At 39.3% G+C, this 124,342-nt stretch overlaps 1 protein-coding gene and 2 long non-coding RNA genes across 3 annotated transcripts; all 3 read right to left on the bottom strand.

Annotated features, from left to right (window-relative positions):
- Positions 1–2,647: 2,647 nt before the first annotated feature.
- Positions 2,648–9,065, bottom strand: LOC121339360. The gene is made up of 4 exons (XR_005953167.1): positions 9,047–9,065; positions 4,745–4,791; positions 4,347–4,386; positions 2,648–2,709 (listed from the first exon to the last, which is right to left on the bottom strand). It is a non-coding gene; the product is annotated as an uncharacterized LOC121339360 (long non-coding RNA).
- A 991-nt stretch (positions 9,066–10,056) lies between these two features.
- LOC121339372 lies at positions 10,057–13,275 on the bottom strand. Its single transcript, XR_005953170.1, has 3 exons — positions 13,167–13,275; positions 11,817–11,883; positions 10,057–10,083 (listed from the first exon to the last, which is right to left on the bottom strand). It is a non-coding gene; the product is annotated as an uncharacterized LOC121339372 (long non-coding RNA).
- Positions 13,276–28,054: 14,779 nt separating this feature from the next.
- GUCA1C (guanylate cyclase activator 1C) lies at positions 28,055–79,825 on the bottom strand. Its single transcript, XM_041410966.1, has 4 exons — positions 79,634–79,825; positions 33,911–34,060; positions 31,181–31,268; positions 28,055–28,185 (listed from the first exon to the last, which is right to left on the bottom strand). Exons 1-4 carry the CDS (start codon positions 79,823–79,825, stop codon positions 28,055–28,057), a joined length of 561 nt encoding a protein of 186 aa, XP_041266900.1.
- Between the last annotated feature and the right edge of the window lie 44,517 nt (positions 79,826–124,342).

Genomic DNA, 124,342 nt, shown 5'->3' with positions numbered 1-124,342 from the left:
CTAAGAGAATTTTGTACAAAAAGGCAATTAATTAGTCAAACTGTCACTTTCTGAAGCAGGTTGCGTTAGCTGTTGCCAGAGAGAAGACAACAGCACAGTGCCAGACAAGTAAGAAAAGTAAATCCCATTTTTGGCAGCACTACTTCAGCAAGCAGAGCACAAGATTAAAATGGCTGCACACACAAAGTGTATGCAATATTATTCCTTAACACTGCAAATGCTCTGGCTAGTCCTGACCATAGTAGAGTTTGGGAAGCAACAGCAGAAGATTCCAGCCTGCTTTTCTTACAGCAGCCATTATTTCACATTTACCATTTGTTTTAAATCATGTTACCCATTTATGCCAGACTCTCAGGTGAATGACCATACTTTTTATAAGTGTTTTTGCCTTATGATCCATTCGGTTCCTCTTTTTCCTTACCTATAAAAGCCTTTCTCAGGACTGCCTGTTGATGCAGTACATTGTAGGGCTTTCTCTGGCTCACTGGTATTAGCAAGACAGTAAGATCACTTGTCATTGGTCTCTGTGACACTATTTATTGAACCCCTCAAATGCTAAAAATGTGCGTTAAGACGCAGATGATATCAAGTCTTCTGCTGACTGCACCAACTCATCAGGCATGCGTAAACTACTCAAACGGTAAATCGTTTCCATCCATTACAATCGTTTACATCCATTACATTCTGTTAGATACCCAAAGTTTTTACCTTCAGGTGTTTGTCGTTAGATTTTCTTCCTACTGAGGCTATGTCACCACTTTCTTCACCTGCAAGTTGAAGGCAAATATTAAATAAAATACAGCTGAACTCAAAACAGAAATGTTTTTAAACACACACTGTGCAAGTTATTGACTACACTGCTTTCATTCTAGCAAATACTTTTCTACACTCTAACTTTTAACTGTATTACATTTCCATTTCAATTCCAATTGAAAAGCATGGTTTGTGGCTTCATAAATGACTTCAGTGGAGCAAAGAAGGGTAAAGAAAACTTGTTTGCAATCAGTCCTTTACGATTTATATCAAAAATTTCAGAGAGGAAAATAGTTTTAAAGCCCTTTCTTTTGTGGCTCTCTAAGACTCATTAATCATTAATGCATAATCCCTGCCACATTCCTAAATATCCCAAGAAAGACTGCAAGGACTTTTGCTCACGCTTCCTCTTAGTAGCTTCCTGTTGTCAAGACCACCCTAGGACTCACAAAGGGAGAAATAAGGCAGACTTGAGAATATGAAAAAACAAGTCAGAATTTTTTAACTCTGTTTTAGGCAGACTCTGGGTGAGTTTTTTTGTAAATGAAATGCAACAAAATATTTTTTTTTCCTCGATGTAGCCAGACCTTCCAATTCAGCATTAGCTGAAATCAGTTATGCAGGAGCGTAAAATATATGACTGCATTTTCAGCCCTGCCTTCTGCATTTCCCTGCACTCACCAGAGGGAAGGAAAAAGGACACGAGGATAATCCTGGAAATTGTGAGCGAAAAAAACTTGGTCATGATACCCACCACAGCACTGCCTCCTCATACCACTCTTAAATTGCTATTGCTCTTTCTGCCATACAATCTCCTTCCTCCAGTACAATTGGGAACAAAACTGTCGGACTGCTTCCTAGCGGTTCATCAAGATGAACAGACTGGACCGCTACAAAAATGGGCCGTTCTTGGGATAAAGGGAACAACTCCTGTGCCAGGGATTGGTTGACTCCATCACACCAATCATAAATTATCAAAAAACAGCTTGTATCAAGGCAGGAGTTGATTTGTATATAGGTGGAAAATTCTTCTAAGAGTGAATCCTCAAAAAATTAATTTTAGCATATCTCCAATGTGCTGGTAATCATACTTTCAAATCACTGGAACTTCAGTAATTAGCAGTGGGCCACAGCACAGAATGGAAAAGTAAAAGTATTTTCTCCAGGGAATCTGAAAGTGGCTTTAAAGGCCAAAAGGGAAATTCAGTAACACCTCCGCACCTCAAAGGCAGAACACAGAGGAAAAAAGAAAACTTCTACCTTTCTCTCTCAAAAGTACGACATCTATTACAGAAAGCTATTTCACAGGAGGTGCATCCAAAACACTATTATTCCCTCAGTTGTAAGTTATTTATCCCTTTCTCCAAATTAACTCAGTCTTCTGTGATAGGATCCTGCTAGCTACAAGGAACTGTCAGATAGACTCTGCCATGCTACTTCCTGAGAAAGCAAGAGGGTAATCCTAATAACTTTCCCTATTAAAGACAGACTAACCCTTGCAGGCCCAGGTGAGAGCTGTTCCACTTGACTTCTACCTGCTGTAGACAAGTTTTGCACACTTTCAACACAAAACCAGTGTATAATACCTGGAAGAAACTCCACCTTCCCTGAGAAGTGTGAAGTGTTCTGTATGAACACTAAAAATGGAAAACACCTGTCCAAAGCTAAAACTTTAGCTAAAACAGCTAAAGACAGATTTCTTTCCTCAAGTTAGTATGCCCTACTGGTAAGCTTTTATATATCAAAAAATTTGTAAAGCAGATGTTGACCTCCTCAACACCTCTGAAAATATTATATGGCAAGGCAAGATTAGGATACAATCCTATCTATCTATACATCCATAACGAAATATTGCTGCATGTTGGCTGCATAGTAGGACTGTAGTGATAAATACCATAATTCCTTTCTTCCCTTTTTGACCATTCTTCTTGGACACCTTCTCCCATCCTTTTGGTCCTAGAGAAAAACAAAAAGTAACAGTATTACCACACATCATAATCCCATCTATACTGAATATCACACTAACAAACATTTAGGAACAACCTATTTCAGAATAACAAGGCATTAGCAAATCTGAACTGTCTACCACCACATTTGCCAAAATAAAAAAATTAAAGGAAAACAAACCAGGACAACATGGTAATTCAAGCTGAGAAGTCAGGCAAGACAAAGAAGATAACGACATGCTGAGTCTAGCAAGACAGAGCTAAAATCCAAAGAGCATTAGACAATCCATTCATGCAGATCAATTCCTTTGCTTCCTCTCAGGATTCTCTAGTTTTGATTCTTCTCCTTACAAGTCATCCAAACATTACCCATTTTTTACCCCGAACCTTGCTAATAACCATTGTCTTGTCTAAAATGGGGCATGCAATAGACTAAAAGTGCACATAGGAGTAAACTCTTGGTACTATACCAAAGTCTACATATGAAATGTCACACCTTAGTGAATAAAATTCAGTATCTGTTGCACTTAAATATTCTGCAGCTGCCAACCCTTGCATGCTTTACTAAGTCTACACATACAGTAGGCAAATGTTGTAGAGCTCTAAGGAGTTCTTACCATCGGGTGTATGGTAAGAGGAGGAGGAGGAGAAGTGGACAATCATTTTATTGTATGCTGCTATTGAAAACACCAGAGTCTGAAGCACTTCACTCACTTCTCCCACAAGCGCAGAAGGCAAAGGAACTTACACAAGCCAAGCTACAGGTGCCTCTGAAATATTTTTCCTACCTTTCTTTGAGCAGGAAGAGCAAAATGTCATGCTTTCTAAATTGGCAGAAATTATTTGATCACTCAAATGCTTAGTTGAAATTATCCTCTCAAATGACAGCAGGAAACATTTCCCTCAACAGGGAAGTAATCGCCAGCCTTAGAGGCAGCTATGTAGATGAACAAGCTAATTTAATACAAGAATAATACTTAAACCCCAAGTTAACCATACTCTACTGCAACTTCTCCTTCAGCCATTAATGCTGGCTACTTTCTAGCCATAGCTTAATCTAAGAAAAAGACTGAAGTTTTAATTTGCTCAAGAATCAAAAACGTTGAATAATGCTAGTTACTAATATTTTTTAAAAAGTCCCCACTTATGAACACAATCAAATAATGATTGGGGAATACAAGGTCTAAACCTCGCTAAAAGATTTCAGGACACTCATGTCTAAAGTTTTACAAACACTACTGAAGAATTATTGCAACTGACTGCAAACCTCTGCCTACCACTCCCCTAACATTTAATTAATCTATTTTGACTACTACTACAATTTCTACTGACAACTACACCAAGGTTTTCATTTCACTCTTCTTATTAGGAAAGGACAGTTGAACATATTTCGCATGGACTTTCAATGTATCAGGGAATCAAGACTGAAATTTCAATGAGGAATAGAACGATTGATTGCACAGAACCACCCATTCCTCAGACTCTTGCTATTCCTATTCCCTACCTTCAGAAAGGGTACAGAAGATGTATGAAAACTAAGCTTACAATATTAGAAAATGATGAAAAAGTTATCTGCAATTTTCTCAACAAAGTTAAATAAAGGTTAGACAATGAAAATAGTAAATGGTAGTAAATGAAAATACCCACCTGAATCAGATGTGTCTTCACCAGAGCTCTCGGAAGATTCCTTAAAAGCACGTGAAAGGAATTTTAATAGCTGGTAGCTTAAGCTATATTAATTAGCCCATCCAATTTTCTGCTTTCACTATTTGCTCAATTTTTTTTTTTTGGGGGGGGGGGGGGTGGTTGAGAATTGAAAGCCAGTACAGATATCGTGGTACAGGACCAGCTGCTCATAAATCATTTCTGAGCTTTTGACTACATAAACACATTTTCCCAAAGAGGCTGACATAGGACGGTTGGGGTTGGAAGGGACCACCAGCATCATCTCGTACCAACCCCTGTGTGATGGCCAGATTGCTCAAAGCCTCACCCAGCCTGGCCTGGAACACTCCATCAAAACAGATGCAATGTAGCAGCCATACCTGGTGTTCTGTTGAGTGCTCATCTTCAAATTCACACCTCTGCTCCTCTGATATTTCGTAGCATGAATGGGAGGGGAAAAAAAGTTCCATTACTTCTATAATATTAAGCCTCCCTTGCTATTTTTGTTTACAGTTTCTTTTTTTCCCCTCTCTATTTATGTCCTATCACCAGTGGCTCCAGTAATTGGTTTCCTTCTCTGACTCACTCTGGCCAATCTCACTATAATGAAACACAAACCAACGTACTCCAGCACACTTTTTATCACTGCTGAAGAGTGCAGAAAACCTGTTTTGTGTGCTTCATGTTCAAGGCACTTGTGCTCCAGTAATTGGTTTCCTTCTCTGACTCACTCTGGCCAATCTCACTATAATGAAACACAAACCAACGTACTCCAGCACACTTTTTATCACTGCTGAAGAGTGCAGAAAACCTGTTTTGTGTGCTTCATGTTCAAGGCACTTGTGCATATCTTCTAGCATGGTGTGTGCTATTTTTACAGCGGAGTGTGATACCTTTGGTTGGCTCAAGCAGCTTTCAAAATTGTCTCTTCAGCACTTGATTATTCCAAAATAAGTCTATTACTTTGAACTTCTTTGCATGAAATTGTAGAAATTTTCCTTTAAGTTTTAGCCCAAGTCTGTCGAACACCTTTCTCAGTGGTCAACCCTACCTGCTATCATCTGAGAGTTAATTAAGGGTATTCCCTCTTCTGTTATTTATTCAATAGAGTGTAAACCAATAAAGTGTTTTTTCTACAGGACAAGTCCTGTAAAAAAAAAAACAAACCCATGTTTCCCTCAAGCTGGGACCCAGACCACTGATAATTATTCAAAGCACAGTTTTCCAACCAGTGGCTATAAAACCACTTTCTCATAACATTCAACAAACAAGCATATAACTAGAAGGCTCTGGCTTCAGGTGGTAACCTTCCCTGGAAATTAATCTTCATTGTTTTGCAAAATACTACTGTGATACTTCCTTAACAACATATTCTTTTAGAAGCTGAATAGTGCCTTTTCCAAACATATCTGGATTGGGAACAGAGGGAATTAGAAGAACATAGTAGGGTTCAGTTGAAATCTCTTACTGACCAAGGCCAATTTAAGCAGCTAATATAGGACAAAAATATCACTTCCCTGGGAGGTTGAAATTTTACATACCCGGCCCTCCCTCAGTGAGAAGTGCCACATATGAAAACAAGCACCCCCCACTCAAAGGATTGTGATTTGATTCAGTAAAACTTGATGAGGGTGCTGGACATTCTAGCCAAATAGTAAAAATTCAAATCTAGCAAAATTCAGAACGGCAAGTTGGAAAAAACAACACCAGCTATATTCTAAGGGGAGGGGTCATTTGATAGGTATTTAATGCTTACACTTAACAGCACAAACCTTTATGTATCCTTATTCAAAACACTTAGGTCTGCTTAAGAGTAAATGAGAAAGAAAATTCATACATTAGCTGTAATAATCCATAGTCAGAAGTATCCTTTCTTTGGGGGGAGGGTTTAAGGGGTATGGGCTGGTTTGGTTTTTGTTTTTTTTTTTAAGGCCAACTGACACCACAACAGTTGAAATGTTTACACATGTGTCCTTGTGATTCAAATAAAAATAGTCAGAGCAAGATATGGTTTTCTTAAGCTGGCTAAAATCTGTGAGACTATTTTTTATGGAATACATATATAAATACAAATCTATGCAGGCTTGTCTTTTTATAAGAAAGCTGTTCACCCAACTTTAATACACAGTTAGAAATTTCTTCCCTCGGATGACTTGAAATTATACTTTTCCCAACTTCTAATGTAACTTGAGAAAACACATATCACCCGTTTTTCTGCTTCCTTAGCTCATCTGTAATGCAGTACACTAAATTTAAAATTAATAAGATCAAGACTTTCTAGCATTAAAGACTACCACATAAACACCATTTTTTAAGAGCTTCTAGACCTTTCAGACCCTGAAGTAGATTTGCAAAGATTAGCAAAATATTTCTTCTAAAATACTTCAAGAACTGGCTCTTTGAAAAAAAAAATCCAACTTTCAAGTTCTACCACAGACTACAGCCAAATTTTTGTACTACTTTGCCCCATTAGCCAAATGGAACAAGAGGTAAAGGTCGGCACCATCTGAAACTTTTTGTACCTGACCCTTATTTTCCAGCTCTACATTTAGATTTCTTAGGCTGATTCAAAGCCTGTGTCTGACCACCGTATAGACAAATTTTTGGCAGTGCTGTGGAAGAAGACAGGTGCTAGGCAGTGCTTCGTCCTCTGGTGCCCCAAATAAAAGTTACTCAGATGAATGCCATAAAATAACACCCAAAAACCCACGACAAAACCTTGAGAGAACAGAGCCCAACATACCTTCATTTTGTGAAGGTGGCATGGTGGCATTTTGGCCACAACAACCCCCTGCAACCCTACAGGCTGGGGACACAGTGGCTGGACAGCGCCCAGGCAGAAAGGGACCCGGGGGCACTCGTGAACATGAACAGGAGCCAGCAGTGTGCCCTGGTGGCCAAGAAGGCCAAAGGCATCCAGGCCTGTGTCAGGAACAGCGTGGCCAGCAGGAGCAGGGAGGTCATTCTTCCCCTCTACTCGGCACTGGTGAGGCCACACCTTGAGTGCTGTGTCCAGTTCTGGCCCCTCAGTTTGGGAAGCATGTTGAGACACTTGAGCACGTCCAGAGGAGGGCAACAAGGCTGGTGAGGGGCTTGGAACACGAGCCCTGTGAGGAATGACTGAGGGAGTTGGGGTTGTTTAGCCTGGAGAAAAGGAGACTCAGAGGTGACCTTATCACTCTCTACAACTTCCTGAAAGGTGGCTGTAGCCAGGGGGGGGTTGGTCTCTCTCTCCAGGCAGCAATGGGTAGAACAAGAGGACACAGTCTCAAGCTACGGCAAGGGAAATACAGGCTGGGTATCAGGGAAAAGATTATTACGCAAAGAGTGATGAAGTACTGGAATGGTCTGCCCAGGGAGGTGGTGGAGTCACCACGCGTGGATGTGTTTAAAAAAGAATGGATGTGGCGCTCGGTGCCATGGTTTAGTTGGGGTGTTTGGGCATGGGGCGCAATCAATGATCTTGAAGGTCTCGCCCAACCTAGTGATTCTGTGTGATACACTCTACTACACAGCAAAATTTTCTCCCCCCCATCACTTATCCCAGTAAAGATACGTATTTTCTAGGAACATACAGCTGCTTTTCAGAAAAATTTTCAGATGTCACGCATCCCGTCCAAGTAGTATCATATCTACACTTTGGTGTACAGACATGTTTTGATTTCTATTCTGGAATTTGATCTCCAATAAAGTAACTGCGTGCTACCTTTTCCTGGAGACATCCTGATTCACTGACTAGACAGAATAATCTGCTACATTTTGGATAGCCCATTACACAACTTCATGAGATTATTTTAGTATGTATTTTTTTTTAATGAGTATTTTAATAAGTATTGGCTAGTAATTTTCAAAAAGTTACCAACATTCATATTTCACCACTATGCGCACAGAAGTCAGGCTTGAAATTTTTAAGATTCAATGATCATCAGACATAACTGACAAATGCAACAAAAACCTCTTTGATTAATTGAGAAGGGGTGCTAATTCTAATCAACTTGTTATGATAGCACCATGAAATATAATGTACTTAATCTTAAACACTTTAACTGACATTTCTGAATCCTTAGGAACATGAGTATTGATGACTTATTAGACAGCTTCTCACGCAAAACCCAATGAGTATCCTAAAGGGTTTAGTGTGAACCTGAATCCCTTCCTTTAAGTCAAAACTCCATTACACAACTTCATGAGATTATTTCAGCACATAGTTTTTAATGAATATTTTAATAAATATTGGCTAGTAATTTTCAAAAAGTTACCAACATTCATATTTCACCACTATGCGCACAGAAGTCAGGCTTGAAATTTTTAAGATTCAATGATTATCAGACAAAACTGACAAATACAACAAAAAACTCTTTGATTAATTCAGACGGGGTGCTTATTCTAATCAACTTGTTATGATAGCACCATGAAATATAATGTACTTAATCTTAAACACTTTAACTGACATTTCTGAACCATTAGGAACACAAGTATTGATGACTTATTAGACGGCTTCTCACACAAAACCCAGTGAATATCCTAAAGGGTTTCGCATGAACCTGAATCCCATCCTTTAAGGCAAAACACTTGGCTTAAGACAATTTGTAATGTATTAAAAAAAACACCAAAAAAACAAACAAACAAAAAAATTAAAAAAAAAAAAAACCAAAAAAACCCCCAAAAAACCCAAATACTACCTGTGCTCCTTGGATGGCATTTATTACTCTGCAATAGAAATAAAAAAGAATAATCAAAGAAAAGCAAAATAATTTTAAGCATTGTCTTTATTTACTTTGGTATAGGCCACAACTACAAAACCATTCCATTCTCTCAGGTTTCCCCAGGCCTAACCAGAAATGCCACAAGTACCTAGTAAAACTTACCTGATCATTCACTTTTCCCCTTACTGTTGCTGCTAAAGCACTACAAGAACATACCTGGGCCCACATAAGAGGCTAAGACAGAGAATTTCCCTCACAGTCTTTTATGGATTTGGTCCGGAAACTTGGGCAGCAATGCTTAGTAGACTGTGCACGAGGCGTTACCAGGAGCGTGTTTAGGGAACCCTAAACACAGCTTCTTTTTGGTCTCCATGAAATCCACTCAGGTTGCCTCAGACTGAATTCCATTCCTCATGCCCTCACTCTGTGGGGTTCTGAACAGCTTTGTGTTGACTGCCAAGGCACACCATACAGGCCATGGCATTTACCTGACACACTGACTGGTGAGACTGCAAAGATTCTTTAAGTCATCTGGCATTATTTCACAGGGAAAAAGAAAGAAACTAAAGATGAAACCAGGAATCCCCGTGGAATGGAAGAGCTGACTGCCTGAACAAAGATAAATTGATTCAATGCATTAACTGCACTGAAAACATTCTGATGAGTTCCAAAAACACACATTCCCAACAGACAGCAGTTGAAAAAAAAATTTCTCCAGGTGTACAAGTGGTGCTAACCACTGATAAATGCCCATCTACTTTAGCCTAATGTATCAGAAAAAATCTTAAGCTCTCCTAAAACTCTATTGTAAAGCAGATGTTGACCTCCTCAATATCTCTGAAAATATTACATGGCAAGGCAAGATTAGGATATAATCCTATCTATCTAGACATCCATAAAGAAATATTGCTGCATGTTGGCTGCATGGTAGGAGTGTAATAGAAATACCAGAAATATTTCTTTCTTCCACTTTTGGACATCTTTTCTAGACACCTTCTCCCATCCTTTTGGTCCTAGAGAAAAACAAAAAGTAACAGTATTACCACACATCATAATCCCATCTATACTGAATATCACACTAACAAACATTTAGGAACAACCTATTTCAGAATAACAAGGCATTAGCAAATCTGAACTGTCTACCACCACATTTGCCAAAATAAAAAAATTAAAGGAAAACAAACCAGGACAACATGGTAATTCAAGCTGAGAAGTCAGGCAAGACAAAGAAGATAACGACATGCTGAGTCTAGCAAGACAGAGCTACAATCCAAAGAGCATTACAGCCCCATATTCTACCAAGAGGAGAAAAAAGGCAAAATACTTTAGATTCTAGATTTTAGCTAATGAATGGAGACTCCATGGTATCTGAGGTTAATTAAGCCATGATTAAGGCTCTTCAGGACTGAGATCCGTATTCATTCCATACTGAACAGAGATCACTAAACCAAAAACATAACCAAATCTTTACAAATGCAAAGCTGTCTATTACAGTACTCTATGAATGCCTCCTCTCCCTCCCAATGGATAGTATACATGAAATGTTAAGCCTTCCAGTCTGTAAAAACCTTTGGTGCACAACTGATACTTCCTCAAGCTCTCCGCTAAGTTATAAAAACTGATACAGAAATTCATGTATGTGGTAGTTTTTATAGGTCTGATTTTTGGTGAAGAGGGATAAGGGCAGAAGTGATTTTCTGGTAAGAGCTGTTGAAAGCTTTTCCTGTGCCTGGCAAAACTAATCGCTGGCTCTGAGAAGAGGCATGCTGCTAAGGCAATTAGAGAAGCTGGTAATGCCTCTAGAACAACGCATTTAAGAACCAGGAAAAACTGTGAGAAGCTCTCTATGTCTGCGGCCTCCGAGGAGTGGCGACGGGGCTGGCCGCTCCCTTTCCTGGCAGAGGGGGTGCTGTATCTTGGCAGGGCTCCCAATGAAACCAATCCCCTTGGCCGCTCCTAGGCAGCCGTGGGCAGACAGAGGGGCAAGGGCGGCCGCGGCGGCTTTTCCTCTGGCACGCGAAATGGAGCCAGCGACGGGGACCACGCCTTCACAGCGAGCCATGCTCCCGCGCAGAGCCCGGACGGGATCCACCCTTCAACACTGCAGAACGCTGACCAGCCATTACAATGAAAAACTGGGTAAACAGTGTCATGGGCCTACGTGGTTTAGATTGATGCTAACCGCATGGGAACAGTCAATGAAAATTTAAAGAGACTGTGTACCGACTGCACCCTGATGTTTGGCATAGCAGTAATTTATCAGAGCAGTATTCAGAATACTGAGTGAAGATGAAAATACATTATCCATTCATGCCAATCAACTTCTGCTAATGTCTCCATTCCTTTGCTTCCTCTCAGTCTTTTCATTTTTGATCCTTCTTCCTTCAAGTCATCCAAACATTACCCATCTTGAACATTGCTAATATAATAATATTATAATTATATATAACATATTGTAATCTTATATATAAAATATACATATATATTAGAATAATAATATCATAATACCATCCTGAACTTTGCTAATAACCAATGTGTTATCTAGAACAGAGCATGCAACAGACTAAGAGTGCACACAGGAGTAAATTCTTGGTACTATACCAAAGTCTACATATGATATATCATGCGTTAGTGAACAAAATTCAGTATCTGTCGCACTTCAATATTCTGCAACTGCCAACACTTGAATGCTTTACTAAGTCTACACATACAGTATGTAAAAATTGTACCTTTAAGGAGTTCTTACCTTCAGGTGTTTCGTAAGTCAAGGTGCCGATGGACACCAGGATATCATCTTCGAAGTCACGATTGTACTAAAGAAAAAGATGCATTAAATATTAGAATAAACTATCAAAGTAATATCTGTAATGTCTGTTTTACATATTGTTTTTAGGAGAATTTTTTTCTTTTATCCTAAACATGAAATTATCTGTACGCTGCTTTATTGGCTAAAGGTAGAAGTCAGCAATCTGGAAATAGTAACTCCTAGAAGAAACCGGTGTATTTTAAGCATGTGTTCAAGCCATTCAACCTAAGGCATAAGCCAGCCAGTGCCAAAACAGGGCTTCAGAGAATTTGTAAAATGCAGTTAAATTGCTCTCTGAGTTTCAACCCAATTTCTGCTGTAGAAACGAAAAGCAGCCCCAGCTAAGTAAGACCAACCACTCATGACATGTAAAAAGTCTGATGTGCACTAGCCAATGTGAAAAATGTGTATTTTATGATTGGCTTTTCGCAAGTATTAAAATGAATACTGTATGTGTATGTTAGAAAGTTATGCTGTATTAAATAATTTTCTTAACTAGTGTATTAAATATAGTTTTAGGTTATAACATAATGTTAAAATAGATACTATGCTATGCAAGATATTTAAGAAAGGACTCACACCAGATAGCAGCCACAGGACACCTAAATCTTTCAGTGAAAAGGAATTTATTGCTCCCTTATCAGCAGAAAACTAACTTTTTCCCACCTCACTCAGACTGAGAGATGGCATGAGGATTAAGAAGAAGCTGACAGTGACCAGACAGAATCCTGTGTTTGAATAGAATTTATGCATCATGTATGAGATGTATGAATATGCAACAGGCGATTGTTTTTAAGGGTTAATCCTCTGTTAATAGGGGTCCTTTTTCGGGCCGAGAAAATCGATCTAGAGCCAGATTTAGCCCGGCGGCAGCACAAAACACCTCTGGAACGGGAAAGGCCGCATCCCGGGACAAACGCGTGTCGGTGCACGGAGGAGGACCATGCCCACACCTTAAACGCAGAACGTCTCCCACGGGAGAAGGATTCACGGAGGGAGGCCCCCACTTTTTGTAGTTTCATTGACAACCGCCCCTCTAACGCAAGCTAATCGGAGTTCAGGACACTGAAGTCAGCTCGCACTTGTGACTAAGTCGCGTATCCAGCACGGGCAGTCCCAGCTGTCCGTTCTGTGGCTGTATTCCGGGAGCTGCCTCTTGCCAGCCCTCTCCTGCCAAGGCACAGGAGTGCGCGGCCCCACACAGGCGGCACAGCTGCTCTCGGTCCCTGCTTCCCCGCCCGCCTCAGGACGCCGCCCAGAACTCGCAGCCACCCCGGTCCCATATATCACCTGGTCTAAGATCTTATTCATACACGCCAGAAACCGCGCATTGCTGCGTCTCAGGCCCTCCTGCACCGTCTCATCAAACTCCATGACCAAGGGCCGTTGCCGCCTGCCGCCTCCCCCCCAATTCAAACTGCCACCCCTGGCCGCCTCCCCCCCAATTCAAATTGCTACCCCTGGCCGCCTCCGATTGGCTTGCTAAAATCAGTTCTGGCGCTGTAATCAATGGTAGTCTGCGGTGGGCGGGCTTTGTATTCTGATTGGCTGCTGCCGCTTCTGAGTGCCCGATCACCCCGCCTCCAAGTCCTGGCTTTGGGCGCCATGTCCGTCGCGGCGCGGGGTGTCGTTGCCCCGGGCTCCCATTGGCTGCGGCGCGCGGCGCGGCCGGGCGCCAGGCCCGCGCCCCGCTGAGGGGGCGCGCCGCCGCCGGCGAGCGAGGTGCCCCGGGGCGCTCTCCGCCCTGGGCGGCTCCTGGCGGAAATTTACAGTGTTGTGGCTGTCGGATTCGGCACAGACGGCCAGAGGAGTCGGGGTGGGGTATTTGGTGTTCAGCCGGAGGTCATGCCCTCCGCAGTCGCTCTCTAGCTCGTTCGCGAAGGCTGCAGGCCTCTGGGGAGGAGTGGAACTGGCAAAGCCAAAGCGTTACCTGCCCACTGGTGCTGGTATTTTGGTTGCCATTCTGTTATTTCCTAATATTCTTCAAGTAACCATTGGTTTTCTATAAATAAAGATTTTTTAAAAAGTAAAATATCATCAGCACATAATTTTCCCTGGAACCTCCCACTAAAAAAATTTGCCATTTTGGTAAAGACAGGTGCATTTTTCATAATCCCTTACTGTTTAAAGCTGATCTGTATTTACTTACTTATTATTCAGTTGTATTGAATTTTATTTTTTAAACGGTAGGACTTAAGAAAAATGTGGATCTTTGATCCACATTTAAGCAATCTTACTAGTATGACTGTGAAGTTTTCACAGCTGACAAGATCTGCACTAAGGCCTTACCCTGTTTCTGGCAGGTCTTACCCTTTTTCTGGTTCTTCATTAAGGCCTTACTATTTTTCAGGGTATGATGCATGAAATACTGCTCTCAGTATGTTTAAATACGTATGTTTTAAATATGATTTAAATCACACATGATTTAAACGTGTGTGCTGAGCAAGCCAGCTAAAAGAGTACTGAATTGTTGATTTCAGCATGCAGGAAAAGATGAGTGTGGTAATTCCAAAGTAACACAACAGATCCCACTCCTACATTTGTCACTGTATTTCCACCAGCATGATTGCAGGACAAATCATCTTTAAAAACCAAGAATCTCACTGAGGAGCACCTAATTCTTTGTTCTTTATTTTCCTGATATGCACCCAGGAGTAGATTTGCAGAAGCTCTTAATGCCCTCTCTTTACATTCACTTTGATGGAAGCTGTGCTTTGAATAGATCAAAGCTTATATATAACTTCCTAAGATTTAAAAATAGGGGGGGAAAAGTGTAACTACCCTGAATAAATTAGAATCTCTGTATCACAGATTGACAAAATTGATAAACACTCAGTAGTTTGAAGCAAGTGCCTATAATCTTTCCTTTCCCATTGGTAAAATATGCTACTAATTTCACTCCCTTGAACAAATAAAATATAATTTTTATGATACTTCTAACATGGTCAAATATTGAGTTAGTTTGGAATAGTAATAGGAATTTTATTAGTAGACAAGTAGATCTATACATAACTCAGGGCCAGCTTTACATGATGTGCAGAATATGAGACCTGGAGCCCCACATTTAGAGAAGGATAAAGGGAAATAACAGGTAACTAACTATTCACTACTTCCAACTTTCAAAGTGCTACTCATATGGGGAAAAAGGCATCATTAAATCACTTGTGGGGAAAAAAACCAGCATCAGAATATCTCTGTTTTTTCCCTGGCAGGTTTAGAGTTGTCATGGCCTTCATGGTGGTCTTCTGTGGTCCCCTTGTGGTGCTTTGATAACTTAAGGTTGAAATACAGTGCACACACAGGATGAGAGTAATTACTTTCCTCTGACATTTCTTAGCTTAGTACCCACTCACTTCACAGCCTAAATAATAGAAGTAGCCCCTGACTTTATATTTGAGGCAATCATCAACCTAGGAGAAAGGGGGTGTGATCCAGTTATTTTAGCTTTATCCAGAAGTTTTGTCTATTTTGAATTCATGGTACACTTCAGTAGAGTGACAGGAGCACTCAAGTGCAAAAAATTTCTTCTACCACCTGTATGAGAAAATGAGATTGACATTCAGCAGCTGTGCATGGACATTGTTCTAAGCCAGCAGTAACTGGTACATTTGATAAGGTGTAACCAAAAAATTTTAAACTGCATGACCTTAAGAACCACAAAGTCTGCAAAGATTAGCTAATGCTTGGGTGAATTTATGTTGACTGCAAAGCAAGATTTTGGATCAAACTGTTGACAAACTAAAGAAAGTGGCACAATGTTCACTGTTTACAGAGTAATAAGTAAACAGTAAACATTGTGTCATTTTTTGCTAGAAAAGAGAATGTATTAATATGATACAGAAACAGATATTTCAAGAAGAAGGCTTCTTTGGTGCCTGTGTAGCACCAGAACCTCATCCTCTGTTCTGTCCAAGCTCTACATCTTCTGCCTTTCTGTTGAGTAGGTTTGCGCAGAAATGTATGACAGAAGATTTAACTTCAACTATCCTTTAATTAGTTTGACTTGTAGAAGAATAACTTGTGGCTCTGAGTTGAGTATGTCATTGTTTGCTCTGTGGTTTACTGCTATGTGTTATTGTTTTATTCATAGTGTTTATTCATATTTGGAGAGGCCTGTGTTCTCCCCAGCTCATCATTTAGTCCAGCCTCAAGCTGTATTTTATCCCTTTAATCCATTTATCACTTAAAAAAAAAGTAAAAACATCTGCACTAAGTGATCATTTTTACTATTCTGCTCTGAACTCTTTCCAGTCAGTCAGCAGTCAGTATCCTTGACTACTTAGGCATCTGGAATAATAAATAATTTTCTGAAAGCAACCTCTGAAGAACTATAGAAAAGGCAATTTGCACATCTATTTTCTGTAAATGTTGATCTTCAGATACAGCCAAAACATCACAGTGACTATTGAAATGACAAACTCCTCTCTCTTCAGTATTTTTCTTTGGAACGGGATTCCATGCTGCTCCCTCTCTTTGTAAAAGGGAGTATGAAGGCATAAAATAACTGCTTTTTTCCAGAAAACTTTGCACAGCTCAGCTTGTGTCAAACCAGTGAATATAATTAGAAACTCAGAGACTGTAAAAAAAAAACCACTGAGGAGAGTAGAGGGGGGAGTAGTTGTAGGCATGCAGGAGAGCTGTGGAGAAGGGAAGTGTGAGCATCCCAGGAAAACTCCACAGTAACAGAGTCAGCACAGGCCAGGTTTTGCAGCAGGCACTTTGTATCGTTCCCTCTGCAAAGGAGCCTTGCCTTCCCTGCTCTCTGAGAGGTGGGAGGGAAAGCACCATTTTATTCCTCCTTACTTAACAACTCCACACAAAGTCATAAATTAGTTTTTTCACATAAGGCAGTCCTTGCATGAGTTGTCTGTTACACAGAGAAATGTTTCCAAACCTTATCATAATTAAACACACCCAAGCACTCCACTCTGCTTGTATAAAACATGAAAGAAAAGAAAACAAAAAAGCAACCACACTTGGCCATCAGGAAGGCATCAAAAATCTTCTTGTCAAGTAAAAAATGTGACTGAGCTTCCAAACACAGTCCTGGGATTAATACCATTATTTCTATAATTTCCCTATTTCTGCAAATTGTGTGCAGTCCTGCTGGAATTGTGTGCAGTCCTGCTGGAAGCACATTTGGAGTAGGCTTTAAGGCTGCACTTACTGGATCCCTTGTTTTCTGAAGGCTTTGTACTGCCCCCAGTTGTCAAGAACATGTATCATTTTGTTCAGGAGTAATGTTATTAGTTCCAGTCTAATCATTCCTCTGTCAGAATGGGACTTCACTATTTTCATTTTTTGGTTCTGATCTACTGGATCTGGCCAGGATGAAGCTAACTCTTCCCAGCAGCCCTTTGCTGCTAAGTTTTGGGTTTCTGGCTAAAGAAGGTGATGCTGGTAAGACAGTAATTGTGTGGCTATTGCTGAGCAGTGATTGCACACACAAGGCTTTTGCTTTTTTCCCCCACTCCAGTGAGTATGAGTAGGCTGGACCTATGCAAGAAGTTAGGAGGAGACCAAATAAGACATCTGAACCTGAATTGAGCAAAGGGATGTTCCATGTTGTACCATGTTATGCTCAGCAATAAAACCTGGGGTAGAGGAAGAAGAAGATGAGAGGTTTTTTTCCTTTCAGGTTGGCCATTACTTGGTGACTTCTCTTATGGGAAATAGTGAGTCATTGCTTTTGCATCACTTAGTTCTCATAGGATTGTTTTCCCCCTTCTGTCACTTACTTAAGTGTCTTTATCTTGACTCCTCAATTTTCTTACATTTTCTCTTCCTGTTTTCTCCCCTGTCCTGGAGTGCATGTGGATGCTTGGCTGCTGGCAGGACTCAACCTACAGCAGGTTATTTCTGCTGTATAACCTGGTTATTTCTGAAACCTTCTGATCACTGAAATATGTCTGACTGTCAGCTCATTTATAAAGACAGGTCCCAAGTTCAACCACTCTGTCTGTGGATAGAGGAATAAGCAATTACTAGGACAACAATCACCAAGAAATGGTCAATCGTTTTTCCATCACCTAAGGGAATGCAAAGAAGATGAGAAGAGAGAACAAAAGTAATTTTTAATCATTTAGGACTCAGGGTACAAAGCTCAGAAATCTGACCAGTAGAATTGTATTACCATTGAAGCAAAGGATGAGAATTTCCTTGAAAAGGAATGAGTGATTCTTGTTCCTTTTTCTACTCACCACTGTTCTCAGTTTTCAGCATCTGTTGAAACTGTCTGGATTGACTTTTGCTCCAAATTCTTCACTCTCTCTGGCATTTTGTAGAAGTAGCTCTCTAGCTCCTGCTTGGGTTGGCAAAGAACGGAGTGTCACCAATGTGCTGAACAAATGCCACAACTCAACAGTCACATCATGCTTCTCTTGCATAGGTATCAAACTGCTTCACAGAACATGGCAAGAATTACTAACCTTGCCTTGGTAGACAGAAAACCCACAGCACAGAGTGAAGTGATTTGCCGGGGTTGTGCACATGCTGTTGGCATATTGGTGAACAGGCTGTAAGCGCACCCTAAATTCTGGTCTAGCATCCTCCTTCTTGGCAGTATTAACATCTAACTGATCATAGCCAGTTCACCTAGGTGCTCCCACACATGTCAGTAGGGAAGCCTCAGATCTCCCCCCTGGATGCTGGTCCTCCTGAGGCATGCACAGCTACTTGTCGTGTCCCTTTAAATCTGCCTGTGAAGGAAAGGAAGCAGCCACTGTGTGTAACCCCATTCATTCCTGCCAGCTTGCACAAGTGGATGATTGCAGTCAGGTACATTGGAGGTAATATAAAAGCACATTCATCTGCAACAGAGACCACTAAAAGATGTGCTGTAATCATCACTGCTACCTAACCTCTGTCCTGCATGAGCTGATTAAATTGTTTTAAAATATTTGAACACGGTACTCATTGTGATCAATGTCATTCTCTTGATCAGATCAGTGGGAATGAGGAATAAAACCCCATTTACTGAACAACAGATATTGGCTGTGTTTCCAGAACAAGCCAAGGGCTTATTGAAAAGAATATTGATTGAGCCAAGAAAACATTGAGCAGTTATAAAAGTTTAATCATATTCTTGTTCAAGCCTGTCTTCAGTGCCAGGAATTAAAATTCCCCTATCTCCTGAGGATGGAAGATGCATTTCCATAATGGTCTGTAAGCTTCCATTGCTTAGCATCTGTACTGAATGGTGGAATTATTCATTGCAAGTGATTTAGCTGAGATTTATACACAGTGCTTTCTGCACCGAGTGTACAAATTACGCACAAACAAGCTGTGATCTCAGGAATGTTTCTCATTTGCAGTTGTTTAACAATGGCTGCGCAAGCCAGTGTTAGCCCACAAAATACTTTTGAAGTGCTCAGGATAAATATTTGGTCTTCATGATTGAACAATGTATGGTCCCTCAAATCAGATGGAACTCCAATGATTCCTCAGCTAGAAAAGATTGGTTTCATTATAAGGATGTGTCTATGTCTTAATTAGAAAACTGCTCATAAATATTTACAGTTGGCTGAGAGAACTACTGTGTTCAGGGAGTGAAAGGTTGTGTTCAGAATGTCACAAGTGCTATGGTAATGTCTGGTTATAGAGGCTCTGTGGGGTTAAAGAGCAGAAGTGTTTCCAGGAGAGAACAGGAAACTGTTTTTCTGAGCTCTGGTTGTGAAGACTTACACTTTTCTAAGCTAAGTTCACTGCTGTGGAGAACAAAAACAAAATAATAGCTATGTCTGAGCTACTGTTTCCCTTCCCCTTTCAAGAAGCAGTCCTCAGCTTCTCTTACGTCTTTGGCAATCTTTATGGAATTCAATTGTTGCTGGATCTGTCCTGCAAAGGGAGATGTGAATGTAGCCAGGGCAGCAGTATCTCAGTGGCTTTCAAATAACTGAGACTGCAGCATTAACCAGGATGGTAGGGTTACACAGGGCATGGGCACCTTCTCTACCCACCAGGAAGGCCTTAAACATGCTGTGGTGTTCTCACATGTTTTTGTATAGCAGGCTAAGTCAGAGTTATGTGGTGTGTACACCTATGTGTTGTAAAATTGACTTACATCCTTCCCAAAAAAGGGTGTGCTGTGAATCATTCCCGCTTTGCAAAGCTCATAGGAATTTATGGCTAAAGGGTCAAAGGGTCGGTGGGCACCATCACTTTACAGTCCTGATTGTACAGTTCCTAATAGAACCTGTGCTTGGAAATGCCCCATTTGAGGACATGTTCCCAGTCTACACTGTTACACCGTGGTCCTTCCCATCATCTAGCACCCCTAGTGCCTGTTGTGTAACTCTGAGCTGCGTGTCTTTTTATTGTGCTGCTTTGACAAGATGAATGTTGTGCTCCCTGTACCTTAACCCAATATGCTCAGTTAAAGATTCAATTTGCTTTTTTGGCACAATTAAATAATTCAGAAAGAAAACAAAAGTATTGCTTTTTCTGCCTTACTCTTATGATGCAGGAGGTTAGCATTTATTTGCTTAGACATTCCTCTGTGATTAGAGGATGTTTGGTAAGGTCAAAACAGACTTACACTGTGTAGTGGGGGGGTCTCAGCAAGGAGATGGGTGCTGGGAGGGAGCAAAGCAGCTGCTAATGCAGGCCTTAGTACCTTTTACTTGTGTGTTTTAAATGATTACATGGATTAGCAGTGTGTGGAGAAACAACTGCCTATCGGGAATAATTTACAGATATATAGTAGGATTATATATTGGGGGGAAGTTAGAGCTTTAGGATTTATACAGCTCACTGTATCTGGTCCCCAATTATGGGGGTTGTATCTGGTCCCCAGGTTATGGAGGTTGTAGTGATACTGAGTCTCAACAAAATCTCCTTTAAGAAAAATTTTGCTTATTTGAGCTGCTCCATCTCTGTGCTCTGTTCAATATCACAGAAACATGTGAAGACAGATTTGTAGCCAAATACTAATCTCATAAACTTCACAGAAGTTAACTAACACCATCTGTGGCAGTTTTTACTGCAAATTACCACAACATGAGAAATGTTTCTCAGTGATTAGTAGAGCCTTGTCACGAGAATAGTGTCACAAGGCCTCCTTGCACCCATGGCTCTCATTTCCAGATGTCTCTGTTTTAGATATAAAGGAAAGGATGCTTGATTATATCTCTTCAGTAAAAAAGAAGATTCTTCTTCTCAGTGTACCTTGAATGTTAATGCAAAGCAGAAATGAAAGAAATTAAACCAAGCAGCATGAGTAGCACATATGTAAGTAAAAAGTTTTCTCTATCACAAAGCTACTTCCCAGATGCTGAAAAAACATTTTTATCTGTCCCCTCCTGCTTGTTCTCAGGGTCTGTTTCCCTCTCCCTTGATCTTGCAATAGTACTTTGGACAAGTAGAAGAAAGCAGAAGGGATTTGCAGGGGGAAAAACCCCACCTCAGCAACAAGCAGACCAAAACAGAGAACAGGAAAAAAGATACGAACAATCTCTTCTGAGTCCAGAGTCACCAAGATCATTAGAGGGATGGATCCTGTCTTCCAGGGGAAAGGCTGAGGGAATTGGGATTGTTCAGCCTAGAGAAGAGAAGGCTTTGGGGTGGCTTAATTGCAGCCTTCTGCTACCCGAAGGGTTCCTACAAGAAAGATGGAGGGAGACTTTTTACAAGAGCAGGTGGTGACAGGACAAGGGGGAGCGGCTTCACACTGAAAAAAGGCAGATTTAGATTGGATATTAGGAAGAAATTTTTTTCTGTGAGGGTGGTGAGACTCTGGAACATGTCCAGAGAAGCTGTGAACACCGCATCCCTGGAAGAGTTCAAGGCCAGGTTGGGTGGGGCTATGTACAACCTGCTCTGGTGGGAGGCATCCCTGCCCATGGTGAGGGGCTGTAAGTAGATGATCTTTGAGGTCCCTTCCAATCCAAGCCATTCTGTGATTCTGTGATTCTGTGATTTGTTGGAATGTTACCCCCTAACTTTTATACCTGCAGGAACGTAATTTCTTGCAGCTCCATCCTCCTTTCATCTGTTTAAGACCATTGAATAGCACTTCTCTTTAGTCTTGGCAACTGGTTCTTGCTTATTGTGCGCGTTTGGCTTCTCGCCAAGGGTGTGGCAGCATTTGGCACTTTTCTAGAGAGGAGGCTGTGAAGGGGACAGCAGAACACATCTGAGTGGGCACAAATATGCTTTCTACAGCAATCAAAACCACCAGAAAATAGTAAATTGAGATTTATAATTGTGTTCTCCAGAGGCATTTACTAACCCTGGCAGACAGAACATGTTTCTGAGAGTTTCCCTTTTTGAGGAGCAAGACTATGCATTTATTTTGCTTATTTTTTTTAAATAATTAAGCTTCTTAAGATGGTGGGTCTCATGTCCTGACCTACCACTAGAAGAACTTCCTCTTTCCACTGCTGATCTAAGAAAAAGCAGTTCCTAACTTGTGTATTGGGAATCTCACCATCTTAAATAATGAAAAAAAATTGACTGATGGTTAAAAAGCTTGGATTTTTTGTGTATTTTTGCGTATTTTTTCATTACTTAGAAAATGACTAAAGTATTATATTCTTCCCTAGAGTGTGATTGCTAACTGACATGGCCATTAGAAGCTGAGCTGGTGAACAGCATATGAAAGGGAAGACTGACCTAATTAGAAAATAAATGAGGACAAGGAAATTAGGACATATAAATGAGGACAAAGGTGCTCTTTTCATATGAGCACACTTAGTATAATAAGAACAATAAAAACATGTTTAATTGCAAATGTTTAACTATTCCTTCTGTTAGCAGCTTTTTAATAATGATCTGTATTTTAAATTGGAGGGTTTGAAATCTTCCACAATAGAAGCAATTTGTCAAATATTTGTAATTTAAATAAAAAAGAGAAGAAAAGGTGCAAACGTTTCCAATATTGTCCAGAACCAGTAAAGCTAAGTGCTAGAGATATGCTGCAAGTGTAAAAAAAACCCCAGCCAAACAAAACAACAACAAAAAAACCAAACCAAACCAAAACAAAAAAAAAAAAAAACACCCAAAAAAACTAAATTAAAAAAAAAATAAAAATCCCCACACATACTTTTTATTGCTTTGGGAACAAAGATGCAAAGATGGAAGGGGCATGTGAATGGATGGTAAGAATGAAAAGCTGTTCCTGAAGCCTGATGGGAGTTTAGTCTCTTTTGATGCCCTTAAAAGTGTGTCAACCCTTTCCATGAATATTTCATTGGCTTTTAAAAGGAAAATTACCATTATTCTAATACATCACTTGTTTTTAAAAAATGTTTTCAAAATACTTCTTTCATTCCTTCTCTACATCCTTCATCAGTAGCCCACTGAAATACATAAAAGGTTAATAAAAGGTTAATGAGTGCTATACAAAAGATTAATAAGAGTCTGAATAAATCAAGAATTTGATATATTCTTTAGATGTTAGTGAAAAATTCTGTTCTGGTTTGCAATCAATGGGATCATTGACTTATATGGGACCACAAATGGACTACAATTTCATATTCATTTATCATTCTGAATCTACTCTGAGTTTTCCAGGAAAGGTGAAATTTAAAACATCTGTAATAGCTATGTATATGCCAGTGACTAGATGGCTCATGGGATAGGAGATCTAAAATACTACCATTTTCTCTTTATGTCAGTTGATTACACTTAGCTGCCAATTGCCATTCAGAGGGCACTTGTGAGGAAGAATTGAATGTGTTTCCTAAATAAATAGCAGTTTTCCACAGCATGGAAAACTCTCCATGCCAACACATCAGTTGCTACCTTATAAACTTGCACAGCTAATGAAAATAATCTAGAGAGGAACAATGAAAAATACCTTTATTTTATTGAGCTGTTGATCATTCTCAATGAATAAACAGAAGACATCTTGAGTGGTTGGTTCCCTTGGTACTGGAGAAATCAGGAGCAGTACCAGTGCAGAAGAAACTGCTGGGCAGATTATCACTATTTCAGATTCTTTATTTGTAACATTGCTAATCTGATTTTTTTCTGAATGCTGGAAAATTTCAGAAGACTATTTATATGTTTGTACCTTTGTGCAGGAGATGATAAAGAGATGACAGGCTAAGGTGTCTGACCTCTTTTGAGCTTTACCTTCAGTGCCGTGTTGGAAAAGATTTTGGTTCTATTAGGACAGCAGGGAAAGCCAAATTTCAGACAGACCCTCAGATTAAGTACCATATATTTCTGATTTTGTTGTGCACTTGTCAGGTATTGTCTGTGGTACAGAACATGAATGTGCCCCTCCATAGCCTCAGTCTCTTCTTCCTTTTCCTCTTTTCCCTGCTTTGACATTTAGGCTTACCTTATATATCCTTAGGGACAGAGATTGTCACATCATGATATTCCTTTGATGAGGCCTGATCTTTGCTACCTCCTTTTCCTTTTAAGGTTTTTTCCTGTGCTTCTCGTCCTTTATGGTTTTTGGGTGTTCTGTGACTCCATCCAGTCTTCCCTCACAGCATCTCCAGTATTCTGCACAGGACATGAGTTTCTGTAAACCGTGCAGCTTGAAATGTTTCAAAAAATTCAGGCCTTAATTTCCAACTGGGGCCAGATGGTTTAGGAACTCAAAAGTTATTGTTTCAATACAGTGTTGTTTTTAAGCACAGTAAAAACTGCCTAGTAAGGTGTCTTGAATTGTCTTGCAGGTTGTGGACTCCCTGTCCTTGGAGGTGTTCAAGATCAGGCTGGATGAGGCTCTGAGTAAACTGGTCTAGTGGAAGGTTCCCTGCCCATGGCAGGGGATTTGGAACTAGGTGATCTTTAACGTCCCTTTCAACCCAATCACTTCCATGATTCTGCTGCAGAGGAGGTGGAAATAAAGCAGTGATACAGCAGCACCTTTAGAATAACTAAGTTATTCTTTAGTTACCTTTAATGGCTGACTCTTCTGTCACATGGCTGCTGTACGGCAAAAATCAGTGCAGGCCTAAGCAGGAGATGTCACTTTTCAGGTCCATCCATGTAGTCCAGCGATGAAGTCCAACTCCTGGCCCTGCACAGCACCATCCCGAGGAGTCCCACCCTGTGCCTGAGAGCATTGTCCAAATGCTTCCTGAGCCCTGGCAGCCTTGGGGCTGTGGCCACTGCCCTGGCGAGCCTGATCCAGTGACCAGTCACCCTCTGGGTGAAGAACCTTTTCTCTCTCATGCAGGGCTTCTAAGCAAAGTAAATTGTAATTTTCCATGTGTCCCCTGATTTTACTGATACACTTGATGGGCAGCTGAAAAGTTTAGATAGAAATTATGGCCATAATGCATTTATCTTAAGCACCTGCTATCAAACTGTTTAAATAGTCAAAGGAAATGTATGTTAATCAATTTACAAAAAACATTTGGGTAGAATCTTATGTATAGTTGCCAACATGTGGAGTTACTGTAGATAAATAATTTTTGAAATTATGTGCCACAGTGTTTACATTAAAATACATTGATACTTGCATCTTAATTACACAGATTTCTGCTACATGATTTCAAATTAGTGTAGGAAATGAGCATTTCAGCTACGACTTCCTAATTTAGTCTAAAAAAATATGATCAAGATTTTCCTTACGTACATTGTTTTATAATGCAACACAGAACTCTCCCACAATTGTTAATTCACTTCATATAACTACAGTTACGCAGAAAAATTAGGCAAATTTAACTGGAAATACTCTTTAAAAAATCCACTTATAAAAAAAAGACTCAGTGTATATAGATAGTAGTTATTTTTGCAAGTCTATCACTTCATTAGTTTAAAACAAAAAATCCCAAATACAGCTGTTTCCATATACCCAAGCTGCTTAGATTGGACCATTTTATTTTAAATATTGTAAAGCAAATTCTGAAAGACTTAGGCTTTAAATACAAAAGCATCAGACTAAGAACAGTGATTTTCTGAAGTCTGGGTGTGAGAAAGCTGACAGTGGCATATGTATGTGTCAAAGATGAACAAATACATAAACTTAAAATTCAAAACACCAGCAATCTCATACATAATTTTATTTATTTATTTTTTTATTAAGGATGTAAAAGATTCAAATGTCAGAACTGTAATGCTGGAATTGTTTATAATGTCAAGTGATGCATGTTACATATTCTTTCTATATTCCATTGATCAACCAGAATCTGGGATAATAACTGTAGATGACAGAGTACATTTCATGTGCAAATGGACATGGATTTGAAGTGAATTTTGAAGAAAAACTCTTTTGTATTCAAGTCTTAACAATTGTTTTGTTCAACTTGCACCAATCCTTCCACAAATCATTTTGCTTAATTCTGATGTTTCTGATAGGCAACAGTAATTAATATTAGTGTGATGCCTGCAGGGTATTGTCACACAAGGAGAACTTAGTCTTATGATATAATATAGTAATTTGATAAAACTTGTTACAGACTTGAGAGAATCAATCCCAATAGAACCAGAAAGAACTATAGTTTTCCCTTTGCACACATTTCATGCCATTCCATTACAGTTCGTAGAATTAGTCTTGTTATTTACAAAGTAAGGTGTGCTTTGAGCCTGCTTTCCCAAAAAAATGAAGAATATGTGATCATGCCATCTGCAAATGCCTTCCCTGCAGTCCTGGCTACCACCTTCAGAGACAATTGCAAGTCAGCTTGACAGGAGGTACAAATCTCAGAAAGAGTCCATTGCTGAAAGCTTTCACCCAGGTATTTGGGCAGGGCAAAGATACCTAAATTAGTGAGGGAAAGGCTGTCTGTTTTACAGAAGTACAAGTGACACTACATCTCTTACATTTTGTTTCATACAGCCACGGCAAAAAGCCCAGTAAAAACATTTTCTTGCAAAGGAGGACATACAAGTCAAAGGACACAAATCTCTGGGAGCGCTTACAAAATTATTTGGGTTTTGCTGTTCTTTGAACTTCTAATTTTGCTTTACAAAGACAACAAAATTTAATTCCAACACTTTTATAACAGGTTAATTTAAAATAACAGTGGCTGAACCCTGGAAAAAAAACATCAAAATATGACATTATTTTAATTAACAAGTGTAATAAAATCAAGAGTAGTAGAGAGCTTTTTAAGGAGGATACACATCTTGGAATGTTAAGCTAGCTGAAGGGTTTCTCAGAGACCTTAATCCAGTTTTGAGTATTGATTAGAGCAAATGTTAGGTTAATATAAAGCAGGCTTCTTCTTAATACATCTGGATAGAACACAGTCCTACCTAAAAGTTTGTGTCCACACTTTAGATAGTAGTTTAAAGAACACATTATTAAAAGAAAAAAAATTATTGACTTTGTGTCTTCTAGAAAACTTGCAGTTTACATTATTTCCATTATTTTCTTGATTAGTCTGAACAGAAGAGAATGTGCTGTTTTCAGTTTGGATAGTGGTAATTTTCTCCATAGTACCTGGTATGAGACTATGTTTTGGATTTGTGACCAAAACAATATTGGTAATACAAAGATGTTTTCATTACTACTGAGAAGCACTTTCACAGTGACAAGTCCTTTTCTGCTCTCACCCCACCCCACCACTGAGAGGGCTGGGGGTGCACAAGGAGCTGTGAGGGGACACAGCCAGGACAGCTGGCCCCAAACGACCACAGGGATGTCCCACACGATGTGGAGTCATGTTCTGCATATAAAGCTGGGTGAGAAGAAGGAAGGGAGGGGATGTTCAAAGTGATGGCATTTGTCTTCTCAAGTCACCTTTATGCTTGATGGAACCGTGTTTTCCATGGAGATGGCTGAACATCTTCCTGCCTGTGGGAAGTACTGAATGAATTCCTTGTTTTGGTTTGCTTGTGCACATTTTCTTTCCACATTAAGCTGTCTTTATCTCAGCTCACAAGTTATCTCACTTTCACTCTTCCAATTCTCTTTCCCATCCCACTAGAGTGGAGTGAGTGAGCAACTAGCCAGGGTTTGACCACAACATGTTCACAGAGATCTAGATCACAGAGACTTTTATTGCATCAAATATCTTTTCTATTATATGCAGGCAAAAGTTGTTGGTGTTTTTGTCTTTTTTTTTTTTCCCCTTTGGCTGCCACAGTCATTAGCAAGGGAAAGAATAAAGGAAATAAAAGGAGATGTAGAAAGATTGAAAATTGTTAGTCCTGGAGAAGGCTGCTCAGTATTGCCAGGGCAGACTTTGACAACATCAGCCTCTCTGAATACAGAAAATATTATCTTCCTTGAAATGATGAGACAGAGACCACCTCCATGACTGGATCCTTCAGACGCTGTTTCTCCTGCCGTTCTGTATGACTTTGAGGACGTTGGAAAGGTCAAAACTTTTCGTAATCAATTCCATTAGGTCCTCGTCTTTTTCCACACCGTTGATAAACTCTTCTAAAGTCAGTTCCCCTAAAAGAAAGTCAGATAGTCTTTAGAAGCTGGGAAATGCAGCAATCTCTCTAGTGAATAAAAGACCATTCATGCCAAATCCCTTATGAAAGTTGCTGCTAGGCAAATGCAGGTAGAATAATTGCTGATGTTTTCTCACTTGGTATCAGTCAGATCCTCACTCCTTTTTCTGTTAAAACAGGTCAAACACAGCTTTCACTGAAGTCTGAAACAACATAAGTGCTCATAAATGTGTGTAAAGGGTCTCTAATGAAGTCTGTATCAGGGCTGAATTTGGATGTACTGGCCACTTCTCACTGCGCTAATTGGAATTTATATTAGAGCTGGTTTTAAAAGAGATTAGGGTGTGATTTGCTAAGGATTAGTGGTCATAGTCCCTGTGTTGACTACTAGGATTATTTAGAGCCATTATCAGATGTAGGGGAAAAAAAAATTAACTAAGTGGTTTGATAGATGAATTCTTTCAAGGAGCTGAAATGGCCATTTAGAGTGTGATTTTTCTGGGCTCATGTCAAAATCAGCTAATAAATTCGAAGTTTCAAGACAACAATAAAATCTCTTTTATTGAAGAGTAGGAATATTGTTTAATGTTCTTCCTCTTTTCCTGCTCTTTTCCCTGTCAACAAAGGCCAGTTCTAGGCATGTGTCTGTTTGCATAGTACACAGAAATGTCCACAGTTTTCTGTCTAGGGGTCATTCCAGTGATACTGTTTTACCTTAAGAGGAGAAATAAATCTTGGTTTAATAGGAAGAGCCAGATTGTTTCCTCTGAGAATGGTTTAAATTTCTTGTTAAATTCACAACAATGAATGATTTCTCTGTAAAATTAGAAATTACAAGGGCCAAGCAAAGAGGAAAATAGCTGGAGGAGTTAAGGCCCCCAGGATGCAGGGGAGCAGCAGTTTCAGTCCTGTATGTCTGGCAAATAGCTAGTGTGCTGACTTTTGGCTGTTTTCAGGTTTAAGTAGTCCCTGTAGGGTTTTTTTTTTTGTGTGTGTGTGTCTTGTTTTTTGTCCATGGCAGCCTTGGAAACATCATCTGACATGAAAAAGGAACACTATCAGCATTTGAAAAATGTAAAAACCACTTTCTGGCCATAGTCAGTAAAGTTTGCTTTCTGTTTAGTCACATATGTCCTTGCTACATTGGTGACAGGCTAATATAAAGAGGAAAGTCGTCATTTGACAGAAGTCCTGGTTCTTAGGCTTCAATGAAAGTACTAAGACCCTCTCCAGGAGCTAGCATGCAGAGCCCTGAGGAAGTTTGTACTTCCTTTTTCAACAACAGCCTATATAATCATTCCACAAGCAGACTCAGAACAAGCCATCTCTGTACACTTCCATGCATCATCCTGCTTCATCACTAATCCACTCAATTCCTCTGAACTCTCTTCCTATCCCAGACACTCCTCTTAGTTCCCCTCTCCTTCACTCTATATTGCCTTTGACTCAGGTCTTTGGGTGGATGGGGCTCCTGGACTCATCACGTGGACACGCTGCCCCATTTTCCTGCTTATTCAGGTCAACTGGTCTCGGATTCCCTCCTCTAGATCCCAGGCTGTGCATTTTGAGGTACCAATAGCAGGCATACAAACCACACTGCACTTGCCAGTTGAGGTTACACTGGCAGGCACAGACTCACTCCTGCTGCTGTGATGGGCCTCAGATTTCTGTGAGGTAATGAAAATAAATTCCAAAACAAACAGGAGATTTGTTTTAAGAATTGTTCTTTACAACCCACAGGATTATTTATTGTATATTAATGTAAGGAAGGACTTTGCAATTTATTTGTCTATTTTCACTTTTCTTTAATAAGCTAGAGGGAGGTAGCATAGTTGAAGGTAAATTTGGTAAAACTTGGCCTGTTCCTCAGGTCAAGCTAGTCCTGTTGCTTTCCAGCAATTTAAAAACTAAGCAACTATGGAAAACAGTTTGAAATGGAACCACTATGAAGATAATCCTCCATATGTCGTGTTTCAGATTTTCCTTGCTAAAATGTATGACACTAATGATGGTCTAGCTCAGATACAACTATTACTTGTCAGTAAACAGGTCAAAGCAGTGAAAAATCATAGAATTTGGGTTAGATTTTGACTGTGTTATTTGGACTCCTTTCATAATTTGTCTTCACCAAAGAGTGGGCCAAGGAGTTGGGTCAAAAAAATCCTCCACTAAGGCATCCTCCACATGCATCACAAGACCCCCGTTTATACTCTGATTTTATATTGCAAACAACTTTTTAAAAGAGTAACCTCAATACACTAAATAAAACCATAGAAATGCCCCTCCCTTTGTCAAACTGCCCAAAATTACTGCCTGTGACTTGACTTTTCTCGTTTTAGCTTTCCTAATGTTCCTAATTTATCAATGATTGCAGCAATTGCTGTAAAACATAGTTGCCAGTGGAAGGATTATCTTCATGATTAGAAGTACGAGGGAGGACATTTATCTCTAATAAATTTTCAGTTAGAAACAACTCTGAAGCAGTGAAATGAAATTATAGTTTCCAAATGCAAGACCAATTAGCTTAATTCAGTATCTTGAAGAAAAACCAGGAGCATGTATCTTAGCATGCATTGACAGTCAGCCTTCAAGGAACATCCAATATGCTCACCAGTCTTTAGAACATGCTAGATCATGTGCAACCATGCACATCCTATTTGTTTTTTTTTTTTTTTTTTAAAGGATTTAAAGTAAATTATACCAACACAAATATATTATTCCCCCACTGCCAATGACGCTTTCATTTTGCTATGCAACCTGAGAAACTGGCGTTTTGGATGAACAGTGCAGGAGCTGTTTTTACTGCATGTAATTACTGTATGTAATTTCTTTGTCAGTTGGCTTACACTCCACTGTAAAGCTGAAGTAAAATAAGGGCAGAGAAGAGCAGATTCCAGCTTTCAGTTATCTAAACCAGTCATCCTTCAGCTGCATGTTCAAATCCCTTATTGCCAAGGAGTCCCTGCCAATGACAAGAAAACCTAGATTCTTACCGTCATTGTTCACATCTATCTTCTGAAATATCATGTTTGTGAACTCTTCAGCACTCATGTTGGTGTAACCATTAATAGCCTGGATTGCCTGAGGGCAGAAACACAGAAAGTTCTTTCAGATTTTCCCCATCAAGTCGTGAAAACAATAGAGTGGCAGAAGCAGTACTTGAAGTGCAACTCTTTAGTTCACAAACCCTTTCAAAAATCACCAAATAAATAGCTACTTCAAGTAAATCGTCAGTAATAAGGACTGGAAATTTAATTAACAACACAGCCTAGAGATTCAGACTAATTTGCATATCTCTGAAGGTCTGAAGAAACCAGTGGCACCTCTGCTCTGTAATTCACTTTCAATTCCACATCAGCATTTTTATCTGGCCCTAGAGAGTTCCATGCCTTCAGAGAGTGCCCTTTGGTCTGTGTGATTTAAATGCAGTATTGTTTTTCCCATCTGAAAGCACATGCAGAGAAAGCCTAAGTAATTTTTCTATTAAGACATGTTTAATTTAGTAATCACCAATAAAGTCAGACCAGCTGTCCTGGAAGTTGGCAATTTACTTGTCCTCCAGAGAAGTTAAGAAAACCAGAAGAATCCTCTCTACTTTTTTACTATTTTTTTTTGTTTTATTTTTTTTCGGGTTTGTTTTTGGTTTGTTTGGTTTTTTTTTTTTTGTGTGGCAAAAGGACTAACTATTTGGAGTAAAGGTATAAATGTATGCTTTTGCAAAATTGTGTCCATTGACTGGGAAAATATGTGCATTTATAAACATGCCTATGCATTATATAATGGGCACACTACAGAATTTGTTTTTCTGCACTTGAATTATCTTGAGGTGAACTGTGTTGTGTAAGGCAAGTCACTGTATGTGCCACTTGTTTCTTTGGTGTCTCTTTCCAAATATTATATTAGACCTCACGTTTTAAAACAATCTATTCAGCACTGATAGAGAATTCTTGACCAAACAAAATCATAAAAATGCCCCTTCCAAATGCCCAAATTCCGGTCTGTTTCAAAAAGCAGCAATAATTTTACAGAAATAGTTTCATAAACTTGTTTCTATTACTAATTCATACTTTAGGTACTTTTGGTGTTTTATATGTCTGACCCTCGTGCAGTCTTAAGTAGAAAGTTGTATCCCTTCCTTTATTGCAGTGCCAAGAGTAAAGCAGTGGTTCCTGAAGTATTTGTGACACTGACTACCACAGAAGCCCCTTAAATAGTAAAATACTGGGTGTTGAAAGGGTGCATGGTTATCTGGAAGGAGTGTTGATGGTTGGTATTGATATGCTGGTCCATAGTTAGCATAGCTGTAGAGACAGATTTCATTTTAATAGCACTTCTGTGTTTCTAAATTAATGTCTCAGATATGATGCAACCTTTTGTTTACTGGTTCTTATAATAAGCTGGGCACCCCTTAATGGCTGTGAGCCTGTTTGTTCTTTTTTTCTTTTTGGGCCCACCATTTTTAATCTAGTCTAGGTCAATGATTTAGGCAGGTTTAAGTTAAAGTTCTTATACACCAAAAGAGATGGAAACACACAGAAGTATAAACTGGTTTTAAAACTAGGTAAGTTAAAAAAGAATTATTCTTTACATTGGAAGGATTTTAATTTTAATTCACATTTGGATAAAGCCCCAGAGAAAACACTGTTGACTCATTGGCTTTGGGAGAAAATTAATGGAGAATATTTGTGAAAGAAAGATTTCATTAGTCTCAAAGGAGAAATCTGGAAGATTCAGCCTCTACTTCTATGTTTAGAAAGCTGTTCTTTAGGTGATCAGCTTTGTTTGACCTGGTAGCTCCATCTGGCTTCAGTTCCTTTCAGTTTTGGCAGCAGCTATTTAAAGTCTCTAACAGCAACTGGCTTGGCACTAGTGGTAATGCAGAATCCAGGAAAAGTACGTTCCTTGTTTGTTATGGCATTAAAAATCTATTTAGGTTTGATGCTCCCTGCGGCAAAACTTTGATCTGTAGTGAGTCCTGTACATTTAGGGAGCAGTATTGATTCATATATTTGTAAGGAGCCTTAACATACCCTTTGGATGACAGCAGCTAATGAAGAGAACAATATTATTTCATTAGAGCAAGTTGAAAATTATGAAGATAATTTTAAAGAAAGAATTGCACTTCTTTCGTTTTATGGGTTTGAAGTGGACCCATTTTCTGCAAAATTTTGGAAATATTTTTATCCAAATATCACTGCGTGATTTAATAGTGAAGTTATATTTCCTTGATTTAGTTTTAAAATGGGGGTAATGGTGTTTGTAGTAAACAAATCTAAAAGCCTTTCAAAAAATTAAAATATTGTAATATTTTGATGACATCTATATTTTTCTTGCTGCAAGATCAGTTTGAGAAGCCAGTTTTTCACAACAGACTGGCACATATACTTGTAACCATCTGTTTTGTTCATCATGCTCCTACTGTCTTACCCTGCTTTATAGTACAGTTTATCACAGTAATGTCTCTACTGTTTCTACAGCATTTCACTTTCAGTAAAGTACTTTATCTGTAGAACTGTTGTTTAAAGTAAAATACTACTTAGATGTGTTCAATAAGGAAGAAAATAGTGTCAGGAGTGTCACTACTAGCCACTGTTAATTCTGGTTTTACAACCATAAAACATTAGATAAAGTACTGACAATCCATTTACAGCACATGACGAACCACTGTTTCAGGGGCAATGCACTAGATCAAATGCTCTTGTTATTGGCCATAACTTACTTACCCTGAATATGCTTAATAGTTCTTTTTTGTCAATGCATCCGTTTCCATCAGCATCGTATAGCTTGAAATACCATTTCAATTTTTGGTCAATTTTCCCTCGTATAACCAAATTTATTGCAGCTATGAACTCCAAGAAGTCTATAAATCCATCCTAAGAGAGAGAGAGGGAGAGGAAAAAACATACCTATTTAATAACATTGGTTTTCTGTTCTTACTGGCAATTGCACAGAAACAGGTCATCAAAGCCCCTAGAATATACATTGATTTATGAAGAACCTTGACATAGAAAGCTTCTATGGTATCAAAAAAGGATAAAAGGATGCGCTCAACTGGAAGAGCTATAGGAAGAGGTATTAGGAAAGACAGTTTTGTTCTCCCCTGAAATCCAGGTGTTGTGGAGGTGAGGGGCAAATCTGTTCTGAGCAATTGTTATTGAAAGTTTTTAAAAGGAAAAGAAACAGTTTTGTGGCAGACTGCCACGTGAAAAAGAGGAGTTTGGGATATCTGGTTTGGTACTAATGAGATATTTACAGTGGAGTTGTTTACATCTATACTGCAGAACTATGTATGATTTCCAGAGCTGTTCCAGGTGTTATTTATCTGAGGGATCATGTAATAAGTGTTTTAAAATTGTAACCAATACTCTGTCATGAACCCTAAGTACTGTGGTTTGTCTAAATAAAAATCAAGTCTCTCTGGTAAACATTTTGCATGGGATACAAAGCCTTCAAGGCAAAAACCAGACTCTAAATATTGAGGATTGGGGATATTCATAGGGAGGACAACATTTCAGATTGATTTCAGATTAATTTTCTTACTGCTTTGCTCAAGCTATTGATAGAAACCTGTTTAAGGACAAACTTCTATAGTCACATTCTTCTGTTTCTGTAGAAATGTGGTTAGGATGGAAGAAACAGTAGCTGAATTTGGATCCTACTTGCTCCAACTGTTTCTCATGTGCATTCAGAAAGAATTAACAACAGGTAAATTTAGTCTTGTGATCAGAATCCAATTGGTCAGAATCCAGTTGCTCAGAAAACCTTGGAAAGGTTGTCAGTTTCAGATGGCCTTTGACTGAAAAGAGGAGGTTAGATGAGTGTCCAGTAGGTTTAGCATGTTACTTAGTTTTATTGCCATATATCAACAGACTTCTTGCCAGTTGAGGTTTACAGGCATTAATCAGGCAGGCATTAATCAGTCCTCAATGTTGTAGTACAGGAAAAGAAGATCTGTAAGGATGCAGTGGGACTCATTGCCAAAATCAGAATCCTAAAGTAATTTAGGTTGGAGAAAATCCTCAAGGACACCAGGTCCAACAGTTAACCCACAACTACATCACTAAACTGTGTCCCTAAGTACCACACCTTATATGTCTTTTGAAGACCTCCAGGCACTATCTCAGTGTATTTTTGTGACAAGCAACCAAACATGTGAGCATGCAAAAAATGACAACAAACAGGAATTTATAAGGTGAAATTGAGAGCTCTTCTGACCAACCTTCCACTGAAAACAAACCAAAATGCATAAACCATTGAGAGGAATAGTGGATTTGTCTTTACAAACAAGCTCTGGGTCTGCTGGTGGATAAAACTAGCACTGGGAGATAAAAGAAACAATGGGAAGGAAAGATGGAAAAAGATACCTGCTTTTACAAATAAACTTTAGGGTTGCTGATAAATTAAACTCAACATTGAAAGATTAAAGAAACAATGGGAAAGAAACCCCCTAAATTCAATAAGAAGTAAAAATTAAAAGGGAGGGTTATACATTAGAGGGAAATCTTTGGTATCAGGTGTATCAGGAAGTCTGTATCTCTCAAGTACCTCAGCCAGTGGGGAAAGAGAGAAGGGAAATGTGCCCAGGAAATTAGGATAAAAAGGGAGGATGTATCCTCCAAAAATTTGAGAGACCCTAGGGAAATGCCCCATGGCCTCTCCCTGTATTTGAATAAAGTAAAAGGACTCCTCTGTGTAATTTCTGGACATAAACCTCTAATGTTTGGGGATTAATTTTCCTAACAACTGCAGGCTTGTCTGGGTTCTTTCCACCATCCAGTGTGGTGGGCAGTGAGCAGAGCTGAAGGCACGCCTCTCCCTGTTTGGGTGATCATCTCCCCTTGGTGGTGGCTGACTCCAGGTGATCGACTGGGGTCCTGACACTGTCCAGGTGACAGACGAGTGGTGGACCAGGGGGTCCATGAAGAGTCCACAGGGAAGGACCACTGAAAATCTCACTGGTGAGTGAAATGGGATCTTTGGGGAGCAAACCTGGGAGGGCACCCATGGAAGGTAGCACAGGTAAACCTGGGAAGGCACCCATGGAGGGTTGCAAGTGTAAAGCCAGGAAGGGGCCCCAGCAAAAGGGATGACTATCCAATAATACCCCTAGAGAGTCCCTTGGGGAGAATGCTGAGGTCTTGGAACAGATTATACATTCACACAGAGGTAACTATGGAGGTAATGGTAAAATATTGGTTTTTTGTGTGGCCAGAGTATGAGTTGCCAAGAGGGTATATATTGGCCACCTTATGGAACAGATAGGTGGCCATATATACTCCCTTGGGTGTATATATTGTCGAATTCTGTGGCGGTATTTAGAGGAGAATTGCAAAGGATGGATTGAAAGGGAATGTGGATTGATATGGATTAGACAAGCAACAGCAGAAGTCTATGTAGCAAGAAAAATGGGAAAAGAGGAAAAAGGGGAGGAAAAGGAAAATTGTGAGGATTGGGATGTTTTTCAGCACCTTCCCCAATCTTGTCCTGCAGTGTTGCCAGCTGACCCAGGGCCACCTGCAGGTGCCCTGTATCCTCAACTCCCGGTGCTAGGGGATCAGGGAAATGCTGTTCCTATGGATCCACCTGAGAATAATGATGGTGTGGGGGGAGGGGAGAAGCATATCGTATCTCCCCCTAGACCTAGAAGAGGAACTCAATTTAGGACATCAGAAGCCCCCTGGACCCAAGAGACAGGGGTACACCAGATGGCACTCTGCCAAGTTCCTTTGTGGGGTCAAGAGGGAGGGTTTGGGTCTGTAATTGTACCACTTACTACCCAGGATATAAGAGGGCTGAAAAAAGAATCACCCCCATATTTGGATGATCCCATAGGGGTGAGGGAAAAAACAGAGGAATATTTAGGAAATGCAGATTATACATGGAAGGATTGGGATATTCTTTTGGGGATTTTGTTTGGGTCATCAGAGAAACGAATGATTTTGCAGAAAGCTCGGCAGCTGTGGGAGGATGAACATTCACAACCAGCAGGGGGTGCGGGACCTAATGTACTTACAGTGGATGATGCCATCCCACAGGCTGACCAACAGTGGGACCAAATAACCAGGCCAGTCTGGCTCGCCTCCACGATTACTGTGCTTATTTGATTAGGGTAATTAAATCAGCCGCTCCCAGAACTAACAACATAGCTAAGGCTCTGTCATTAGAACAGGAGAAACATGAAAGCCCTTCTCATTGGTTGGAAAGGATTAGGGATGCCCTGTGAAAGCATGAGCGGATGGATCCTGAGGGGCCAGTCTTTGACACATTGCTGAAGGTACAGTTTATTACTAAGGCCTGGCCTGATATAAGGAAAGGGGTACAGAAGGATGAAGAGTGGCAAAATAAGCCTCTGGAGGAATTGGTTAGAAAAACACAACAGATATATGTAAGAAGAGATGTGGAAAAGGTTAAAGCTAAGGCAAAGATGATGGCAGAATTTTTGCAGCCACAGAGAAATAAACTGCAGGGTCCAAGGGGTGCCTCGGGACAGAGGAGATGGGGTCAGCCACAAGGAAGTGGCAGAGGCATTCCCTCCCCAGCAGCGGAGAGCCAACCAAAACACCGCTTAGTCTGCCGGGCAGAAGGGCATTGGAAAAGGGAGTGTCCACAGAGACAGCTGGACCCTCAGGAGGAGTAAGTCCAGGGGATAATGGAAATGAATTGTTAGGGGTGTCAGGGTCTCCCATTATATCAAGGACCCACCATTCTGGAGCCCTTGATAACTTTTAAGGTGGGTCCGGATCGGGAGGAGGTGAGTTTTCTGGTAGACACGGGGGCCTCTCGATCCACATTGAATTTTATACCTAAGGGGAGGAAATTATCAAAAAGATCATTGGTTATTGAAGGAGGGAGTGGGAAGGATGAACAAGTGTATTTTATTCAACCCCTATTAATAGATATGGGAGACAGGTTTGAAATGCATGAATTCCTCTTTGTTCCTAATTGTGACTGTAATTTACTGGGAAGGGATTTGATGGCTAAAGTGGGAATGCAAATTAGTATTGTAAAAAATTACACAGAGTCCAACACTGTGATGTCTTTGTGTAAAATGTCTGAGAAGGCTTATGCTGAAATAAATCCAGAAGTATGGGCGGCCCCAGGGAAATATGGAAAGCTAGACATAGAGCCTCTCCAAATTACTTTGAAACAACCAGGACAAGTAGTGTCTAAAAAGCAATACCCTCTTTCAAGGGAGGGAAAGAAGGGGTTACAGCCTGTCACTGAGTCTCTGCTAAAGGCAGGTCTCTTGGAGCCATGTATGTCTCCCTATAACACCCCTATCCTGCCAGTTAAGAAACCAGATGGAACCTACAGGATGGTGCAGGACTTAAGAATAATAAATGAAGTTGTCAAACCAAGGCATCCCACAGTTCCGGATCCCTATACAATCCTGAATCAGATCCCTTCTTCACACCAGTATTATTCAGTACTGGATTTGAAGGATGCTTTCTTTAGGGGTCTGATTACAGAAGATAGTAAACAGTATTTTGCCTTTGTGTGGGAACAGGAGGAAGGAGGAAAAATGGTAAAGCAACAATTGACATGGGCAGTTCTTCTGCAGGGATACACTGAGTCGCTGGTTTTGTTTGGGCAAGCTTTGCAGAAAAGATGAAGAGAGTTTACTCCACTCTCAGGAGTTAGGTTGTTGCAGTATGTGGATGACTTGCTTTTATCTGGGGAACGTGAAAAGGTGGTTGAGTAGGCTACTGTAAAGCTGCTTAATTTTCTTGCTAAAAAAGGGCTCAGAGTATCCGAAAAGAAGGAACAGTTGATAGAGAAAAAGGTCAAATATTTGGGACATTCTGACTGAAGGGTTATGGTGTATTGATCCAGACAGAATACAAGGGATTTTACAAGTACTTTACCCCAGACAAAAAAGGAGTTACAGCAGTTTTTAGGGTTGGTGGGATACTGCTGAGCATGGATTGAGGATTTTTCTGTTGTGGCCAGACATTTATATGACTTTTTGACCCAAGATAGTCCTAATGTTGTGGTATGGACACCAGAAGGGGAGCAAAGCTTTAAAAACTTAAAAGACAAACTGGTTAATTTGTCCCCAGTCTTAGCTCTTCCAGACTCATAAAAGGAATTTGAACTATATGTGGATGTTAAACAGGGTCATGCTAAAGGAATTTGGGTGCAAGAGCATGGAGGAACAAGGTGGCCTGTTGCTTATTTTTCAAAATTGTTAGACCCGGTGGCCAGAGGCTGGCCTCATTGTCTGCAGAACTGCGCAGCCACAGCCCTGATGGTGGCTGAGGCCCGAAAGCTGACAAGGGGAGGGTATCTGATTGTTAAAGTTTCACATCAGACTAAAACTTTGTTTACTGAAAGAGCCCCTAAGTGGATGACCAGCGCTCTGTTATTACAGTATGAATCTTGTTTAATGGAACAGGAGGATTTAGAATTTAAAAGTAGGGAAGGGTTCAATCCCGCCTCAGGTTTGAGCGGCCCTCGAGAGAGGGGCCAGGAAGAAGCCCATGACTGTATTCAGGTGATAGACAGATCTCCAGACACGGGCTAGGGAACACTTGCGAGATACTCTCTGGCCTGAGGGAGAAAATGTGTTTATTGATGGATCTTCTAGGGTGATAGAAGGGAAAAGATTTACAGGATACTCTATCGTGAATGGAAGGCAATTAAAGGAAGCGGGGGAGGTCACCGCCCACCTGGTCAGCTCAGACAGCAGAACTGTGTGCTCTGTGAGAGCCTGTGAATTATACCGGGACAAGACAGTGAATGTTTTAATGATTCTAAGTATGCGTATGGGGTGATACATGCATTTGGGAAATTACAGGAAGAAAGAGGTTTATTAACCTGCAGGGGAAAGACGTTAGCTCATGAGAGCTTAATCTCTCCCCTGTTGGAAGTGGTGAACTTACCCAAATGGTTAGCAATAATAGACATCAAGTGGCACCAGGCAGGGTGCCCGGAGGAGGCAATAGGAAACCGACTGGCTGATTAAGAAGTTCGGAAAGCTGCATTGTTGCCAAAAATCTCTGAGATGCTCCCTTTGCTCCCAGTAACTGCACCGCTGTCAGAGAAACTGTTTTTCCAGCAGAGGAACTTGAGATAATTTTAAAAAAAGTGGGGCAAAGAGGGGATAATTGGTTTACTAGGGATGGTAAGCCGTGGATACCAAAAGCTCTGGTGTTGCAATTGTTAACTTCATGAAGGGAGTCATTAGGGCTCCCGAGGACTGGCAGAAGCCTTCCTCAAAATGTGTGCTGCTGTGGGTCTTTTTATTCCGGCTGAGCTGTGGAGGGTTGTTTGATTTGTGCTGAAACCAACAACAGAGTTACAAAGAAACTTGCCAGGAGAGGGAGGCCTTGGGCTGTATGTCCCTTCCAGAGATGCCACGTGGATTTTACTGAAATGCCCCGAGAGGCAAGATTCAAATATCTTCTGGTAATAGTATGTCAGTTAACAGGGTGGCCAGAAGCATTTCCAGCTGTTTCAGCAACTACAGGATCAGTTATTAAAGGAACAAATGGAACAAATAATTCCAAGATCTGGGATTGTGGAAGCAATAGACTCAGATAGGGGAACTCATTTTACAGGAAAAAATCTTCAAGGAGTTATGACTGCCTTAGGGATACAACGGAATCTCCATACTCCCTGGCACCCCCAGAGTTTGAGCCTTGTTGAGGATGAATGGAGAGATAAAGGAACACCTCCTGAAACGAGTGATAGAAACTAAGATGCCGTGGGTACGGTTCTTGTCACTGGCTTTGGCAAGAGTAAGGGCCAGACCCAAGGGAGATATTAAATTATCTCCCTTTGAATTAATGTTTGGAATTCCTTACCCTTGTAATTTCAGCCGGGGGGGGGGCGCTGTCTAGAGATAAGTGATGTATATTTGAAACATTATGTGGCCAGGATACTGTCTCTTGTGAAATCTTTTCGACAGGAAGCTCAGCTGGCACAGACCCTACTTTGGACTTTGCTGTTCACAACATCCAGCCAGGAGATTGGGTCCTAGTTAAGGAATGGAAAGAAGAACCCCTGGTAGCGAAGTGGCGTCAACCTTTCCAAGTGTTGCTGACCACAGAAACATCCATCAAGACAGCTGAACACAGGTGGACCCATCACACTCGGGTCAAGGTCTCTGAGGCCCTGGAGGTTTGGACATCTCAGCTGGAGGAGAAGGATGGGAAGCCATGACTGACACTCCGCAGGAGTGGACTGGAGCAGCAGCCAGCACATCGACATTGGGGGAAGCCCTGTGTGCCTACCCACATACTGTCTGCTGAAATAGCTTGTGTGGGCATCCCTCCTTTCGGATCTCCAATCATTGGGGGCCAATCCTTGCTGTCATTGTTTTCTTTATGTTAAGCTGTTTCTGTGCCTTCTCTTGCCTGAGGTGGTGTGGAAGAAAATGTGAAAGTGAAAATTAGGTTAGGAGATTAGATTACAGCACTAGAATGTTTCTCTTAATAATCTTACCCTTATATTGTCAGTTAGGTTAGGGCCAAAAGTGGGAAAATAATTTTTTAACTTTGGGAGAAGTAGCGAAAGCCTTTAACCTTAGCAGTTGTTGGATCTGCAGAGGGCCAGGGGGATCTGAAAGCTGGCATGGATGAGCCTAAATGGTGGGTTAGCACCTTGAGTGAGTGAGGTCCATAGTGGAACAGGATTTTGGGATGAAGAAGAAGTCCATGACAGATTCATTCTTCTGAAAGAGGTACTTATTGTCTTGATAGAACAGGAAACATATATGTGGGAAAAAGTGTTTGTGACTGGACTTTATCTTTGGGTTTAGATTTTTGGACCCCCAACTACTCTCCTTATGATTGTTCCAGATATCAAGGCAGATAGATATAATCAAACACATATTAAGCTCACTAATGGTAGCTGGCTAAGGTGTACTTTCCATAATTACCGAAAGGATTTTGAAGCTGTAAAGCAGTGGGGAAGGATAAGTTTTTTGACCCCTTATTTTTAAGCTGGCCCCAAGATAATTCCAAAAGTAGGACACATGTTGTCCGTGAGTACCAGTGGAAGTGGCAACACCGGAACAGAACTCGAGCTTTTTTTAATGGGTTCTGATCCGGATCTAACAAAACAGGCCTGGGATGTAACTGCAGGTGGAAACCTCATGTGGGAGCTTGGAAATGCAAATACTGTGATTCTTATGGTGGGGCAACCATTGTTGGGGGACCACTAGGCCCAGGAAGCAAGCTGTACTTTGACCCACCCATTGATGATGAAGATTGGAAAGGTCCCTTTGCCAACAGGACCTGGGCTTTAAAAGGGCTTTACAGGATTTGTGGCTGATATGCTTATCGCAGGTTATCCCCAAACCGGTCAGGGATATGTTATGTGGGGTATATTCTTTCTGCTACCACAAGTTCATGGAAATCAGTTAGAAGTCAAGGTATATGATGATCTCATTAGAGAAAAGTGGTCAATTGATCTGTCCCTGATTGGAGGGAGCACCCAAAAGTGGGGTGAAGATGAATGGCCACGTGAACTAATTATACAACACTATGAAGCACCCATATGGAATCCTAATGCATTAATATCAGGTGCCGGAGAACCCATTTATAATATAAATTGGGTAATTAGGTTACAAGCTGTCTTTGAAGTAATGACGAACCAGACATGTTCAGCTCTTGACCTTGTTGCTGACCAATCTACTCAGACAAGAAGTGCAATGTTTCAACATCAGATGGTATTAGAGTATTTATTAGCAGAAGAAGGGTGAGTGTGTGGCAAATTAAATGACTCAAACTACTGTTTACAAATAGATGACAATGGACAGGTGGTGAAACAAATAATAAAAGGAATAAGAAAGTTACCTCATATACCAGTCCAAACATGGAAAGAATTGGAATGGGAATGGGACATGTTTTCGTCGTTACCTGGTGGACTATGGGTTAAACTGCTTTTTTTGCTCTTATGTGCTGTAGCAACACTAATCTGTTTACCATGCATGGTCGCTTGCTTAGTAGAACTTATTCAACATGTGATCAAAGGGATGCAGGTAGTAGTCATGACTGCTGACCCAGAGATGGCTACAAAAGGACAGAAATTGATGTCGCTGCAAATAATTGCAAAAGCAAAAAAGACCCAGGAACAGAAAATAAAGTCAATGATAATGAAAGTTTATAAAGACAATTATTAAAAAAATAAAAGAGGAGGGATTGAGAGGAATAGTGGATTTGTCTTTACAAACAAGCTCTGGGTCTGCTGGTGGATAAAACTAGCACTGGGAGATTCTAAAAGAAACAATGGGAATGATTCCACACATTGATGAATGGAAAAAGATACTTCCTTTTACAAATAAACTTTAGGGTTGCTGACAAATTAAATTGGACATTGAAAGATGAAAGAAACAATGGGAAAGAAAATCCCTAAATTCCATAGGAATTAAAAATTAAAAGGGAGGGTTATACATTAGAGGAAAATCTTCGGGGTCAGGCATATCGGGAAGTCTGTACCTCTCAAATACCTCAGCCAATGGGGAGAGAAGGGAAATGTGCCCAGAAAATTAGAATAAAAAGGAGGCTGCATCCTCCAAAAATTTGAGAGACCCCAGGGGAATGCCCCATGGCCTCTCTCTGTATTTGAATAAAGTAAAAGGACTTCTCTGTGTACTTTTTGGAAATAAACCTCTGATTTAATAAACCTCCTCTGTTTGTGGATTAATTTTCATAACACCATCCCCACACATCTACCTGCCAAGGTTCAGTCACAATAGATTGTGGAAGTGAATGTAGGTTCTCAAAGACTGGATATATTTTTTTAAATAGGAGTCCATGCTCTTTTTTTTCCTTTTCTTCATTCTCCTTTTAGATTCCTCACAATTGTGCCCGCATGGTACTGATCTGACTCAGAACTCCTGGGAGCCCTTTGTACTGTTTGTTTTGATTTCTGTGCAAGGCTGATCAGCAGAGTGGCACCTTAGAGATAAATCCAATGTATTCGAACACACTGGATTCAGCTTTCATGCAGAAATGGTGTGTGCATAAGCTGTGCGGACTGACCATTGCTTCACAGACCCTCTTCAGGTTCTCTAGTAGTTGCTTGTTTTACTGTCACTGCAATCACAAGCAAATGCAGCAAAGACAGCATTCAACTACTGTTTAAGATTAAATAACATTTGACAGTAACTACATATAGTTTTCAAACAAAATTAGGCCCAGTGTTAAAAGCAGATGCTTAACTAAGAATGACATATCACACACTACAAACTTCATCTTCTTTTTGGCACACTGGCTTTAATTTCCATTTTGCAAGTATAATTTCAAGAAGGATCTCATAAAGTATTTTACTGGAGGTCAAAATGCATTTTGCTGATTGCATTTCCATCATCTGATTTGATATATCTGGTAAGAATGTGGTTAAATGCATTTTACATTGCTGCTTTTTTACTGCATTTCATACTGCTTATTGCAACTACAGATTAATTTAAGGATTGCTGGATACCCATGACCAGATTAATTTTCTTTTTACTCCCTTACACCTCACTTGGGATTTTGGAAAATAGAATTTTTTTTGCTTTCTTTCTGCATCTTGGTGTCACTGTTGTTGCTCTGACAAAACATCAGGAGTCTGGACAATGTAATAACCAGTCTAATGTGTTTGGGTATGTAATTCTGATCTGGTGGATTATATGGCCTGTCCCAAACAGGAAGGGACTGAAGGCCAGGATGAAAAAACTCCCACTTCTGAAAAACACCTGGGAGAAATTGTAGTTGTCAGGAAAGCCCTTGCCACTTTCTGCAGTTGTGGGAACACTACTGGTGGCATGGTAGCTAGCAGCCGGTTTCTATTTCTCAGGAATAGAACACTGAGAAGACTTAGACATGTTTGTCTACTTGATGAGGAACCAGAAGCATTTAATAAAAGCATTGATGAGAAATAGAATGTTTTCCTTTCTACACCAAAAAACATACATTGTAGGTAAAAAAGAAAACATTTATGGGATGCAGAAGGCTACAGTGATCTTGTTGCACATATACAGAACTTTCTGAGATGAAGAGAAATATTGCACTTTTTACAGTAACATCTCAAAATACTACATTAAACAGTGAAAAACATAATAACAGTAACCTATGAAGATCATCCTGTGCTTCTGTGAGTACAACAAATAATGCAATAAATGTGTTATGATGTTATTAAAAAAATACCACTGTGCTGATTTACCCATCTGCTGTTCTATAATCATTCTCAATACAAGTATCTAGGTAGGTCCATATGTGTCTCTGGGCTCTATAAAATACCTCTCTGCAGCATGCACAGCAATGTATCTGTTGCCTGTTAGGAAGTCATTAATTCACAAAGAAAGAGCTACTGTAAGAATAATAAATTTTAAAATAATGCCCAACAACATAACAAGCAGAGCTGATTACCAGTGGTGGAAGACACAAATTATTTACTTTTGGTGTTTAACTCTGTAATTGTCAAATATTTTTAATATTTTTATTAAATGGAATTAATGCTAGTGAAACCTGCTTATTCATCAGGTTAGGATACAAGACAAATTTGGGTGAGTGAAAGTTTATTTTCCATGTCTGCATGGTGCTGGCTCTGCCTTCCTTGCCTGCAGCACATTACCAAGGGCACCTGTAGGGATGGTGAAGGCTTGCACCCTCCCCTGCCCAAATGAACAGAGGGGACACATGGTTCCCAGGGTGCCCTTCTGGGTGTGGTGTAAAACAGAGGGACAGAACTCTCCTAGTGTGGTTCTGAGGAGTGGGCTGGACACATACTAAAATAATGGATTTAGAACTTCTTTTACATGCCCCTAAGTCTCCTGCATTGCTATACATAGTAGGCTTAATAAAAATGTAGAGCTATTTTTATTCTTTTAACAGCTTGACTGGCTGAACTGGAAGTTTAAGGACACTTTAGGGTCATGCATGTGTTTGTGCCCTTTGATAATGTGCTTTTGTAACTTGTTTTGCTTTTGCTGATGAGTGATTTTTTTAAGCCTCTTGTAACAGATTGATTCATACAACAAAGACAGAAAGAGGCTCCAAAAATGGAGGTAGAGCTTGCTGATGGTATGAAATTGGTCCTCAGGGCACTATCATTTGTGAGTGCCTAAGGCCCAGAGCCCATTTCAGTTTTTCATTAGCTACTGGATCTCCTGAGGAAAAAGGAATTTAATTTTGTCCTTTTATGAGAAGTTTTTGCTTCAGGCTGTCAGTCGTACCTTTACTGGAGGCTGCTCACCATTATTTGGTAAGGACATGGATGTGTGTCCCCTGGGGCAAAGCTGAGCAGGGCAGGACTGCCACATTATACAACAGCCATTAACACCCCAGCCCTGGAGCTGTAGGAGGGCATTACTGACTCCCAGAACAGCACTGCTAATCTTCACAGATCCTTAAAAAACTCTTAGGACTTCAAACTGTAGTAGAGATTAAAAGTAATTGACTTGTCAGCTATAAATACACAGCTGACATGAAACAGCACAGGCTGTGCCAGAGTGATCTGAATGTGGTGTTTTGGCTGCCTAGCTCTTCCCTGAGAATGATTTTTGGCAGTGACAGAGATCCCCTACAGGGATAGTCAGCCATCTCACTCTCACACCACATGCTGTGGCGAGGCATGTGGAAAGGGACAATTTCTGTCCCTGAATACCCTATGATGAATGAGCTTATCATCTTACTTGAACCACTGTGGGCTCCACCAAGAGTCTATACAAAATAAGCAGTGCCTTGTTTCCAAAATTTGTTCCTGAAAAATCTCTAAACTCAATCTAACAGCAGGAGAATAGCTCACATTGTTTATCAGGATTAATAAGTGTGCAAACATTGATGGTGCAGGTATTCCAAACCTAGGGCTTAGGTCATTAAGCCACCTTCTTTCCCAACTGCCTGTCTTTCAGAATAGTCCTTAAACCTCTTAAGGGAGAGGGAGGAGGCGTGGGTCAAACAGCTCAGAATAACTGTGAAATTTATAGCTAATCCTATGTGCTTCTTTCTTTCTGGGTCTAATTTCAAATGTAGCACTGCTTTCTCTGCCCTCAGAAACCTTTCATTCCATTTCTTCTTCCCCCATTTCATGGAATCAGAGAATTATAGAATCATGTTGGTTGGAAAAGGCCTCAAAGATCATTGATTCCACCAATCCTTGGTTTGCTTTTGCTCTTGAGTATTTTCATCTGTTCCTCAGAGGTTGCAGATGCAATTATTGAAGAAATAAAGAGCTACTTGTAACTGTTACTTTGATACTTCCCTAGGATCTTATATTGGAGTTTGGGCTTGGCCAGACTCACAAGTTCCGTAAGTAAATGGAGCTGGCATTTGTCATGGAGCGAGGGAGACCTCAGCAAGCAAAGATTATTAAATAAGGATGAAGAAACACAGCAGGGAATTAGGAGCTGCAGATGGTTAAGCGGTTTTGCAATCATTGCATTCTCACAGTTATGTAAAGGGATGAAGCTGTATTGACTAGGCTGTTACACAAGGTTCTGCTTTGCCCAGATGAAGAGGACCTGCAAGGTTTGGGGACTTAATTACCAGGACATTTGCATTGGAGGAGTTGGAAATGCAGAGCCAGCTATGTGTCCTGGCTCTCAGAATTGTAGGCTACCCTGGTAAAATCTGGTGAAATTTAAAATGTTAAGGTGACAAACAATTGTATTTCTTTAAAATTAACAACTACCCCCTAACTCCTTGCCATCATAGACAATTTTCTTTTAAGATTACTGGAGAAGACAAGGAAGTCACCCAGCTGGGGCCTCTGCCCAGGAAGGCTGTACTGAAAAGACCTAGCCCTCTGCCATCCTCTCCTGGATTCTGGGGTTTAGCTCTCTGCACTCTTAATTTTGAGCCTTTGTCTGTGCTTTTAGGAACATCTTTCCCAAATTAAAGCAGTAGGCAAGAGAGGAAAAACACTGAAAAATGCAGCCATGACAACTTAACATGTTTTCCAGCAAATTCCTTGCTGGTAATCCTAGCAGATTTTTTCTTGTTTGACAAATTCAAAAACATAGCAGGACAAACCTCCAGGAGAAGTTGTCTTGGTTTGAAAGAAAGATGTCTCCCAAGAAAAGCAGGAGGAAATATGACCCCCTTCCCTCTGAATTATTATAACTTTGAAATTAAGGGGCTTTCAGGCAGAGATATGGGAAAAGGAATAACAGTTCTTTACTGGCATGTATAATAAGGCAAACAAGCAAACCACAACAAACAGAACCAGAATCCCAACCACAGGGCAAGTGCAATGATTCCCCCACAGCTGAAGAGGGCGCTGTGGTAAGAGCAGTCACAACTTCCTCGCGTGGTCTGACATTTAGATCATAACTCAAAACTCAAAGTTCAATCCTACAGTCAAGAATTCAAATGTACTTGCATCAAGCAAGTGATGATTTTATGATAATGAAGGCTTTTAGGTGGAAATGGCAAATTATTACAGCAGAAGTTTGTATTATCACAGCAGTGCTGGCTTCAGACCCTCTGTACCTTCAGCTCCAGAATCCCAGGGACCTGAGTCTCCCCAGGCACCTTCTGCCAAAGGTTCCACGACAAACCATTGCCTCCAGCTGCAGAGTAAAGCCCATTCTTCACCTCCAGTCCCATCCTGACTGGGCCAAGGGCTACCACATGAGCGATCTTCTGCTTTCCTGCTTGACCTGGGCAAAGGCTTGTTGCTGTTCAGAGCCCCAATGGAAATTGTTCTTTTAGTGGGTGACAAGGTAGAGAGGGCTCACAACCTGGCTGTACTCAGGAATATGCATTCTCCAAAAGCCTATAGAGCCTAGGCAAGCTTGTGTTGCCTTTTTGGTGATCAGTGAAGACATCATGGTGATCTTGTTGATGACCTTGGTGGGAATCTGATGCCATCCATTTTGCCACTTTACTCCCAGGTACCGGATCTCTTAAGCAGGTCACTTAACTTTATTCTTTTTGGTGGCAAAGCTGGCTTCCAGAAGAATCTGGATGATCCTCTCTCCTTTCTCAAATACTTCCATTGCTGTGTTCCCCCACACAATGACATCATTGATGTATTGCAGATGTTTCAGAGCCTAACCCTTTTCCAGTGCAGCCTGGATCAGTCCATGGCAGATGGTGGGGCTGTGCTTCCACCCCTGGGGCAGTTGGTTCCAGGTGTAGTGCACACCCATTCAGGTGAAAACAAATTGAAGCCTGCATTCTGTTGCCAGAGGAATGGAGAAAAACGCGTTAGCGATGTCAACAGTGGCGTACCACTTTGCTGCCTTGGACTCCAGCTCATACTGGAGTTCCAGCTTGTCCGGCACAGCACCACTCAGCAGTGGAGTCACTTCATTCAAGCCACAATAGACCACAGTCAATCTCCATTCTCTGTCAGACTTGTGCACAGGCCAAATGGGACTGTTGAAGGGTGAGTGAGTTTTGCTGATACCTCTTGGCTCTCCAATTCACGGATCATTCTGTGGATGAGGAATCACAGCATCTCTAATTCATCTGGTACTGACAGTAGTGCACTGTCAAGGTGGCAGTTGGTAATTATTTTTCCTCCACTTTCAGAAGTCCAGCTGCAGAAGGATTCTCTGATAGTCCAAGCAAGGTATTCAACTGCTTAATGTTCTCTGCCTCTATAGCAGCTATTCTAAAAGTCCACCTGACTCCCTTTGGGTCTTTGCAATAGCCATTCTGGTAGAAGTTTATGCCCAGAATACATGGGGCCTCTGGGCCAGTCACAATAGGATGTTTCTTCCACTCTTTCCCAGTAGGGCTCACCTCGGCCTCCAACAGGGTCAATTGCTGTGATCCCCCCATCACCCTGGCAAGGGAAACAGGTTCTGTGCCCACATGTCCTGATGCTATCAGGGTACAATGCACACCAGTATCAGCTAAGGCATCGTATTTTTGTGGTTTTGATGTGCCAGGCCATCGGATCCACACTATCCAGAAGATCTGATTTTCTTATGCCTCTTCCTGGCTAGAGGCAGGGCTCCTCTAACCCTGGTTATTATTTTCTTCCTGGGCATACATGATAGAGGTACCTTCAAGGGGATCCAACAGATCATCCTCCCTTCTGTTATACCTGGCAGCTTGGTCATGGGAGACTGAGGCTGCCTTCACTTTATTGGAACTCCCTCAGTTAGTGTTTTCCTCTCTGAATTCATGCACCCATGCTGCCAGGACAGAAGTAGGTTTCCCATCCCACCTTCCCATGTCTTCTCCCTGGTCACAGAGGAAGAACCACAGCGCAGCTCATGAGGAGTTCTCTCCCTAGCTGGGGCACATCTGGCTCTGATGTTGGGGACTGTGACTTCCATTGGCACCACACTGTTCTTCCTCACCTCCCTAATCTCCTCTTTAAGGTCCTCAATCAAAGCAGAGACATGAGCCTGCATTGGGCCATTGACCATACTCTCTAATACCTGAACCTGTTGGCAATGGAATCCACCATCTCTTGGTTACCCATGACATTAATTGTTGCAATGAAAGTGGTGTATTGAGATGTCCCTAGCTCTTCCAGGGGCCAGAACATCTGCCCTGTGCACCTGACCTTGTCAGGATCATTACCATGCTGTCCATCCCTTCCATAAAATCCTCCACCTTGGCCATTTCCTCTTGTCTCTCTGTTACAGCAACCCTTTCATTAGGGGTAGAAATGAGCCAAGACACAGACTCTCATTTAACAAGATGAAAAGTGTCCCAGTTTATTCTTCTTTATAGCTTAGCCATCCTGACTCTGACTAGAGCAAGTTCTTACTGTTGGCTTTTCTGACAGACTCTGACTGCTGGCTATTTCCTGCTGGAATACGACTGCAAGTCTTTCCTTGCTGCCTCTGACTACAGGCTTTTACCTAGCTCAATTATGACTGCAGGCTCCAGGTCTATCAGACCCAGCCTGACCCCACAGCAGATCTTTTGCAGTAGCAACTCTCATCCTTGTTTCACTCTTCTTTGTATCTCTCTGGATCATTACTTCTTCCTCAGCACTCCTCTACCACCCCACCCCCCTCAAAATCTTCTTCCTCAAAACCTTCCCCCTGACTAGGGGGGCTGCCCACCCCTTTTATCACACTTATCTTTATTAGTCACAGCTGCATATTTCAAAGGCACTTAAGCATACTGAGAAAAATTAGGTAACTATACTGCTTTGAACACAGCAAAGCATAATTTAACTTCTTCATTTACAGTAATCAGGCTAGTTACTTTACATTTGAGCTTATTTTATGCAATGTTAGTCCAAATTTCCAAAAAAGGAGAGGCAAATTATTTGGCTTTGTTGTTTTTGTTGGATTGTGTCTGAAACCAATGGGAACAGGATTTTTACATGTCACCTTCAAAAAGTTCAAATATATCAGGAAGTAAAAGCTGTAGATTTTTGTTATTTTTAACAGAAGAATTCTTTCTGTCTAAGACATACCTAGAGTCTTATTTTCTTCTAGCCCTTGGTTTAGAAGCTGATTAATTTTTGACATACAGGCTTTTATTGCTGACTACAATGTGATACCAATTACTGTCTTAAACCAAAAATAAGCTTTCTAGGGTTTTCTTCTTGTGGAGACATTTATGAGAGTGATTTTTTCAAAATCAGAAAAAGCAAGAGTTAGATTTCTTTGGGCAAAGTGGAAGTGCTGGGCCAATACAAGAACCATGGAGAAGGAATAATGTAAAGAATCCTGCCTCAATGCAATATCAGTTTATACAGTTATCAGCCCGATAGTGTCATGCAGGTGTTGCTGCTGCAACCTTGTTGATTTACCTAAGCTGGTTGGTTAGAGTAGGCTAAGAAAAGGGTCCAAGGAGTAATTTCATGCTGAAGACATCCCTAAAGTTATGTGTGTTGCTGAACTTATGTTTGCTCAATTATTCAGAGATTCATGACACAAAAGATGAAAGTAGTTCAGGAAAGTTTGGGAAAATGTTTCTCTGATTATCATCCTTACTTTCTATTAACTGTTGCACCCAATTTTATTGTGTCAGTTCTGGCAATGCCTGCAAACATGTAAGGATGTAGCAAAGGGGCTAAGTGGCTGCTTAGGCAGCCAGACAATTCATATCACAGCTGCTCTTCCAGAACAGCTATGGCTGCTCTGAGGACACAGCAGAGCAAGACAGTCTGGGAAAGGAAGCCCAACTGAAAATTATATCTTCCAGGAAAGGACAGTTAGCAAAGTTATCCATTATAGTTAAACCCATGAGAAGTGGAAATGCTTAATATTTAGGTTCCAGGTAGTTTTTGAAGGATTACTCTCTAGAACCCATATTTTTAATCCTTTAAGAGCTCTTGATACTTTCTGTAATCCTGTGGAAGGTAGATAACACATCATGCTAGGTAACAATTGCTCAGTTTGGCCCTGCAGTCTTTAACAAAATAATATCTTCATTAGAATCTCTAGACTAGATACTTCATAGAGATGAAAATAATATTCTTCTCTCTCTCACAGTTCTTAAGGTGGAAAAAACCAGCTGAAAGTCAAATGAAGAATAAATTACAATAAGCAGCAAAAGACCTCTGAAAATTATGACATCTTTCTGTGGACATTTGTATGCTTTTCATGGAATATGAGGTGCAACCACTGCTTTAATACAGAATTTCATGGCCAAATGACTCTCATTTCCTTCTGTTACAATACTGAAGATGCTGTATTTGGCTAACCACATTCATGTCCCTATAACCAAAAGAAGATAACATCTGTTTATATCCAGAACACAAAATCAGATGCTGAAAAGTCTACATGATAATTTGAATTATAAAGACATAGCAGGACAGTGAGGAAGGAGCTAGGATGAGAAAAAAAGGACAGGTGGCCTGCCCAACACTTCTTAGCTTTGTTCAAAGTATAAGGAGTGAAGGGAAACAATTATTCTTCAGGAAAAAAAAAAAAGGAGAAAATGGAAAAAAAGATTTGACTTGAGATTCAGTTTACATTGCTATGTAGTCATCCCTACACACAACAAAGTTCTATTGAAGTAACATATTTTTGCATTTCTTGTTATCTGTTCTACATCAAACATCCTTTTAAAACTTTCTTCTTTATATTTTTAATTGATTAATTTTAAAATCTTTTTTTTATCATTCTGATCTGCATAATGATGTCAGATGAACTCTATCAGAGACCTACTTTACATTTTAAACAAAAAGCACAAAGTAGAAAAATTATTAAGGATTGACATCAGCTGGTGGCTCCTTATCTAAAGATTTCTTAAACTGCTGTGGAGTGTCCCTTTTTGTGCATCTACTAACTTTATCTCTGCATAAGAAGTAGCAGAAAATAGTCTTCTCTGATGTGGTCTGTCCAATGCTTTATAAATTTTTACAGAAAATCCTTGAACTTGCATAATTTTCCCTCAGTAGCCACATACCTATTAATCTTTTTTACTCTTCACAGTAATCCTACCTTTTAAAATCCAATTTTCTTACAAAGCAACATACACTTATTTCCTGTAGCTAGTTTCAATTAATGCCAAAAGAAGCACTAAGAGAAATACAACAGCAGCATCCCATTTTCAGTCCATTGCTTCACTTGTTAAATGGCTTTGCAAATTTTGTCCTTCAGAGGTCATAAGAACTCAATCAATCACAGTGTTCAATTTTTATTTTTAGTGGTGGCAAAACCTGTCTGCAAGCTAATGGGAAATGAATGGCAGTGATCTGGGTTTCTGATTTAAACAAAGAAGATATTTCAGAATAAGTGTTGAATAGCAGCAGTGCTGACTGTAGAATTTGTCCTTATTTCTGCGTAAGAGCAAATAACACCTGCAATGTATTATGGATACACCAGACATTATTTTTCTATATATGTTTTCTCCTTTAACATCAGTGGAACCTCGTTTTGACTGATATAATAGCACTGAAATATGACACATATTCTCACCGAAAACCAAATACACATCAGTATACTTGGCAACTACTGAGATATTTTAGGTGAACATAACTGTTTCCCCTCTAAAATTCATCATTAGGATGCATGAACTAGGACTGCCAGTTATGAGTGGACTGAGATGCAGAGGAAGGAAGAAAGTAGGAAGAATTAAATGTGTTTGTATGTGCTTGCAGAGTTATCATTTTTGTATTACAAATAGCTTAAGGGTGAAGAAGATGGAGATAATTTTTCCCTAAGAAGGGACTCTTTGAAACTAAGAAAGGAAATACTTAAAAAAATTAATTTGGTTGCACTTGTATTTTAATAAACATGTTACTTTTTAAAGTTTTCATTGGAAAGCTGTGGCAAAAGATAAACCTACCACTTATTATCCTGCCAATGTCATTATATAAATAATGCTTACAAGTATTAATGTATGAGTCATCAACAAAATGTTCGCTGAAATGCTACCTTCTGCACTCTTTGTGAGAATTTCAAGGAAAGTGAATTTTGCAATTATAGTTTTGAATGTTCAGCAACTTTATTTTTCAATGCTGTTAAGAATGATGAAGAACAGCTTTCAAACTTCACTAGCATATTTATTTGCTTGTTTGTATGTTTAATTATAAGCAAAGCATCCCACAAAGAGCAAGAAAGGGCTGAAAAAAATCTTCACATGATAGTCCCCATTTTTAAGAAACTTTAAAAATTTAAAAAGATATCTGTGTTCCTGGTGTATAGGCTCATTTAGTTCTGAAACCACTGGTGGTCTGCAGAAGAGACACACTAGTGCTTGTTTAGAATGTTCCTGAGAAGAAAGGTTTTCAGACACAGCCTTTGTCACTAACCTCGCACAGAAACAGGCCCTGCCTGGAAATGGCCTTTGTGCATTGAACAGGGGCACTCTGGTGAGCCAGAGTCACAAATACCTGTGCAGTGCTGATAGCTGTACCTGCGTCTCACAGGTGTGCCTGTACCTAACGGGTGTGCCTGTACCTCACAGGTGTGCCTGCATCTCATGGGTGTGCCTGTACCTCACGGGTGTGCCTGTACACACACAAGCATGGGAGATAACTGAGCCCAAGAATCCAAACAGCCACAGCACCACTGCCTCTTTGGCGTGAAATTATTTGCTTGCCGCTGAGACCAGAGGAGACCACAATTTCCACATGGCATTAAATAACTCTGTGAAGATGCCCCCTTCCCTGTAATTTCTCCACTGGCCATTAATTTCCATGAGTGGGGAACTGAACTACTTTTTTATCTCCAACCTAGAGAAAGGCAGGAAATTATAAGGTTTGGCTTGCAACTGTATTCCTGTTGGTATTTGTATGGATGACTTGAGTGTAATGAGTTTTGAATGGGGTTTCAATCTATCACAAATTGTCAAAAAAAAATCTTACAGTGCTGCTATTATTCCTTTTGAACTATTTTGAGTTTACTGGAAATTTGGGGGTTTTGCTGGAAATCCTAAGAGGGTGAAGAGTGTCTGTAACAGGCTTCAGCTGGAAGCAACAAAGCTGATGAGAAGGTGAAATTCATGACTGTAATTACATCCCACAGTCACACTGGCAGCCTATGAGGTTAATATTCCACACGTTACATGCTAGAGGTTTTAAACTGGGCACACATGAAACACAGGAGAAAATCTATGCACCTTTCAAGAGTGTTTTACCATCTTGTTCTATGTTAAATACCTCCAAACATGGATGTCCTCAGATTAACTCGACGCATTAGGCTGCTATAATTGGAATTGTAGATTAATCAGAGGACTAACTCTTTAGCAGAGCTTTCTGAGCAGATTCCTATTTTGAGAAAATAGAAGCCTACGTGTGAAAAATACATTTTATGCTGAGAAGACCGCATTAAATGATTCAAGTTTTCCATCATGGGTTTCTCTAGATTTAGATCAAGTGTAAACTAGTCCCTAAACGATATGATTTTCATAAGCTTCAGCAATACAAGTCATAACAATTTTAAACTTTAAAAGTCCACTATAAAACCATGGTTAGAGCAATAAGAAACCAGGTCATATATCTATAAAAAGTCAGCTGGGGCAAGCATGGGAGGAGGTTCAAGTTTGCCAACCATCTATTTATAACAGCACTCTTATATGAAGGGTACTTTTAAGACAAAGGAAATCATTTCTATCAAGAAGTTTTGTATACTCCGCCAGTCACTGGGATAGTGACCCCTTGATTAGGAAGCAAAAACCAGAAAAGAATGTTATTGGGGTGTTAGGGGACACAAGACAGACTATGGATTTTGGACCTAGTTAACATAACAGATTTGATAACAGGATGCCTTGGCAAAAGCAAACGGAACTTTGAAAATTAGACCTAGATTGCAAGAAGATTCCATCAGACAGGTTTACCGGAAAATCCCATTAAACTCTGCAAGAGATGTTGTGATATGCATAAGTTTGTGTATGTGATTTTAACCCAATCATTGTAGTACACTGTTCTCCCTGAAATAGTATATAAGCGCTTGTATCCCACAATAAAGTCGGAGTCTCATTACCGAGTGCCGACAGTTGGTATCTCCAGGTGAGGAAATGAACTAGCCTGACTGGCGGCAGTCAGCGAGCCCCTGGAACTGCTCGTGACAGTGAGAGAACCACGTCTGGGCCCACAATCCCTGTCTGCTGCGACTGACAGGTGAGCCAGGGGAACAAAAATGGGAAAGGACATTTCCAACGAGAGAGGCGTCTATGAAACCATGCTCGCCCTTCTGGGAAGGCATGACTCCCCCAGCCTAAAGCAGGACCTTAAGTCACTTTTACTCCTGTCCTGGAAAATACTTTTTAAGACATTGAAAAACTGAGAGCGGCCAGATGCTGCCGGCGCCCTACCCCACTCTGTCTCTCCTTGCTCTGACTCTCCCTGCCCACTTGAAACTGGCACCTCTGATACCGAAGAGCAGCCACAGCCATCAACCTCAGCCCTGCCCAGACAAAGGAGGGGAAGGCATTCTTTCTCACGGTCCTTAGCAGTTTATATCGCTGTGGCAGTGAGGAGGGGGAGCCTTTCGATCCAGGGCCCATAGATTCAGAATGAAACTGATCCATTCCCTCCTGGTATATGATAATTGGATGCAACTGAACAAAAAGGCTCTTAAGGAGGGGGACCCCCGAGCTCGCTTCGGGTATGGGAAATCTGAGCATTTGAAAAAGGACTGTTTTGAAAAGGGGGAGACCAGATCCAAAACTCCTGGTATTTGCCCTCGGTGTCTTAATCAATGCCAAGTATGGTTTTGAAGGGTATCCCCATATTGGGAAACCAGAGCCAAAGTGCAAAGCGGGGCACCACGCGAAGACATAGATGCCCCAGCCGATGCCTCAGAGGGAGTGCCACAAACCCCAGCCCAGCCCCGAGCAGCCCTGGCCAGGCCGCAGGCAGCCCTGGCCACAGCACTGTGCCTGACATATGACCGGCCACAGCAGGGAGCACAGGACCGGACATACCAACCAGCACCACAGTAACGTTACTTCATTCATCTGTTCATTTGATTCCCACAGGAGTTTTCAGAGCACCTGGACAGCGTATACATACTTTGTTTGTTTGTTCCCCTGGAGTTACTGACTCTGACTCATGGCATGGACTCCCCAGCCGCCCTGTGTAGTGCCGGCCAGGAGCAGTACAGCCCAATTTATAGCCTTTCCTGCAGCACCCCTACTGCACCCCCGACAGCAGAACAAAGGGAGGGGGTTTTGGTTCCACAGCGGTCCCGCAGATTTTATGGACGCGACGTATTACATCTGAGCGTCCAACATGCCAATGCAAAGCGACTCTGAAAGGTAAAGACATGGTCCTGACGGGACTTATTCATACTGGAGCCGATGTGATTGTCATCTCAAAAAAGCCAGTGGCCCAGTGTGTGGCCATAATGACTGTGCCTCAGGTGCTCCCGGGTGAAAAAAGCCAGCATTTGGTGCAAATAGCAGTTAAACTTTTTGTGATGTCCGTCCCCCTCGTTTTGTGGGGGAGGGATGTGTTAATGCAGTGGGGAATTTTTATACATTCAGATTTTGTGCAGGAGTCACTTGGGACACTCGACACCCCCAAAATGGCCCCTGGCTGAAGTGGCCCAGGAACTTGCAAGCATTGGAAGGAGCAGCAGTTACCAAAGGGACACTTGATACAGATCTAAAGCCCGGAGGGACACCTAGCCCTGGTCAAACGGGTTATATTACCAGTCACTTGTTTTTTTAACAATGTATTTTGTTATGAATTTTTTGGTACAGCTATTTAGTACTATATAACTAAATCACCTTCTCTTTTAGCCTTCATTGTTTATATCCCATTACTCTTCTTAAGCCAAACTTAAATCTACCCTACAAGCAATCTTTAAAAGCTGCTGCAGGGGATGCGGCCCCGCCTGGCATCAGCCAGTGTTGAGATATACCTTCTAACTTGTGAATTGCGATTTTTAACAAGATTGTTACCAGAAAAATTCAAAGGTATTGGTATAGAGATAGTGTCTTTTTACCTATTAATAACATAGCAAAACTGCATAGTTCACTGAGAGTAATTAGATAAGTAATGAATTCAAGATTCTTTAGCTTGCATTCAAGACAAACCTGGAACTTTATCAGCAGTAGTTATTTGAGACTTAACTATAATTAATATATAACCTCCACTGTCAGCTTTATTAAGTGTTTGCTTTTTACTCCATAGTAATTTCAAGGTAATTTTATTGCAAAGATTTCAGTACAGTTGTTTACTTGCATGTTGTTTATTTTGATGTTTAACTGTTATATGACAAATTTTCAGTAACCTTTTTGTAATAATAGAGTTTAAATAAGTTAATTCTTGTTAAGATTGATTTTTGTTTAGTCTTGGTGATGTTAACTTTAAGTTCTTTTAGATATATTTATTAAGGTTAAGTTTTAGTGAAATTGATTTTAAGTTTTGTTGAAGTATACCTGTTTGAGTTACATGATATAATTCCTTTGCTATACAAGTGAATGACATAAAGACTGAGTGATTTTTTTGTTATAATTTGCTCATTTAAATTACAAGATACAGCTATTTTGCTATAGAAATAAGAACTGTTTTTGCTTTTTATTTTTTATAAGTAGTACTGAAGAATGAGTCTCCATATTATGAGTGTTATTAGTTAAGAGTTATTTAATGCTTTCTTTTACTTTTTTGCTTTAATGTATATATGTCTAGGAAAATATAACCTCAATTTCTTAAGACAATTTCTACTGATATATTAAGTAACCCTGGTTATGCTGTTAATTTTCTGATGTGAATTCACTGACTTTTTATAACAAACATTACTTTATTCATTTGCTATTTGTCTATGTTTAACTGTTTAATTAACCATAAATGACAAAGCCAACTGATTTACAAACCTTCACATATTGTTTTATAGCTACTTATAAGACATATATTATTTTTCTAACTACTATTACTGATAGATTTTTAAAATATATTAAAAAGACTCTTCCAGTTAGAAGCTTGGACCCTGGTCAAGTCCTGGCCTTAACTAGTAGAGAAAATTTTTCTGCACCAAAATTATATTCAAGTAATTTTAACTTACCAAATTTGGACCTATAACAGCTAAACCTCCTTTTGAGGTGAACTTACAAATCTTACCTGGGAATGATTTTCCAAGCCCTCACTTTACTTTACCAACTACTACAGACTCAAAGTAATAGTACAATATTAAAGAAATTTATAATGCATTGTTTTAAATCACCATTCTGTTTTTCATGTGCTATTAATTGTATCTATTATCTGATGTATTTCTACTTAGTATAAGTAATTGTTATGTTACATATTGTTTTGCTTTTATGTTACCTTCATGTTCATAATGAGAAACATACATGTTATTAAAAACAAAAAAATTAGGGGGGAATATAGCTCCTCCAGAACTTCACACTAAAAAAATATTTTTTGAAAGCAAATCTAATCATATCAAATTGAATCCCATACCTTCCTGAAACCCCCTTGGAACCCCAAGAATTAGAGTTCCTGGGTTCTGTGAAATTGGATTATTGTGTTAATTTTAAATATATGGGAAGAAATCAGTCTAAAGCTTGGGATGTTTCTCTCTGTCACCCTGTGTATAAGAATCAAACCTTTTGGTACGATTACACTTCTGGCAGTGTTACCTTTCAGTCTGTGCAGAGATTAATTATTAAGGCCATTAAAAGAGTGGTTTTGGTTGAAAGGAAAGGGGGAGATTGGAAAGATGTTGACAAGATGTTGACAAGACAGACTATGAACTTTGGACCTGGTTAACGTAAGAGATTTGATTACAGGATGCCTTGGCAAAAGCAAACAGAACTTCGAAAATTAGACCTAAATTGCAGGAAAATTCAATCAGACAGGTTGACTGGAAAAAGAATCTCACTAATCTCTGCAAGCAAGACATGTTGTTATATGCATAAGTTTGTGTATGTGATTTTAACCTAATCATTGCAGTACATATTACTAGTCTCCCTAAAATAGTATATAAGTGTTTGTATCCCACAATGAAATCAGATTCTGATCACCAAGTCAGTCTCCCCATCTCTCTGCATCGCTGACAGAATGTGGCAGAAAAGGAACCAAAATTTTGATCTTTAGACCACAGAAGCTGTTAAAATACTGAAGGAACTGAATGCAAGCAAAAATGACCAAATTATTTCTGAATTTGTGCATGATGCACTTACATCCAATAACTTCTGTGGCTTGGAGATGCACGATTCTCATCTGTTTAATATAGCACAGTGCCTAAATGCTCTGACATAATGTCACAGACTCCTTATTTGTACAATAATAGCTGCCATTTCAGAGCCCACAGTGTGATACCCCCAGTCAGCCGTCCATTGACCGCTCTTCACACATCTGTACTTAACTAAAAACTTTTCAGGATGAAATCCTACATTTTTGCCAAAAATCCTGGGGCAGAGAAAAAATCTGTAGAAAGCTTATAGGACAAAAAACAAGTATATGGAATAAAGAGATCCTCTTATTTTATCTCACCAACAACATACAACATTCCTTTCTTCCTGCCCGAAGAAGCTGGCTGTTGCCACTTTATTCTCAGCTTAATCACATAAAAAACATCACAGGCATGTATTTGAGAAGCATTTGATTGATGCTTCTTGTTTCTAAAAGTATTCCTTAAGCATAGTGGTGATTCATCATGGTAATACTTTTTAAAAAAATTAAATTTATGAAAATAAAGTGCTTTTAGCAATGCTAGAAAAAGAAAAGTAATACAATCATTATACTGAATAGAAATTAAAATACAGCAAATCTGTAAAGCTCTGTAAATAGTTGCCATGGGCACAGGATATAAATCTTGCATCTTGCATCTTAAATTGCTCCTTTCCATTTTTTTCTGAATAAAAATATCTGTTGGTCTCAAATATGCCGGTTTTAGTTTTGTTTGCCTGACATCCTCCCTAGCCAGGTTGATCCTCTCAATATCTAACATACCTTTACAAATGCTTACAGGCTATTTATCACCAGAGATTTCTGAGCATTGCTGCACTTTAGCTTGAATCTCAGCTGCTCTACGGTTTAATACCTATTTCTCTACTCTGTTTTCTGGGGGTTTATTTCCTCATTTTTCTTTTCACTTGGAAACTGATCTACAGGTGGGATGTCCTTGCTGTTCAACTTCACATTACCTGGAAAGCTGAAATTTTTAGAAAAACTAGTTATGAAACACCCGAAAAGAAAGGATATCTGTAGGGACTGGTAGAGCTGCTACGCTAAGACACCATCTGGACACACATGACCTTCTCTGGTGAATGGACTGCATTCCAACCTACCCAGTTTGTGTAATCAAGCAGGACACCCCTCACTGGTCTGGTATATGTGAACCCAAGAATTACAAAATACAGACAAGGGAGAAAGTAGGCGGAAATGCTTTCTCCTGTGCTGACTATACAGCCATTCCCCACAGTCCCCCAAGGATGTGCTCCTGAAAGTTGTGATGGTCAGGAATAGGATGGATGATGACTAGTTTTTCTTTGAGACTGAATTCCTGGTCACTACTCTGGTCATTACCCCATTCTTTAGTCTGTATTGATCTTAGCACATCTGAGGAAGACAAGGATGAAGACAAAAGTTCCGAAATATGTAGCAAGAAAGTTGGTAGTAAAAGAGGGAGTTCTGTCACACTGATGAGGCCGCTGAGATCTTTCAGGACAGGAATCCTGAAAGCCGTGCTCAAAAGGCTCAAAGGGCAGTGTGTTCTCCAGCTGTCAGTCCTGGTGCAGCTCTTCATGCCTCTCTGTTTTTGACGCCATACATACCTCCCATCTACATTTAAAATGCATGTTAAGTCCCCCCAAGCATCTGTCCTTGCTCTACTTCTCATAAAAGTAGTTGTTTTAGTGTCTGCCAGCTTAACCACTTTGTGTACAAGTGGTGACAGCCTGTGGAGGAGTGACACAACTCTGTAATACCAAATAGAGAAGCAGCAATTAGCAGATGATTCCTATTTTAAGTGTCTTTGGCCACTGCCACAGCAAAGGGTGAGCAAATGCTCTTTCTCTAACCTGCCACTCTCCTCACTTTTACATTATTCCAGAATCTGAAGGTTTCAACAAATATGAAGGTTTCACAGTACTGCAGAGCATGTGCCCCAGGCCACTCAGCATTAGAATGAGTGGAGGGCTCAAGGTGGCCAGCTCCAGGAGCTTACAAACATGAGACAGTGCTCAAGACAGACCTACAAAAGAAGTACCAGATGACCATGTCTTCAGCCTTGTCTGTATTACTAAGGAAAATATATCTTGTCTGTCTGGGAGCCAGCCACATTACAGAGAGCTGATTGAATCATAAGCAATTATTGCAGTAGAAAAGAGGGTAAATTAGAAGTATAGCCTGGAGAAATTTCTTGACCTCTTCATTCAGTAGTATTTGGTCTTGTGATTTGTACACTGAGTGTGAACTCCTCATCTGAGTTGTTTTCACCTCTGCCACACGTTCAGTATAGTACTCTGAGAAAATCCATTTAAATGCATGTTTATACACTGCACTTCATCTTCAGTTATGTGCAGACCATATTTCCCCTTTGTCTAACATTGTTGTAAGAACTTATTAACTTTGAGAACACCAACATTTTCATATGCTTATGTACAAGAACAGGATAAGCAGTGAATACAAAAATAACCAGTGATCTGGAAATTGTCTCTCTTTTTAAGAATTGTTTCCTGAAATTTTTTAAAGTGTCCCCAGAAAGTACTAATAGAAGTCCTAATACAAACCCTTAAAGCACAGTCTCACTTCTTTCACTTTTTCTTTCTCACTTTTTCACTTCTAGTGCACCTTAATGGCAAAGCTGTCCCACAAGAGCAGTTTTGGGAGGATAGCACAAAAAAGAGGCTGCAGACTACAACTCACAAACAAAGCAACAGTATGAGATTAAAAAAAAAAAAAAAAAGAAAGAAAAGAAGGTTTACCTGGTTCAGGTCAAAGATATCAAACACTCGTTTAATGTATAGGTCTCCCTGTGGATCCAGCCCTTGAAGATCCAAAAGTTTCTTGAATTCATGCAGACTAAGCAGCCCAGATGGACATTCTCTCATAAATTTGCTGTAATAATGGTGCATCTCTGCAGGGGCATCTGGTAAGGATTCTTGGGAGCCCATGTTGTTACACAGTAAGTGTCCCTTTTTGTCTGTTCACATTTCTATCTCCCAGGTTTAAAGTCTTGTTCATGACCACAGCTCAGGTTAATATGGCTTTTAAATGGCTACGTTAAACATCTTACAGCATAAGTTTCTATTTTTATGTAATGCCTATCTCTACTCATGAGATTACCTTTAATGCCCAAGTCTAAAATAGATGGGATTTCAAACTGTGGCAAAGAGCACCATGGTCAAATTATAGTTCATCACGTTTGCATTGACTATAAACATGCCTGTTATTAAAAAAATAAAGAGGATATTATAAAAGTGATTGATTTTGAATTACGTACAAACCATTAACAACACACAAGAGTCTAATTCTGGAATAGTTGTAAGGAATATCTATACTTTTTGCTGCAAATAAGGATGGAAAAGTTGAGAGTGCAAACAGCAATGCCTGTAATTACATCCTCTTTGCTGTAAGTAGATTAAGCCTTTCTAAAAATTGAGTCCTTTGGATTCCTCCTTGCTGTACTTTTCATCATAAATATGCTGTGTGAGATCTTGTATTTGTGTGCAAATTGTATCCTGTTTCTTCCCTCTCAGCATGGGTTTCCAGATATAACACACAGTTTTGGTCACCAGCCTTGTAACAGAATTTGAGTGGAAGAGGAATCTTTGACAGTAACTTCCTTAACAGGAATCAAATTAGTCTGGTAAGTAAATTAAAAACAGGTTTGCTTTTGGCCAGTGCTGTAGTCCTGCTTTTTATTTTACATCTTTCAGGAGCTGAATTCCTTCTTCCTCCATAGGCTCAGGGAAAGGATGAGGTGTCAGTAATACTTCTGTACTGATTAGCTTTATTACAAGGAGATGAGTAGCTCAGGAGCGTTACTATAGGATAAAGAAATGAGGAGCTATGAATACTAGTGTAAACATATAGGATGTTAGTGACACAGAAACAAGACACTGCCACTCATCCTTTTCATTCATAATCAGGGGAGTTTAAGAAGAGCACAGTCCTGTGAGGTGGTGAGTGCCCGTGAAAAATGGCAACCATCCTCCAGTCTGAATTCAGACAGAGAACAATCAATATTATTGGATCAGATCAGTTTTTGAGAAGGACTCCCATACTTCTAATGGTCTGTGCTTCAGCTCTCTCCACAAGGACATCAACAAGTTTATTACCATATACTTAAAATATGGCATACGAGTAAGAAACCTTGGACACTTCTCAGCTGCCCATGAACCTCTGAAGATCAAACAGAAAGATAGAGACATTGCCATCAGTTTAGCCAAAACTGGCTCAATAGGCAAAGAACATAGAGCAAAGTGGATAGTCAGTGTGTTGCCTTTCCTGCAGAGACCACATCCCAGCCCTAGACCTGCTGTGTGATCCCAGTGAGTGAAAGAGAATGGGAACACACCCTGTGCAGGCATTTCATCTGCAGGTGTGTGCTGGTCAATGAAGGGGATGCAAGGATAAGGGAGATGAAAGGAAAGCAGATTAACCTCTTGGTGATGGACATTCTGATGACAATTCTGAACTTTCTTCTTCTTCTTGACCAGTGATTGTGTCAAACAGCAAAGAGAGCTATTGTGGTTTAACTCCAGGTGGCAACTGAGTACTGTAGAAAGCTGTGCTCTCACTCTCACCCCATCCTGCCCCTGGTGGGATGGAGAGGAGAATAGGAAAAAAACTGGTAGAACTAGTAAGTTTAGATAGGAATAGTTTAATAACTGAAATAAAATAAATATAGTAACTAATAATAATAATAGTGCAGGAGAGCAATAAAACCCAAGAAAAACCAGTGATGTACAATACAATTACTCACCATCCTCTGAGACATGCCCAGTCTGTCCCTGAGCAGCAATTGGCCCCTCCCAGCTCCTCTTAGTTTGTATGTTGAGCATGACATTCCATGATATGGAGTGTCCCTTTGGCCAGTTTGGGCCAGCTGTCCTGGCTGTGATCCCTCCCAGCTTCTTATGCACCTCCTCAGTGGCAGAGCATGAGACACTGAAGAGTCCTTGACTTAGGATAAACACTACACAGTGCGTTATCAATATTACTCCTACTAAATCAAAAATAAAGTATTGTACCAGATACTAGGAAGAAAATGAACTCTGTCCCAGCTGAAACCAAGACAACAGAGTATCAGGAACAAGACTTAAGCAGGCTGAAAAGTTGACATGATATTGCTAGGTTAAAAACTGTCCATCAGTAAGTCACCCAGTGCTAGTTATCCTTCCTCATTTCTCTCTTTCTCCTGGGCAATAACAGCTCCTTTCCATCTCTTCACATGACCTTGTACAGATCCTGGTTACTGGATCTCAATCTAGGCACAGGGAACTTGGGAGTTGCTCACACATACTGATCCCTCTCCTCTCCCTCCTCTTTTCTCCCCCTGAAAAAGCATACATTACTTCTGCTTGTTGCTTCCAAATAGCAACTCTTGGGGAAGTGTGCCCACAGTGATTGAGAGACTGCTGCACTGCTGTAGCCATGATATTATGAAAAATCCTTTGCTGGGATTTTTCCTCTCCTGAGAAGCTGAGGAGCCTCAGGAGAAAAATGTAAACAATTACTATCTGCTGCTGTGGAATGCAACAGGTGCATCCATGATTGGTCCATGTGGATTGTTTTCCATTGATGACCAATCACAGCCACCTGTGCCAAGGCTGTGAGCAGTCACAGGATTTTGTTATTCTCTTCTATTCTGTTCTGTTCTTGTTGTAGCCTTCTGATCTCTCTGTTCTTTTAGTATAGTTTAATGGAGTATTTTAATATAATATTTAACATAATAAATCAGCCTTCTGAAATGGAGTGAAGCCTCATGTCTCAACACACGGAGAGTTCGCCACAACACACTGCCTTAAAGAAAGGCCTTAGAAGTCCGAGTTTGTGTCAGATTTTGTACATTCTGTCAAAAGACTAAGTCAAGGTTGGAATGGCTTTAAAGTAATACCTGTTTTCAGAATCCCTTTAGCTTAATAAGAATAACTAAAACACCTATAAAGACAGCAAAACTATCCGAGTAAAAAATAATCTGATTTAGAGTTCAGTCTCACAGCATCCCTCACCTCTTGTAGGGGACTAGAACTGTATAATTTGGTTGATATAACACCTGACATAAAAAGAAACGTGAGTTTTATGGGGCACAAAAAGACTAAAATTTATAACCCTCTGCTTAGTCTGATGGCACTTAATGAGCTGCAGACAAAGCACGTGCTGAGACAGTAGAAATTCTATAGAAATCACCTATTCCAGAAGCCAAAGGCATTGGAGCATTTCTATTTATAAATAAAACCAGAAAATTGATAGCAATGTGGAGCCAAACTGAGTAAATTAGTATAGCAAAGACATTTCAAAGAATGCTGAAACAATGGGTGTAGAGACTAGCTTGTGTATAGAAAACCCAGAGAAACGATTCCTAATGAGCTATCTGTGCAAAACAAAGCTGATTCTAAAAGGTGAAGATAAAATTTCAGTATCTATTGAGATGCCAAGAAGCTTTCTGAAACCTGTACAATATTCTGTGAATCAAAAAAACCATACAAACAGGCAAAAGTGGGACTATGCACTTACACTGAAAATAATAGTCCCATAATAAAGATTTTTGGTTCAAGGACAATCAATGCAACATGGGCACACAGAAAATGCACATTGCAGGTAATAAGCAAAAGTGTCTCTGTAGGGAACCATGAGAAAAAAAGATCAGATTTCTTAGTTCTGCTCTGAAAGTGTTTTAAAAGTTCTTAGTTTTAGAAAGGATCTTGTAATTTAGATTTCTTTTCAAGTGAAAAAAGGTAGGTTTTTGACAAAGGTTGAAATAGAGGTTGAGCCTTTAAAAATAAAAGCCCACATCACAATATGAGGAATGGCAGATTTGTCTTTACAAACAAGCTGTGGGTCTGCTGGTGGATAAAACTAGCACTGGGAGAGAAAAGAAACAATAGGAAGGATTCCACTGATTGATGAATGGAAAATGATACTTCCTTTTACAAATAAACTTTAGGGTTGCTGACAAATTAAATTAGACATTGAAAGATGAAAGAAACAAAGGGGAAAAAACCTTAAATTCCATAAGAATTAAAAATTAAAAGGGAGGGTTATACATTAGAGGGAAATCTTTGGTATCAAACGTATCAGGAAGTCTGTACCTCTCAAGTACCTCAGCCAATGAGGAAAGAGAGAAGGGAAGTGTGCCCACAAAATTAGGATAAAAAGGAGGCTGTGTCCTCCAAAAATTCAAGAGACGCCAGGGGAATGCCCCATGGCCTCTTCCCTTATTTGAATAAATTAAAAGCAGTCTACTGTCTCCTTTTTGGACATAAACCTCTGATGTTTGTGGATTAATTTTCCTAACAAAAACAAAACAAAACTTCCCAGCAGGGTGATCAGGAACTTACTTGAGACATGAAAAAGCAGAAAACGAAAATAATAAAGATTACTTTCTCTTTCTCTCTCTCTTGGGTATTGTGAAAACAGTGGTACTGTGGCAGTAGGCAGCCTGCACTACATCCGTGTGGTGGAGCAAGGAGGACACACATCTTTCCCCTCCAATGGATGCAGCTGAACACTACCTCTTTGAAGTGTAATACAACAAAGAGAACTGCTATGGTGTGAAGTGGCAAATGCCAAGTTTTACATGTATCTGAATAAAAAGCTTATCTACAGATTTTTGTCTAAATTCATGTCATCTTTGCCAACTAACTTCTTGCATCTGCTCCAGCTCAATCCAGCCCCACTTTCTGTTTCCTTCCTTGGCAATTTCTATGTGGTGTTTTCTCTGAAAAATTCCACATCTCTCGCTTGTGTGATTCAGCTTGTGCTTCTATACTTTGCTCCATTTCTCTCTCCATCCCTCTCTTTCCAGCACTCTGTCGCTATCAGGTGCTGGATCCTGCCAGTGCTGAATGCATATGGAGATCTGCCACTGCTCATGTCAGTGGCAGAGGGGCTCTGTGTGGGCAGGACCAGAGGAAGCACCATTGCAGACATTCCCATGTCCCTGACTTCACAGCATGGTTTTCTTCCCCCTATCCTGCCATGTCCCTCTAGTATCTTCCAATTCCCCATAGGCATGTGGCCTCTCATCATCTGTAGCCTACTTCAGAGTCCATTTATGTCTCTTAAGGCAGATACAACCTACCTCCCAGCTCAAGCAGGTCTGCTTGAGGTGTTTCAGAGAGACTACCTTGACAGCCTAAATGAAAGAGAATCATCTGGACAAGACATAAAATTTTGGAAAGAGAAGGCTGTCCTTCCAGAAGAGCTGGAATGGCTTATCCTAGTCAGAAAATTTACTTCTGAAGGCTTTCACTGTTAAGGGTTTTTTCTTTTTTTGTTGTTTGCTTTTTTTGATTTTTAAGACCCAAGCTATTAGGCCCCAACCATCATCATCTTCTCCCTATGGACTACTCTACAGTTTTCTAACTATTTGAATGAGTGTTTAGCTTCTAAATTCTGCATTTCTTCTATGCATGATACAAGGAAGAAGACCAAGCTGACTTTCTTTCTTTTATCTGCATCAGAATGTAGCTTGCTTTTAAGGGCTGTACTTCTCTTCTTTATAAACCAGAAAGATTTTGCCCCAATGAGACAAATTTCTAGTAGGACACAACCTCCTAACCTGGGGTAAGAGGACTCACAAATTCTTACTAACTCAAGAGTGGGGTTGGGGAAAAGAGAGGTCATTGCTTCTTTCTGTGGTGTTTAAATCCTGGCACCCTTGTGGGACACACAATTGCTGACTTATTCTCTCATTGAAAACACTGGTCAAGCGCTGGCCCAACTTTGCTCATTTGCAGCCACATTCCTTGTGTGCTTCCTACCACAGTTGTACAAACAATTAACTCCTTGAGTTTTTGTATAGCTTTAAAACTGATAAAGAAGGCAGTGACCATTAAAGCAATACATCTATAAGAGCCTATTATGTTTGATTTATTTTTGTAGTACTGCTTCATTATTCCTGACATGGAGATTAGGAGTATAGCTCAGTGAAACACATCTTGGTGATGAGAAAGTCAACTGTGCTTATCTTAGTTGTGCAAAGCCCAGTCTAAGAGGGTTTTTTTGGTCATTAACCAGTTAGAGATGTAATTTTGTGGGTGTTGTTAGCTACACATGCTACAGTGCGCCTGTATCTATAAATAACCAGCAAACTATGTATAATGAAATAACAAGTCTTACCCTTTCCACAGAACAATTTGTAGTGCCATTCCTTTAGCTTTAATGATTATGGGAAGTGCTCTGAGATATCAGTTTTACATTTTCAATTTTTTAGTTCATGACTTACAAAGAAGACCCACTGATAGCTGCTGAAGCTGTTATTTTCATCAAAGTTTCTAGTTGCCGAAGAGGTGCATTTTCCTTTGTCAGGAGAGTAAGTCAGGAATACTTTCTTTTAGTAGATATTGCGAATTCATTGATTTTCCTGAACTCAGGGTGGGCAAGAGCTTGGGCTACACCTTGTGGGCATCAGGGAACTGCAAATGCGACTAACAATCCTTGCTGTTGCTAACCTGCTACTTTTCAGTGGTTTTATTAAGAAATTAAGTGAAAGAGTCCTGGCTCCAGCTGAGATAACAAAGAAGAAAAAAATCACGGAACTTTTCCATGCTGATGAACTAGATGGGAGATCTCCAGAAATTTTCATGTTAATGGTAATTGATCCAAATACACTCTCATCCCCAACAATGTTTTGATGCCACAGGCTGTTTTTGTGCAGGCTTTCAGCTTAGACAAATTGGATTTTTCCAGTTAATAATGCTACATATAGATCCTTAAACACTCTAAATCCTGGCTTCCTGTTTTTATCTGCCTACACAGCACGGCTACTTGCAAGAAATTTGAAATTATTTTAAAATTTTTTTTCTTTCTAGCAATAGAATCCTCTGAGTTAAGCACTTTGGAAAAAGGAAAGCCAAGCCAACAGAGTCATCAGCAAACACTTAATTAAAAGACGAGGCTGTCTTTCCTAATTAGGGGCCGTTGTTTTGACTGGAGACGTTTTCCTTCCTGGTGCCTGAAGTCTTTCCCGAGGTGAGCAGACGCTGAGCCACTGGCATCTCCTAGTGGCCTGGACTGGCAAGACAAGGGCTTGTGTTCTTGCTGAAAAGCGCCCTGGTATTTCTGGGTCCAGTAATCCCGGTTCCAGTGCCTTTCTGGGATACTGGAGAGGCGTTGTGGAGAGGCACCTCTAGGGGTTGAATCGTGAGGCTGCCTTTGCCACCCTCTCTCCCTCTCACTGCAGTGAGCAAACAACCACATTTATTCCTGTGTGTTGTTTCTGTCCAACTATCAGCTCTCTTTCTGATGGAGAATGAATCTCTGGTTAACTATTTTTTCAACACTTTTTCTCCATAGCTGGCATTTCAGTTCCACAAGGGTTTCAATTAATGTACAAAAAAGGGGTGAGGCAATATTTCCTCCTTCCACTCCATGAATGTTTATTCTCATCTTTTTATACTTGTGCCTCAGTTTTGTAAATTTTACTTTTTTTACATTTCACTTGTTTCTTTCCTCCCCTCAAAAGCTGCTATCTACTTATTCCCATTTATTCCTTGGTTTTTTGACTGCATTTATCAATTATTTCCATTTATCTTCTTGAAGTAAAAAAATCTTCTTTCTGATCTATGCAAAAATTGAAGTCTGCCTTCCTTCCACCACCTAGCTTTAAAAGTTGTTTTTTATAAGAGGTGAATAGGGAAGTAAAATAGCTGCATAAATATTTTACAAGCTTTCTAAATAAGAATAAAAATGGCAATGATAAAATAAAGAAGAAAACCAGAAAATGCAGCTCTGAACAGAATTTACTATAGAAATGGTGGGGAAAGTAATTTTGAAAAAGGAGCATGAAGACAAAAATATCCACACAAGATACCAGTAGTGAAAGGGGTTAAAACCTGAGGGTTTTAAGGCTCTCATCCATCCCCACCTACAAGGAAACAAACTAGTTTAGGAGATTTTTTAAGAGCTTCTTAAAAAGAAGCTTCTTTTTGGGTCCTTCTTTTTGTCTGGGGTGACCTTGTCATGTTCTCAGGTGTGTCTGCAGGGACTCTCTTGAAGACAAAACATGACATTTATGCTTGTGAAATACAAATACTTGTGAAATACAAAGCTGTGTTTCATGTCAGGTACATACAGGCAACGTGTGTATCGGTGATTGTGATATGTGTGGAAACTGACCATGGGACAATTACAAAGACAATTCTAATAAATAACTGAGGAAGTAAAGCATGGAAGAAGGCCTTTGAACCTATCCTTTGTTTGCAATTTACCTTTATAAATCTTAAGTTGATTTAGGAGCATTCGAATTAAAGCTTTAAGGATGTTGCTGTTTGACAGGAACTTTCTGCTTCTAGCTAAAAAGAGTTTTGCAATAATAACCTGTTGAAGTATAATTTTCGAATGTTGCTTGTAGTAAGGATCTTTGAAACTATAGCTTTAGAATATATAAAAAGGAAACATGCTTATCTCAATGCCTTAACAAAATATTGAAAAGCAGCCTGAGAAAGGAAGATGAACATCAACTCAAGGATTGATAGTTTCGACCAAGGGAAGCTGGACATCACTGTTATGAGATTTATAGTCCTCGCAATTAAAAGGTGAACGCGCATCTGGAATCTGGACCTCACCAGCTGGGAGACTTCTTTCTTCTTTCGGAAGCTGGACCCCACCATCTGGGGATACTCTTTTCTGAGATACAGCCTGAGAAAAACTAAATCACAATAGTGTATAGAATTGTGACGTAAAAATTGGGAATAGAAACTGCTGAGAAAGCTTACGAGTACCCCTGTAAATATCTGTAGGCCCTAACTATTGGTGTGCTGTTGGAGGGAAAACTTCTCCCGCTGTACCCAGCGCTGTATTGCTCATACTTTACCATATTAATTAATAAATTGATTGCTGCTTGACTATTGGCCTAGTCAAGCTTCCCATTTATAACAGATTTGGTGCGTTGGCCGGGAATGTCCAAATACATTGAGGGAGACTCCTGATCTCAGGGAGGCGCCCCACCTTGGAGGTTTTTGCCTCAGGTGGCCCTGAGTGACTGGGGAATCTTTCAGGGAAGAGGAAATCTTTAAGGTAAATTATGAGCAAAGAATTTTGAGCTCCCAGAGTGGACTGCAGTAAATTCACCTGTAATAACTCGTGCACAAAGACCCAGACGAGAACAGGAGGCTGTAAGTACTGCTTGGTTAGATGGGATAAGAACGGGTGTAGACGTGAAAGAGTGTGAGTGGTGTGTGAGTGAGACGTGACCTGGTCACGAAGCGATTGTGGAGTTCTTCTAACCTCGGTTCTGTCTTCCCGCGAGGGGAGCGGCAGGTGAAGGAATGAAGCGAGTGAAGGAGTATTTTCTGTATATATAAGGTCGGGGGCGGGATGCGATAATACTTAGGGGGGATTTGTTTTAGTAAATCGGAGGCGGGAGGCGGTACTGGTAGAAGGGACTTTTTATTAGAGGAATCCTTGACAAGAAGGGACCAAGGTCTGAACAAGTGTGGTTGAGGCGAGTGAGGGAACACCTGTTAGGATAAAATGGGTAAATGCCAAAGCAAAAACCCAGGAGCTGGTATAAAACCAACAGGAAAATAGAGATACTGAAGGTACCGGAAAAAGAGGGAGCATTTTGCTGGATATACCCCAGGACAGCCCCTTGGGGTAATGTTAAAATTGTAGAATAAATGTGAAACCAAGAGGAAAAAGTTAAGAGAAAATGGTACAATATTGTATGGTAGAATGGAGTAGGGAAATGATAAAATACAAAGGAAAAAAAAAAAAAAAAGCAAGAAGATAAGAAAGAGAGAAACTGAAGCAGGAGGGGTGTTTAGCAGACTCTAGGATGTTGGAATGTGGAGGTAGTGATGTTTTGGTGTTAGAAGAGAGCAGAAGTGTGAATGAGGTTTCTGCATAAAGGGCAGGGAAGGGTCTTAACACATGGTTGTTAAGAGATTGCTCAATGCCGAACTGAGGTCTGGAAAAGGTTTAGCAGAATGGGCCCTCCTTGAAGGGAAAAGAGGATATGTTGGCTAAGGAAAGAAAAAGAATGTCAGGAGCACCTGGAGACGCCAAGTTTAGAGTTGTCAATGTTGGGGGGTGTTTGACTGCTGCTGCAGGAGCGGCAGGGTCTCGGAAGCTGCGGCAGGGACTGATTCATGGAGGGGACCCAGCGGCAGTGCTGGGAGCAGAGTACACAGGTTTGCCGACCAGGATGGGCTGGCTCAGTGCTGGAACTGCCGTGGTGGCTCCCAGACCATCGGGGTCCCGAGTCCTCAGCAAGTGGGTCGAGAAAAAAAGAGAGAAAGAGAGAAAGAAAGAGAAAGAGAGAGAGAAAGAAAGAGGGAGAGAGGGAGGCCAGCACTAAAAGATAAAATCAAGGTAGAGATTGTTGACTCTCCAAACCTCACAAAGTGGTTTATTGTTTAAAGTAAGAGGTTTTTTGTTTCGTTTGCTGTTAAAAAGAGGAGGCTTTTGTTCTGAGGAAGGGGTATCTATGACTAAAGCAGTTAAATGGTGCCCAAAAAGTAAAAAGCAATAGATGTGATACATAGATATGATACTGGCCTTTCTTATTTAACTAACTGTAGTTCACAGAAAGAAGAATTTGCCCCTGCAGCTAAAAAAAAAAGCTAATGGTAAAAGTTAATGCAGTACTTTTATCACTGTACAATTAAGAAGTCCTTTCCAGGTACTAATGAAACAGCAATCTGAACCACTGATAGAGGGTGAATTCATACCAGCAGAATCGAAGGACTTGTGAAGGAACCTGAAGAATGGACTATCACATTTAAACCGGGTGATACCAAATTGACTTTCAAACAGGGACTAGGTAGTAATGATTTGGGAAAACCCACACGATCCAAGAAATGTACAAAGAATAACACTTAATTAAGAAATAAGGCAAAGCTTACATCACTGGTTTCAAGCACTGCCTAAATAAAACTTCTCCTTAGGGAGGAATACTTCAAACAGAAGGATCAGAACTGTTTTGGTCAAAGAGATGTTATATTCTGCCTTTAGCCTGTGAATTAAAAAGGGAAGAAGGAGAATTACCATCTCTATCAGTACCATATTGTAAACTTCATTTAATTCATTCTGATACTAGACATGCTAGCTGGGTTATAAGTTAATGTTTGAATTGTGGGAATAATTAGTATTGTAGGTCACAAAATTTATGCTCTTGTTGCAAGAAGTGTTAAAGTAAGAACTTTGTTTTGTGGATAGGAATTATTAGTGCCTGTTGAATGGGAGATACCTGAGGAACAGTAGGAAACCACAGTTAAGGGGTGGCAAAAATTATTTGCCTGGAAATTAGCTAAGAGAAAGTGACAAGGAAATGGAGGGCAAGACCTGATTGGCCTCTGTATTTCACCACCAAGCAGATCAAAAGAGATGGATTAGTTTTACATTTAATCTTAAAGATACAGTTCAGGATGTTGAAAATTGATGACCGCAGAAAACTCATTCTAGGAAAAGATATCAGAAAAGCAATGTTAAAACCTAGCTGATGGAGTAATATATTAGAGATAAGATGATAAAAGAAATTAAGATTTTTCCTTTTATATGTTACAACTGTTTTTGATATTTCTTCTTTGTGTGATCCCTTGTTTTATTTTGCCAGCATAGTTGAGAAGATGCAAGTAAACAAGAAATATTGCTCAAGCCAAATGCTTTACAAAGAATAGGAGGGGGAACTTGGTTGGAAGAAAATAGAGTTCATAATATTGTGTTCATTAGCTGGGTTATTGTTTTTACCTTGCCTTATTCCATGTTTTATCCGACTAATCCACTCAGTTATTCAAAGTATGAAGGTTGCTATACTGCCTGTAGACCCGGAATTGGCTAAGCGCTGTATTGCTCATACTTTACCATATTAATTAACAAATGGATTGCTGCTTGACTATTGGCCTAGTCAAGCTTCCCATTTATAACATGCTCATGTTGTATAAGAGCTTGTGTCAGGTTTGCAGCCTTGGTACTTACTCTTGCTAGAGTTGAAATAGACCATACACCATCATTAGCATTGGGAAAAAAAAGTTCAGATCTCACAGAAATGTCTCACAGAATATATCAGGTTATTTAAATCCAAACATGGGTGCAATTCACATGACAGTACCTGATGAAAGGGTATAAATCAGAGCTAGTGAAATTTGGGAAGGGAATTTACAGAAAACAAATTCTTCATGACTCTCCAATTGAAAGTACATACTTAAATTTAACATCCCATCTAGACCAAGCATGGTATAAGTACTTCTCCTAATATAATCCTAAGGTTCAAAACAACTCGCAACATGTCTTAATGTATATAGTTCTGAAACAACAAGAGCATGGGGAGACACTAAAAAGTGATCATATTCCTTCGTTTGCATAATTCACTTAACACACATGTTCTGTTCACAAACTCAGTGATGGTTTTCAGATAATAAAATGATAGAAATTTGAATATTTAAAGCATAGCACTTTTGTCATCATAGAATTTAGAAGCTGACAGGGTCATCTTCAGCAATTTCAGGTTCAGGGAGAAGCTTGCATTCACATAAGTTTGTTTTTTGCTTGGAATCTCAATTCCTAAAATCTAAATGCATGCAAGAAATTTAATCTCAAATTCTTTTCCTTATCCACTAATGTCATAGATCTGACATTGATTTTTACCACCACGGCAGCAGAGAAAATTTGATCCTCGATGAGAGAAAATTAACATGCAGAATTCAGGACAGACTGTTTGGAGGGGACAGGGTGAAGAAAACAAAAGAAAACTAATGGCGCAATTTTCAATGTCAAAATAAAATGGCATTGTGGCTGTTTACATCTGTATGTGTTATGCCACTTCAGAACCTTGATTTATGTGTAGGATTTTTTCATAAACTGATTTTTAAAAAATCTTCTGTTAAGCAGGAGTTAGTTTCCACTGACTCAGGTAAGTTGTTTTTCCCTTGATGTATGAGGCAGGGCAGAGAGATTTGGTTCATCTAACTTGGAAAGAGCTGAGTCATCTCGAAGATCCTTTGTCTCTGCTAAGCATGGAAAAGAGTCTTGAGCTGGATTTCTGCATTAAGACCAGAATCCAGAAGACAAATGCTTTCCCATTGTACTCTGCCTGAGCCACGCTCTCGTTAGAAGTGTTGATGCAGTCGGAATGACCAAAAATACTATGAGGATACTGTTACTGAGAAAGCCATATAACTCACAAATGCATTTCTCTCAGCAAGCTGGTAAGAGCAGAGCTCATTCTGCTTGTTATGTAAAGCAGTCCCCTGAGCCAGCCTGAAGCCCCACAGAATGACTTCACAGACAGCATAAATTACAACACATAAATACATATATCATGTCTAACTAAACAGATACAGTGTAAATGCCAAAGAGGAAACTTATGAAATCCTGGGATGTCGTTTGAGAGGTCCTGGTTCTCGTTTGCCACAGGATTTTCAATGAGGCTTTCATAAGACTTTATTCAAGGCAAAAGAAGAATAAAACTGAGCTACAGCTTATCTAGATGCTATATGTTGTATCTGAATAATGTAGCTATACTGTTGCCATTTAATAAAAAATAGACTTTTTTATTAGTATTTAAAGGAAAAATGTAAAACATTCTAATAAAACATTCTGGTTCACTTGATTAATTTTCCTATGTGTTTAAGCCTTTTCAACTACTAAATTATACAAATAGATTGGGCAGGGATTAAAACCTGCCAGCCATTTTTCTGGGAATGGAAGCCCTATTCTTCATTTTATTTCCATCTCCAAATGGATATAGACTATACAATCTTATGTAACTGACAATTCTAAATGTGCCATTCCTGTTCTGCCTTCTAAATAACTTTGCCTGGTCCTACTACTGCAGCTGAGCAATGGCTCAATTAAGAAAGCACACAATAAAACCTGTGCCTCAGATTAGTAGTAGCTAGTAGAGGATTGTTACAGCATGTTGCAGAACAGGAAATGAACATCAGATATTTTGTGGGAGTATATTATTAAATAATGAGGTTTTAAGCCTAGTAAAAGCAGTTTTACAGTGGATTTTATGAAGCCCTAAAGGCCAAATCATTGTTAAATTTCATTAAAATGGGAGGAAGACTTCCAAACTGATAAAAAATGGAAGCATCTTTTTTCTGTCTAACATGGTACATTAATTAAAAAAACTCTTCTGGGTATAGCAAAACAAAAGCCTAGACCCATACAAACTATGTCTTTTGTCTCCTAAACCCCCAAACACTGGTGCCCCAGCTCCATCCTGTATTTTCTCTAGGCAAATGAAAACAAGCACCTGATCATTTTGTCAGCCAGTTGTTGCCTTAAACAATGAATAAAAGCTTAATTCTACATGAATGGGGCATTCATTCTGGGTGTGTCCCTGCTACCCAGCTGCCAAATTTTATGAAAACATTAGGAACTGATTAACTGAAATGCCTACTCGTTGAAATTTGGTGGAAATATACCAATTGATTAAAACGTTCTGGGGGTACCCGAGAAGGGGATGAGAGATTGACTGGTAGCAAGAGTCTAACTGATGTGTATATATCCTGAGAAGTTTAAGGCATACATCTTAATATTCCTCAGATGACTTGAGCGAACTGCTCCGTGTGTAATAAGCTAGTTGTAGTGGGAGAAAGGCAATTAGGAACTTCTAAAATACCAAGAATACAAAAAGATGTTCCTCCATAAAATAAAAAGCCAAAATCCTCAACACCCAAAGTTCTCCACACTTTTCAAGATCACTGAAGTGTCAAGGGCTTTTTGCAGTGCACATTAATGCTTAAACAACTTAAACTGGAAAAACTCTTAGGTGAGTTCAGACACTGTCCATGTGCACTGTCCAGGAAGGTTAGCATTCATAAAGCTTTTCTGGGGAACTTAATGCATCAAAATTTTAATTCAAAAGAGCACAGCAAATTAAACAATTTCTGCCAGTCAGGCAGACTGGAAGTTTGCTCATCATCTGTAATTAGCACATTTATTGAGTTAGGTGATACTACTTAATCAAATTTCAGTATGTTTAATGATCTGGTAATTGGCAGTGGGAAGAAAAGAGCATGCAGGGAGCCTTGTTTTATAGGAAGAGTCCTTGAGGATTATGGAAGAAAGAATTACATAATTCCAAAAAAACAAGCTGAATTGGGAGTAGACGTGTATGGAAACACAGGAAAACAGTGTAATAGAGGTACTGTTGCATGTAAAAACACACAAGGTACCTTATACTCTCAGCATTTTCTGAAACAAGTATAATTAATTACATAATTCTGTATCTCTGAACTAATTGAGATAAACAATGCGGGTAGAGAACATTAATGCTTTATTATTTTTTTAAAATATTTTTTTATACCGAGATGGGCCAATCTGTTATATTAGCTGAAAGCTGACCTTGTATTATTGACAATTCAGCCTAAGCCTAATTTCTGTGACTATTTTAGGGATTACAGATGACTCTTCACCCTTTTGTCACGTTTGATAGAAAGTGTTACTGTGGCTTAAGGGGAAAATAACTCTGGGTGAGTCTTGTGGCTAGGAGGAACCTGTACGAAGGCTGCGTTGGAGCAACATAAGACAGCAGTGCATCTAACAGCTGCTGGACTGATCTTTAGCAGGACCTAGGATGATGGATCAAAACCAAACAGATGTGCCTTTGGAAAAGGGGGATTGACTGACACCGAATTAGGCCACAGAAGGTGTTCAGAATGAATCCCGCAACAGAAGGGATCTTCTTGTGCCTATGTTGCATAAACTGAAAGCATTAATACCTATGGATCCAGCTGAACTCTCACTGCATTAGAGAGACTTTTCAAGCAGCTATATAAAAAAAAATTCAATTATTAATCCGCGCTGAAAATAACAATAAAAATCTGGTTTTCAAAGATGAGAAACCATCAGCATGTATTAGAATGACTGTATGAAACTTTCAAATTGGCAAAATGTAGTGGGAACAGAGCATTCAATATTGTTTGCCAGCCATTCTTTGTTACCTGCTCAGAGTTTTCTATTGAATCGCTTCTGTTACCTCTGAGCAGGGAGCTTGCAGCTCTCTGAAACATATCTCTGAGTGCATCAAATGATACAGCCATAAGAAAGCCCAGAAGTCAAGAATGAATTCTTACCTTATTCATGTCAAATGTGTGAAATACTTGTTCAACATAGCTATTAGCTTCAGGAGTAAGTCCATGTAGATCCAGGACATGTTTAAATTCATGCAGGCAAAGCTGTCCGGATGGGCATTCCTTCATAAACTTTGTGTACCAGTGGTGAATTTCCATAGCATTAATGTCATCTGCTGATCCAGCAGCACCCATTGCATCAAACATACCAGGTAATCTTTTTCAGTATTAATTCATCCAAGTGTTGATTCTTGCTTCCCAACAATGATCATTCAAACACCAACTCTGCCTTTGAAAGCTACTTTAAACCTCTTACAGATCACTACCAAGATAGACTAAGTAAATATAGCACCCTAGAAAGATTACTGGCACCCAGTTTTAGTACCCTGTGGTTTTAGCAGCTAATTAAAGTCTTTGTGCACAGTCAGTCTGCAGAGCCTCAGATGAACTGATTATACCAGTTCTCATCTTGTACTTGCATCTGTGGTGCTAAAGGTGTTTAAACTGGATGAATATTGAAAAAGCAACATGCAGGAAATTTGAGGGTAGTTTCCAAATCTTCATTTTTACAATTGATAAAGTTTTAACAAAAACTTAGAACCATTTTAATACTTGTATACATTTTGTGCAGCTGCCTTGGAGCTTGTATACATTTTGTGCAGCTGACTTTTCATTTTTACCATTTCTGTATATATGGTGATCCAAATCTTACCTTACAGGACAAAACTGCAACACAATTTGACTTGGATAACCTGAAAAATCTGAAAGTGGCTGTACACTAAGCAAAAAAACTTGCTGTCTTAGACTGCAGTTCTACAAGAAACTGAGTCTCCTGTAAGCCAATGTTGCCTTGAAAATTGCTTCCCCATTGCCATTGCTCTTTCAATCCCATCCTTTCCCTTCCCTCAGGCCAGCAGAAGAGTTTGTGGTTGCACTTGGGGACAAGTGTTAGAAGAGATCCTTGCAAAAGCTTGCTATAAGATTGAATACCAATAAATATAGTTAGATTTAGAAAACACTGCTTACATTTTTGCCCTGCCTGCTGTCACAATAGTGGGTTTTACAAGAGAACAGATAAAGTGAGGGTGGAAAAGGATGGCCAGCAGGGGTGCTTCTGCTTCTTCAAAATTGTTTGTGGAGACTTGCAGTGTCATAATACTGCTGTATGGCAGTATATAGCAGTGTACAGGTTTACAGCATTTTAAGGCCTGCAGCAGATACTATGGGATGCAGTAGTTAGAAACTAAACTGGTAGTATATAAAAATACAGCTGTTACACCTAAGGATGCTGCCAGGGTGGTGTCTCAGCAGTAGCCCTGCAATGATGTCTCACCAGAGGAAGGTGAGCACCACTAGAGCAGCTTTGCTCTGTAGAGCGGGGCACAGCCCCATTACCCTCAAGTGCTGTGCAGTGCATGAGATCAGTTTTCCTCTGGGCCAAGGCTCCTGCTTGCTCAGCTGCAAAAGCAGTGCCACCAGTCAGGAGAGGCAGATTTGGTCTCGACAGCGAAGGAACTGAACGCTGCTGTTGGACATGTCATGAGCCCCGTTTTTCAGGTGCCTGGAGTGATGAGTGCTGTGGTGGTGCATCCGTGGGGTGTGTGCTGGTGGCACAGCCAGCTGGGCAAGCTGCCTCTGGTACATAAGGTTTAGGGCCACGGCATGCAGGTTGATGTGGTCCTCCAGCATTTTTAGGCAAATAAAGAGCTGTGATGTGCTGCTCATATAAGATCAGAATTGCAAGATATTTTTCAGAAACGGGTACCAGCCCTTTGTAAAAGGGCAACAAGCTGGGCTGTTGCTGGAACAGACTTTCAGCACATATTTGCACCTATGTTGCATAAACCAGAGTCTGCAGTTAGTCAGAGTCTGCTGAGGAGGGAGTGAAGGGGGAAAAAATGCACACGGATGCCTGGAGGGCTTTAACGGAGTAGTTATTATATATATTATACTGTAGCTATTATTAAAAAGTGATTTTTTTTCCTAATCCCTGCTAATTCCTTGCATCACTTTTGACCATCTCCCCAGAGCAAAAATAGCTACCACTAACACCCTGTCAGTTCTAAGATCAAGACTTCAATACTGAGAAGCAGCAGGGATTTTCTTTATGAAATACTGAATAAAACCAGATTCTGAAACATGTGAAGAGGTATTTGGAAATGTGTCACTTCAAAATATCCCTAACAGGTAAAGAATGCCATATTCTAAATAACAATGAACAGCATGCAAAAGAAAGGTAGCTTAAAGTAGCAATCTTCAGTCTTTTATCATTTTTCATAAAATTTAAATTTTCACTAGTTAGGAATTAGAAATGTCAAAACAGAATTTCCCAAGTGTATATCCACCAAATTTCTTGTTCAATGAAAAGAGGAACTTTTAAAAAACTCAAATGTTACTCAGTATCCTTTCCCCCTGCTCCCCTGACCTCCTGAAATAACAACAGTGTTCAAAGGAAAAATAACCAAAGCTTTGAACCACAGGTTTCAGAAGCCATAGACAATTATTTTGTACATATTCATTTTCAAACTTTCTTCTGAAAAAAGCAACAGCATAAATGGGCATATTAATGAATAAGGCGTCTCAGTCCTTGAAAATGTGCATATTTCCTTCAGATGGCATGGAAGACTCTCTGAACTCTGTTGTTATTGTCCTTCTAGAAGACAAGGTAAAAATGTCAGAAAAATCTAAATTTTATTTAAGTAGCCCTTCATGATAATCATCAAGCTATTCTAAATTATCTGTTTGATGAATCTGAAAAAAACCCATCAAATTTTAAGGCGGAACATTTGAAAAAATAAGCATATGAACAAGCATGACATGCTTATCAGCAAAGGTCATTATTTAAAAAGAATTAAAAGAAAACATCAGAAGAGTTCAAGAAGCAGTGCAATAAACCAGACTAAAATGGAAACATGGAATCCAGAATTAAGTGCAAGTAGAAGAAGCTGCTTTTCAAGGAGTTCTTGGCCATGTTCCTGCTAGAATAGCTTTACTAAGTGATTAAAGTGATGAAGTGCACAGAGATTAGAAGAGCAACACTGTTCTTTTTAGCCACTTAATTCCTCACTTTCACCCTGAGAAAAAGTTACTTCTCTATCTAAAGCACAATTTTCTCAGACCTATTGCATGTCCACGTCCACGTTAGCTGGGGAGTACGTTTTTTCATGTGTATTACCCTCCAACAAGGCCCAGAAGTAGAATCAGGGAGAATGTAGAAGCAGGCAACTCTCACAGTAGATCTGCAAGCAATGTAATCCAAAAGGGAGGAAAGGCAGATGGAAAAGAAAAGCAACACCCATCAGAGGGACTGAATGCAAGGTGCTTCAAGAAAGGATGAAAAAATTATGTATTAAATTCTGACATAAATGTGAGGCCTGAAAAGAAAAAACTGAACTTATGTTTACAGTAAAAACCAAAATTTAGTTCCAATCACTTAAATCCGGTATCAATGGTTACACACACAGAAACCCATTGCCTATTGAGCAGTGTCTCTTTCAAACAGGCATGTGCTTATTTACCTCTGAATATGATTGTAAAGAACCACCCATGTCATCTGGAACCTCCTAGCCCTGTTCCAGATGGCACTTAGACCTTCATATGGGATGGTGGGGACTCAAGGCTACTAACATAGGTTATGAAATAAAAAGCCTTAAGGGTGTGATAGACTGTATCTAGGAAATTTCAAGTTTTCTGTGGATGATGCTATAAAATAAAGGGGAAAGTTCAATGAAGCATTTGAAACTTAAGAATTGCAGACAATGAGAACAACAATATCAGTACACAGAAATCCACATTTATTATAGGGAGAAGCTTCAAGAGACCTTCTCTGATCCCAGCTTTTCCCCAAAGCAAAATTCACAATAATTCTCTCTCATTGCTATGTATTAGCACCATCAGTCTCTGCAAGCCACAGGAATAAAACTTTTGGACTTAAAGATGTAGGAAGACAGCACCATTTAAAAGTTTTATCTGATTCCCTTACTACAGTGACAGGCAATGATCTTATCTGTAGACATAAAAACCACAGGTCCCTGAAATGAACATTTTATTTTCCTTTAACCTCAAGGCAGCCTTTCTGGAATTCTTTCAAACATTCCTTCAAAACAATTCCAGAATGAATTAAATTTCTTAAAAAAGAGGAATGTTGGTGCAATTATAATGTGGAACTTATTAGCACAAGGTGGTATGGAGGCTAAAAGTAAATAAGAGTTTAAAAAACCAGATAATTTCAGGCAGGAAAAGCCCATTTAACACATTTGTTGAATCGCTTCTTTGAATGAGTGGCCACAGGCTGCTGGAAGCAGAGAGGGTGACTGAGGGGTGCCTGTTCCCAAGGCATGTCTCCTGGCTTTTGCCAGAGACAGGACAGCAGAGACAGCAGAGTTGACCTGAGTATCTTAGACCTGTCTAGTGAAGTGTGGCTATTTTTGTACCAGACATGGCCTAGAGAGTGTTTAACAGGCTTAGCTTTATCCAGCTGGTGGTCAGACTGACTGGCTGAAGATCAATCATTTTGGAAAAATTATGTTTTGAAGGTCCTGTCTTAGATGGATGTCTGGGTACAATGCAGGCAAACCTGCATTGTACCCAGGTTTATTTACAAATAAACATGTTTATTTGTAAATTGCATGTTTACCATAAAAGCATTAATGTAAATTATATTTTCTCTACAATTTCTATTTGCATCTTCCTATAATTTTTTCACACAAGTTTAATGCTTCTTTATTAGGACACTTTCTGATTTAATTTGCTTGTAAGTTTCACAGTGTTCTTGTATGTGAAAATACACAACTCTGAATACACAATAATAGACTTGTAAATTAATGCCTTGTTATTGTTTTAGGTCCTGTATCTGTTTTCCTACATGACAAAAATACTTATGCAGAAATCTGTCTGCTATCAAAGTCATGAAGCATAAAGGGACAGCAAGGTTCTACTGATATCAACTAATAAGAGAACAAGTTGTTGTGACAGCCTGCTCTGAGGAGATGACTAGATGGCAATTAAACTTTAATTCTTCCTCTTCTCTTTTTATAATTAATAACAATTTCTTGTGGTTTTCAAACTTCATTAGATGCCTTTTAAACTGGTTTTGTAAGTCGGTTCTGAATTGTTGTTACTTAAGGTTACTTAAGTAATATTCTAATGCTACTAAAACCCTTTATAAAGTATTAAGGTGACACCATAATCTTCCTGGGACTCTTACACAACACACACTACTCTGTATTAAAAAAAAAAAAAAAAAAAAAAAAAGGCAGCCATCCCCTTTCCTCTACCTAAGTAGAAAAAAAAGGATAGGAAAAAAAAATTACTTCTTCTTCAGAAGGATAATAAATATTATAAAATTCACCAAAAGGAAATAGTGAAACAATTTAACAAATAATATTTGGTAAGTGATTATATAAACTCAGTTTGAAGAACATATATAGCATGCTTACACCACCTTTAAATGAATTCTGACATTTAATAAGTTACAATTTGACTTGATAGCAATTTGCATGTAATCTGTCAGTCCCTCCCTGGGATAGAGTCTGGGATTATCTAAGTGGCAAGATTAGTGCAATGTGAAGAGGCAGAGTAATTCATGGCACACACAGAACCAGGTTCTCTCACAAAGCACAGGGACTCAGTGGGAAACACGAGCACACTCAAGTTCAGCACAGCAGGAGATGCCTCCCTGCGAAAAATCCAAAGAAGGATATCTGTGCTGTCTATGTGCATCTGTGCTTATAGCTGAACATGCTGCTAACTCTGGAAGCCCGGAATCAGCCACATTTTGCTTCTTTTGTTAAATAACAAGAAATATGTGAAAATTAAATGTAATTTAATGTAATTTACCCTGTGAAGGGGCTTCAGTAATTCTGCCATCTTTCCCCTCAGACTATTAAGTTTTCTTTGAAAAGCTGTGTTGGCAGTTCACAGCTTTGCTGCAGTTTGCAAGCATAGTCTGGTTTGTGGATATGGTGATGGATAGAATGTTTCTCTTTCATTTATAAACAGTATGAGATCTTTTAAATCAAAACAGACCATTTCATTTTATATCCTGAATGTAGGCAACCTGAAAGTCCCTTTAAAATATATTACTGGTGAGAACTCCTGAAAACTCCTATAAATATTCTTCAGCATGTAGAGAATTACATGCTAGAAACTCGGCATGGTTAATAATCACTAACAGAGGACATGCAAGGAGTGGCCTGTGAGGTCCATCCATGGTTCACCATGCCTGGTCAGCAGCAACTGATGTAGAATGGACTTGTGTGATTCCAGGAACTTACTTTGTACCATATCCAAAACCTTTGGCCAGCCACGATGCCAATTTTTTACGTTAGTGACTTCAGACTGAAAGAACCTGGTAACTTTTGTTAGTCCTGCATTTTTCTGTCAGAAGGACCCTGAAGAGTTGAGACCAAAGTATAATAATATATATGGGATAGGACAAAGAAAACAAAAAGGAAAATAATATCTTTTTATTTTACTATCAGCATGTGATATTACATCCTGAGAGGCAATGCACAAAAATAAAACCAGCATGGAATTTAATTAAAAAAAAAAAAGATGCATGAAGGTCTTTCAATCTTTCATAGTTTATATTCCTCAAGAGGAATTTCATCACTACGGTGCTGTGCAGCTCTGACTGTGCTCTAAACTTGTCTCATGCTGCCACAGAAATCTCAAGGTAGTTCCTGGCTGCTGCAATTCCTGACAAATTTTAAGATATGAAAAAATACCAGCAGGCACAACATTTATTTGAGTGTTCTTTAAACTGAGTATTGGCAAAGAGCATTGCTTTGTGTTTTAGTCTGAGAAACTGATAAAAATACACATTAGAGAGCACTGAGGAGCTGGGCTCTATGAGTAAGAAGGCACAACTCCAGTGTATTCAGAGGAGGAATTAAGGAGCAATTAAAATAAAGGCAAGGAAATCTGTTAGTGTTTAGAATGCAAAGATCATTGTTTCCAGACATTTTTGCTGATCTATAACAGCAAATTTTTTTCATTTTAAAAGTGTTTTCATTGTCATGGAACAGGTGATAATATCAGCATTCACTATTAAGGGTAAATCACTTGACCTCTAAACTGTGAAAAATTTGGCTCAAATTTGCAATCACAATTTGAAAAGAAACTAAGCAGGGGGGAAAAACCAGATTGGGGTTCTGAAGCTGTCTGAAGGTTTAATTTCATGAAAAGAAGTGTGCTCTTTAGCATAAGAAGTGGGAGTTTCATATTCTGTTTATGAAACAAGATAGGTTCCTGTTAGCTGTTAAACTAAGACCCTTTAATAGACCCTTTAATAGCTTTTCTTCTATCACAGTTCTTAAAAATCACCATGTTGATATGATTTGTCTACAACATAAGATACACCTTTTAGAGCAATTCCTCTGAATGTGAAGAGTTACTCAAAATTAATCCTTGTTTTGCATTAATGAGTCTGAAGCCAATTTTCCAGGCTGGTAGCAAAGAAATTAATGTATTTAACCTCCCCACCCCTGAAAAAGAAAAAAAAAATACAAAACCCAGTTAAGTGAAATAAATTCTGTCTTCGTTAATTTTTTGCTAGTTTTCACTGCCAAAATATTTTGCAACAATAAAGGAAAGCTAAAGCCGTGCTTAGATTTTCTGAATTAGGCTTGACCTGTTTGTCTACTTCACATAAATTAAGAAACCTCCTTGAAATATTAAACATAGTTTTGTTAATAAATTCAAGGATACAAATAAAATCATGCTCTTTTTCTTGGAAAGAGCATCCATAAAGCATTGTAACACCTACTTAGTAGCATGTCTTTAAAGAAAATTTTTTACCTGGACATAGCATGATTTTAATTGTTTAGGACAAATCTTGTTTAGAAAGAAAAATAATTAGCACTTACATTGATAAGCTATTGTGTGTATGTAAAAGGAGTAAAAAAATTTTGTACAGAAGAAACAACTGAACAAAAGGTAATGTAGAGAGAACAGTAGTTAGATTCAGGAGGGTATAGAAGCCCTAGCTGAGCAAATTAATTCTTTATCATCAGCAGGTGAATAACAACAGTTGATTTATCCTTTTATGCTTTAAAGATGACATTGGAGTATTTAAAAACTATTTAAAAATAGTAAGTCTATAGTACTGGAGTAAAGGTCTCTGGAAAAAAAATCCTCTGTCCTTGATGGGGAAGCAATTCAAACTTTGCATGCAAATATCTGATCTTTACTTTTCACCTTAAAGGTATCTGAAAGCTTTTAATTCTAAATTGAATTAGCAGTTTGCAGAAGCTGCAGGAAAGCAACTTATTAATGGGAACAGAGTGAGCTGCAGCTTCTCTGAATGGTGCTGCAGTGCTGTCTTCTGAGTTCTTTGTCCATCTGCACAGTTGTAGAAACAATTGGGTGGCAATTTATCCACAGAGACAAAACATGACAACTAAGCACATGTAACTTGGAGTGGTAAAAACAATCCAGCTGAGTAGCTGTACTTACCCAGAGTGACTCCTCAAGTGTAACAATTTCTGCGGTGGCTGTGGTGGGTTGTCCGGTGAGCTGACAGATGCTCACCCAGCTGCTCTTATTCCACCTCCTCAGCGGGACAGGGGAGAAAAGAAGATGAAAAAGCTCAAGGGTCAAGTTAAAGAGAGGGAGTTTGCTTACCAATTACTCTCATGAAGAAAACAGACTTGACTTGGAGAAAATTAATTTAGTTTATACTCCACTAAAATAAAGTACCAACCAGAAAAAAAAAAAAAAAAAGACAAAACAAAACCTTCCCCAATGTCCCTCTTTTTGACATGCTCAACTTCACTCTCTCACTCCTGACGCCTCTACTCTCTCCTTCCAAGGAGTGCAGGGAATGGGGGCTGTGCTAAGTCCATGACATGTCCTCTTTGCCTCTCCTTCCTCTGCCTTCTTTTCCTTTCCTGCAGGCTGGCTCCATCCCATGAGCTACAGCGCTTCAGGATCAACCTGTTCCAGCCTGCGTTCTCCATGGACCATGGCTCCTTCAGAGCATGTCCACCTGCCACAGTGTGGTCCTTTCCACAGGCTGCAGTGTGGATGCTTGCCCCAGTGTGATCTCCTGCAGGGAGAATCTCTGCTTGGACACCTAGAACATCTTCTCCTCCTCCGATTTCAGTATCTGCAGGGTTGTTTTTCACACCCTCCCCTCACTCCTCACTGACTGTGCAGCATTTGGCCCTTTCTCACGTGGACTTTTCCTGAGGCACTGCCATGGTGGCTGCAGGGTTCAGCTGTGCCTTGCGGTCAGCCTGGTGGAATGAGCTGGAGCTGGCTGTGCTCAGCATGGGACAGTCCCCACCCCTGCCCACCAAGGCCACTCTGCAGCCCCTGTCTAGCACCCTGTGCATTGCTTCAACCACAATGTCAGTGCAGCTGAGGATGGGGACAAAAGCAGACCCTGTCTACATGGAAAGACAGGAGAAACCAATCACTTCCCATACAGAACTCACTGGAAAAATTGTGACAATGCCACAGTTAGGGTGACCATGGTTTCCCATGAAATAGGAGCTCTGCATTCTGAGTGAATAAAATCAGGCAGCTGTTGGTTCCCAGACTGTAAACACAGATGTAAGATCTTCTCCAGGTGTGCAGGAAAACTGTTCTCTTAACAGTTCTCTCTCTCTATGTGTGGAAAAAACCAACAGCAGATCTCTGAAAAGTTCAAAGACAATAAAAGGAAATGCACATCAGTGAAGAAGATTTCCAAAGCACCAAGGCCAGGAGAGGCATGTCTTGGTCACTCAGTCAGAGCATCTTACTAAGAACTTTGTAAGGCAGCTATCTCCTCATACAGTGGAGGGAAACAAACTATGTGCAGTGAATGAAACCAATGCTTTTAAATTCCACAAGGCTTTAACTTCTTGTAACTTGGTCTGGGCTTTTATGGAGAAAGAATAAAATCATACATACAAAGTGTTACAAGAGTTGAGTGCACACCATTCCACCAGAAGACATAGCAGAAAATGTCTTTAATGGGCAGTTTCTAATTTAGTACACTCTTAAGTAGCTGAAAACGTCTCGATTTTATGATAATTAATTCTGGGTTTTTTCAACCAGCTGTATAAAGTGAAACCAAACCATCTGGCCACCATAGTGTATAATTTGCTGTGATTAAAATTAAAGAACTGGACAGCAGGCCAACTCTTTTTGCTATGCCTTGTGTCTTCACACTGGATCTGTACTATCTGACACTATCAATGTGTCTTCTACACAGTGCCAGTAGTGCAGAAAGCTTTTTTATTTTAATTTTACTTCAATGATGGAAAGAGTCCATGTTTTAAAAAACAATTCCTTTATTTCAGATAAGAAGCTGCAGCACAGAAAGAGATTTGTCTCAGAGCTGCAGTAAAACCATGCTGGTGCTAGAGTGTGTGCAGATCTGGCACCTGACTTAGTCACTTGGCATCTTGGGGATGTAGTCCCCTCCCACAGCTCTGTCTCCATCTGTGAAAGGGGTGATGAAGAGCTGCCTTCTGCTGTGGGGCTGCAGCAGCTCCCACTTTAGGGTGTATTTACTCAAACCTCTGCTTGCATGGTGGTTGTGAGTTTGGCGAGGAGAGTAGGAGTAACAGCAGAGAAAAGGGGTGAAGGAGGAATTTCTTTCAGACAGAATATTCGTGTTGCCTAATCTGCATTGCCTAATAACTCTGATTGAATTACTGAATGTCTTAAGAGGGATGCAAAGCAGTCAATGATGTAATTTCAATAAATGAAGTGCAACCAAAACAGAGGCTAAACACACCTAGAAACTGTACTGCAAGCTTGTGTGAGACCTTTCCTTACACACTGAATTATTATGCTACTGCACTCAGAGAGCAAGGGAAGTCAGCTTCGGGCAAGCTTAGTGTCACCTACAACAAGTCTGACACTAGTAGCACTTCAGATGCCTTTGCTTCTGGCCTTGAAGTTGTCTTTTCCCACAGAACTGTGTTGAAAGGCTGGGTTTAGTGTATTTCTCCCTATTCAGAAAAATCACTTTAGGGAGCCACTGTTATTTCTGGCGATTTTATTTGGCATCTGCCCAGTTTCAGGCATATAATAATGATAAGGCTGCTATATCATGCTTATAACATATATTTGAAGAGATTGTTTAATGCATGAACTAAAATCTGACAGTTCAATTGCAGCGTGCTCTCGCTTTTCTACAAACTGCATTTACTGAATAAAAGAAAAACAACAACAACAGAAAAAAACCACAGAGTTTTTCCTCTGTCAAAATTACTAAAATATTCTTGAGTGACTTCAACATATTTCCTAATTAAGAAACTCTTTTTCTCCCCCAGAAAATAACTTAGAGTCATTATATTAACAATTTTAATGAAATAGCTGGCTGCAGGAGCTATATTCACTACAACAGAAATGTCACCATTTTGTTGATAACTAGATTTAAAACTTCTTCATATCTCCACTTTTTTATTTCACAAGATGATAACCTATAAACAAGAAGTTAGTATACTACTCCTTTTTTTCAGAGGGTAAATGGGCTGAATATATCTAAAATTCTTACTGCTTCTGTCTTCAGAACCTGACTTAACTTTTCTTTTTACTACACACCAGACAGTCTTATGAGACAAATCTGCCAAGTGGGTAAATTTGGTATTTTATGTCTATGTAAAACAAGTAGTGCATCACAAAGCCAAATTAAAAATGCAGTAAAAAGTGGCAGTGACAATTTGGATAGGATTGCTGCCACAATGCATCCATTTTTAAATTCTAAGTGCAATGTTTCAAAGCTATACTCTCAAATCCTCATTCCTCCTCCAAATCTGGCAAAAATGCAACCAGGTCTGCCAACCCTAACCCTAACCCTAACCCTAACCCTAATCCTAACCCTAACCCTAACCTTAACCCTAACCCTAATTCTAACCCTAACCCTAACCCTTCAATTTACACAATTTCCTGAGTGCTGAGTTCAGCACTAAACCAAAGATTTCCTCCCTCATCCAAGGACAAACTACTTACAGCTTATTCAACTCCCTGTCCAGAAAAAGGAACAGTCTTAAACACCAGTCCTGAACACCCACAGGAGGCATGACTATTACTGGCTTCAGAGACATACATAAGAGGCAGTAAGAGATGAAAATCCTCACTTCATCCTGCTAAATCCACCATTACACTATACACTATAGTGGCCAAATACCTGCCACTTTCAGCCTGCTGAAGTGCTGAAACAGGGATTAGAGTTATATAATGTTGTAAAATAGGAATTCAGCATGCAAAAGGAGGAATCTCTCAGTTAGTTCCCTTCCTTATTAAAAATTACTGCTCACATGGATGAACAGCACTGCCCCCATAGAAACAAACAACACCTAAGCCCTCAAAACTAACTCTGACCCAAGCACAGTGTTGCAAAATCACATTCCAGAGTGATCACTGAGTGCCTGAGAATTTCTGGTTAGAGTAGAACTGTAGGGCACATGTCCTAGACTGGTGGAAACTTGGTCAGAGGTTTATTATGTTCTGGGTATTTTTCACAGTGCTCAAATTTTGTTTGCATTTGTCCATAAGGCTCTGAAACAGACTGAAAAATTATTGAAAACAATCTGTACACAAGGTGAGCGCAGTAGAATTTCTAAAACATTTGCATAGGAAAGCTTGTCTTGGATGAGAGGTTGGCATTTCCAGGGTTCTCCTACACATGCACAAGGAGGATCCCAAGATCCCATGAATGCTGTCACTGCACCAGCTTCCATGTGATGGTACAGACTTCTTCAGTACACTAAATAAGCAGAGAGCAGAAGAAGAAGAACTTAAAGAAAGTTAGAGGTCCTCTTCCTCAGCAGTTCTTATGGCTTCTTAGCTGTTAACATGCTACAGCTGCCACAGTTAGTGCCAAACTAAAACTTGAAATCAGGGAGACCACGCCGTCCTTATTTTTGAGTCAGGGCTCTGGAATCAGGTGAAACCTCCCCTGGGCTGTAATGCTGTTCCCAGGGCTCTGGGCTGGGCAGCTCTGGTTTTCTCCAACCCTGCAGCACAATCCCAAAGCACACGTGGTCCAGAAGGAGGGAGCAAGGGATGACTATCCCAGCCACTTCAGCCAGGCAGAACAAAATAAGGCATAACAGCCAAGTGAAAGCAAAGAGCTGACAGAAAACTTGCTAAGCTCAAGTAGGTTTGAGCCCTTCCAAATGATGGTGGTACTAATTCGTCTCTGGAAGAGAAAGGGTTGGAAAAGTTTGGAAGAACTGGAGTGAAAACAGCTCAGTTATTAAATGTCTGCTTGTGCTTTGGGAACAAGAGTATATGTTTCTTGGAAAAGCATGGAATCCTTGACAGCCTAGCTGTGCAGGGTAGAGTGTAAAACACACAGTGCAAGCTGGATAAATCTAGATTAAATAGTTTGTTTTTCCCAATAAAGTTCAATAGTGTCAGTCAGGGATGAGCAGAAGTCATCCTTCAACACATTCTTTCATCCAGCAGGAGACAGGTGCTTTTCTAGCAGGGAGGCAAGTGAATTAGAGTTGTAAATTTTATTAAAGGGCAAATAAGAAGTGGAGTGAAACCTTAGAAATTAATTAACTTAAACATGCAGAATCAAACAATTAACAAAATTCATCATTGCCTATTTATCAGTAGACACTTTTGCACAAAAATAAAGTTAAATAGACTAAGACTTTTAAGAAACACTTAGTGTTCTGTATTTTGGATTTTAGAAAAGCATTGGATATTTTACACTAAAATATCTAGTATTTCAGTACTGCGCCAATATTCTGTTGCCATCTTCAGAAATATTACATTATTTGAGAAATAAGCTAAACCGAAAACTTTGGTGGGCTTCCTTTCACTGAGCCTTAAAAGAAGCACATGAAAAAATTCAAAGCAACAATTCCCAGTTTTGATATGTACTGTAAAGTGCAGAAATTGATGCTGCACACAGCAGCAGTTCAAGATACCACATAAAGATAAATGATTGAGATACTACAGCAAAATAATTTGTCCAGATACTACCTCATTGTGATATAATACTATTTTAGCACCTGCATTAGTGTTGCTGAAGTGCCTTTTCCATTTATCTTACTGCTGCACAGCCACAGTCTACATTCTTTACACTCATCCATCCAAAAAAGAACAAGATTGTTGGCTGAATGCTGCATTGCATTTCACCACCCTGACAAGAGTAGGGTCAGTCTTCCAACAGTCTGGCCTAGGGAGTCTTATTATAGCAAATTTATGAGAGCAGGTGTTGCTCCAAGCCTTGCAAGACTACGTGTTGTGTTTGGCACACTGGAGTTAAGCAGCTACATTTCCTTGCAGCTGCATAAAGTAGCAATTATATTGTTCTAACTATGTGCTAAAAATGTAACACTGAAACTAAGGGATTTGAAGCCTTGATTAAGGGATCTGAGGCCTTGGACAAGTCCTAGACTTTAATATAGATAGTGGGTGAATAGCAGGGTCTTAGAAAAAGCTTTTTTTTCTTTTTTTCAGTTTAGAAAGTAGGTGTTTAATCACCGCTTTTAAATTTTTCTTTCTGATGTTTTCCATCAACAATGTCAGATTTATTGTCTTAATCCAATATTTAGAAAACAAATTACCAGTAAATGAAGAAGAATAAGAATAAACAAGAGTTCTACAGATATAATTTACATCAAAAGGCATTTTTTTACAGAAAAATGTGGCTTGTAGAATTATTAGTTTTTCAAAATTGACTGCACTTGTGATTTAAATTTTTAAAAGAATAAAATAATCATTTCAGTGGGTATGGAAGGCAAAATCCCATGCATCACATCAATTAAAATCACACTCAAATCTAGGAAAAGCCTCATTCCAAAATAAATCTTCAGACTCCTCTTGAAGCAAAGTTTATAAAATGTCATGCACAATAAATTCAGGTGTTCTATGTGTTAACCTACCTTACTTTTGATTAAAAACAAGGTTGCAGCTAACAAGAGTCAGATGCTACTGGTTCATCAGGTGCAACTGCATCCCACTTCACCTTTGTTTCCATTTTCATCAGAAGCAGGTTCACTGATGTTAATGGGTTTTAAACAGTGGAGCTGAGCTATAAATATTTCTGTATTAGTTATTTTCCATTTCAACCAATACAGTTTCAAACACCAGCTCATTGTTATCATAAAACAGATTGTGACACTGTCTTTGTCTTGAGCCACACATTTTTCTCACTTTTTCTCTTTCTATTCTGTCCTCGAGCTCCTGGGGGATGGAGGTGGTGAAGGTGTGAGAGAGTGGCTGGTGGATACCCAGTTGCTGGCCACAATATAGAACAAAGATATATATATATACATAAGTACACAGAAAGCATTTTACTAGATCTGGTGAAAAAGACTAAACTTTTTGCAGGTGCTTTGACTGACTTAATTATCTTAAATATGTCTGTCTGCTGATGGCTACTAAATAAGCAGATGTAGACGTCTAAGAGATGTGGCTGAACTAATGAGGGTGCTCACAGCTGCTGTGAAAATCTGACAGAAGCAGATTGAACCTCCCAAAACAGTGCCAGGTCAGTCCCTTTCTCATTCTGCCCTTGGACATGCAAAGTCCAAAAGGAAGAAGCACACCCAAGACTGGTTTTGCAGGGAAAGCACTCAGTGGAGTGCAGGCTATTGGAGACAGAAACTGGAAACCCTGTTTGATCCGAGGTACAGATTCCTACTGGCATACAATTTCCCATCATTTATGTATAGCACAGAACTGCTTTAACTGTCCTGTATGATTTTCTACTGAAAAGTGAGTGGGTAATTTCACACTTGCTCTTGGATATTAGGTTTATTATACAAAACTTTTTCTTAGAGTGCTGTTATATATTTCAGAAGAAGAGGGATTTGTAACAGGGCTAGTAGCAGGCCTTTATTATCGAGGTGATAGGAATTACCATCTGAGCATAGCAGATTCTTTCTCATAGTGTAATTGGCATTGATTATCTTCTGTCCATGTGCGCTGATGCTTATCAGTGGAGATGCCCCTGAAAGATGGTTTTATGTAGTGTCTTTGTACAGAACTGAAAGTTTTTTTTGCCATAAGAGAAAGTTATCAGCCCAAATGAAATCAGACTGGTTGCAAAAGTTAATCATGGAGCTAGATGTCTGGTGCAGAAGTCAAGGAAAGTCAAGAATTATTGGTTACAAGACAGGCAAACTTCTAACTTAAAGCAAAAAAAAAAAGAAACAAACCCTCCCCCCCACCAAAAAAACCCCAAGCACAACAACAGAAAACCAAATCCAACACCAAAACTTACCTCAAATCCCCTAGAATGAAAGAAAAGAAAACTGAGAGCTCCTGAAGGGTGCTGTCAGGGGATGAAAAGGGGCCAGCATGAGGAAGAGCAATTACTGCCCTTGTTTCTCTCTGGCGGCCCAGTGAGTTTTCAATCCAGTTTTGAGAAGGCTTAGCTGTGCCATTTCCCCAAGTGTGTTGATGCAGCTATTGCCAACCAGGCCCAGCAGATGATTAAAGGGATGAGGAAAGGAAGCAATGTCATGCTTTCCAAGGAAGGAAAGGATCAGGACCGATGTAACTTACTCCAGTTCTTAACAACACATTCCTACAAATAGAAAGCAATGCTGAAGCTATTACTGTCACCACTCAGGCATGATGAGAAGTGTTAAAAGTAATAAGCTACCTATCTGAACACATAAAAATGAGGTAAAGCATGGTATAATGACTATCAGACATTTCAACTAGTTCTGAAACAGGAATAATGTGTATTCTGCAAACTATCCATCAAAGGTATCCTACATTATTCCATGTGACAGATTAAATGACTGATCTCAGTGCATGTGAAATTGCCAGATATTCAGGAACTTAAGAAAACCCAGGCCAGTTTTCACAGACAGTCTGGGCTTATTAGTAGTAAAAATTACTACCTTGCTTTATTCTGCCAAAATGCCAGAGTTTGTGTGGCTTAAAACATAAAAATGAGAGAAAGACTCTTTGCAGAGAACTAGGGAAGGAGTGACAAATCACAGTGTAAGAGGTGTAACAAACTGAGACAGTGATAAAGGGCTAAAAGAAACTCCCATGGAATCACAAAATATAAGCACTGGGGAGAATGATGCAGTAATTTTGAAAAGTTAATGTTTAAAGCATAGCCATTATCACCATATTCACCATTTATAGGACAACCAGAATAGTATTTAAGCAGGAATTAAATTAGATTAGGACTGAGTGGTGCAGGGTGGGTAAAATTTGTATTATGGTGAATGGTTGCTCAATTAAAAAAAATAAAATAGTGTAACACAAAAAAGTGTCCTCACGATGTCTTGGTGCTGTGTATAGACTCAACTTTTGTTTCCACATCAGGAGAACAGGCCATCTCTTACAGAAAGGATACAGCTGGTGGGAATTTTATTTGTCACATTTGGTGTGAACTGCAACCAGATGATAATAATTTATGCTGCAATTCTATCATGCATGTTACCTCTTAAAAATTAGTTTATTTACATGCAGTCAGGTATTCAACTGAAAGAAAAACATGGAACAAAATATACACAAAAGTAACACAACAATGGTTCATCTTGACCAAAAGGACTGCAACCTAAACAGCTTCCTGTGATATCACCCCAAAATGGATTAATTCCAAGGTCTGATAATAGAAGTAACATACCCTTGGAGTCTTGCTCAGTGCCAAACTTTGTACCCCTTATGAGAAACAGTTGTGTGCTATAAGCACTCAGAACTTTACTGACATTTAACTTAATGGAATTACTCTGCTTTCAATCAACTCCGGAATGTTCTGCTCTTAAATTAACTGCTAACTCAGAACGCAAACCTGCTATCCATACATACTGCTATTGCTCCTTGATTTGAAAGTTCTTCTCTTTCTCCACCAAAATTGCTAGAAATTGGTGCAGATTTCTTTTGTTCAATTAAAAAATGACATTAGGATTTTTTTATACTCCTTGTGCTCTAAAAATCCCAATCTGTACTGCAGTGAAATGCTACAACAAATCAACGAATATAACCTGCTAATACCATCTAAGCTTTGCCTGATTTAAATTTTTCTTATGTTTTGCCCTCTTGATTCTGGAGAATTCAGTTCTAAGTATTTTCAAAAAATTACTTTTTCAGTATTTCTTCAAAATTTTGGAAATTAGCCTTTGGCTATAAAATTTTCATTTCTGAAAGTTAATATGCATTAAAAGTCTTTCCCCCTCATATACTGTATCAATAACTTTTCTCTTATTTTCCTTTTTTTTTTTTTTTTTTTTTTTTTTTTTTGAAAAAGAGGCTAAAGAGAGAGGAAAAGATAAACCTGCTAATTAGAGTGTTTTATATTTTTCTAAGTTGTTTATATCTGTGTAACTACTGGTAAGAAAATATTAATTGAAGTTATATATCAGATTTGTCAGCTGACTTTCACTGCATCGCCAACCTTATGTTTTCAAGAGCAAGTTAGCACTTTAAGACAGATGATCCACAAGTAATTAGGGGAAATGATATCCCAAGCTGGAGATTTAAAGTGCTCAGTCGCCATATTAAGAGTATTACGGCTTTAAGACATTGAAATGTATCTATGTTACTTTTCCTGCCACAGCACAGCCTTTTGTCATGGTTCGCAAGAACCATGGTAAATTCATATTTTTTGCACAAAGGCTTTCAACCTGCAGTGGTAGTGCAGCACAATAAGACACCAGTTTAAAAGATGTTTCTTTAAGCAGCAGGAGGTTTAGCATCACCCCCGTGTTCAACTTGGATGTAATTTGTTACCATAGAACAGCTCTGGCATTTTAAAGAAATCCCTCACACAGATAATTCCTGGACCACCGTTTTTCACATCAATTTTAGCTGCATCTGCGGTTCACAAAACAAGCGATTTCCCTGAGATTGGGAAGAGGTACCTGCAAAAATACATAGAAGCCAAGCTAGGCTGGAGGGATTTTTACCTTAAAAACATGCATGTTAAATGCCTTCACAATCTGAAATCTGTCTCTGGGATGTCGCCTTCTCTGCGTCACATTGCAGAATATGCTTCCTTTTGAAAGAGCCTTGAGATTGTTAGAGGACATTCCTCATGTGATTCGCACTTCTGTGCCTGGGGTGTGTGGAGGAGATCTTAAATCACATTTCTGGGATATGAATGAACATACCTCCGTGCTAAAAAATCCCAGTTCACAGTTCTGGTTTAAGTGGCCAGCTTTCAAGGAGAGAGGCATCTCTTTAAAGCACCATTTTCAGGCGCAACATCCTCCTTGCAGTTTTTGTAGAAAAATGTGAGTGAAACTGGATGCTTTTACATTTCACTGATTAACTGCTATAGGAAAAAAAAATAGTTTTCTATTAACAGCTTATTGGCTGGCAAGACATTATCTTTTTCCTAGCACTTAGGTTAATGACAGGTTAATCTTGCTAAGACATATCTGACACACCTCTTTTTCAGGAAATCAGAAAACCAATAAAAGCCAATCAGTTCACATGTGGCCACACAATGCTTGTCTACTATTTGCTGCTAATATGACCAGGCATTATTTTATCAGGTTAAACCAATATTTTATGTAATCTTCAGCTGGAATCAACAATAGGGAAAAGCAAACAAACCAGAATGCAAACAGTCTTGCTCACACTCAATAAAGTTACAGTGAAAGGAGGAAAAATGGACTGGGAGGGGATAAATTTTTTCCCAACCTTTTTGAGTGATCAGTGTGCATCCTAAAGCATGAAGACTGACAGCACCACCAATACATTTTTATCCCAGCCAGTTTAACTAAAAACATTACTCATGCCGTGCCTTATAATTTAAGCTTATCTTAACATACAGCTTTATTTATTACTCTCTGACATTCTCTTTGTTCTAGCACAACACAGAAATGTGGGGTAAGGTGAATTACAGGAGCCATAACACCACGTTATTTTCCAATTGATGATACATTACCATTCTTATTCCTTTCTTTCAGGAATGAAATCTGTAGTGAGAGAGGCCTGGTTTCTATTCAAGGCAAAGACATTTGCTTAGTTCACACATGCACCCTTCCCCTGTCTTTAATCTTTCAAGATGTGTGCGTGGGTGGAGTTCTCAGCCATGTGAAATAAAAGTAGTTCTATCTTTTTGATACTTGAGGGAATGTGAGAACAATCTAATTGGAGAAAAGTTAATTTTTTTTTGTTCTGAATAAAAAAAGGTAGCAAAGTACAATGAGCTAACTGTCTCTAAAATGGTTTGGGAGCTATTCTAGTGGAAAAACAAATAGAATCAAACCTTCACAGAAGCAATGCAATTAGTACCCTTGTCAAAAGCATGACCTGCAGCAGTGTAAGAAGTTACTGCCAAATCTAAGAAGCTTTAATCTTGAGTTGATCCAATCACTGTAATAAAATTGCCATTGCAGAAGATGAGCTTCATCATAATTTGTGAGCTAAAACATGAATGGAAATATTTGTGGTTTAACAAATAAATGCCCTTTCCCAAAGCACTTGCTAACTATACAGTATATACCAAACATGTGCTTCTGAATTTGGTGTTTCACATAGCCTCTGTCAAAGGGAGCAAAAAAAAAAAAAAAAAAAAAATCCATGTCTTGCTCTGAACTACCAACTGGTTTCAAAATGAAGATATTAAAACATATAGCCAGTATCTATAATTACAAGAAAACTTTTCACAGAGAAATGAGATACAGTAAAATTTAATCACCATGTTTACAATTTTAAGATCAATGTGCAGGGTAAAGGTCCTAGGAGAGAATTTTTTTTAAGACACCCAGTTCTGTATGCTTGAGGAATATTACCATATTAATGGTTCCCTGAATGACCACTATGATAAAGGCAGCTAAAGCTAACTTTACATTTGTGTTTAGATGTGCAGTTAATGTGAGTGAAACAGTAGAGAGTTACATGAAAATAGGCATGTAACAACAGCAAAAGCAGCACTCACCTATTTCTGGGAGACTTTGAGATTGTTCCAGAGAAGTTAAGATCCATTGAAGTGCTAAGAAATGTCATCATTTATGCATTAAAACCTAACCAAACCAGCTCAGCATTAAATGTATTAATTCTTCCTATAAAGTCAAATACCACTTACCGAGTACAGAAGTTCCTGCAGCTGTGCCGTAGGCTGCCCTTTGTTTGATCTGATTGTTTGGTCTTCCCTATGTGGTATTTAACAGAACAGATTTTTTTTTTTTTAATTTTTATATTTATTTGACTGTGTTTCCTCTTCCATGTGCCTCTGTCTGTCAAATGACAAAAGGAAAAACTTGTGTTTCAGCGACACTCTGGCCTGTGCATACAAATGACCCTCTGGGAAAAATCAGTGGTTCTTTAATTATTAAAACTACCTCAGAATTTGAAATGAGGTTTCTCATGTTCTTGGAAAAGAAAGCACAAAAGCAATTACTATACACACTCCAAAAGCATTTTCAGCCCAGGGTTTGTTTTATTTGTTTTTATTTTATTTTTTAAAGAACCCTTTAAAAATTCTGAGAACAATTCCTCCTTCAAGAAACTCACTCTTCAATAAGTCTAAAACAAGCCAAGATTCAGTACGTGGGGCTGTCTTACATCAGCCCCTGCTCTGTTATACATCCTTTTGGAGGTTTGTCTTGCCATAATCTCTTGCTGTTTAGTGCACAGAGCTTTAGTGCAGCAAGGGACTGCTGCCATGGTGGCAGAGCAGCTCGAGAGCTGCACAAACCTAGCCCAGCAGCAGCCCAGGAGACAGCTGTGCTGGGGAGACCTGTGTGGCTCTCACCCGCACACTTCTCACGAGGTGTGTGCCAGTCATCAAGCAGGACTCACAATGAAGAACAAATATTTTACTTCTAAGTAGGTCTGGCAAATCACTTTTGACAGTATTTGCATAATCTTCAGTGTTTCTGAAAGCACATTTGAACCTCCTTGGTTACAAAAGAAACTTTGCGGAGCTAAAGGTAAGGAGGAGAATAAGAGACTGCAATACTGCATCTCAGGAGCATGGGATGATCCTCATGGTTCCAAAGGAAATGACAATGTGCTTATCATCCAGGTGATCTAGTTTTCTTTGAAGATGGAAAGTCTTTATCCTGAGTACAGCACCTTTTAGAACCCACTTTTTTCATGTGGCCCTTTTGGCCCTACAGTTCTCTGGGCAGAGAAATGTCAGAACTGATCCCGCAAGTAAAATTAGATTTGGAGTTTGCTTTTGTGAGCATTCATGTACTCCTTAGAGAAGGGAAGAGGCCAGCTATGCTGAGACCTCCACCACTTCTGCTTGGTTAGACAACTCAAGAATTATCCATGTTTGATTTTACAGACTAACTCATGCATAAGTGTAAAGTGTGACCTTTTCTGGTTCCCTGCTAACACTAAATGGGTTTCCAATGAGGTAGACTGTCCCTGTGAGGCATAGCATGACTGTTTTGGGAACAAGTTTCTATTTTGCACTGTGTTCAGCCAAAAGCTGACTGTGTGCGTGGAGTATTTTCATTTTTATTCTAGCACTGTTTCATAAGTATTTGTTAGAAACATGAAACCAAACAAAGAAATACATTTGTTCCTGGAGCTGTGCTGCCTCCAGAATGAAGAGCTAGCTGTTTGTGGTCCTAATGAAAAGCCCTCTAGGAAAAAGGTGCATGAAACTTCGGCACTTCATTATATATGCCTGTCATTAAATGGTAAAGACTCACTGAATGACTGTTCAAAAGGTTAGCTACTGACATTTTAAGTTAATGCCTGATTCAGCATGCCCCCTGATGTAGCAGCACAAAGAAACAACTACAGAAATAAGCTGTAAACTTCCCTTTCCCAATGTAACTACCCTCACAAGCAGGTGGAAAAAAAAGGTCTCCAGCTGTGAACACCTCCTTTCTTAGAGATCATTCAGCCTGTTCTGGTAATGTCAAACCACCTCTCCCTACTCCCTTGCAGGGCAAACACACAAACTGCAGGCATACAATTTCCTGGGTGTTACCACCTGAACTCTGTATTTTCTGGTTTTAGGAAACTTAAAAAATGAAAATATGCAATGTCAATTTTTTCTTCTCAGAGATCTTGAGGTCAGATGTTAACTAGATTCTCCAGAAAACTGCAGGATGAACAGAAAGCAAATTTATCAAATAAAACTATTTATAAAAAATGGGAATAGAAATGTACTTTAATATGAGCAGTTTGTATGGTAAATTTTCATAGATCACACTAGTTCAACACTAAATTATATCTCGTTTGGGATTCGTAAGAGCTATTTTGCATACATTTTCAACACATAAAAAACACGTTATGTGCAGAAAATTTTTCCATAGTATTCTTTGCACAGTGAATACGGGCTTTGTAAGAGTGGTCGCTCAGTGTAAAATTATATTTAGAGTTTCTTGATGGAATAAATGTATATATCAATTTCATAAGTGTGAGGTCAAAATCCTACAGGTAAATTTGTGATCTGGTTCAGCCCAAGGGCCCTTCTGACCACCTCATCTGCTCCCAGAAATGCTATAAAAAATTCTAAAGGGAGAAGAGGGACAGAGCAAGCCGTATGTAATACTGCTGCAACAGCTTTCAGCTACTTTCAGCTGAAATTTTTTTACATGAAATTTCTGTTCATTTTTTAGAAAATAGCTAAACTATGTTTATACATAAAAAATCCCACACATTGTCAAATATATAAATGCATTTATACTTCCTTTATGGGAAAAAAATTAGTACCACTTAAACCATGTGTAACAATGCCTATTTTCTGTTCTTTTTTCTTTTTTCTTTCCTAAGAATAAAGGTTAGCATTGCATTTTGAAAAGTATATATTATGCATTACTTTTCTGCATTGTGCTATCACTACATTTTTGGAATTAATTTACTGTTCTTTGGTAAGTGACTTAATTTCAAGAAGCGTGCAATAAAGAGCTTAACCCCTCTTCACTTGGAAATCCTCAAAAGATTTTGTAGTTTGAGAGAGAATTTAGAATAAAGAGACTCTAGTGAAAGCAATGGTGTTTTACTTGAAAAGACTGTGGTATAAAGAGGTAGTATAGAGCCACCATGATAAAATGCACACATTTGTCAAAATTCCTTTGGATCCGTGCACAACTGAAGTGTTATTCCTTATTCATTCATACAGTGGAAAAAACATTTATCTTAACTGCAAGGGTCCTTTGAAGGTATTACCACTAAGATAAAGGCAAATTCAGAGGATGGAGTTATATTTAGATTTTTCAAGAGCAATTGGCAAGGGATTTCAATCAAAGAAGGTACAATAGAATATGGAATAAAAAAGCTGTCCAAAGGAAAAGAAAGAAAACCTTCGTAGCAGGAAGCTTTCAGCTCAGCAGAGGTGGCTCCAATGTGTGCACCCTTTCTGCCCTCTGGAGATGCAGTTCTTGGAGCTAGAGACTGCCCCCAGACTGAAAAGCCAATAGTTTATATAGTTTAGATAAATGTGAAATGTTCTAAGGGAAAAAAAAAGTCAGTATGGCAGTAACAGTGTATCAAATTAAATTTTAATGTAAAGTTTCAGCATTTCTGTGGTACTGGTGCATGGTGACTCATGAAACCCTTATTTGCCTCATTAATGGACCATCGGTGCATTCCTATATTCTACATGCTCTAAACTCTTAACTTAACCAAATCCTTGTCTCAATTCTTCTGGGAGAGCAAACAACTTGGCATAAATTAAGGAGGATTAAGTAAGAACCATAAACATTGAGCTAAACAGAACACAGAGATTATGCTACCAGGCAGTTAAATACCAAGATATAGAAGATATGCATAATAAAAACAAAGATAATCAAGGCTGGAATAGACAAGCTACAGAAAAAAAAAAAGAAAACTAGATGAATACAAGAGTAATCCTATTGGTTAACTTGGTGAGAAGCAACATTCCTAAAAGAAATTTTATGAAAATAATGCTAAGAAGACATGTGCATTTGGCAAAATAAAGGAGAAATTCTGAAATAAAAATAATTTTACTTCTAACTTAATTTATTGGCAATTTCTGATCAAAGTATCAACTATATAGGAAGACGTAATTTGTTCTAGAGAAGAAAGAAATATAAATAGGAACTGTGATGTTTGATAATGAGGAACTTGTTTCTAAATTCCTTACGTAGAGCAGAAAAATGATCAAATATACGATGAGCTGAAGGGACAAAAGAGAAGAGTATTACCAGCCTTGCAAAGAACAACATGAGAGGTGGAGTCAATGTGCTTTCCTGTAGCTGGAGTCATTTCAGCTTTTCTATTAAAAACAGATTCAAAGATGATCCACACAACTACTGACCATCCTTATGTCAGCATGTTTCTGGCTGGCAACTTTTGCAAGGCTTGAAATGTGTCCAAGCATCTGATTCTTATATAAACTGTGGTCAGAAATCTTTAATCAACCAAAGAGATATTGCCCAGAGTGCAGTGGTGAAATCCTAAACAGAACTAACTTCCCTGAATGAAGTGACTTGAATGGAAAACCTGATGTAGCAACAGCTAGATAGATGTCACTATGGAGATAAAAAGCACATGGGCTATGAGACTGAGGACAGGAAAAAGGGATCATTTTAAAAATCAGGCTAGCCAAAGATGCAGGTAACAGTGGGGAAGAGAGAAGGCTCCATGCTGTAGAAGGAAAGCCTGGTCTTCTGAAGTGATACATAATAGAGTGAATGGAGATGGGAAAGAAAATAAGTGTGAGCAGACATCAAACCATACCCTGCAGAACACCTGCAAGCATTGAGGAAAGGCAGAATGGTGCACTCTGTAATTCCTACTTTACCAAAGAACCGGAAAGAAAGCAAACATTTAAGAAACCATGTGCAAAATCCACCTTCAGCTACCACACATGTTAAAAGAGACAAAGCACAAAGGAGTCCCAGCAATGGAATAGGGCTCCTGGAAAGAGACCGCTTTGGAGAAGTCCCCCTTCCTGAAGGGAGTTCTAATATCTGTCTCTCTGTCACAGAGCAGTCTGTGGTGCTGAGACCCAGGCTCTGGAGGTGCTCCCTGTACAGCTGAAGAGCAGCTGGTGCCATGGCACAAACGCTGCGGCTCCAGCTGCTGCACAGGGCAGAAGGGTTTGTGTGACACTGCCCAGCCTGTGAGCATACAGCACAATGGACACAGGAGAACTGATTTCATATCAATTAACAAAATCAGCTTAATATACACTTTTGGGGCTATAAAGACAAATAAAACATTAACCGATTTTCTGTCCTTTTATTGCTACCTAGCAAAGGGCAGAAATTACCTGAGGTGCTGTGCCTTCATCTCTGATTATTAGTAACAACTCTGTCAGTCCTCTTCTTGGAAAATAATGGAATAGTTTGAAAAAGAGCATAATGTGACAGAAAGATGGAATGAGGTAGTCTAAAAATGAACATGCAAAGTAATTTTTAGAACTATGCAACCACTGCATATCTAGTCCTTAAAGAAAATTTCGACTGTTAAGACAGCAATTAGACATCAAATGTATTTAAGGAAAGTCTTATGATCTCTTTTTCTCTCAAGAAAAGACAGATTCAGAAATCAGGATTACAAAAATGGTATTATGCATCAAAAAATGATAATTTGACCAAGCAGTAATTTTCTGTTCCCTAAATATGGCAGAAACAAGCAGATGTCCTAGCTCATACTATTAGAAGATTGATTCTGAGGACAAGAACTTTGGCATCTGAAGAAGCATTAAAATATACGGTTTTGTGCTGCAAATTCCTGTGAACAGCAAATATTTGCCCCTTGATCTCATGCAACAGTTCTTAATGCAAGATTTCTCCTTGGAAACCATATGCTGGGCTTAGGCTCAATATCCTGAATTACATACTTGCATTTGAACTACTTTTGACTACTCCTTCCAGGGATAAAGGAAAACAGTTTCTTAACAGCATTTAGGAAACAACTTGGCTGTAAACTACTAATATATCCTAAAACTACTAATATATCCTTAAACAACCTAAATTCCTTAAATGTAGTACTACTTTAAAATAAACACTGATTTCTGTATTTCAGGTTTAGGAAGAAGAAAGTCTACATCCTTCAAACTTTTAAACATCTGCTTCATTCCCAGCAGCAAACATGGAGTTTGGCAATAATGTATAATTATTTCAGATGTTATTAGTATCTGCACTGTATTTGGATAAGAGGCTACAGCAGCTGATTGCAGATTCCTAATGCCCATATGAAAATCCCTGAGTTAAGGCAAAACTAAAAAAAATTCATATATTAAATGTAGTATCATTGTTTTAATGATTGTACAGTCAGAACATTTTTTTGTGGAAAACAGATGGATGTAGAGATTTTTTTTTTACAAAAAGTGTGTTCAAACAAATAATCTTTAACTAGATGATGGTACCCCATAGCTACCATGGGACAAGTACCTGTGGCCCACAGTCTCTTTAACCACTCTGCTTTTTTATATTTTCTTCCCAGGAGATAGGGAAGGAAGGGAGCCCAGAAAACAAACAAAAAATATCCACTGCTCAGTTCTCAAATCCAGACTGAGTTCAGCAGAACTTTTCGAAGACAAGCCACAAATGAGTCAAAAGCTGGATAATCTTCAAGTAACAGCTCACCTGAGACTGCAGATTTTCCAGTTGCTTTTGACGTCTCTCAACTGACTCTTTTAAGAGGATGTTTTTTTTTTTTTTAGGTCATTTGATAAATGTAGTAGTTTCTTCAAAGTGCTCAGAGGAATAAAGGGTAGGCACCCTGGTCTATCACACCTACAGGATAGAGCAAATCAATACATGAGAAAGAAGCAGCAAGAGAAGAATATTATGTGCTATCATTATCTCACATTACCTGGCAAGAATTTACCTTTAATGATTTAGAGCACAGCACTGTTCTCACACAGTGTTGTTCTCCAGAATGACTGGAAAAAAAGCTTTGTTTTATACAATAGAGCCTTCTCTGAATGCACTCTGCATCATTCCTGTTAACATCAAATGATAAAATAGGCATTTTTAATTTTAGCTGTCAGCTCTAGAAAGCGTAAACTTCTCAGAAACATGCACAGTACCACTGCTTACTGCATCTGCAAGAAAGGCTAGTTATTAATTGCAATGGAGACAGGTAAAAACCACCTTTTTTTTGTAAAGATGGTGCTGAAATTATACAACCAGAATAGAGCACTGATGTGAAGAGACTGGCTGAGCATCACGGGGACAACAGCTTTTCCTTGTCACTTAGTTTCTTTTAGTAGAGTTACCAGAAGCAAGGTTTCATTTGAAATTTTATTTGCAAAGTTAATTTTCAGACTAGAACTACACCATGCATGCAGGTCTCCAACATGTCTTCGTACCCTCTCTCCAAAGAAAAGGCCTCCAACTCTCTCCATGGGATGTCTCCTCCACTTCCCACACAGAACAGTTTTTTGATAGGATCCCATGAAGCTGCCTGGTTTTCAGTCACATATCCAGTTACCCTCATCAGGATGAGGCCCTGGGAACTGAAACTGTGAACATGGGAGAAAAAGTTGGGTGACTCAAATGTTTAAGTTCACTGTTAGGCTGGGTCCAACAGGAGCCATAAATATTTGATATATGCTTGCAGAGATGGAACAGAACCACTCCCTATTATTAGGTCATGAGAATGAATTTATCTGAGAGAATTTGCTGTCAGCTGTGCCCTGTCAAAAGATGCTATGCATTTTATTCCCTGTAGCTACATTTAGAAATGTGTACGCAATAACAGTGCAAATCATAAACACAAAAGGTCATTCAACATTTAGTTTCTACACATACCTTACTGAGTGGAATTTATTACTGTGTCAACCTGGAAGGTAGCTAGTGGAGGAACAACATCAAAAGGACTCAAGTGATGAACTGGAAGATTAGTTTCCTCCAAAGCCATGGGGATTTTTTGCACAAGTCCTTAGAACCTCTACCTTCTACACTAGAGGAGTATGTTTGAACTCTCCATGTAAGACCCATATCAGGGGACAACCAAAGAGAGAAAACCAAAGCAGTTACCAAATTATTGTAAATGTGGAACCTAATGTCTAACCCTGTACCCCATTTTTTCCTTTCTTCTGCTTAACTCCATCCTTCATGACCTTGTATTAATTTAACGTATCAAGATGAATGTAAGCAAACAGCTATTGTTAAAAACAAAAGCAAACTTTCAGTGTAGCCCATCACAGAGGAACTTGCTTTTCATATTCCCTGACCTACTGCCACATCCCAGAATGGGTAATACTCAGGGTAAATAAAGTGCCATGACTTGAAGTGTGAGAGATGATGGCCCATTCTGGAGTAGGAATGACTGAAACCTGCTGTCAGCCTTCTCATTAAAAAGTCAGGAACTGGGACCAAAAACCCTTCAAGGAGAGAAAATATGGCGCCATAGAAACGGCATGACGCATAAAAAATGAACTGAAGTAGTTCCAAAATGTTTCCAAGAGTGATGTCCTGAACAGGAGTCACAATACTAATGAAGAAAACATGTATCATTTTGTATGAAAAAGGTGCAGGGTAGCCCTGGTGCCCGGTACATAGTGTATTGCCATGCTAGCAGCAGTATTGAGTTTTTAAGGCCTCAGGACAGCAGCTTTCCAAGTTTACTTTGTCTAAGCTTTTCTTGAGCTGCCTGCAATTTCCCAGCTTAGCTATAACAGAAAGTTTTCGAATGCCCATGGGGTTATGACTAATTTGCTTTATTTTTGCTTATCTTTCTATGGTACAATAGTTTTATCCAGATATTGTCTGTAAAAGACATGGCATAATAGCACTTTGGAAAGTGGGATACAGGAGATGGTCTAGAGAAGTGCAGGCATGGAATGGTAAGAGATGGGTCAGTTTCACACAGGAGCCCCAGCAACATCCACAACCAATGGTCAGCTGGAGAAATGCAGACTGAGAGCTGAGCAACACCTCCTGCAGAGGTACAAAGATAATGGAGAACAAACATGCAGCTTGTGTGAAATAGACCATGGACAGGAAATTCAACTGCACCATGAACTACTCAGTCAAGAGCAAGCAAGGTGCATGACACATTAGAAAACACAGAAATATTACTCAAGAGACTCCCAAAATGAGACAGGAGAAATCAAAAAGATTATATTCTTCATGGCAAAAGATTTGAGCTGCACGATTCCCTCTTATTTCTGAAAGCTTCAATGCCCAAGGGGTACAGGAAGGCTGAGCATAATATCAGAAGTAGCAGATACTAGGAAGCATGAATATGGCAGCTCTGTAGTATTATACTTTTTCTTTTAAAGTACTTATTTTTTTCCATTATTACTTCAGTGGGATAATAAACACTACTTAATTAGGTAGTTAATTTTCCCATTTGGATTTAAATTAAATTCTTGGCATCACACAAAACGTGCTTCTTCTTTTGCCCTTAATAAAAATTTGAGCATAATATGTAGGTATGATTTTGCTTACAGAGGCCATTCTATGCCAGAATTTTGCATAATTAGTATGTGTTATTCAAAATAATAATTATTTCCTTCCTTCACCCATCCAAATTTGAAGCCAAAACTGCTCAACCATGCGATTTGTTTTTCCTGGTAGAATTTTTTTAAGTTCATTGATATCTGGCAGTAGTTTAAATGCTTAAATGCTTTAAAATCTTTCTGTTCCTACTTGGTCAAAAATGAATGAATCTGTTGTGGTATAGAGTGTTTTTGTGTGACTTAAACAGTAGTAAAGAAAGGAGAATATTTCCTAAATGTTGCTTCCTATGTGAGAGAAATCAATATTTTTCTAATTATCAGTCCAACATCTTAAAGATGTTTGAGAAATGACTAGCCGGTAAATCTTCTGGTTGTGAATTGCAATTCACACTGCTGGCTTTCCTTTCCACTCTGCTGAATTCCAACACTCTCAGTGTCACAGAAGTCACAGAAATGCACAAAGGATTGTGCTACTCTTGTGGAAGCATCAGCTTGATGGCTTCAGCTCCAGCTAACTTCCTGTTCTACTGGTTTTGCTCCAGAAGGTGATCAATTGCATTTGAATTCAAGTGCCCTGGGAAAATCAGACTGATACTAAATTTTAGGACTTATAATTTATTATTCAAGTCATTGTGTCTTTCTGAATCCGAAAATGAGTACTTTGCATGCTACTTTGAGACTGAGCAGGGTGAGGTTCTGATCTAAGGCAAATTTTGGTGAGTCGTGTTTATTTAATGTTTATCAATAGTTTTTCTGTGTTACAGTGGAGACTTTTCTGCCACTGACAGAGGCTGAGCATTAAGTGCAAGTGCAAGTCAAATATTCAGTTCTTCTGCAACTTTTTCAATCTTTGGTGTATGAAAATACATGTATCTCAGGGAGGAAGAAAACATTTTTATATTTTTGACTCTACACTTAACAGAGGACCATATATAATATAGAGACATTTAAAATTTCATACACCATCTGTGTCTTCTTCCTTTTTAATTGTAAAGGCAATTTAAATGTCATGTTCTTCACTTTTACTGTCATTACAGTAGTCTCCTTCATGAAAACAGACAAATCAAACAAGAAATTACTGTATTTCAGAAACATTGAGGGGAAAGAATACCCACCCTGGAGGTTCTCCTTCAATTTGCCTCTTATTCAACTTTTGACTTGGAACATCTGTCTCCTCAGTTCTTCAGAATGATTTGTGCTGCACTTGTTTAACCGTGTTATGATAAACTGAGACAGGAATAGTTTCCTATGATAAAGTCAGTAGGTGAAGCTGACCATCTGTAAAATAAACACTTCCATGGGATGGCTGGAAGCTGTGAGAAAAAAAGGTTGAAAATGAAACCCGAACTAACCTGGCAAGGCCTCTGCTCGGAGTGCGCTGCTGATATGGAGAGTCGTGCCTTGTATGCCTCTGGTACGCAAGGAAGAGTGAGACAACTTTAATGTGAGCCCACTTCTGTAAGATAATACTTGTAAGAAGAGTTTAGAATGAGAATTAATGTTAGACTTAGATTGTTAGACTTAGATTAAAAATTTTGCCTCAATTCTTCTTTTCTTGAAGTAATGAGTCCTGGTATACTGTGATGCTCTGAACTGCTGCAGTCTCTTGTGTGTCTTCAGAAGTGACCAAACAAAAAATGACAAAAATGAAATCAGCAAATCAGCCTTTACAAAATATTAACACAATTTTTAGGCAGAGATGAAAAATGAAGGAAGAGGGCTTTAAGAAATAAAGCATATGTGGAAAGAATCAAATGAGAGAACAGCAGTGTGTTCTTGAGGTGCTGGAAAGAGCAGAAGCAAGGTGTTTAATTTTTACGACTTTTTAGGGGTTCTACTTTGCAAAATTCTAACTCTGTTTCACTTTATGTAGTTCCAATTACATTGGCTCACCACACTGAGCAACAATGGGGACTTCTGCTGGCTGGCTTCATTAATATTGAGTTGCCCCTGAGGCTTTCACAGGGTGTTTGTCACTTACAAACTAAACATATTCCAGCATGAAGCTACCCTCTTTGTGTTTAAAAAACCCCCAAACAAACCAAACCCAGAAACCAGACAGTTATCCTCTGCATGAGCAACATGCTTGAGTAGTTTTCAGAGTTTATGGTTGAAGAATGTACATATTTTATCCAAATTTTATCCATATCAAGAAGCACATCTGGACAAGAGGCTAATTGAAGCAAGCAGCTGCCAGGACATCGGCCTGTGTGACATTGTGCTGCTCTTCAAGGGCTTTCTTCCAAAGGCCACAGAAGCATCAAGGTTGTCTTTTTTTCAGTTAACTACCTACCTGACATAAGGGTTGCAGCAAGATTGATTATCTCATTTCTGCTAAGTCCTCTGAAAATCCTTAAATGCACAGGAAGCATCTCTTCATCATTAAACTTCACCAGGTAAGTTGTGAACTCCTGCATATCTGTAATTTGAAGACATGCTTTAAGTGCCTAGTGCAAAATAGAAGTGGAGAGGTACAGATAGAAGAGCACTCTCCAGAGATGTGTTGTTATTTCTTTTCAGAATGAAAGACATTCCCACATGCCTAAACCCCAAGACACAAATGTAAGCAAAAGAAGATACTTTAGCATCAATTTGTAAAATACATTCCCTAAAAAATCTCCAGTGCCATGGGAGCTTTCAAACTACATTTTAACTAAATAATTTTTCTTGAATCTAAATATATTCCAGTTTCCTATGATGAAAAACAGAGGCAGATCAGGCAAGGTTCCTGAATGCAGATGCAATTAAATTCTGGGAAAACTTTACTGAGGCACTCAAAATTTTGAGGAGTTCTCATCAATTTAATGGACATGTCTGTATCAAAGCAATTAATAATATTGGAGTCCTAAATGATGTAAATACTTTGTATATTTAATTTTAGGGTTTAAAACCTACATATTTCAACTCCAAAATATTTATAAACCTACTCATGGGCATTTAGGTTTGGAAAATAAATTGTTTAGAATCTCAAGATCACAGGAAAAAATGGAAGATTCACTGTCAAAAAATACAGAGCCGAGTATACTTCCAGAAAGTCATTCTCATCCTTTCATTATCTCCAACAGAATGTGTCTCAGAAGAATGAGACAATTTTGTTTTGGTGAAGCATGTGGAGCACACAGTACAGGAAGTGTTGATAAGTGTACATGACATACACAAATGTAATTTGTTTTCTTACTCTAGGTTTGAAGCTCATTGAGAACTGCTGAAAATTCTGCCCTGGTCCCAGGTGAATAGACTTGACTGTCAAGTTATCTGGGAGTCCAGACAGTTCTGTCAGTTTGTGTTCTGCGCAAAATGTCCACAGCTTTGCTGCACAGCATGATGGGCAAAGACAGGAAGGAAAAGTCAATGACAGCACACCCTGTGTGACTGTTTTCCCTGCAATTACCAACCTTGCTCCTTGTGACAGCAGAACTGTCACATTGCCCCAGTCCAGCACCTCTCCTCTTAAAATATCCTTGGGTGCTGCACATCTGTCCAGGTTAGCTATGGGCCTCTGTGCATCTTTTGAAGCAGTGAGTTCTGCTTGATTTTATGCTTTACCAAAGCCAAATTGCTTTTGATGTGATTCATATGACTCAGAAACTATCACTAGTATTCTAAATCCCACAAGCAGCAAGCAAACAAACCATAATGCTGCACCCAGAGGTATTGGCAGCCTCAAAAGATGAGACACCTTCTCCTCCCTACATTAGTGTCCCTGAGATCCCAGCTCATGTGTGTATGCTCAGCACAGGTGCCTGGGCTCTCAGACACAGCTCAGAGCTGTGAGGAAGTCACCAGAAGTGAGTTCTGAAGCACTGGGATGGAGTAAGCAGGTATCCCACTTCAGCTTTTAAGATTTATATACTGCAGCACTGGAAATATTTCATTCCTTCACCCTGTTTTTTCCCAGCTGCTGTTGAGGCCATGGCAATGACTTTTTTTGGGTTTTTTTCTCCTCCAGGGTCAAATAGATTAATGTGGACAAGAGGAAAAAGGTAGTCAGCCAGATAAAGAGACTGGGGCTGTATTTAGCAGGTAGAATCAGAAATAGGGAAACTTAAGCCTATCAATATATTTTTAGAGACTTGTGTAATAATAGCAATTGAGAGCTTTTATAGCTACACAAATCTGTGAAACAACCACATCAGTGATATTTCAGGAGGGAAGTGGGCGAAAAGCTTTTTACAGAGGTTTTGGGAGTTCTATCACATCTGATCTATTGGATACTGTTTTTAAGTATTGCAACAGCACCTCTGTGACCAAGGTGGAACAGGAAAGGAAAAGGGAAATCTAAGCTGAAATAGAAAAGACAGCAATTCTTCTGAGGCAGCCAAAAGCTCCTCTCCAAAAGAACACTCTTGATGGTAGTGAGGGATGAGGAAAATAGACTTGGCAAGAAACAGAACTGGTGATGAAAGAAGCCCAAACTATGAGAAAAATATTATCTGAAACAGAACAAATTTCCCTTTCAAGAGTGACAAACTCATGCTTATATTGAAAAAAATCACAACCTTAAAACCAGAACATGATTATTCCAGTCACCAGCATAGAGCTGAGGACTTAAGACCCTAAACAAAACATAGTAGCATGTTTTATTTATAAGAAAGTCGTGCTAAGATTGTTCATTACTTTCACTCCTGAGTTGCTATGAGAAAGCTCAGGATTTATTCATACTGCATAAATTTGTAATACACACCGGAATTAAGAAATACTACAAAAACCAGATAGCTGCCTTTAAAACATGGCTTTTACTTGGACAACCCAAGGGTTTCAGCTAATTTGCAAGCATACATAGGCAGATTTTATTTAAAATTTACTTATTTCTCTATTTGCCTTTCCTTTTTTATTTTTTTGCTATTGTAACAGAAATGGCTTGATTTCACTGATACCAAAGCATCATAGGGACAGGGAGGATGTGCTTTCTCTCATTCTTGTCTTTATCTTTCTCCTCTCTTGACTGAGGGTATAAGTGGGCTGCCCTTTAGGGTGACTCAGCTTCAACATCACCTGGCAGCCAGCTGCCCATAGAGGTTTGTACTTGCTTATCCCAGTCCTTCTGTTTCTTAAATTAAGGACAGCTTAGGTCAAAAATAAACTGGCTGACCAGACAATGACCTTTCTTAGATCCCAGTTTAGCTTTTGGCTTGCTAATATCCTTCTACACCAAATATGCCTCTTAAGAGGTGTCAGGGCATTTACTGGTCTTTGTTCCTACATATATTCCCAGACAGTTGCACAGCAAGTACATCAATTATCTGTTTACTATCTATGCTCAGTATGCAAAAATTATCCAGAAGTTGCCACAGGTACCATTTTTGACTTATGCCCTCTCCCTGTGTTTCCCTTCTACTTTACCAAGTATATTTAATGGATTAGCAATGACATCCAGAGAGAAAAAAACCAAACAACATGAAAAATAGGAACCTAAGAAGCCCTGCTCATCTGGGCCAAGTGGTCAGACTTGTTTGTGGCTGTGCCCTCCCAGTGTTCCACCTGCGTACATTGCAAGGATGGCTCCGAGGGGCTTCATTCCCAGTAAAAGTCTGTGTATCAGGATCTGCTCACCATATCTATTACAGGAGCTCCAAACCCAAAGAAAACCAGCTGGAACTCAAAGCACTTGGAGCAGTGAATAAAACAAAAACATGAAAATGTATAGCAGATGAGAGAAAGGAAGAGCTTTTGGAGCCTGAGGAAGTAACAAATACATTTCCTGTGGTTTTATTCGGCAAAAAACCCCAACTTGATACAACATAATCAAGAGTAACAACTTTGTAGGCAGGATGACTTGGAAGAAAGCAAGAACCAGTTAGTTCTTTTTTAGCTCTCCTACAAATTATTTTATCCTGGCATAATTTTAGATATCCCAAATTTCAGATATTACAAATGTTGGTAAATATATTGCCACCAACTAAAAATTGCTGCTTCCTGGGAAAGCACATGTAAGTTTTTAAGCAAGGCCTTATGATTAAAAAACTCCCAAATATATACCTTGCTAACACTGTGGTTTATTTTTGGGTTGTAATTTTTCATGCATTCTGAACCCACAGATGTTGTTACAATTTAAATATCTGCCCTAAAATCCGTTTTCTACATTTATTCCAAATATTTGATAGCACTCCTTTGACTTATATAATTTTTTAGATTGCGAAAAATGAACAGGCTGTTACTTCTAATTTTTTTTTAAATGCTTTACATATTTCCTGTTTAAAGGCAATTGCCAAGCTGTGTTTGGAAAGAATTTGTTCATTGACATTGAATAGCTGTCAATGTGTGAGAGAAAATAGCAAAAGTAAGAAAAAAAATTTACTAATCTACCCTTTCTGATAGCAAGAAAAATCAGAGGCTTCCGAATACTGGTAACCTATACAGAGAATATGAACCACCATAGAATTCCTACTGCAATCCTGATGAAAAATCAAAGCACCTGGCTGAAAGGGAAGATAAGTAGAGTTTTTAACAGATCACTGAGATAGCGTTAGATTTCAGTTGTTCTTGCAGAGAACACAAAGTCACAGCTCTGCTGAGGAGGCTCAGTGTACAGAATATTGGTGTCCTCATGTGGTTTTCTCAAGGATATCTGAGATCTACTCTGAAGATGACCTGGTCAAGAAAGACAATCTAGGCTCTCTATTTTTTTCATGCTTGCCAAATGAATACACTAAATGAATAAAAAGATTCCTAACATTAGGAATTACGAGCCAAGCTGATAATCATAAAAATAATTTTTTTTAACAGGATGTTGTGGAGAAGCAAGGCTCCACCCAGAAACCAGTACAGGAATATACCAGGTGGAATCTAACAGCAGAATATTCCTCTCAAAACCTCCAGCTTTCTAAACTACCAGCAGCCTTGCCTGTTACATACTTGCTGTCCTGAGTGGCTTAGTTGCCCTTGGGGGCTCCAGAACCCACTTTGACATAGTTTTAAATTAATCTCCCAGGCACAGAAGAAAATTTCCCCCCGCACTTCTAGCAAAGGGAACCAGAATGTGAGACATTGCTTTCTTTATGCATTACAATTATCCCAGAGCATTTTTTTCTCTGTCCCTTAGATGGAAGAACCAATCTTTTCATATTTTGCATTCTGTCCTTGTTTCTCTTCAAGTTCCTGACACATTCTTTCTATGTTTTCCTGTACAGATACTATCACAGCTGAGCAGGCTATTTTTTCAGGGGAAGAAGGAGGAAAATTAATCTAATTTTGCATCAAGCAAAACAGAGCAAGTTACATTCTCTCGTGAAAGAGAATACAGTCTGGATCTCATGTTGGTTGCAAAGCTACCCCTTATTCAGAAAGCTGACTTGGTGCTTCTTCTTAATGTTTGTACATTGGAAACTGAATCAAAATAAATTTAAAAGGCCGCCAAGCCTTTGCTCCCACCTTTCAGTAGAGGAGATGGAGCTGAAAGCAGCAGCAGGACACATTGGTGTTGGCCTCTTGAAGGAATTTTCTCTCCACAAAGAAAAAAAAGAAAAAGTAAAAACAGTCCTGTGAGATGAGATGAGAAAAAAAATTGGAAAAAATAAAACCAAATTGCTTTGACAAGTAAATATAAAATAAACTGTAAAACACAGGTAGAAATGGCAGACTCCTTCTAAATACTGAAAAGTGTGAATACTGAGAAAAAGTAATTTAGAAAGTAATTTAGTTCTATGTTTAGCAATTGTTTATCTACCTGCATGTATTGCTGGTCCTCCTTTTCCATGTTTCTATTAATTCACCAAAGTTGTATATGTCTGCAGAAGACAAAAAGCCTTGCTGCTATCATCTCTACAGAAACTACAGAGAGAATTCTAGTCTGTGTACATATAAAGACAGGACACTGTGAAAAGAAGTAGATGGGGAAAACCCACCATTTATTTATTGTCTCTCACAATACAGTTGATTTAAGCATAAGGAAGTATAAGAAATTCAGTAGATGTAAACTTAGGGAATTATAATCAGCCCAATTGCTTAAGATCTTGCCTTGGAGGATTGAGAGAATTTGATCCCAAAGCTACTAAATACTTCCAGCTTGGTAACGGTAAATATGTAATTAACAGCAAACTGCTCTGTTGATCTTCCTTATCATTTAAGACTACCAGAGGGATAATGTTAAGAACCTTTCCTTCAGCTTGTTCTTGATATGGTTTGGAACAATTAAATTAAAATTAAATTAAAAATAAACAGTGTTTTTCCAAAAGCCTGCCATTGTTGATTTTCCACAGGAATGTCCTGGGTCCTATAAGCCAGGTGTTGCTGCAGTGTATCAGAAATGAAAGGCAGCAATTCAGGATGTGTATAAGCAATATTATGTACACTACAGTGCCTCGTTGGGTTCGTGCAAAAGAGCTGCTTCCCAAAGCTTTAGCTGGCACTTAGCTCCTTTTACAGCCAGTCTGCCCAGACAGCCTGCACCACGTAGTCAAAGTGTAGCTGTGAGTATTATTTCCTGTATCTTCTTTACAGGAAATAGGAACATTCATTTGATAATTGGCACGAAAACTTGGCCATATTAGATTTAAAAGTCATTAGTTTCACATCTGTGAGATGCTGAGTGCCTGTTCACCTCCAGGCATGCACAGACACCAGGAGCAGGCTGGACTGCCTGGAGGTGCCTGTTCCTTGCGAGCTGCCTGGTGCCACTGAAGGTGGCAGAGTGGCACTGCCACCCCTGCCAGCCCCAGCCATGTGCACGGCCCCAACAACAACTAGCACAGGTTTCTGAGCAATGTGTTTCCCCACTCATGTTTCAGGATATCTCACAATAGCACCAGTCTGAATGAGAAAGTGCAGTTTGCTTGCAGACCTAGAGCAGGAGGAGTAGCAAATAATGCAATCTGTGATAATCACAAAACACTTTTCCAGTAAACCCAGAGAATTCCTTAGGAGCATGCTGACTGATGAATGTTTCTTACAAAAGCAAGAGGGGAAGTGCAGGGGAAGTGCAGGGGAATGGAATGGCAGATCTGACTGATGAATGTTTCTTACAAAAGCAAGAGGGGAAGTGCAGGGGAATGGGATGGCAGACTTGGGTACGTACAGATGAAAAGATGGCTGCCTCCCAGGGAAGGGATTTCATGACTTCCAGACAGTGGGGGATTAACTACAATGTGTTTTGGTTCCTTGAGAATTATTTTCCAATTTTTTCTTCTAAGAAACCTGGAATTCAATTATTTACTAAAATTATGAAGTAATAACATGTTTTTTATTTGTAATTCATACACATGTACATATGTATATATATACATAGAGAGAGAGATATACACATTTCAAAGAAAGGTACTTTTGGGTTTTTTGGTTTTTTTTTTTTTTTTTTTTTTTTTTTTTTTTTTTTTAAGGATGAGAAAAGTGATGGGGAAAGAGAAAAGAAAATAAATGTTCTTCCACAGAAAAAGCAGTCATTCTTTGCAGCTATTAAAATTCAGGTCCATTGCCATGGAGAAATCAGTTGATCAAAGTGAAAAGTTTGCTTTTATTTTTTTAACTGAAAATATACGGAAGAACTCTATGCATTAACAAACTGATATATTTTGTAAATTTTCATTTTCCTGTTTATGCTTTACACTGGACCTTTCTCCTGTCCTTTTGCACTTAGCAGTTCCAACAGCAATCACTACAGTCTTGCTTGATAAGCCAGCTTCTTCTCTAGAAGAAGGTATCCCTAAATTATCACTGTTATTCTTAAATTATCACATTATCACTGTTGATGCTGCTTTTAAACAGTCTGGAAGTATAGAGATTTATGAACGAAGTGTGAAGATTCTCAAGAAAATGTTACTGAGTTTTATTGTTAGTTAAACTTGGCTCACCTTTGTAAACCACAAGCACGTAGAAAACAGCAATGTGAGAGTGCACACAATGCAACAAAACAGTGCCAGCAGGTTGATATTGCATATCAATCTTCAGCTACATTTCTGCCTTTTAACTTCATTTACTGCAGCCTTTTTATTGATGATTGAGGTGAAGGGATACGTGTTATGAAGGAGTACAGCAAATCTTTATAATCTTTTCTTCAAAAGGTGGATTTTACAGACCCCTCAAGAGAGTTGCAAGCACATACAATGTTTCTTAATACATTGAGGCCTGTGTAATGGATTACCACAGTTTTGACCAATTTTCCTTCTGACAAAGCAATAACACATGGCTCTATAGTGCACAACACCTGCTAGCTATAATGTTAAGCAAGTTACTCAAAATGTGGTCTGCCACCCAACTCCAATATAAAATCCACAAGTTTTTTCTCATCTCTGTGGTACTATTTTCACAGGGATTTTCAAAAGTATTTGTGTATGATGAATTGCATAGGACTGTGGCAAAGGAATCATAATTTCTGCATCCAGACTATCCAGCACATGTACCAATAAATATCATAAACTGATACACCAGGGCTGCAAGCTTCTCTGTGATTCATACAAATGGATTTGCTAACTCAACCTGACAACTCAGCTGATTAGACAAATAAAGTGTCTTGGATAACACCAGTGTTGATAATTACGTTTTCCAAATGGGACAGCTATATTTCAAGCTAAAAATGAATGTACAATTGCTGTTAGAGATCATGAAAAATCTTGTACAAGAGCTAACAAGAAAAAGCGGGTATTTTATGAAAGATTGGTTATTTTCTATGCCTTGATTATACTAGAGATTTGTATGGCAGGCACACCTTAATTAAGAGATATGTCAATGTACAAGCTGCTGAGCTCTGATGGGCATATCAACTCTGGAGCTGGCAACACAGGCTAGCCAAGAGAGACACTAAATCTGCAAGTGAATCCTCCTTTCTCCATCCCTCTGACACCCTGAAATTCCTCCTGCCCCTGGGAAGTGCAGTGTGCCCAAGAGACAGGACAAGGATGAAGGGCCAAGGTTGAAGACACTTGCTGCGGCAGCCCCTCCATACATCGAGGGATGGGGGAGTGCATGGGCAAGGCAGTGAAGTGGCAGAAAAAACTCATGGACCTTAGAAACTCCTAGAAAAATAAAATGTAGAGAAATATGGTAGGTACTGCTGGGTTATATGGTGCACTGAGAAAGGATGTGAACAGCCAGTCCCCATTAGAGACACTCTTAGAACTCAAAGGAGAGAAGACAAAATCTGTAATGTTTCTGATGCCTGCTTGAAATATTGAGCTGCAACCAAAGAGAACTAGAAAGCACTCAAACTGCTCAGGGGAGAATACTAAGATGAAAGAAGATACCATTAAGATAATTTTGCATACAGGAGATCTGTAGAAGACAGCTCTTCTTCTAAAATGAAATAGCAATTTTATGATGTTTAAAATTAATTTGGATACTCTCGTTGCTTTTGCAGAAAGCTTCCCAAAGAAAATTGAAATATAAAAGGTTTTTTAGAATTAAGAATGATTTGAGATGATGTGACAATGTTCAAATGATGCTGTAACATTTGAAGAGTGAATTAGTCTCATTACCAGACTCTCCTTTTTTTCACTAGCACTGAATTTTTAAGAGCAATTTTGCAAAAATTATCAGAAATGTCCATTTATACAATAGTGTCCTATTATTTAAAGAGCTTTCATTGGCAATATAAAGAGTAAACTCCTTGAGAACGTGAAAACTAACAATTGTCAGCAGATTTGACATGATTCTAAAATTGAAAAAAAATTAATGAGATGATTTCATGAATTCTCAACTGCTCCAAAGAATCTGTTTCAAAGCAGCAACTGGAAAAATAAGAAAAGTATACTGTGCTAGAGATTCTTTTTCCCCAAAACCCAAAATATCAAAATTGAGCCTAGACATGTTTTGTGTTCTTTTGAGCAGTAGAAAACAGCCATCAAAGAACTGATGACTGCATATTAGAAACAGGGACTGATTGCTTTTCCCAGCTAGCAGAATGAGCGCAGAACTTGAATTTCCTTTTTATGTGCAATTTCAACATGATGCAAAATGCCAATCTGTATAAAAGGGATAAATATGTGCAGTGCTGGAAGACAGATGCTGCGCTTCTCAGCGCACCAGCAACGGCACATGTTGGCCAAGGGAAAATCTGAACATGTTACAGCTCCACCTACTGAAGCAATAAGAAATGATTGGAAGGGGTATAATTAGTCAGTGTAATGAACTGGAGCAACTGAGGGTCTGTGTCGACCCTGGAACAGATTTGTCACAGGTGTCTGATCAGCACTTGTACTCCTGCTCAAGATCAGGTAGTATCAGATACATACTGAAGTCATGGAAGTCAATCAACTTGCCCTGTTTGAAGCAGCAGCTTGTTTTTGAAACTCCCAGGAATTTTAAAGAGTTCATTTCTGCCTTTTCTTATAGTGATTGACTAGCACAAAAGTCAAGGTTTATCACTTCAGGATGCTGCTACTCTGGTGTTTTTGATGAAGCAACAGATATTCTGTTTATTCAAGGACCATGAAGTGAACAAGCATTTGCTCACCCTTTTGGCATACTTCTTTTGAGGATGACAAAAACTAAAGAAAAGATTGGCCAATGTGAAGTTCACTTTGAGCTGGAGGAATAACAGGGAGGTTAAAAAAAACTTTGAGAAAAATATAATCATGTGGCTGTGCTTTTAGCAAAAGATTAATCTCTTCAATCTAAGGACAGTAAGCATAAGTCAAATATGCAATTTCAACGAATGCTGGTTTTAGATACCTATTATCTATCTATCATCTATCTATCTATCTATCTATCTATCTATCTATCTATCTATGCCTTAGGGGACCACAGAGTGGCTCAGAGACAGAAATTCTGGTTATTGCAGACCATATACCTTTAAGACAACAGGAGTTCAGATAAGCATTTCCTACACCTTGAAACCACATAGACAGGGGAGAAATAAGTGAAAGATGTTGCAGCAAAAGTTCTTAATCAATAACTAGTGTTTAGAACTTACTAAGAAAAGCACAAAGGAATGTGGCAGCACAGCACAACAGGGGTATGAATAGCATGTGTTTCATTCTACCTGAAAGATTCTTATAGTTAGTCAGAATGACTCTCTCTGAGTCTGAAAGTAGGCAGAACAAAATACTGGACTAGAAGGAATGAAGTGTTCAAGAACATGTCAGATATAAAATGTGAATGATGAGGCATTTATTTAGTCCAGAGGGTTCCCAGAGACCAAACACCCACGGAGCACTGGCAACAGCACAGCTCAAAATATGCAGAACCTGGAATGTCAAAACAAAATGATATTTAAAAAAAAAACAAAAACCAAACAACCTTTGTGGCACATAAACCAAACAAAAAATGACACTGATAATAACTGGAAATTGAACATATGCTTAATGTTTTCATGATGTAATTAAACAACTTAAGTTATGCTAAAAAGAAAACATTTACATCAGTGGGTAGGGAACGTGGAGTCAGACTCCTTGAAAGGTAGACACAATTGTGAGCATCTTGGTCCTGCATATAGAGTGTTTTTCTTGCCACTTGTCTGTGTGAAGGAATTTTCTTAACAAACACAGTCTGAAGTGCCGATTTGGATCCCAAGCCAGAAGGAACATCAGGTATGGGAGGAATGTAGCTCAAAGGATGCCAGTCCTGAAAGAACCAAGAATGGATGAAGATGGCAATTTCTATGGATGCAAAGAAACAAGACTTAAAAATAGGATATTTATAGCATGAACCACCCCTTTTTCATCTTTGAGTCTTGTGGAATCAGTGAATAGAGAAAAAGAGATATAAAAGCCAGGAACTCAAATCCCAGTGTTTGTTTTTGAACAGTAATGACAGCATTCAACACAGACTCCTCTGAATTGACATGTTTTATGGAGGAGCTGAAGAACATGGAGTGCAGATTGAATTTAACTGACATGAACAACTAATGTGACTCTTTGTGACATTTCCACTACTGATCAAGTTACAAAAACAATTTACGAATTAAAGGCAATCAATAATCAGTTGGATTGACATTTTTTGCCTTACAGCTGCCTCTCCCCACTAAACAAAAGGATTTTGAAACAGCACACATTGGTGGAGGAAAAAAAGGAGCAGGTAAAGACAAACTGAACAAAGCTCTAAACTCTTGGTTGAGGGAGGTAATATATGGAGTTGATTAGACCTAATTTCATTCTAATATCTCTTTCTCAATCTGAAACAAATGGAAGAATGTAGCAGCACATTATAAGACCTGAAGAGATTCTGATTTCATAGTAAAATGAATTAAAAAAGGGGAAATGATACATAAAATAAGGGAAATATGATACATAAAAAAGAGAAATGGCAATAGGTACTTAAAATAGAACAAATCACAGAAAAGTCCATTAAATATGACTGAGAACCAAGATAATGGGCTTAATATTTAAAAAGTGATTGAACAAAGAAGGAACATGCAAATGAAATGAATACTATGTTAAAAACTGATACAACTCCAAAAATGATGGGAAAAGTGAATCTTGCCACTATTCCACTATTCCATATATTTAGAACAGAAGAATTGCAGTTTATTTTCATCAGGAATGATTTTTTGGTCCCTCAAAAAGTATTTTAGTATTACCTACCATCTGCAGCAAGGGTGGCTCTGAGTGGTTATTGTT

This window comes from Onychostruthus taczanowskii, unplaced genomic scaffold (genome assembly GCF_017590055.1).
Source record: "Onychostruthus taczanowskii isolate IOZ18803 unplaced genomic scaffold, ASM1759005v1 scaffold34, whole genome shotgun sequence".
Taxonomy (NCBI): domain Eukaryota; kingdom Metazoa; phylum Chordata; class Aves; order Passeriformes; family Passeridae; genus Onychostruthus; species Onychostruthus taczanowskii.
This window is presented reverse-complemented; position numbering and strand designations above follow the sequence as displayed.

What these genes read in the sequence shown, in the direction of transcription:
- GUCA1C (XM_041410966.1), bottom strand. Translation starts at nt 79,825, where the DNA reads ATGGGTGCTGCTGGATCAGCAGATGACATTAATGCTATGGAAATTCAC. An exon ending in AACTATTAAGCATATTCAGG is followed by an intron (nt 31,269 to 33,910) that starts GTAAGTAAGTTA and finishes TTCTGCCCTCAG; the next exon opens with GCAATCCAGGCTATTAATGG. An exon ending in GATAGATGTGAACAATGACG is followed by an intron (nt 28,186 to 31,180) that starts GTAAGAATCTAG and finishes ACTTTCTTTTAG; the next exon opens with GGGAACTGACTTTAGAAGAG.